This window comes from Paralichthys olivaceus, chromosome 16 (assembly GCF_024713975.1).
Source record: "Paralichthys olivaceus isolate ysfri-2021 chromosome 16, ASM2471397v2, whole genome shotgun sequence".
Classification (NCBI taxonomy): domain Eukaryota; kingdom Metazoa; phylum Chordata; class Actinopteri; order Pleuronectiformes; family Paralichthyidae; genus Paralichthys; species Paralichthys olivaceus.
The window spans coordinates 9,781,241-9,917,193 of NC_091108.1; the positions used below are offsets into that span (position 1 = coordinate 9,781,241).

The following is a 135,953-nucleotide window of genomic DNA, read 5'->3' on the forward strand; positions in this document are numbered from 1 at the left end:
TGGTTGTTCTTTCTATCGCCTCTCACAGATGCACAGTTTCATTTCTGTGCTGTAGCAGTTTGAGATCATATTGTACCAGATGGTTTTCTGCTGAGATGGCAGAGATCACTGCTTTGCATCACCAGGCACCTCACGTCATCAAACTGTTTCCTGCCTGGGTTAATATGCTTGTGTCATTTTGTTCCATGTTCCAGTGTGTGTATGTGTGAGTGCGTGTGTGTCTGTGCGGCAATAACAGAAACTCAGCAGGCTGCCGACACTGCTGACTGGAGATCTGCTCTGAGGCGATGTCCCCCAGTTTATTCTATGTTAACTCCTGCCTGTTTGTGCTAACAACAACCAGCATGAATACTTTATGGCTGGGAGGGACCATGGCCCTGCACACAGGTAAAAACATATTACCTGTCATTCCCACAACAGAAAGTGCACATTTCTCCAGGGAGACTCCACTGCATCCAGCCATCCATCCATTTTGCTACAGCAGCTTAACACGTTTAGGGTCCCAATAGGGCTGGATCCCTGTCCCAGCATGCAATGGCCTGAAATGATGTATATACCCTAGACAAGTCTATCACAAGGCTCTAAAAATATACAGGTGAAAATAACATCTGAGATACATAAAGTGATATTACACATATGGTAAACATAAAGATTTCATCCTCCATCACTGCAGTGTCTATTTTAAACATGTCTTTTTGGAATGATCTGCTCTGTTTGTTCTTTGTTAAAGCTCAGGAGCTACTTTAGAAGAATCCCTTGTCATCAATGAGTCCTCTTTAATCCGTTCCACAATATACTATCATTTTACTCAGAGTGAAGTAAGAAAACTTTGTGTTCATCCTACCTGGCATATCTGCAGTGAAGATTTTATTGTCAATGGCTTTCATTAAACTCAATTTGCTGTATCACTGTTCACGTGAATGATTTACTGAACTAGTGTTATTTGTTCATACATTGTATGTCTGAGGTTTCTGTAAAGAAAAATCTTTACAACTTTTCAAAATAAAAGCTCTGTAATTCCGCTGCACAAACATTGTACTTTTACATTGAAGACAACTTGCTAAGAAAGAATTGAGTCTGTGAATGTTGCCATTGCATAGACGAGCACCCGGTACTCCCCTACAATACTGTGTCGGTCCAATATGGTGAAGTTGAAATAACCAAATTATCAAAATGATTATGTGGTAATTTTAAGCCTTAGTTTGTCGAAGATGTTCGGCCACTGCTGTATATTATCCGCGGATTCAGAAAAGGACATGTTCAACTCACTCCACAGACCCCGCCCCCACTGACTGCCAAAGAGCGTTGATCACCTGTTAATTCCATTTTTATTAATATTGAGCGTGTTCTAATCGCACCAAACTCAGCACTGCACTTTCACGGACAATTCACAACACACATGCCAAGAATGAAGTCGATTAGATGAACAGTTTGTGAGATATGCGTTTCCACCTTCAGGCAGATGGATGTTAATGGAATTGGTTGAGATGCTTTATACTGTATGTTAGCATTTCCCCAAACTTTCCCCCAATTGAAACAATCACCCATTACTTCCCTCACAGAGTCCATAGTGATAATAAAGAAATGCTGTATTCAATTGTTAAAGCTAGAAAATGTATTACATACAATCAAGACATTGGAAAGTGATGCCAGGGCTCGCTGGTTTGTGCAGGAATGAGCAGCTGAGCACAAAATGAGTAACCTCTCCTTATTTTTCTCAGAGTTAATATAAATACCATGCATCCCCGAAGGCATGGTCAGATAAACAATTATTTTAGATTTATGTGAAGTTGTTTGTTTTTATTTATTTATTCCCCCCCCCCCCCCCCCCCTCACATTGTTAAAAGCACCATATGCTCACAGAGTCCCAACGGCTCTCAGTGGATCTCAGTAGTCGCATCGCACATCATCCTGGGCAGGATGTCGGAGATATTAAGCTAATGAGCATAATTATAATGGTAATGGCTTCACCATTGTACAGTGTTATTAAAGGTTCAGTGTTCTATTAAGTCTGACCTCTATTACTCTCCTTCTTTCTTATTTCCTCGCTCTGTTTCACCTCCTTCTGTATGTGTCCATGCAGATTGTGCGTATCACACACATGCATGTTTTAATAATGAACTTTTGCATACATACATGTAGGTGAATGGTGGGCGGATATGTAATCATTCCCAAGTTGTGCCCTTGGTGACCTGTCTTACTAGTATGGCCATTAACGAGAGTTATTGCAACCACATGGCAGCGTAATGATTCTCAGGGAATGCAAATGTGTAAAAATGCATCACAGCTTTATTAACATGCACAGAGAAGCAACACACACACACACACACACACACACACACACACACACACACACACACACACACACACACACACACACACACACACACACACACACACACACACACACACACACACACACACACACACACACCTCCATCAAGTGCTGTTTTTGATTACGCTAAATGAAAGGACTTTACTCCTGTAATGTGATGGTGTCTTCACTGACTTGTAATCAGTGGAAAGTTGAAATGATTTAGCTCAACATGAAAAGAAACCTCAATTTTGCAACAATACATAGCTGTCTTTCTTTGAACAGTATACATGTGTATGTGCTTATAAACACGTGTATGTGCTTATGTATATAATATATGCAATAGTTTTGGTGTTCAATTGAAAAATGCCTTGACTGTTTTCTTTTCTTTTAGTTCAGTATATTTGTGTGTCATTCATGATGCTTAGTTTTTTCTTGTATTCTGTCAGCTACATAAAATAAAAACAACATAATATCAGCTTTATGAGCCACATGATCTCTGCTCTTTAAATATTTGCATTGGCGTCAGCCACCGAGAAATTACTGGTCAACCACTAATATGCAGATACACATGGATTCTCAGGAAATGATGCATCGTGCCTGCGTGTAATTTTATCTAATAGATAACATCTGCTGTAATAACATGCTAATGTCAACGGAAGATTTCCCACTGCCTCTGCTTCACCATAAAAGCTCTTCACCTGATAAAACATGCACCCGCTTTTATTGTGATAAAAAATAGATAAAAGCCATTTTTGGCCTTTGTTTGGAAGAAATATGTCAGGAACAAGATGGAGCAGCAGCAGTAATGAAGAACTGCAGGAACACAACTCATGAGAAAGGTAACTGGTCCCTTTGTGTGTGATATAAGGTTGTGGTTGCACTAATTATGGACTTAAGACTTTACACTCACAATATACTTTTTTTTTTGTTTGCACTGTAAACACAGATCAGTTGCTTTACTGGTGTATTTCTGACAAAGTTGTGTCAAGTTGTGTTTGCTACCTGCTGAAACTGGGAGTTGTAGTATCAAAGTGCATCGACTGATACCAGAGTGACCACAGGAGCCACTGAACCGGCCTTGACAGAAATATTTAAGATTACAACTTACAAAAAATCAACACCTGGCTTGATATTTTTGTAGCAGTTCACATCTTTTACATCTAAAAACCGACTCAAATCCCAGTATTCATTTCTCAGGGGTTCATGGACAAACCAGGGCTGAAATGTGAGCAAATATTGGGCTTAAAATTAGACAGGTAGGAAAAAACAGATTCCAGTGGGAGGCCTGTGTTAGTGTGTGCGTCTGTTGGATGTGTAAGCCGCCGGTTTTCAATGAAAACTTTAGCCCTAAGCACTCGATAAGCTGGAGGTGTACCAGTGAGTTTGTGTTGGACGCTTTCTTCTCTCTGGTGGTAAACATTTAAAGTGGGTTTAAGAGACATTCATTAACATTCGATGGCACATGACAGACTTTCCTGAGGGAAACTTTATGCATGTGCTTAAATGTCATGTTTAATTCATCATTAGACTGGAGGCGTTTTGGAACAACACGATACAGAAACTACAAACAGATAAAATTGGAAGCGAAATCGATTGTGTTCCGTTCCTGAGAGAAAAATCAAAAAAAGGAGAAAAATTATAACTCACCAGACGTTGGCTTTTTATAAAGTGCCCAAAAACTTCATGTGTCAGAACACTTATGATTTATGAAGCCTTCACTGTATTGGTCCAGTATAGTTCATGACAGCTGACAAAGCCATTAATCATGTGATGTGTATCCTGCACTTCCCATGGGGCTGATCTACTGTCATTGATCATTTTTATGTCAACAACATCGGGCCTGAGACACAGCCTGGAGATATTAAACTTTAAATAAAGATGATGGGGACATTTTCCTACCGAGGCGTATATGGTATATGGACTATTACGACTTGTGGCCGGGCCATCATGTTACATCGCAGGCCGTGTGGATCTGAGCTACCTCACCTGCGAGTTTGGTCACTCTCATTCAGTGGAGATAATCCGTTGTTGGATTAACCTGGATGTTCACTGATGTAGTAAGTATGAAAATGCATCAGTTGGCGCTTTCATCTTAATTAAAGATGGGGGCTCTGATTTCAGGCAGATTAGATAGGGGTGACTCTTTGGAACACATCACATTTGTCGCACCCCTCTCCTCAGGTAAACTTACATAACACAATCAGCAATCTTTTTCTTTTTTTTGGAAATAATGCAAGCAAAATAATGATTCTAATCTTTGCTGTTCAAGGTGTTTATCTCTGTGGACAATAGACTGCATATAGAGATACCGACGTGTTGCCATTTTGTTGTCGTTCGGAGCCAGAGCCTGCACAGCCATGGTCGGGGCATGGAGCCGCGGTATCAAGCTCCCACTGATCAGTTGTTTCACCCCATTTTTACATCATCAAATAACAAAACAAATTTAAATTATAACATTCAGGAGACATAATGTACACAAATAAAAATATCCATAAAGCCAACCCAACAACCCCCCCACTGACCCACTAACACACACGCTCTCAAACTCCCAAAAGCCTGAAGGTAAAGAAATATTTTCAAAGTGCTTTTAAAAGAAAATGCAGTTGCAGCAGATATCACCCGACACCATCACAAGCTCTTATCATGGGAAATAAATACAACTGTGTATCCTCAGCATAGAAATGATAGGTGTTACTCTTAATGATGGTACCAAGAGGGACCATGTACAGACTGAACACCAACGGACCAAGAACTGACACTTGTGGATCCCCGCAGGAAATGTTGAATTCTTGCCAGTTGAGATTTTGTTTGCATCTCAAGGACTCCGGCTTCTTTCCACAGTCCAGAGACATTTTTTTTGCACGCTCTGTAGTACTCGCATATAGAGTTGTGTTGCTGTACATTGCAGTAGCTGCTGCTGGAATCAAACGATTTATTATGCGGCGAAATTTTATAATTTTTCTGTGTTTTAAGCAACAAATATAAACAAATACATGAACCTGTTGGCTGCACAATCCCACCAAGGAATTTTTCCATCTGCATTAGTTTGTCTCTTAGCAGGAAAACTAAGGACAAATTACCACAAAACTTGGTGGAAGGACATGGTATGTGTCAGATCAGGGGGCAGATCCAGGAATTCTTTAACATTGCGCTTGACAATTCTCAAATAGTATTTATGGATCTTAATGAAGAAACAATCAGTTTCTGATACATTATTATTATTAATATTTAGAGGACTGATATGTGAGTGTGTACAATTTGGTGCAGTTTGATTAAAGTTGAGTGGGATATTGGGCCGTAGTGGAGATATGCGCTCTACTGAGTGTAATTCAAATTTTTTCTTCACTCAGGAACACCAGCCCAAACCACAAACTTAAACGAAGCCGTCCTTTGTCATTGCATTGCTTTACATTTTATTTTACACGCAAATGTGAGCAGATGAGGTTCGTCGAGCCTGACAGTGATTGAGCCAAACACTCAGAGCACAGACACTGTCACCGCAGTCCGCCGCCTCACCGCCCTGTTAAAGTTCACAGAATATCAATAATGCGTAGAAACATGGTAATCAAGTTTCACACTCTACACACAGTATAGACTGCGACCAATTTTCAGTGGAGGTTGCGAGCGAAGCCTGCGGCGCTCAATGGCAATAGTGTTTTAATCACTCTGTCACAGAACTGAGGCCAGTTTTAAGAGCACAGCGAGACATGATGAATGATGGCTTGGGCCCAGCAACAACTGGTGGAGTCTGCAGTGTTGCTATGATGCTCCGATGGAAAAGGCTGATTAGTGGCATCTGGGAGGATGATTAATTGATGCAAACACATTTCAATTTAACGGCTCTTTGATCAGTTATTAATGAACAGACCCCCCCCACTCCACCCCACCCTCCTTCACTTCTCTCCCTTCTTTTATTATGTACAACTTCAATTAACAGGCTCTAGGCTTTGACCTATCACTGCCCTCTCCAACACTGGAACTGTGCAAGCATGAATGTCTCAGCGAGCGAAAAAACTTCATGCACATTCACATGGGAGAAATAATCCACTTTCACATTGAGGGGGGGGTTAAAGGCTAAGGGAGAATGGCTGTAAATGGAGGTTTCAGAACATATACACATGCTTATGTAGAGCAAGAGCCATTTAGTGCTGGTTAATTTCAACCTTGTGATGTTTTGACAAAGCTGATGGCTGCTCCTCCCAACTGGAATTCAAATTCAACAAAAATCGTGATTCCTTGTTCGGGGACGTTTATTTCTCACATCCCCACAAAGCTATAAAGTGGAGCACACATAGACTCTGAGAACTGAGAGGGAGAGCGCTCATGAATGTGCTGCTGGTAAGTGGGAAATTGGTGCCCTCGAGGCATCGCTGCCTTCGCTCTTGTAATCTCACGTGTCGTGTGGAATAAAGGAAAGGAGCAAATAATCAAAGAACACACCCCTATTGAGGATTGTCGCCGGGGCCTTACTGTTAATTGCAGTAAAGTTGTTTTGTCATAGGTGTTTCTTATTCGGCCAGTAGCTACGGGTAGTATCTGACACCCATCTGAAATTGGGAGGAACCTGAAACCACAAGGAGCCCTTTAATGACCGTGTTTACACTTACTCCACCGCGGCGGTCAAACTGCATTAGAAAATTGAATATTTAAGAGGATTGAATCAATTTTCTAATGCAGCTGCCAGGATTATAACAGTTCAGATCAATCGCTTGGGCATCGCAAATTAATTGTGATTGAGTTTATAACAAAGGGCCCTTGAAATACTAATCAAACTGTTTTGATTCAAGGTTTCCACGGTGTCACTCACAGCTCTTGTGTTTTTTTTTTCCGATGCTAAAGAGGTTGACTCCTTTTTTTTTTTCTTAACGAAAACACTTTGAAATCCATTTTGGTAAAAGGGCAAATGATGCCTTCCATATCATTTTATTGCAGTCATCTCTCCTTTTACTAGTATGTTTACTCTGAGGGAAATGCTCTCTACCCCCTCACCCTTCCCACTATAAATAATTCATTAAGGAGCCAGGGATAACAGGGGTATAAAGAAAAAATATATATATTGCTGGTGATCTGGGAGGAAAGCCAAAGGATATATCAGACACAATTATGGGGAAAGGGGAGAATAATTCCTTGCGTGTACTCTTTGGCCCCACTTGTCCCTTTGGCTCTGTTCTCAGCTCCTCTAGCCAGTGTGGATGGGTGCATTAAGACACACAGGTGGAGTGATCGGGGTTGAAAGTGACCCTCTGCTCTCAACACTGGCGCAGAGCTGCAGAACATCAGGCTAAGCCACTTTGACTCTCCCGGCTCTCTTAATTGCTCGGTGAACCTGGCTGCAGCATCGAGCCGCCTGACTTACTGGTCCCCGGAGAGTGTATTAGGAGTGCTCTGTCCAACTAATCGCCTTCTTTGTCCCCCATCATCCCCACACAGTTTGTCCACACATAGTGACAGGCCAGTCAGGATGGCAGTGGCCCCCTCACCTTTTCTCTCCTGCTCCCCAGGTCCCTGATCGCTATCTTATTTCCTCCGCGCGTCTGCACCGCAGAGCACAGCTGATGAAAGGAAATTGCACTCTATCTTTGCTAAAGTAATGAAAATATTCAGCATGGATTCCTTTTTAAAAATAAACACTCAAATGAGTCCTACACTTTAACGCACACTGGCAGTACTTTTTTTTTTTGCATTTATATGACTCTCTCGTCTGTAAAAGCCACCATCAACATTCAAGGACACCCGGTAATTCAATTTATAAAGACCGCTATTGGTCAGAGTGCTCTTGTAAATATAAAGAGGTTTCCAAAGGTTCACTGTTGATATTTTGCAAATTTACACATCTCATTTGAAAGGGGGAAGCAGCACAGAGAAAGTTACAAATTAGAGCCAGTTAAAGCAAAATGTTTCATCGGTATCATTATAATTTAATGTCATTCCTTGATCAGGACAAAATGTACAAGGTTGGAAATGCGTGTCCGCTGTTAAGTAGAATACCGTGGTTTGTTTACAAAGCAGTCCATCATTAAATCGTCTGTGGCACGATCCAAGCATCACAACGACATCGCAACAGTGTCAAGTGTTGCTGCTCAAAGTGACAATTCAGAGGAAAAACATATTTATCTTATGGGAGTCACTCAAGGCAAAAAGCTGCAGTGGAAAGAGCTAAAATCCCAACAAGACTAGAGGCGACTTTTTTGAAGTTGTGATAAAACAATATTTTATGGTGCATTAAGCTGAGTTTGCAAACTGGTGGAGCTTTTTCACCCACAACAAGGAGGAGCTGAAAATGCATATCCATGGAATATAGTTACACCACATTTCCTATAAAGTCAGTTCATTTTCAAGAGTTTATTGACTTTTGAATGACTTATTTCCTCTACTAGCTTTGGTTTGGATTAAATCTGAAGACTACCTCACCAATCATTAATCAATACACAGATCTGTTATGAAGTATAAGATCCGGGTAAACACAACCTATGAACAGCAAAAATTCAGTGTTGACAAGGTGAGAAAGAAACATGTGAATTGCGTGTGAGCTTTTTTCCGCCTACCCCCTGAAAACATTCAGTGTTTTAATGGATTGTCTGTCGCTCACATCTTTATAAACAAATCTCGAACATGGCTTGAGGTTCAAATCTGGTTCAAACTTTGAGGTGGAATCAAGGATGAATAGATTCGATTTGGGATGTCGAGGGTCAAAGGTCAAGGTCAGGATGAACTCACCGTTTTGCCTCGAGAACATGTAATCTGAAAAACACCTTCATGGTGGACTAACATGTTTTTTTGCCTTTTGAACACGATATGTCAAGTCTGTCTTCAGGGATTTTATTTGTTATTTTTGAGTAATCGTCAATTGGACACAAAAATAAAAGGATTAAGTTTCAGTGGTCAATATGTCATGAACACCTGAAGGAAGTGAAACTGCTCTGGTTTGTGGAGGCATCCAACTGCAGGGTGGTAGTTCTAGTTATCAATGTGATTCTGTGTTTGCAGCCAGAGCTAGAACGACAAGCATTCAGTGTCTTATATTAATATATAATAAATAGTGACAGGGTATGAACATTTCCAAGACTATAACCTGGCTCTGAAGAAAAATCATAAGATGTGACTTGACAGGCCATTCAATACACCCCCTCCCCCATAGTCATAGCCTCACAGCTGTAGCTCTATGCCTGTCACATACTGGCCAAACTGTAATAAGAGACACACTTTTTAAATAATTTTAAGTTTTATTATTTTTCTCAACCCTGGGCTCAAAGAGCACAACACAAATGAATGGCTCATTAGTTGACTATATGCAGTAGTAGTAGGGAACACAGTCAGATAGCTTCACTACCCACTGTGTAGTATTTCCAAAAATAAACTGTCACGAGCTGGAAATGAGGAGCCTGCTTTTGTTTGTCTTTGTCAGACATCGAGATCCCATTGTTTCACATTTTACTTGGACCCTTTGTTTGTTTGTGTGTGTGTGTGTGTGTGTGTGTGTGTGTGTGTGTGTGTGTGTGTGTGTGTGTGTGTGTGTGTGTGTGTGTGTGTGTGTGTGTGTGTGTGTGTGTGTGTGTGTGTGTGTGTGAGTGTGTGTGGTAACTCTCCTCCCACTCATTGTATACCGCATTATGTGCAGAGTGAGGATGGAGAGATTGACAGGTGTAGCAACAGTATCTATGGGGGCGGGACATGAACCAAACTAAAAAGTATGCGTCAAATAGATTTTTAGGTTCTTATCACAAACTGTTATTTGATGCTACACAAGAGAGTGAATCGTCATGATTGACAGCTGAGACTGACTCGCAATTGATCTATAATCTATAATTCAAAGCTATGAATAACCTTCACAGTTTTATATAAAAGGTAAAAACTTAGACCACACTGAATCAGATAATCACACCATTAAGTTAAAGTTGCAGTTTGCAGTTGCAGTCAGTGAAGCCCACTCAGTCCCTCCTGTATTATCTCTCATGTTGGTTTTTAGAAGAGCAGGCGATGATTTGAGGATGTAAAATTGTTAATCTTGCCGTCCTGCATCGTTGCACTATGGCAGAATGAAAAGCTTAAGAGCTGCACATAAACAGAGTTTCACACAGTTTTCATTAACATGGATTATGCTTAGCATAGATACATTTTTACTGGTGCAAATCTGTAGCAAGAGACCAGGGAATGAATAAAGTCCTCATTTGTCTGCTGAAGTTAGAAACATGGCTCAAATATTTTTGCTGGAATCGGCCGACGACCTGCTGCTCGAAGCTGATCCACAGAGATGATGATAAGATGCTCGAATGCTTTGAAGATTACAGGACAGATTCAGCGTCCAAGATGAAAGCTGCTCTGTGCAAATGACCTTAGCTGCGTTTTTTATTCAACGACATCTGCCCTTTCGCGTGAGCTATGAATCACCTGGGACCTGACCTTTAAAAACAATGGGATATTTACCCAAAGGAAGGCGTTGGCATATTATCAGTGGTGAGGCGATGAAAATATCTCCATACAGTATCATAATGGCTGAAGGTATTATGAGGAGGATAATGACCACGTCAATAACCCGTGAAATGGTTACATCTGACAACTACAGCGCAAAGCAACAATAAAAAAAATCTCATCTATTATTCTCTATAAAGCAGTAACTTCTCACAGCAGATTTTTAAAACAGACTGTATATAAAGATAGACGACATAACATCTCTCCGAAAGTGAAGCCAGTGTCTTCATCGCCACCTGGTGGCTGGCTGCAGTATTTGTCATAAATCATAGTATCTTTATTTATATAGCATTTCTCAAAATAATGTTGCAAGGGGCTTTACAAATAAAAAACAGTGATAAAAGAAAAAAACACAAAATGTGTTCAAGAAATATAATTATTACTACTCATTACAATGACAAAAACTAGAATTAGGTCAAATTAAAGGATGAGGTCTCCACCATGTTAATGCTTGGGATTTGGACCAAAAAAGTCAATGTGCACATCAGTAAAAAATTTCTGAAAGATGGTTTCTGTGGTTTAGATAGTTCTTATCACACTGATGTATGGTCATGTGTTTTTCTCCGTACCTTTGGTTTCAATTAGGAAGTGCTTGTATTGAAGGTTTATGTGCATCGACGGTATCCCGCTTCCACAGCTCAAACCCTCGATTGCCACTCTGCAAACTCTGTCTCCAGCGAAGCAGAATGGTGGTGTTCGGGGTATTTCAGTTTAATTTCTGGGTAGTGGGGTGCCTGCAGCGGCCACAGGTTCAGTTCTGACCCAACCATTTGCTATGTCTTCCACATTCTCTGCTCTGTCCTTTAATGAATAAAGGAAGAAGAAAAAAGAGAATTTCTGGATGGTGGGAAGGGGAGATACGTCGTCCATCTTTATGTACAGCCCATGATGTTTATGTCCATTCATTTATGTTTAAAAATGACCCCACCCTCATTCAGACAAACAGTGCTACAAGCATCACATTGAAATGCGGTGACATTTTTGCTTTTAAATGAATGTGATGAAAGACAATGTCGTTAAAGAGTAAACTGGGGCACAATTACTGGCAGCTTTTTAGTGTACAATACGCCGTTGCCACTTTTCATTCCCATCTTTGTCAAGCTAAGAGCATTGTTGATAATGTCTGCCAGCACAAAGTGCTCTTTGTGCTTTTGAATGAGACTGCGCTTAGTATCATCAGTGTTAATGAAGACACTCTCCTGCACATTGCCACACATCAGTAATACATTTTTATGAGGGATTTGCCTCTCCCATCCCTGTATGGCTTTCCGTCTGTCTCTTTGTATTTCATTCTTTCGTCGCTTCCCTCCCTTTTCCCTTCTCTTCCGCTCTACTCCTCCTCTCTCTCCCGCCCCATCTCTCCCTTCAACCTCTTTTGGTCTCTCTCCCTTCGCTGGCATCAAAGAGGTGCGTAACCTGAAATGAATGCATGTGTTAATCACCATCTCTTAAGAATTAAATGATCTCCAACCACTCTGACAATTCATGTGCAAAGGAGAGCTCTCAGTATTCATAAGCACTGTGCCGAGCATTTACATGGATAACAGTGTCAAAACATTAAGTAGGAGGTTCAGAGAAAATGGTTCATGCTGGAGATCAAAACCTCTCAATGTTCTGTTTGAACTGGTTTCCCCCGACGTCTCCGTTTCAGTCTGGAAAAGCATTTTTAAACCGAGAAAAAAAGCAAAACGCACTACTCATGAGATTTTTTTTAAATTGATCATCTTTTACTTTTGCTTTTCTCCATCCAGCGAATTTGTGTGATTCTTTGAAAAACAATTCAACAGAAACATTTAGACCAAACACTTGCATCAAACTATTTAGAGAATCAGCAATGCTTTCAGGAGATGTAAGTGTGCTTAGATAAACAACAGGCATACACTCACATCGTGTAGCTTTATGAAGATGACAATGAAAATATGCACCACAGTAAAAAAACATACCACATACAGCATGTTATTGGATTTTTAAAGTAATTGGTTGTGGATAAAAGGTTTTTAGGTCAGCAAACTTAATCAACTATTAAAACCTCCAGTGGAAAGAGAGTCTTGTTTTTATCCACCTTATTCAAACGTTTAATCTCCTTTTAGCTCCATTTTTGGTCTCGTGTCGATTCTGACAAGATTATTTGTAATATAAACATGGACAAAATGAGAGTTGCCCAAAAGTCAAGCCAAGGTATCTTGATCGCCACCTAGTGGCTCACTGCAGTATGCTCCCACTCTCATTTTAAACTGCATGATGTGCAGAGTGAGAATGGAAAGATTGACCAGCATAGCAACAGTATATATAGGGACAGTACATAGCAAATCTGAAAAAGAATGATAATAACTGTGCAAGTTGAAATAGTTCATAGTTTAAATGATTGGGGTCTGACAGTGTCTTAGTAAGAGTGTTACTGTGGGTGAATCATAGACTGCATATAAAGATGGATGACAATCCCTAAAAGTGAAGCCAAACCTTCTAAGCCCAGTGATGGCTGGCTGCAGTAAAGGTCATAAATCCTGCCCCCTTCATGTTTGTGGACATGGACCAAAATAAAAAAGCCAAAGCACATGTCAAATAGATTTTTCTCCAAGATGGTTTCTGTCATTTTGTAGTTCTTATCACTCTGATCAATGTCAGTAGGTTTGGTGGTAATAAGTTATAAAAACAGGGTGAAACGTCATGATTGACTTGCAGTTGGTCAAGCTTGTGTATTGGGGAGACTTTGCAAATACTTCCCCTGATTGCTACAACGCTGACTGGGAGGAAGTGGAGACACATTGTTGATCTTTATATACAGTTTATGTTAACCAGCTATCCACTAACATTGTCTTTCCGCTATCCGTTACTGCTTTACTAACACGGGCCTGAGTAGATGCTACAAAACAAGAGCCAATGTAGGAACCTATCTATTAGCATTAGCAGGAAATCACCATTGTTTCTTGTAGTCTCATCTTTGTGAAATGATTGCGCTCCCATGCTGTCCTCGTTTGGACAGTCATTCTTTGAGGAACGCTGTCTGTTCTATCAACACCTTTTCAACAAGGAGCAAATTGAATTAAACCTGCAAGTACAATCACCCCAGATATTTGGATATGCTGTGATCTGTAAGATGGGGAATCTGCCCTGACTTCCATCTTGCTGTGTGCAGACAGACAGGGATAAGTAAAGTCCTTAGAGTCATTTCAGTCTTTCGTTTTTTTTTCCTTCCAGGGGCTCAGGAGGAGCTTCACACCACAGGGCTCGACTTGAGATCACAGAGTTATGATACGAAGATCTGAAGCATGTAACAAGTGGAAAATGGATTGATGGTGCTGTTTTTGCTTCTGGGTTTACATTGTTAGAACGACACTTATCATTTAGCAGTAGCAGCGGTAGGTAAATGAGAAGGAAGTATTTTTCTGATTTATGTAAATGGAGTTGTGGGAAAAGCAGGTGTTAGCATGCAACAGTGAAATTGTTTGCACCGTGTGCTTTCAAATATTCAGCACCCAATGGTCCCCAAAATAATGTCTGGCGCGCATTCTCGGGTAATTGAAAACTTGAATTGATTATGTCAATTCAGGATATAACATTAAGCCACCCTCTCTGCACAGCTGAAGTGGTTTCATTTAGTCGAGGCAAGGATTTCTGTTATTGATAATTTTGCTTTTAAAAAGAGCAACAGTGCCAAGAGAACTAGAGCAACAGCCTTTAAAGCAATCAACAAACTCTTCAAAAGAGAGTGAGAAAAAAGAAAAAGCTGGACTCGAAAAGCTTCAGTAAATCTGCTGGCAGATGCAACGTTGGCATATGATGCTGCAGTATTGGCAGAAAAAAAGGAAAAGAAAAAAGAGGAGAAAGAGAAATGAAAGTTGAGTAGTTGTAAAACACTGAGAAGGAAACGGTGAAGCTTCAAGGAGAGATAATGAGTGTAGGTGGATGTTGAAGACTGCAGAGCTCCTGTCAATTAGTGTGGAAGTAATTTAGGAATATGAGCCAGAGAAGAGCACTGATGAAGCCAACCTAAGGTGTTGAATACCAGTCATCATTTAAAACCTTTAAAATTGAAAAGGGAAAGATTTTGGTCTTTAAAGAAATGTGATGATTGTCCCTGTTATTACAGTATGTGTGTACTCTTGTCTTTGTAGCACAATGGTCTTCTATTTCTGCATGAAATCCAAATTACACAAGAAATCATTTGTATGCATCTAAAACAGTTTTATTTAGCTAGAGACCACTTCAATTCAATTCATTCAAGTGCCAAATCACTTATATCTAAAGGCACTTTACAGAGTAAGCTCTGTCTCCTTATGCAAGTCAATCAGAAATTTTTGCATTCCCATGGCAACCTCTGATCTCTGACAGACCGCATGAACATTGTGCCACAGGAAGTTAGCATAAGAACTAATTAGCTAAGTGTGTGATTGCATGATTAACTACAAACCTCATTATGAATTTTAATACAAAAAGAAGTTAAATAAATGTTGTATATAACAATAGATATATTGATAACCATATTATCAACATAAACAATTTGCTTTAACCAGCAACGTTAAAGCAACAGATTTTGTCTGTTCCACAAAGGCAGGCTTCCAAAATAAAAGACAGGTTTTTTTTTTTTTTGGGAAAGCCTTTCTTCCATGGCTGCGGTGTCTCTATCCGTCCATAAAAGAAGTTTCATCCGCTTTAGTCTGAGTCCGTAAGCTTTCAGAAGAGTCAAAATGAACGCAGAGTTCGTATAACTAGTAAAATAATAAATGAGCCTTAAAGCCTTTACTAATGGTAAATGTAAAGTCTTTATTGTGACATGAAAGCTGGCTGTTATATGTAGCGCAATCGACTGTTCCTTATTGTTGTATTTCAGAATCTTTTAGCTATTGTTTAATCTTTAATGTTCCTCCATAGTTCTTCCATAATAATTGCATCATCAGTGGACCAGTCTCAAGACAACGCTGCAGGAAAGCAAAATAAAAAAAAAGGATCAGTCTTGAAAAGTACGGACATTCCTTTAATGTCACCCCAGCAGCAAATGGTATATAATTTAAAACCCTCTTTAAAAAAACACCAATTACATCCAGCAGCTGTCTGTTGTGATGACACCACAAGAAACAATTGGTAGACTGGGAAGCAGATACTTGGATGAGCTGAACCAAATCCTTCTTTCCATCAAATGAAAGAAGAGGAAACACAAACCATATCAAGCTCTGCTCCTCTCCTTTTCACTGCAGTTTCTCCTCTTTTATTTATTAAAGTCTTCACTGAAATCGCCCAGAGAGTTTTATCTAATCTAGAACCTTTTATTTTTGCATGTTTTCTATTCTTGTTTTTTGGTCTTTTTCATTATTTTGCCTTAGAAATGGTCTCAGCTGGACTTGGGTGCCGAGCCACTGTTATAAATGAGATATATGTACACAGACAATTTGTGTTTCTGTATTGCAGCTGCAAACAGACTTTTCAAAAACTCTCCTTGGCAGGTGCATTCAAGGACTCTTCAGTACTCAAGAACAGGTCGTTATCTGCGGAAAAGCATCGCACCGAGGAGCTACATTGTCAGAAAATCCTATTCAAAGGCTAAACAAGAAAACTGTTGTGAAAGAAGATTATGTGACTTTCCTTGTTTGTTTTGTTTTTAATACTGAAAGATTCAGCAGCCATAACACGTGAGTGTCAAATATCAGGGCGTCCTTGAACACTAACAAGTCAAGTTTTCTGCACAGTTTTTGGTCCCTGATGAAAAAAATCATTTAAAACTTGGACAATACAAGAAGAAATACAGTAAACTGTATTTTTCATGCTGTGGTACAAAGTCAAGTACAACAAAATGAAAGATTCAAATAATATTGACAGTATGCATCCTTCGTAGGACCCACTCTACCCGACCCACGAAAGAGGCTGTCTCCGTGGGCCAGGTAGACCACCGAGGCAGAACTGAAATAATACGGTCTAGGATTTCCATGATCTGCGTCACCAGCTTGTCCCGCCTTTTGCCTATAGCAACAGAGGCCACAGTTGGACACCACAAAAAAGTTAGTTTTTTGTGTCTAGCATAAGAAATCGAGTGTCAGCATGATACTCAAGCATTGGGCGCCTCGTCACTTGCTGTTGGTTCGTCACCAAAGCGCAATGAACCTTGCAATAGGTTGGGCCAGGAAGGATCCATCCATTGGTGCATTCGTTTTTCAGAATTGTTATGATCCACATAAAGGAGCCTTCGAATTGGGGCAGTGTAGTTGCACCACTGTGATGCAATCGGTCTTTCAATGCAGCCTTTGAAGGACGCAGCTCCAAATTGAGACACAGCTACTGTCACATATTTATATGTATAATATATATTGCCCTGTGAGATATTATAGTTGTAATTGTCTTGAAATGATTTGATCCTCTCTTGACGCCACACCATTATTCTGATGTGACTTTTACCTTCTTAACTTTTAACCTAATCTCTGAAGTTTGATATATCTACCAAAGTTCCACAACATTAAAATGAATAATGCGGCGCTGAAGCTTGCGTAGCGTCAGGCTCCTGGGGCAGTGTGTCTGTTTATTTCCCAGAGTGCAGTTTGTAAAGGAAATTGGTTTATACTTATGAGCCATTGATCCACAGAGAGTGGTACAGTTTGTCATTCAGTAGGTTGCTTGGACAGGGGGATGGAGAGATAGGGGGGAGACTCTGGGGAGAGACAGATCCAGATAAGTTGCTTCCGCTATCAGCATAGTATAGGAGGACATGCTGTTAGGGAGGATACGAATGGCTCGCTGCTAAAAAAGATTGACTAGAAATGCTAAATTCATTGGATAGGATGCTCAGAGGTCGGGGTTTTAACTGCTCAGCAGACACAGATGAGCAAAAAAAACATTGCTTTTTAAATAAGAAATGTGAGCAGCTTCTTTTTTGTCTAGATTTAGGGCATGGAAAAGAAACTGGGTTGAATTTTCTTTTTCCCACATGCTTGGATGAGACTTCAGAATCAGCCGATATGAAGCTCTTCTACATTTAGAAAATGCCTCTGATGTAAATTTTATGAAAAGCTTTTGAAGCTCACTAGTTATGTAAATGAACCCATTCAAAAGTGAGACTCTTCTACGAACACTTGCTGAACTAAAGATTTTAATGAACAAAAGAATTATCTGGCGATAAATATTAAAAAGGTGTGTTTTAAAGGACATAAGGTTTTGATGTGAAACACTTTTTTTCTAGTGCACACCACCCAATGATGAAACTGTGATTGTTTACCACATAGTGCAGCTTACAGATGGACAGTGGAGAATTGCACATCGCTGCAGGGGAGGTCTGAGATGACTCTATGACCTTTTGATGCAGTTTCCACTGGAAGAACGTAGAAGCTGTTGTAACTGATATAATGGACATGAATTCAAGCTCCAAACAGCTGCTGTTGTTCAGGCAGAAACAACCACATTTCCACAGCCAGCTCTCAAGACTACAAGGGGGAGAACATTTTATATCAAAAAGTTTTTGGATGGAGTTTCACTTTAAAAGAAATGTACGTCACCTTTCTTTAATAGAACAGCTCTCAATCATATTAAGAGTCCTCAGGGGAATCGATTTCTATATATATATATATATATATATATATTTATACAGCCTCTTAGCTAGTAAGTTTTCAGACCAACTTCCTGTGATTTTGCAACACATTGGAGATCACAGAGGTTGCCATAGGAATTAACACACTTCTGATTGACTGTGTAAACCTTTTTTTTTTTTTTAAGTTCTTGTCCATGTGTTATTTGGAGTTTGTGCATAAATTGAGGACCACTGAACACGGGAATGCATTTAACTTTATGATATTTTAATGAGAGTGTATAAAGTTAAAGTATGGTATTTTTTTAAGACGAGAATATTTCCGACGCAAGCGCTGGTGTCTTATGCATTTGAAGTTTGTGCTGTGGCGATCAGGGTTTGGACGAAAAGATATACACACACGCATACATATAATAGCGAATAAAACATAGCACGGATGTGGATGTCTTTTCATGCTTTTGAGGCAGCGAGGGAATTGTATCCGCCTCAGCCTACGTTTTACCCCAAAGGACAAAGTTATATCTGCAGATACAGTATATTAGATTTTTCTGCATTGCACAAGATGAATTAACTTGATAAATGTCTTATTTGCAGAGCGGTAGCGCAGCCTTTTGAAGGAGGAGATTGCAGAACTTGCAATGCCCATGCTCCACTATCAGCATTCACAATATGTCATTACATACTCGAGCCTCAGAAGAGCAATTCATGTTAATGGAAGTAATTACACAGAAATTATAACCTGTCTGAGAGAACGACTACAAATGAGCAGGCATATGACTGCAATACGTTCTCCTCATACAATCAACATGTCTATCTGTGTACAACACGCTTAACCACTGTGCTCGCTGTGTCAGTATTCTTAACTACAGAGTTGAGAGGAAGGGAAAAGACTGACATTTCCATAATCTTACATGAACGCTGACTTTGACCTTGTGTTACTTAATACCCAGCACAGCTCAACACTTGAAAGAACTCTTATCTCCATTTTGATGAAGTTCAGAGGAGGGGAAGTGGATTCATCCCTTTTTCCCCATGGAAATCCTGAAGGTTAAAATCTACTCACTCGATATTTAATGTATGATAGTGAATCTGATATCAGTGGTAATAAAGCTGTCCTTTTTGTAGAATTACAGAGCTCAGTCCGTGTGTAAGGTATCAGGGTTTGCTAAATTTGGTACTGGATTGGTAGAGATGGGATTATTTCTGAAAGATTTTATTTAAAATCTAAAATTCCCATCCTTTGATTCCTCATTTCAGCCTGGTGCACTTCTACAGCTCATGAGCTGACAGTGAATTGACTGTGTAAGCTGAAACCTGAGGAAAAGGCTAGAAAGAGGGAAGAGCAAAAAAGAAGTGACAGGGAATAGATTAAAAAATAAAAACAACACAATCTGCGGCACTCGCCAAGCTGCTAGGCCATATGACCTGCTGCATAAAACAGGCATATGTCTGTGAAATATAAGCACTTTGTCATTTATGAGGCAGTGTTTCTAAAAGGACAGTATTATTGTCAGTGTCTTACAAAATTGATATTGAATTTGTTTAATGTAACTGATCTGCCATGTGTATGCTAAATCTATGCTAATTGCATAACATTATATTATTTGTTTGGAAACCAACCAATAAATATTAAAAATGAAATAAATAATTTTTATTGAAAGTTAAGTCAGTGGATCTAAATACCTAAATGATTTTCTCCATGTTTAATTAGGCTTTGGCTGCAGAAAGTAAAAAAATAAATAAATACAATTTATTCTTTTTGTAGCTATTTGCACAAAAGCCACAAGTCCTAAAGGAAATGCTATTTGTATGTATGAACACCAACAACAAAAGAACAACAATACAAGTGGAAACAGCCGAGCCTGATAATTTCAGAACTCCTCCCTCTCTCCGCCACAGTCATTCCTTTTAATCCTCTGAATATTTGATAGATTACAGTTTTAGGTCGTGAGGGGTTTTGGTATTTATAATTCAGCACAAAAAGCCATACATCCATGTGGGATTTACCCATGCATGGACCTCATTATAATAAAGAGCGATGCTTCCAATACAACGTATGTCATGGCTAATTGGAGCTGAAGATACCTTAACTGTCGCCAGTTTCAACTGCGACCCTGACATTTTCCGAGAGAACAATGTCTGAACTCAATCCTGGACCTTTATGGTGGGGTCACACAGTTTTTTAAAACAGCTTCATAATGAGTGGTTGGGGTTTAAAAGCTGAGGGACCAGGGTATCACTGAACCTCCAACACTGACTGATATAACACAGTTAAATTATTCATTTGAAGTAATAGTCTTGCTGATGAAATATTCATCATTCTGTAATGAGGGATGTATTGATTTAAATAGCAGCACTTTGTTGAAAGCCCCAGCTTTAGCCATGGAAGAAGAAAAAAAACTCAAATAATGAAAGGTATGCTGCGGATCATCTTCTTTTATTTTACCAGCACTGAGCACTTGTACTGATTACTAATTAGACACTCGTGTATGGAAACTAGAGAAATCACGGCACCTTCATACAGTAGATTAGATATCAGCAGTTACTGATAATGAAAACACTGTTACTCTTTATTGCATCATTCCATTGTGAAGTGAAATTTGCCCCAAGCACTAAATTTTGCAGACTAATCAATGACCACTTGTTGCTGCAAGTCTGTGTTATGAATATAAAAGGATTTTTCATATCACTTCCGAATAATTCATTCTTTCAGAGAATAAAAAAAGAAAAAATAGTGATGAGGATCCTGTGCTTTGGTTAAAAAAATCAATTTATCCAGATCTATTCCAAAAAACGTTTGGGGACCTGCACCAAATTGCACAAAGTTTGCCCGTTTTTTCATCAAGATCCATGAATTATTCTCTGAGAAATAAATGAAAATGTTGAAAGACACTCTTCCTGTCGCAATATTTAAGAAATTGATCGTTGCTTGGGTCATGCCGTAACCCTCCACAAAATTTCATGGGAGTTGGTTGAGTGGATATTATGTAATCTTGCTAAGTAACAAACAAATGCAGAAGAAAACATCAACTTCCGTCTTGGAGGTAAAAATTACAGAACGATGACTTATCATTTGGTTCCATTAATCTTCCATCCAGCTGATATTTTTATGCATCTCCAGTTCATTTGTAGCTGAACCTCATACAACTGAAGAATTCAAGCATTTGTTTTCCTGTTACACTGAGAGTTCATGTTCAACAATGGCCAACACTAATGTGCTATGGAAAGCAGAGCAGGAAGTATTTCGTTTTTCAACTCCCTAAATTATACTTAATGTGTCTCCAGCTTTTCATAGCATTACAGGTGTGGGAGCAAATTAGCTTGAATTACTACTGTGGAGTTTTTTTATTTTTTTTACAGTTAAACAGATTTTTGTGTTTAAAATGCTGGAGATGCATCTGTTGTCATAGTAAAGCACCAGTGTTGTGTTCCTGTGATAGAAAACTAATACACATCTCTCAGCAAAACACACAACGTGAACAGTTTCCTGCTGTGTCGGAGCATAAACAGTGTTACTGTGAACTGAAATCCTGATCACGGCTTTGATCTTTATGCAGCATCGCTGTCATTGTCGGCAAGTCCTGTCAAGAAATTGCCGTTTGTGTGAAACATGATATTGGACAGATTTCCAGACACTTTATGGCAGGGAACAAGTGCCTTAGGATAATTTTGTTTACTGCGGAGGAAAACATGGAATAGCACAGAATGGCAGTGTTGTGTGCCAAACTTGGAGGGGGGTGTAATTTAAGGAAGTAGGAGGGGCACCATTTGTCTTAGGTAAGCACCAACCTACATCTTTTTCATGGCATAAACTGCTGATTAAACATGACATACTGCAGGGTTCGAACAGGGCCTTTGAGAATTATGGCACAATCGTAAACAAGTAAGAAAATGTGTCCCTGCTGGCTAGAATTAATTAAAATACAATGCGCTGCATTTCTTTATTCAGCAGAATCAGGGAGGATAAATATCCAGTTGTATGCATTTGGGAACAGGTGATTAGATATAGTTATGTTGGATTTAAATGCAGAAGTTTGCCCTTAGTATTTGTATTAACATTAGTGTCATACTCTCTGTGGTGAGTGAATTTAATTTCTTATAAAGAAGGAAATCAGCAGTAGATGAAATGGCATTGATGGCAAGGAACCCAAATTAAATTGTGCAAAATTGAATAGATAGCTCACTGGTTCCTCACAAACAGGAACAGTTTCTCTTGCATTTCATAGACTAAATTAGATTAAATAAAATCACATTTTTAAATGCCAGTAAATGTTTTGAATGCAGACCAAGCTGACCCTTGTTATGTTAACTTCATTTTAATAGAATTCATGTGACTGTTTCTACTTGTATTAAATTAGACATCAGCACTTGAGCAGGAGCACACATGCCCATCATCTGCCTGTACATCATCCTGCTTGAATTATTATCGTGCACGAAAAGAAAATGATAAATAGATAAAATCCTGCTTGTAATATAATGGGATTTTCATTGTATTTATACCAGCTCCTGTTTGATCTGAAGCTCCTGCATGTGTCTTCCAGTGGGAGAGATGGTTAAAAAACCTTCACTGTAACAATCACACATTCAGATGAGAATACAGAGAGCTGTAACACAGTTGATGCGCTTTACCTGCTGATTGTGGGGGTGTATCCCACTGTCAATGTTTACTAGTTCATGCCTTCCTCCCATGGCCCTTATAGCAAGCACAGGAAAATTATACCTCTTGAGAAAAAAACAACAACAAAAAAACCCACAAGGATGTTCCCTTCTGACACCCAAGTGAAAATAAAACTTCATGAAATACTTTTTTTATAAATAAATAAACAGCAATGCACAACATTCCCACTTTTGATCATGAGCCTATGTAAATGAAAACTGCTAAAAATAATGAAAATAACAGAAAAATAATTTCTAACTTTGGAAAGATAACCTTTTTGATATGTTGCACATGGCTGCAATATTATTTGTTGTCAGGAGCACTCATGCCATGTTGCAGATAAAGACATCAACGCGCTTTGACATGGCGGTGTGGCTCTACATTTGGGGCCGCTCCCTGCTGCTGCTGCATAGCAAAGGATGCAGGAAAACAGCAGGATAATAAATAATATGCAGAGGGCACTGCAAACAATCCCCAAATGGGAATAAACTCAGAAATAAAGAGACACCAGGTTGCATACAAAGGCTGGTATGGAGGAGGCTTCTGCCAATAGCATCAGAGGCACAGTTTGGAATTTCAATCAGAAGCACCTTTGACATCAACAGATTCTCAGGAACTTTGTTGATGGCCGGTGGTGAAGTTGTGTTGTTGTTTTTGTCTCGCACAGTTGTTTTGTCCATAAGGCAGTGATGCCGGGGCTGAGAGTGTGTCTGTTTCGCAAGTAATGCTCGCCGATCGCTAATTTGTTTGACATTTCCTTCCGAGTCTGCAGGGTGACTCGGGAACGGTTTAGGAGGTTGAAGAACAATCACTTGATTGGTTGCGAAGAGAGAGGAGGAGGCTGAGCTGGAGGAGCCAAGTGATGAGACGTGCTCCGGCCCTGATTGATTGATATTCTTCAGTTAGAGGTTGCGTGTGTGCGTGTGTGCATGTGTGTGTGTGTGTGATCTCAGCATTTACGAAGAACTCAGTTCATATTTTGCTTGACATGTCTTTAGGTTGTTGTTCATGGCTCATGGCTTCAACTATAGGTAGTCAACAGTTCGATATTTGCAATAGATGATTGCATAATATATGTATGAAAGTGTGAAGTGAAAAAATGAATACATGATTGAAAAGCTCAACAGGCATGTTATTCCTCAGTCTTCTAGCATAACATTTAATCTTCTCTGACAGTTGAAAGATAAAAACAGAATAAAGTTCAGCCTTGTAATGGATCAATGTAACTCTTTATATATTTTTTTTAAGATGGACTCATTCATGGCTACTGGTGAAGGTAGAATCTCTTTGAAGGTACCCAGCTGACCTTCAATTCTAGTAAGTCACATAATTGAATTTTTTGAAAGAAAAAAAAAAAACCTGTGCTAAAGTAACTTTCTGAAAGAGCAAATAACAAAGAGCAGAATTCCTTTTTATAAATGAAATGGTAAAATAGCAGGTAATGAATGTAGCCTTGCTCGGTTTATTCTAAAGTGGATTTGCTGCTACAGTCTTTCTTGCTAATGTTAGCTTTTATGTGGCTAATGTTGGCAAAAGCTAATGTTGGCAAGCTTCACGTGTAGATATTTTTATTTTTTAGTTACCAACTAATTAATAATTAACGATACTACTTTCATACTAATCACAAGCAAAAATAATAAAGTATAATAATCAACTTCTGAAGCACCATTTAAAAACCAGAGCTACAAGGTGCTTCACAAAATAAAATAAAATAAAAAACAGTTATTGATGCAATAAAGCAAAACAGGTTAAAGTGAATAAACAATCAACATTAAATTAATAAAGTAAAAAAAAAAATGTAAACTGTAAAAACAATTACTAGTTTATAAGGGTGAGTTTTAAATGCTTTTGAGTGTAGGGTACTAAATACTAATATAACAAAACCAAGAATTATAGAAGAGATTATTGAAGAACCCTCCAGAAATATTTTAAATCAACTGCTGATTGTTTCCTATGAAATAATCCATGACCATCCGTCTTAAAATCAAATATTAACAGATATTATCTACTATAATGCTAGTTCATGCAACAAATGGTTTTAAATGTAGAATTTTGCTGGGAGAAAAAAGGAAATTATTCTGTTGTTGCTGTGCATTGCAGTGTAGTGCCTGATGTCTCTTATTTCTGTGGATGCTAAATCATGACAAGTCTGTATTTACCTGTATTTACATGCACTGTGTGAGTCATGTAATTGTCACCGTTGATTCAAATGTCAGTGCGATCCCTAATTAACGTCTGAAATGGTTTGCTCTGTTATTCTAAGACTATTTGTTGCGTCGCTTTTTGAGCCTGATCAAACACTAAGTGAAAGGTTTTGCTCATTAAACGATCACTAAAGGTCCTTGATCATATGTATTTTCGTGGGCTAATTGTGCAATTACTGCTTCCTCACACATAGCTGACTTTATCATTTCACCGGTGTTCTTGCAATTACCAGCCACACCTGGTCCATTGTATATGAAGTGTACAGTGAATACTAAGTGCACAGTATTATATAAATGTTCTGTGCGCAAAACAACTGATGCTTTGCTGCTTGGTTTATATTCTTGTATTGTGATGCTATGGTGGATATATGTGTGCTTGTGTGATTATTGAATCTCAATTACAGATTTTTAGGAATTTAGGTATCAAATTTTATGTCTGTCTGATGAAAATAAAAATTAAAGTGATGCGTATTTCATTGTTTATTGGGTTTCGGTAACAGGGTTGCATGCATGTTATGGGACCCAAACTTCAGTGCAAAATAAAAAAAATATGTTAAGGTTTAAACACATACATTTTAGTAGTTTGTACATGATGTATCATAGGTGGGGCAAAAGATGACCTCCAATATCACCTAAAACACAATATTGACAGAAGTGTCGTTGGTGAGGACCGTACAGTTTGTCAATCAGGGCACCACTGCTCATAAAACAGGAATGTGATTTTTTTATTTTTTTTTTACTTGTCAAACCTAATCCAACAAATTCTATCCATGATGGAGGAAAGCGGATGACAGTGGCACACTCGTCATCCGGTCGGAAACATGATAATTTATGCAGTGACTGGGGATGTGCTGCAGACTGTGGCATCTATTCAGTGATATAACGTGGGTGGCTGCATTAAAAAAAAAACCTCTCTCTGGGTGATTTACTTAGCTTCAATATATCAGTTGAATTTGTGCTGCTTATTAGTTAGATGCAGAAGATATTGAGACATTCAAATCCCCCATCCTTATATTTAAATCAATAATATTGCTTTTTTTTTTTTTTTTTTTTTTTCAAATCGTATTGTTTTCTAATCACTAAAACAGCAGTGTCTTGGAGGCTGCGCCGTGTGGGCAGAGGACACAGCATAAGTGCAAAATAGCATTTCATCTTTTGAAAAGTAAGGCGTTATCTAATGAAATGTAATGAAAATGAGAAACACTATTCCCCTTGCAGAGTCTCTGCCAGAAGAATGTCAGAACAACTGAGCTCTTGCCCCCACTGTCGCTCCTACTTCCTTGGTTCATAATGAATTTAACAGGCTTCCATAACGAGGCTATTATAGACTCAAGCCTCCCAGCCGAACAGAAAATTAGATAAGAGGGCACCTGGACACTTCAGCAGCCATCAAAATAGATGCCAATCAAATTAGCCAAGGTCTGTGTTCCTCCCTTGTTTTCCTCCTGAAAGACAAGACGACACAATCATCCCCAGAAGGTTTCTACACCCTCTGATTTACTGTTTTCATTTCCTTCACACAATATGCCATTATCCAAACTGACCCAATAAAGTATTCAAATCTATATTTAGAAAAAACCAACATATAATGCTGCAGAGGGTGCAACCTCAAAAAACACATATGATGGAAATGCTTTGAGGTTTTCAGTGAAGAAAACGGTCCCAGGAGAGTTAAGCAGTTCGCCTTTCAATGTACCTTAAAATAAATGAACACTTAATAGACTTAAAAGATTTAAAGTCTACAGACAAGCTGCTCAGAAAAGAAGATTAAAACATGGAGTGTGAGTTAGCACAGCATACAAGATTAATAAAGACACACAGCACTAAAGCTACATGCTAATCCTGGCAAGGCAGCATGCCAACAATGACCGATACACACCTGAAAGGGTCATGTCTCAGTTTCATTGTTTACATTTGTTCTGGTTCATTTTGGTAGTTCAGGGAGTGGACCAGAAACTTTCGTATGACATTTGTACGCCCTGTTGTTTGGACTGTGTCTACCTGAACTTCCACTGGGTTAATAAAAAGTTGTATGTCTAACGTTGGGGTGTTGTCACTTAAGCGGGTCGTTGTCTCTCCAGTATAATGGAGGAAATTAATGAACCGGTTGATTACTTTTATTTTGTTGCTGCTGTGAAATCCTTATGGTAATACTACCAGGATCACCAACGTCAGATGCAGTACTCCACACTAGTATGAATGTGCCATGAAACAATTTCATCCTGGTTCAAACGATGTCCTCTTATTCTTCTTCTGTTGATGTTTCAGCTTCCCAAACTCTGAACAATCGACAAAAGTGTTTTCACACTACAAACGAACTGAACACTGCATAGTTTGGTTCAGAACCAAGACCACCTCTCTTGGTCAACACCATGGTACAAAGTAGGTGTGAAAGCATCCAATGACAAAACTATGCTGTTTGACTTGGTGTGGTAGAATTTTTGATCATATTAGCATGTGAACATTCATGAGTTTGCACTATATACAAAGTTCAGTGAATGTGAATTTCTAATATGTCTTTTGTCTTAATGTCAGAAATTTGACGATGCCATGAGGGAAAAGCCAAAGATCACCAAAGTCATTAAATCATCAATATTATGCCACTAGAATATTTTCACTGGATGGTTGGTGATAAATCAATGCCACTCATATTTTCTAATATACATATATTCCTTGTGAATCTGAATAAATTATTCTTTGTTATGAGAGGAAAATTAGGATTTGACTTTAAAACCTAAAGCTTTTGATGCCATCATCAGAAAGTGACAGGAAAAGATAAAGAGTTCAAACAGTAAAGAATTCAACAACATACTCAACACAGTTGGTTTTGTATTTTCTTATGGAAAATAATGGAAGACAGAGAGAAGCAGAAACAGGGCACATATCTTAGTAATAGAAATGCACCTCTTGACAGTTCTTGTATATTATTTAATACTGCCGTGATACAGTCTGTAATTATGGAAAGAAATGGTCCACATGGTGGCAATGGTGCTTTGAAATATCATTTCCAAGCCTCCTACTCACTGAACAGCACCTTACAGAGAATTGTTTCCTCAAGATTTAAGTCTGGACATGGCATTAAATGGGCTTTATCTAAATGTCACTGCTCTAGTGACTGTCGATTATGTTGCCTGTATTGATCTCAAAACTTACCTATTCATCATGGTTCTTCGCCATTTGTCCTCAGCAACCCTGTAGCCTCTCTACAGCCACCACCCACAGCTTTAGTCAGACTCTCTGCAGCCTCTTTCTTTTTTTTTTTTTGTGTGTTCAGAACGACTTGATTTCCTTCTTTAATGCTTTATAACCCTGCCACTGTCTCCAGGCAACTCAAAGGCTGTTGAGCTCGTTAAGTCTCTATCCCCTGAAGAGGCTGTGAGTTCCTTTAAGATTTTATGCAGTTCCAGAACCTCTGCATGTTTCTGCTGAAGATCAGATCATATTCACACACCAAGCACTTTGAGAATAATTAGGGCTGTAATAGTGTTAGACGGTCCGAGCCCTCATTAAATTGCTGTTAATGTGGATATTTGAAGCAGTTGGTCTTGACATTAATGCGATGTCAAAGAGATGAGCAGCAAGAGGGGCATTCATATGTGTCACTGTTGAAAGCTCCAACCCTATATCCCCTTGTATGTTTCATATTACCGACACAATATGTTTTGGAAAGGACATATAAAGCCATTTGACATGTTCCTCACAACACTACAGCATCATGTAGAAACCTCATATTGGACAAATCTACTCATTTCATATAAAACATTACTTCCGATAACTCCGTTAACAACGGCTGTGGCTCAGGAGTTAGAGCGGTCGTCCTCTAACCAGAAGGTTTGGGCTTCGATCCCCATTCCACATGCTGAGGTGTCTTTGGGCAAGATACTGAGCCTGAAGGACTCTATGAATGTGTGTGTGAATGGGTGGATGGCAAAACTGCATTGTAAAGCACTTTGAGTCATCAAGGCTAAAAACGCACTATATAAATACAGACCATTTAAACTTTAAAGTTTGCGGTGACCAACTAAAGCACAGGCTGGTTTTGATTCAGAGACATTAGTGTGACAAAAGATCAAGTTAACAGATTAATATCTCAAAATCCTATATTTGCACAGAGAGACGCTATCTGTCATGTAACAAATTCATAATTCTGTATATTGGCATGTTAATTTTAGATGTGAAAGCCTTGAACAGGTCCATTGTGTTGGGTAATCTTCAAGTTTATGGTTAAAATTAGAAACTTGTTCACTAAAAAAAACTCACGCAAAAGGCTATCAACAATTCAATCATCTATTTTAAAGGTTTGATGTCGTCTTTTGTTTTGATTGTTTTATACCATTTACTGTAAACATCGGATAAACGATGAACAGCATTTGGCGATGTTTCCTGGCTTTTCTTTGTATGAAATGTACTCCATATATCCCAAAGTAGTGTTAATCCATCAAGGACATGAAAGCTATGTTGCTAAAAGAACTGTTAGAATGCCCTTCAGTTGTAGAGCCAAGTTCGAAGCACCACTGACAGGAACCCTCCACCAGACAAAGTGTCCTTGAGCAGGACCTGAATGTCTCCACCCAAGAGACTGTTGTTTACACTGCTTCTTGACCTCCCACTGGACAGGGGCAAGCCATAATTGAATTCTTAGGGGATCAATGCCGTGTAGAAAAAATAAAAAAGTCAAGCACCGTGACCGCATGACTGTGGGAAATTGATAACAGAAGTGAGTGAACTGCAGCTAAAGGCTCCCTTTTGCAGATACTGATAAATCACAAGACTGAGTAGAGAATATTCTTTTTCTCAAAGGCAGAATATACAAACACAGGCACTGTTGAGCATTTCAAAACTGACCAAAAAGAGAAGAATGCATCACGTGAGAACATTTTTAAAGCTGATTCTAACCACACACATTCATACTTGCAACTAAAAACAGTTTTTATTGCTATCATGACATTTGAGGAAGAGACGTTTGGAAAGTTTCACTTGGTATTTGTAGCTTTAGCTGATAAAATGCCATATATTAATACTTGGAGAAAAAATTAATAGATTCACCAATTCTTTGACAGTTTAGAGTCCGGAAAGAGCACAACTAAAAGCAAAGTTTTTGGCAAAAGAAAGTTCATCCTCCAGATAAGCCAGAATAGTCTTGCATCAGATAACGTTGTGGGTGAAGTAGAAAACCTTATCCCAGAATCGTTTTAAAACTGCTCTCGCATAAGTATGAGAGGATATCATGGGAATATGTAAAAAATCATAATGTGATATGATATCTATTTTCAAGAACTGAGGAGTTTGGCAGTTCTTACGGGTTGTTTGTTATGAGTTACCCAAAATAATAGCGCTATGAGCCCGATGGTATTTGAAAATATGTCACGCATGTTTCACAAAAGTTTAATGTGTTCACAAATCACTAGTTTAATAAGCAAGGAACCAGGGATCCTTGGAAATGCTTTTTTTTTTGTTTTTAAGGTTGTTGGTTTCTCTTCAAAAGAAAATGGTCTGTTTTTGTTTAATAAAGAAAGATACTGCCAATAAGATACAGAGGGAATAATATCCAGCATTCAAAACTATCAGCTCTGTCTGCCAGTCTTCCATGTGAGCAGAAACAAGAAAAGAAAAAAAATGAATCAAATATTTCAGTTCTGTGGTCACTGACAAATAAAATGTGACGCTATAAGCAGGATTAGGTCAACACTGTGGCGCTGCCAGCGGAGTGGCACATTAATTAGTGCTGTTGAGCAACACAGAATGAATCCATGGAAATCTGTTTTCTGAAAAGCAGCCACTGATCACAACCTCACTCAAGTTACGTCAGATTCCATAAATATACATTATTCATCTCGCCATGCATCTCAAGGCAAGAAATCTCAACAACTTCAGGAGCACGTTTATGAAATCTACATATCCACGTCTAGACGATAAAATGTTTATTGCAACGGTTATCTGCATCAAAAGTGAAATATCTGCTCCTATCACATGTTTTCAGTGCATATGTATTTTGGTTTCCCTGCAGACAAAACATGTCCGACCCATTTTCCAGTGCTCATCTGGGACACATTATGGAATGATTCAACATGTTTTCATGCATGTTTGACACATCCATTTTCATACATATTATCACTCTACACTCACCTCAACAGCTGTGTGATCTTCTCATTTTCTTTCTTTGTACATAGCGACATGAAATTTAAGCAATCTCCGCCATAACCCTCCCTTTAATCTCACGAAACAACGACAACAAAGGCCCCCTTGAAAGTACTGTGTATTTTTGCAAGCAGTATCTTTGTAGTTTTTCTCATGTTCGCCAGTTCGGTTTGTGTATCGCTCCTGCAACATTACACAGAGCATCAAATACTTCTTTGTGAGTCTATGGCCCAGATTTCTTTACACAACTGAAAGAACTCACAGCAACGCAAATGTATCTGACAGCTCTGGAAAAAAATAAAAAAATAAATCATAGATCAACCCAGATATTGGCGTTGCTATAGAGAAAATATATATGATATAAGTCAACTTGTTTTCCAGGCGAGTCAGTCTGCATCCATTTCCCTAGAGGCTGTTGCATATTGTTCTCCATTTTACTATCAGAATACAAGCCATTAGACAAGGGCAATAGAGTGGAGTTGTCATATTCAAGAAGATCTATTGTGTTGATGGAGCCAGAGAATGCCCCGTGCTATTCCCACAAGGTGTTAAGAAGTTGTTAATCTGCGTCCTGTTTTGCCCCTACAGCTTGACAGTATTGGCAAGATATTATTTTAACAGTCTGGGTGTTTACAGAAGAGCTGAAGCACACAGATTTTCAATGCCTTTCTCTCTCATCAATAAATAGTGAGAGCCGAGATTTTGAGCTAAAATCCCGCACTCAATTCAGTTGTTATGCGACCATATCTGAATTAACAGATATGCAAGTGATGCAGAATACTCCTGGGGACGCCAGGAGATTGCACATGCCTTGTTATCATTACAGAGATAACATGCAATCAGCGAGGCTACATTATCAGGGGACGGCTGGCACGCATCTTTTGTGACAACCTCGCCAGCGCAATTCTGTTCGATTACTTATTCATACTCTAATTGTACGCATTCAAAACTCATCGTGAAATGCATCTGTTATGATCAAAATTGAGGATCCTGATGAGTTTAAACCGTGTGCAACATTTGATTGAAGCTTTGATTATTAAGCATAATTGGATCATCAAGTGCCCATGTCGAGAAGAAAAATGATTGCCTGGCGATCGTTCCCACAGATTGGAAATGTTTTAAACACTTTGCTGTTTTATCTCCACCACTGGAGTTAGGAAACCCTCTTCGGGCGACCTGATGTGATTTAACAGCAAGCTTCTACAGTGCCAAACATATTTCTTTATAAAAAGCTGTCTGTCCCACACCTCTCCCAGGGCTGTGCAGTCTGTCACCCAAACGGAGCGTGTCCATCTGTCCCTTCCCATTTACACTCTGTTGTTCTCACCGCAGCTGAGCCCATCATGTAATGCAGGGATGGTTGACAGCTGTTTGTTGATTCGATGCCATGGCTTATTTCCTCTTTCTGTTTGTTTTGACGTCAGCATTCGCCGGGATCAGTGAATGAGTCAGCAGGCCTCTGTTTCAAGTCCCACGACTGACATCAGGAAGCAGTCACTACAAGTAGTTGGTCTTTTTGTGCCTCGTCTAAACAATTTGACGTGAACATTGCAGTGTAACTGAACCAGCTTGCACAAGACTGCCGGTGTGAGGTCATCATCCGGTTCATCATAATCCTTCCTAACGTGGCGAAATCGTGCCAAGAGGATTAATCTGCTAAATTTACGTAGCATCAAAAAAGCCCATGCAGAGATATGTGGATGTCGGCAGACTTTTCTAGTACATCTATTTTCAAATGGAGAAGTTCAGATAAAAAATGTTCCCTCCCAATATGGATTCCAATACTTATGTAATGGCTGATGCTGATGCGATACCAGTGTGCCAAACAACAAAACAATAACCTGTCATTGTTTTGCTTGGGGGACTTTCCAAACTGATGCCATTTTAGCTAGCTTAAAAATTTCACCTGCTCTTAGAACTAGATGCAATGTCAGAGGATGACCAAAGTTTCTGTCATACGTCCTCTGTGGACCTTAAATACCTGCTGAAAATGTCATGACAATCCATCCAATAATTGTTGAGACATGTCAGTCCAGATCAAACTGGACTGACAAATCAGCCTTGTTATTCATAGTCATGAGTAAGAAATGTAAAACATGGGTTGCTTTCAGTTTTTTATATTTAGCATAGTTTTTGAACTTTTAATTATTTTATGTTTAACTTTTAATTTTGTGAGTCAAGTGTAACATCAAAGACCAAAGGAGCTCCAAGATATTATCATGCGACTTGAGCTGTTATGACAGGCGTTCTCAGAATATACAGCACACTTGCTTTATTAAGTACACGTTCACATTTACAAAAACAGGCGGCTCCTCCAGACAGTGACTCATACTGTACATAAATAATGCATGAGTGGAAAGCATGCAAACAGAGTTGGGGGTTCAGTGTCTGTTTGACTAAATGGTTAAATGGGCAAGATGTGATCTAAGCAACTCTGAATGTTGTATGATGTTTGATCCCAGATGTGCTAATTCCAACAAACACTTTCACTGCTCTGGGAAGTTCAGTCACCACAGAGGCTTCAGTTTATTCAGAATGTCACTTGGAGCAAACAAAAAAAAAAAAAAAAAATATATATATATATATATATGGAAACCTTCCAGTCAGAGACAGGTTTGTGCACAAAAACTCCTTGTAACCATGCGAGGTCACGGTAGAAAGACAAGCATTGCTCCAGCTGACAGATGGCCCACAAATAAAAACCTTGTACAGCTCAGTTTCGCTGATGTGCAGAAGGGCATCTTAAATCAGTCATCTAGTCAAAATGGAGGGGCCACAGCAGCAACACACTAGGCTGCGTGTCAGCTCAAAACCCAGGAGAAGAAGCTGCAGTGAGGATGTCATCATGACAGTGCTGTGGGAAGCTTTGGCTATTGCAAAGTGACGGAGGTTTGTGATGCATCATGGTCGCAGCAGGGAGACAGTTTAGCTTAAGGTACATGGATCAATAGGTCAATCCTGTATGGAGGCTATACAGTCTGCAGGTTTAGATGAATTCTGATCAAACTAAGGACCTGTCCAGTTTGAAGACGATCAGACTAGACCCATCGAGCACAAATGTTCATTTTCCACAGGCTAACAGTTGCAGTCTGTGTTTGAAGGCTGTCATTGAGTTAGGCTTGTACTAACATTTGTTTTTTGGTTAAAAAAAGATCAAAAAGCTTTTGCTGTTTTGGATTTCATCAACACAAAGAGCTGTGCGTGGGGACTTTATGAAAATTAAGTGATATTGCCCAATGAAAAACGCTCTGTATTCACTCACCTTCTATTTATTCATATAACAATTGACTGCATTTTATCACATGGATGGAAAATCGACAATTTCAGTTTTAAAAAGCATAATTCATAAAGAGTGCTGTGTATATTTTGATATGAAGCCACTATTCACAGCTCACTGAAGGCAATTCTATGAATATAATAATGACAGGTATGACGGGTACTGGCTTATTGTTACAGGAAATTTAGAATAGTGCATAACTGGCATTTCCTCATTATCATCATCAATCTCTGTCATGAATATGTCCTTTGTTGACTAACAGATTTCCTGAATAGGCCCAAATAAATTATTCTCCATGTTGAAAAAAAAGGAAACTGACCCTTTGGAACATACCCCAGCATTTTGACAAAGGCTTGTGAAAATTAAAGTGAACATGACTTGTCTTCTCCAATAAGCACAGCTCGTGTGTCTTGCACCTTCACGCCCCTGTGCTTTATGTGAGACGAAAAGTAGAGCCACTCCCTGACACGCTGCATATCAGATTCATTGTGACTGACGTCCACTGCATTTAGAGGATCATTCAATCTATCATGTGGTGGAGAGACCCTCGTTTATTTATTTATTTGCAGTGACAGTGAACATTAATAAACATTCCTGTAAATGCAGCAGAGTTCACAAAAGGCTAATTTTCATCTGTAGTCCCTTGCTAGATGTTATACATTCTCATTTAAGGAGAACAAAGTACAGAAAACTACAGATAAGAACAATGAAAACAAGACAAGAGAAAGTGGGTAGGTAGTAAAATTAATACAAGCATGCCGAGCATCAACATGATGACTAATAATATCAACACAAAGGAGGTATCAAAGGTGAGAAATAGAAAGATCTACAGCATTTATTAGGATTTGAGTAAATGTCTGGACTGTTTCAGAACACGGGAGTGAAAAGTGAGTTTAAAGCACATGAAGAAGAATGAGTCAAATACTGGGAACTTACAAAAAGTTTGTGGTTCCGTCGGGCTTCAGATTCCAACCATTTTGTCCTGAGGCTGCAAATTCAGCAGTGATGCAAGATTGACAGAAACAGGCTGGAGTCCCAGCCAGAGCATGCGGCGGTGGTGGCTGGCTGAACGTGGCAGATGGGGCTTGTGGGTGATTCTGGTTGCAGGCAAAAGTGAGGGTTCAATTCGGGTGCACAGACAGAGTACATTCAACACTGACAGGTACAGGATGCAACAAAGAATGGACAGAAGAGCAGGAGAATAATAACAGCAACACAAAATATCTATATTCCTCACAGCATTTATAAGTGTTGCTTTAAAGATTGACAACAGTGCAGCTCTCAAAAGTGAAGCCAATAACCTCCCATTGTTGACTGGCTGCAGTCTCGGTAATAAACTCCACCCCCTCCTTGTTAGTAGATGGGACATGGACCGAAATAAAAAGTCCTCAGATATTGTTAGTCATTTTAGTTGTAACAATACTGATGCATGTTCAACAGTAAATTTTTCCTCTAAGTTTGTTTTTAATTAGTTATTTCATGATATAAAAACAGAGTGAAACATGATTGACAGCTGACACTGACACACAATTGTTTTTGATTTTGCAAACCTAAAAAACAAGATGGCAGCACCCGTATCCAGAATATTTTGGTTTCAATTTTTCGTACTGTGGGAGGAAGCCGAGACAACTTGGCCATCTTTATATACAGTCTGCTTTAGACACCCATTTGTCCATGTGGAGGAATAATTGAGTCGTGTGCAACTGTAGCAGAGCAACAAACCCTCAGGCTGCACATGACTCCAGCTGCAGAGTTATTTGATGTGATGATCACTTGATGATCACTTGTATTGTTTTCTGTATCACGAGGAATACAAGTAAGCTCTGTGATTCTACTACTAGATTTATAAAGCTTCATCTCTGCAGAAGAAATGTGTTTGTGCTGGTTTAGTCACTGACAGCAGAGCCATTAACTAATTCAACATGCTGAAATGTTGAACCAATTATTTTTATGTAATCTATTTATCTGAGAGACTGGAATAAGAAGTACTCACCTGTGGTAAAAAGTGAACTAGGTAATTGTTTGCAGTTCTGTAGTGTCAGCCTTTCGAAAGATTGTATTTCTCTTACTGTTGTATATTTTTACATTTTTGTTTGTAATAATTTATCTCTGCAATGTTACATTTCATTTGCAAAAGACTAGCTGGACTTAAAAATGCCTCTACCCATCATCTCATTCATCCAGTCCTTTTTAGAATATCCTTTTATCATACAGGAACCCACCCCCACCCCAGCTCCACTCTGTACAAGCAGCTTCAAGCCACTGTGGCCTTCAATGCCTCCCCCTGCAGAGAGCGTTGCCAAAACCTCCTCCAGGCTTGGACCATGCTCATTTTGATAAGACTGCATCAAAATGTCTTCCGCGCACACACACACACGCACACAGATTCTTTTTCCCCCCATGTGTCTATGCATTGCAAAGTTTCCTTTTTGCTGATTTACTCCATTTTTCTTTTAATATGACAATACATGTAGTTTGCTGACCTTGTTTCATGATTCATTTCTTTTCAAATACTTCAAATAAGAGAAGCTGTAAAGTGGGCTGAATTTCAGGGTAAACTATTTAGGCTGACATAGTTGTATTTTATTGAATTGGAAAGTAAATGTAGCTTCATTACTGAGGGACAAGATGGCAGCCATTGCAACAGAGCAATTTCTTATTTTTTTCACATTTACCCTTGCTCCCACCTGATTTGCAGATACACATCCTTGGGCAAGATTTTCTGTTGATAGCTGTACCATCAGTATGTGAACAATTTATAGATTAGCATTGTGTGAATGAGGGAATGTGACTCATGGTTTATATCTTTTTTTGTTAAATGCACAACTTTGGTTGATAGGGGTCTCCCAGTCAAAATCTGTATCCACAACCACTTAATACAATTAAATGGCAAAATTCACTGACTCACAACACAATATAGATTAAATTGAGGTTTATGGTTTTAAACAATCTTCTTCATTGCTTCTCGTTTGACACAACATTATATCATGAATGAGGCGAGCACAGTTAGTTTACACTGTTTTGTCCTTATTCGTTGTATTGAGTTAGTTTTCTTACCATGTGTGTGAGTGGTCAATCCTTCTTCCTGGTTAGGCCAAAGACTAGGCTGAGGGTGGAGCCTGTTTAAATACAGAGGCCCAGTAAATTGGACGAGACCAAGTGTTCCATCAGCATGGGGGGGGGGACGGGGTTTCTTTGTATGAATGTTTAACTTTTTTTCTATTTTATTTCCCCCCCATCGTTTCCAAATGGTCTGATCAGCCATATTATATCTCCCTTTCTCCTCATCTGTTAGGTCAGTTTGATTTACTGGTTTCTTATTTAGCAGTAGTTTTGAAAATAGATCTGTTTGGTTGACTTATTTTAATTGGACCAGTTATCTGCTTCATTTGATTATTTCTAATTCCTTTGTATTTTGAAATTTTAGGAAATAAATCTTTGGAAACTTGTGCTTGTTTGACTCAACTGAAACCGTACTTGAAAATTGGGGATTTCACTGGGTTAGATTATAGCAACAAAATGTATAATTCAGGTCTAGTTGTTTGTGGAAACTTTTAATGAATTGTTACATGTAACATCTTCAAGACAAAATCCTATATGAGTTTTGTATATTTGAACACTCCTTACATTACGTGTAAACATATCTGTCCACCTAAAAAAGCCTATAACTGAAAATGGGGAGTAAAAACATTTTTTTTTCTCAAACGTCCTCCTCCCAGTCTTCCAAGTCATCCTCTCTATGAAGAGATAGGTCAGTTACAACAGATGAAGGCCTCTCAAGTGCAGCCAAGAAGATTGCTTTGATTTCACTCCTCTGACAAATGGGGAGGGAGCGTTTGGATCCACCAATACTTCTGTGGACAATGTCTTGAACATAGGGAGCTCGAGCACTTTTCAACCCAAAGTGGGATGAAAGTCGGCTACGACGTGATGGATGGACGGAGAAACTGAACAAATGGAGGCAGACGTGTACTGCAAGGTAAGACGAGAAAAATTGATCCTTCAGGTTTTTTTTATGGAATCCTTCACTGAACTGTTTGAATTATGGCAAAATCTATCTGTTACATTATACAAATAATAATTCTTCTTTTTAATCATGCAGTTCATATGAAATATATAGTGCCTAAGTGCTGTCTTAATGAAGTCATTAATTTTCCGTATGTTTTAAAGCCATTTGATTTACTTTTTTTATTACCTTTTTCCATCTTGGCTCAGTGGATTGTTTCTTGTAATATTAATATGAATTTTATTTTCCTTTTTGTTACTCAGCTCATACAGGCTCCTCTGTCCTGCTATTGTATCAAAAAAAAACGTTTGTAAGTAACTCTATTGCCACAAGCATTTAATCTTAGCAGTATGAGTCCCTCAATAAGAACAGACCTTTTAATGTTCATTTATGTTTAAAACTGGATTGCTTCACTGCCCAAATGAGAGTCGACATAGAGTTGGTCGTGCAAGATTCATGCTAATGACATTCAAGTCAGTGCAGCGCGTGACAAAATGCATGTGGATATGATTGCTTCAATGTGAAACATGAGTGTGAGAGACGCAAGCCAATGACGCACTTCAGAGGGAGGTAGGTGTTAAAGTTTTATAAGAAAAAGAGATAATAGAGACAGTCAAAAAAACATTTTTAATCCATGAGGAATGTAGTTTGATTTCCTGTGGGTGGGTTGTCAGGATTATATCAGACTAAGGATGGTGAGCAAACATAATCAAAAGACATGTTGGGAGGAGAAAACCTACAGAAAGTAGGTAACCAGACATTCTGAAATCATTGTAGTACATAAACCAGTTGTATTATTGTATCTGCTGCCCTGTAACAGGACTATGACAGATGACAGTGACTGTCATGGTCTGGTGGGGGAGGAGGATGCAGGTTAGAACTCAGCTACTCTTTATTGCAGCGTCAGAACAGTCCATCCTGCAGTATGTCAGGTCTGAGGAGAGAGTGAATCCAGGAGAACAGGATATTAGGCCTCAGAATGGAATGAAATCGGGCCGCTGCCATTGTCTGGGTTGTACTTTTTATTGAACTGCAATTGTAGCAGTGCAGCAGCGGGATGAAACAACCCCATGGTTTATCATTCACTTCAGGGCTGCCCTCTCAAAAGTAATCTTTCTGGAAAAAAATGAGTTGAGGTAGAATCCACAGAGTAGCTCCACTTTCTTTTGTTGTGCAAAAATGAATCCAAACTATCCTGGTTGTGGGTGAGGCCACCTTGGTCCTCATTTGGGGTCAGAGTTTGCGTAGAGTCCGTTGTTGAGGTCCCATCAACACATTCGTTTCAGCTATCAATCATGAAGTTTGACCCTTTAAAAAGATCAGATTTCAACTTAAAACCAGACTTACCTTAAAAAATGTTCACTCTGACATACATCAGCGTTGGTCCATCCATTTACATGGAGGAGGCAGGGTTCATGGAGGAGGCAAGGTTTATAATGCAGTCGACCACCAGAGGGCAGTCAAGATGATTTGGCTTCACTTTTGGGGAGTTGTCATGTCGTCCATCTTTATGTAGAGTTATAAACAGCACAAAAACCTAATCCCACACAAAGTGCTCCTTTTAAATTTACATTTTCTACATTTTGAGTTGTTCAGAGCCAGTGCAATTCCATTCAAATGTCATTAGCTAGAGCAATATCTCCACCTCAACACAACAAGAAATATAACACACTGGGGTTGCATTATTTACTTTAGAGAGATCTACCTGCGATCTCCCAGGAACCGTACCTTCAACATTTAAAGCCCAGGCTCGAAAAAACAACCCCTGAATCGTGGACAACTCTGAATCCAGTACAATGCAGCCTGGTGATAAATGTCAACTTTAACTGAACTGTTTTTTCAAAAACATATCAATTATACAGCAATGCAAAAAGTATTAATAATTAAAGGAAATTTGCAGACTCTGGCAATAGCAAGAGTAAGGATTCACATGCACTACAAGAAAATCAGCAATGCTTATTCTGTTTAGCAGCTGGTGAACAAGGGGTTACGGCACCTTAAAATATTATATGCTTATAATGATATATGTAGGTTTAATACGTTTTGTTATTATAGGTGAAACCTTGATTTACATTCCAGCTCAGGGAAACCCTCCATTTTTATGTGATTAAAATACCATATATTGACAATTTGACAAAGTCACCGCAGACGTAAAGAAATTACTGAATTGTTGCACATAATACGCTGAGGACAATTTATAGCCACTGGCCATTGTTGTGCATGAGGAATAAAGAGTGCCATGATGCACATATTGATTTGGCTGTAAAGAACACACACAGAGGGAGTACTCCGAGAAAAGGTCAGGAAAAATGAGATTTAACTTTCTTATTATAATACTGACATTCCCCATTACTTTCAGAGTCGTGGAATGAATCCTTACTCACCGCTGCTCCCTACAGAGCAATGCCACACATGCAAGTTGTAAGTGCTATGAAGGGCACTCTATCCCACCCACTTGTAAATTGAGGTAGTTATTGCAATTAAGATACACTACAATGTATTTCGTGGGAAACTAAATGATGGACTTATACAAGATGAGAGAAGCACTTCTTTATATGTAAGTTTCGAGATTACATCATATGAAAGAAAAACATAATAATATTAATAAATAATAATTGTTATTGATGCTTGCTTATTGCTTTTTTGGAATATAAATATTAAATAGGCCCATCCCTTGATGAGGATAATTATCCTGCTTTCTCTTCAATCAGCCTTCCAGCTCAGCATGAGACCCATGAGTCTAAGTTGGATATATTTTTCAGAGCCTTTCAACAGCATTCATTTCCAGCCAGTGAGAGACTGACATAAGAGGAGCAGGATACTTAGCGAACCTAAATAAACAGCATCACTGTGCACAACCTAAGAGGAGGACACAGAACTAAATGTGCCTTGTGTTTTCAGGTTGTCCATCTGTCAGTCCCATTCTGGTGAATATGATAACCCAAGTTAAAACATTCATACAAAAAAGGTCACAATAATATTACATTTTTTGGTGGATATTTAACATGACAGCTCAATGCAGCTGTGGCACGATGATGATGATTGTAAGAACATGAGATGGCTGAAGGTAAAATAATTCACACATAGGATAATTTGAACTTTAACTTAAACACAGTTAAGTAGATTTTATTAGAAAATAAAACAATTTCCCTTGAACATTCATTTACTCATCAAGGCAGGTCATGTGTCTATATAGAACACATCTCAGCATGCTCACACATGCCATCCTGATTTAATTATTTTTTTAAACGTCCTTTTTTATGTCTCTCTGCCGGCATGTGCTGTGGCTGGAGGCGTTGCGTTTTCAGGTTGTCCATCTGTCAGTCCCGTTCTGGTGAATATGATATCTCTGTAATGCTTTGAAGGAATTTCAGGCAAATGCCCACTCGGAGTCAAGGTGAACTGATTTGATTTTGGGGGCAAGTATCACAGGTCAAGGTCACAGTGTCGTCAAAAAATTTATTTTTTGGCTACATGTCTAGATTTACAAAAATGTAATTAACTGTGAAATAACATACTAAAAAAGAATTTGTGACCGTATTTAACAATTGGTCAGATACTGAATCTGTGTCACTTCTTTGCAGCATAATCCAGATTTGAATCATTGTCTACTATCATGGGAACAACTTTTGTGCTCTGTCAAAGTGTGTACCCATGTGTATTATGGCTTTATTGTACATCAGGCCAAGCATGTGAACACACACAATGAATTTGACCCTGTTTTTTACATGGTTATCAATAGAAAGGACTCACTGAGTAAAGCAATATCTTCAATTTATCTTAATATTTGATAAATCAATCAAATTTTATTTGCATAGCCCATATTCACAAATCACAATTTGTTTCATAGAGCTTAAATACATCTCTTATTAATTGTCTTCAAATTCCACACTGTAGTTTATATTACGCGTCTGGACAGACATGGATGCAAAGTGCAACTTGATTGGTCAGTGGAGGGAAACAACTGCAAGGCAGCAATGCTAGTTTGTTATTGTGTGGCGTGTGGTCATTTTCTTGTAACATTAAAAAAAATAATAAATGGAAAACCGGCTTATCAGATCACTGAGCACAATGACTCTCATTTGTTTTGACATTATTCCTTGTACTATGTATAGAACTGAGAGTGTTGCCGTAATGTGTTGCCATGTGGGAAGAGTCACAAAGCCAGGGGCGAACAGCGGAGCCAGTCAAAGCCAAAGTCAGAGCCATGTCCGCCCTTCACATGCACTCCCCAATACACACATTAACAAGCCCAGAGTACATTTCAGCCACTGATTTTCATTGCAAATGACTGTTCTCTGAATGTTTCCGGGCGAAGCACATTCCTCACAGAAAAATGGGTTTACATCATGTATTTTACAGATTTATTAAAAGCAATGAAAGCTGTGATCTACATGCTCATCATCCCCTCCCCATTTTTTGCCTGTGAAGCAGGTTTTAGCCCATAAATTTAAGTCTATATACAGTAGCTTATGCCTATGATGCATGAAGAGGAAGGTTTACTCCTACAGGGACCGGCCTTTGGCAGGCTCACTAATGGGATATGGTCCACAGCTCCACCTGTTCCAATGAATTTATTCTCCTTGGATCAGCTCGACAGCGTCATGTGTGGGGCTGCACCGGGGAAGGTAATGGGGAGGTAGTGGTTTGAGAGACAGCGGCGATCATCCCTGATTTCATGGATATTATTCCAGTGGCAATTTAAAAATCAAACATCACCACTGCTGCCTCTGGAGGGAGGAAGGCAAGAAGTTAAAAAATGACAAAAGGCTTTGTGGACGAGAACCAAGCAAAAGAGGCCTGACAGCCCAACTTGTCGTGGTTTTCCAGAGGATGCAGCAGTGTCAAATATGATTATTTTTTCTGACCGCAACAGAGTGACAGTGTGGAAAATTCCCCTGGCTATTCTATTCCAGAAGGGTATCCTGGCACATTAGGTAACCTATATTATGTATAAACACAGTTTGACAGGTAATTATTTTAGAAAATAAAATGGAAAGGAAAAGTTGCATGCATGCAAGCAAGCAAGCACAGAGGCCTAGTAATGCCTGCAGTGTGCCCCTCACCCCTGCTCCACGGTCTTTTGAAATATAGATCGTGTTTATTCCAACACAGAGCCCCCCCCCCCCTACACTTATCTTTTCAAATACACTGTGCATTCATGACAGTAAGTATGGCTCAGTGCAAATCCATCTATATAATTGTCATAAGCTAAATGGAGTGTGGACAGGGTGAAACATGCGCCACCTCACATGTATTGAGAAGGAAAATTCAGTTTCATCTGCATTCACAACCTCTGTGTACACTAAATAATGTAAAGTGAAAATGAGCTCTTTTGAGCAATCATATTGCAGAGTGTAGTGGCAAGGAGGATATAATCTAGAAAATGGGATCATTAAAATGAGCATTAATGCTGAATGGGGCTGTCAATCTACTCTTGTCTTACCCTTCACCATATTTATTGTCTTCTTACCTAATCACTCTACATTTATGGCTCCAATCATTCATTCGCATATTGATTTGTGTGCGTGCGTGTGCGAGTGTGTGCACGTGTGCGTGTGTACTGTATATATGCACTACCCCTGGGTGCTTGTTCGCTAATAGAGTTCTTTAGTCACAGATCTGTGTGACAGGTGGCCCTGCTGGCCTCCAGTGTGTACTCAGCACAAGTGCTCTCCTGGGTGAGAAGCTGTCACATCCACTTACACAAGGGAACAATTCTTCAGTCCCCCCTTCCTTTAAACACCGCTTCCTTTCACCTCCCCAAAAAAAAAAACCCACCCTACTTTTACAGTCTCACCGTTTCAAATTCACAGTTCAGCCTCCCTCCCCATCTCACTGCAGCAAGCACTCACGGCATTAGACTAACTGTGTGCAGAAAAATTCCCCAACAAAATATCAATACCCTGTAAAGATCACTTGGCAATCTGCTACTGGAGAGCATTGAAATAACTGGTAAAGATGGGTGTCGCCACAAAGGTGTCAGGAAGAGCTTTCAACATGTAACCATAAACACACACAGGCACACGAGGAGCCCACAATACAATATGCAACAATGTTCAATGCTGGAGAAAAACGTGTGAGGACCTTTAAGAGTTATGTGCTGCGAGAGCTGCTTCAGCTGTTTCTGTGCTTTATACTTGGCAGTTGAACCGTGAAAATGTCATTTTTGTTCTGCATCAACTCTACAGTATGTCACCATAGGGAAATATTCCTTCTATACATGCACTGGAAACATTCACTGAAGGCCACCAATTGTATAGTTGGAAGTGAGGCATAAAGGGGAAAAGAGCTATCTGCATTTATGAGTTACTGTAGGCACATCGAGAATTACATTATGATTAAACACAAGAAGTATATTTTAGTAGTCAGTCCTCTGAGAGAGGAACTTAAGTTTTCAGTACTGTTTAAAAGAAAGTATTTTTGTAGTTTGAAGAATACTTATTCGCTTCATTAGAGTTAGAGGAGAGAATTTATACCACTCATATGTCAATAAGTACAAAGTGGTGCGAGTAGCTTAGCGCAGAGACTGCAAACAGTGGAAAACAGCTAGCCTAGCTCTGGCTGAAGAAAAAACAATCCACCCAGCAGCATGGGTTATTTAAGCCTTCACGTACAAAAAGGGATACAACAAACAATGTTACCGTCACCGCCCGCCTACTTCCATGAGTCCTTTGTGTTGGCATGGTTGTTAAGCAATATATCCACCAGAGGGCCGCCTCTTACTTTTGTACCAAGCAAGCTGTTTCCTCTTATTTTCGTAAGATAGCTTTTCTGGTAATATGAGTGATAATAATCTTCTAATGTATCTTTTGACAAAGAAACTAATTTCAAACAATGCTGTCTGTGTCCTCACTGTGTGGTGCTTGCTTTCCCGACTGCTAACATATTTTTTTTGGTGATGGCCTTGGATCTGTAAATCGAAAAGGGGGAAAAAAATGCTTTATTAAATTTTAATGCCTTCCAGTTAGCTGCCAAACAATGCCCCAAACAAACAGCTTGTTAAATTGACACTGATGCTTTACTGTGTGGGGTTCAGCATCACATGTACAGTGGTATCAAGCACAGGCTTGTTTACTGCGTTCAACTAACCCTATACTAATACAACTACTACATCGATGGATACTCACGTGACATCTCAAGCCAAGGTTTCATGCAGTTTATGTGTACGGACCATAGACTGTATATAAAGAGGTACGGACAGTCTGAGATAGCACAAGGGTTTTAGTACAAGCTTTTCTTACTAAGCCACCATCTTGTTTATAGAGGGATAGGAATGGTAGAATTATGAAAAGAAAGTTGGCACCGAGGTCATATTATGACAGTGCATCCACTCTTAACTTAATATTATGCAGTGTAATGGCACTACAGTTGTCACATGGAAGGTAAAACTGTGGGTCTTTGTGGAATCAGTAGGTGGCAGATGCTTGTGCGTTTCAAAGCACACTGGCGCCATCCTGAGGCACCACACAGCCCCTGCATCATAAAATAATAAAGACTTTCTGGGTTATTTTCAGGCATCTTGTACACTGAAGGGGGGTGGAGGGATATTCAAATGCAGGCTTTAAATCGGTGATAATTAAAAACCCTAATTACACTTGTTGATTATGCTGATATTACATTATCATTCAAATATAATCTCGTTCTATTCCAATTATTATGACAGTGAGTGCATGATTATTTAGCTCCTCTCTTGTTATCAAGTGCAATTCTGCTTTAATAGGAGCTGTGTTTTTCAAATATGGTTTTTATCGAATAATTATTATCCAGACACACAATAAAAACTGTAATACTATTACGCTAGATGTGATGCTTGGTTTGTTTTTTTTTTGAAGCGAGGCTCCTCTGCACCCTGTGTTCTTCATTTGAGGATCTACACGTTACGTGGTGAACTTTTTTTAATAGCAAGTGTGAGGAGAAAGTTCACACGTGCTGCAGACCGTGTGTTTTATTAAGAGTGTGATGTGGTGGAGTGGAAATGAAGAAGTGAGATGTGAATTCCAAAATGCTTTGAAGGTGGTAGCCACAGTAAAAATGTATTTATAATGTGCAGATGTCTACTTACTGCTAAGTGACACTTCATTTGAAAGAATTACCCCTATGATTTAGTTTCGTCCTTCTATAAAAATGTGCAGGTTTTCATGAGACAAAATAAAACATGGTAGCAGAGGTGAAATTATCCTCAATCTCACAGGGTCCTGAACTTCCCATGATGCAATATGAAAGTATCACTCATAAGCGTTGCCCTGTCTAGTAAACATCTACATCAATCATCTACTTTAAATTTCTCACACAACTTGTGACACTTCTTAAACTTCAGTCAGATTTGAGTGTTCTCTGTTGTTTCTCCATTGGTTGGACTGTTAGTGACCCAGGACATCTGTCACCCCTTGGGCAGTCTGTGCTCGCCCTTTATTGTGTCTGTCGGGGCTTGGCTGCACTTTCAGGCCACCAGGCGGCTCTCCATTCTATCAACGAGGTGATAGATGAGTGAGTGACTGTTCATCTAAGAGTGGACGGGTGAGCAGAGTGCACTGAACATTACGTGCTTGGCGCGAAGGCCAAAGGAGAAACATTCAATCACTCGACACCAGAGGCTAATTTATTAGTGGAGCTACACAGACAAACGGCTGCATCAATGAATACTCTACTCTGTGAATCCAAATATTTCACTCAATTAGTGGGCCAAGGGACTGCAGGACACGTTCTTCATATTTTTATTTTGTGAAATAATGCTCTTCTCTTGTTAGGGAAACACACAGGAGACACACTTTTAGAGCAAAGGTAACACAATGTGGAAAAAAAGGCACCATAATTGAAACACACTGTGTAAAGTGCATGGCCTTATTATTGTCCTACAGCGTGTTGTGATTTTCAATTTTGCACCTTTGATTCTCCTTTTTGTCTGTTTAACATGTGCTTTTCTTCCCCCTCAGGATTCTTTACCTGCTCTTCGAAATGGTTCTTCTTTGAAACCCTTTATACAATCAAAATCAGTAATCCTATATATAAAGATATAATTATTCAAGTAAGCAAAACAGCAAACAAAGCTTTATTTATATATAGCACATTTCATTCCAGATGCACACAGCACGAGCCACTACGGACGTTGTAACTACACAAATGTGGAAAGTGTAGAGATAAACATTAGACATGGAGTACAACAAACACACAAATTAGAAATTAGGGATGAAACATGATTTTATAAAATTACAGGCAGACCAATAACAGCAATAGAAAACCAGTAAAATGAATAGAAATAAGAAAAGTGTTTAAAAAAATGCTCTTTTTTAGTCATTAGTCAAAAGCACTTAATTAACAATTAATTTGGTATTTTGCAGTCCCTATTATCAAATAATGGGCTAGAAAGAAATGAAGTCTATAGAATGCACATGTTCTTTCCCATTGAGTGTTCCCACAAATGCATAATGAATCAAATGGGAACCAATGGGGCTTTTATTCTGAAGAGCCAACTTCCTTCCATTGCTATTGAGGCAAAACTCATTCAACATGAATGTGACATTACATTGTGCTTCATAATGACTCATAAAGAGCTAACATGTTTCTATATGTGCATGCTAACAAGCAACAGGTTAATAGTGAATAAGTGTTAAAATCTAAAGTCTTAAACTGTAATTAGGTGACGCTCTGTTTCGGCTGAGGTTTTCTCTCAAACTCAAAGGTTGATGTGTCTTTTACAGGCTCCTTTACCTCTGTAACCGTCCCAGCAGAGCAGGGAGGCTGGATGACACCAACGGGTGTTTGGCGTCCCCGCTTCGATAATCTAAGAGCTAGTGTGACATTTCAGACTCAAAGTCGGTGGCGAGGAATAAAGGAAGTCTTTAGGGCTTTGTGCTATCTCTGAAACACTCCTGGTGTAAATAAATGATTCCCTGCCTTCTTTGCTTTGATGTCTTAAAGATGTGTTTTGCACAATGACAAGTTTTCAGAGTTTGCAGTTGATCCTGATGATGCTGTAGAGTAAAACATTAAAGAGACACTGCACACGGAACCGTGTTTTTTGAGCTGTAAACTATTTATGACTCTACTGTGATGAAACGGTGGTTTTAATATGTCATCTCTTACCAAATTCATCAAAAATCGACATTTCATGGGTTGAACATGGCCAATAACGCCACAGCTTGGCTACTGAAAGGACAGCGGAGCTTCAGGGGCCAAACATTTTTCAGCTTGGGCCAATGCCCCCCTGGCCCCACTCCTGGATCTGCCCCTGGCGTAGCTGAGCTGCAGCAAACCGCTCGAACTTAAATTACGTACAATTCTTGTTTTTCTATTTCCACATTATTTGCAGTCATTTGTAAATGACTCATTGGCTGACCTTGGTCTAAACGAGAGCATCTTGACATGTAGATCAATACTCCTCATGAGGCAAGCTCCATAGCACATGATAATAACATATTGATCATATTATTGATCATACTGGTCAATACGGGAGTTGTTAGTGGAAGTCTTGGTGGAGTTCCCGCTTTCATACCCTTTGCCTTTATAATGTAGCACTAATTAAGCTTTATATTTCAACTTGGATGACTAGTAACAGTACATGTGGTTGTTGTGCTGATGTTGAAACGTCTAAATATCTCACTAGTTTAATAATCAAATCTCACCACTGTCAGCACTGACGGCTGATTGTAAACTCCAACTGAACCCAATGGACTCACACCTTGTGGAAGAATTGGTTTATAATCAGAAATTCAGTTTGAATGCATTTCGCTGTAAATATTTTCTTTTCCCTCTAATGCTGATGCAAGCAGACATCCTCTTTCCTTCGCTTTGGGAGTTAAGGCTGATGGTTTGCAGCATCTGCAGTGGGATCCTGTGGGTTTCAACTTGACAGCTTGTCTCCATGAAAGCTTGGTAATGAGAAAGACTGTGTTCATTCTGTCTACATGTGTCAGAATGACACATACACAAGTGTATCCAGCTTGTGTACGATGTGGTGGTTTTTCCTTTAGCATGGTTTGACAAGTATTCCAACCAAACACCAGCAGCGGCTTTCAGACATTTATCTATACAATCTGTTTGTCTGAGGTGGAGGTTGTGATTTGGAGCTTTTTTGTTGTTTATTTCCATTCACATGCCACAAACATGCAGTAAAAAAAAGCATCTCTTTTGGGTGCAGTTTTGCGGTTCTGTTTTCACAGTACCAGTTCTGTGGTCGCAGCACTGGTTCTAGATCAAAGTTAATGGCAGAGATGATAGTGATAGTTGGCTAAGCATTCATTTGGAGCCAATATTCTGTCCACCTGGTGAATGGTGAATGTTTAATTTCCATGCTTCTTGAGCTCCTGAGGGAAATAACTTTCTCTTAGCTCCTAAATACCATGTCCACCTGCCAATTTGTTCTGTCAGTCATGCTGCTGGTGCAACTGGAAACAAGGTTGACAAAGGTGGGGACTGAAACAGAATGTCGTGTTTTGGGCCCAAAGAAAATTCACAATGAGCTGAAATATGTTAAATATCAGGGGAACTGCAGAAAATCCTCAGTGGGCTTATCCTTCCACCAGCTACATGTGATCTATTTTTTATATTAAAACATTAGTTAACATTTAAACATTTTTATATCCCCCCCTGCTTTGTAGACATCTGTTAGCTTCATACTTAGTTCCACAGTTGCCGAGAGGAGGGGCCCTTGGATATTGCAGTTTGCAGAATCACAGAATATATGATCAACTCCTAATGAGTCAGTTAAGACCTAATGAGCCAAAGAAGTTCCGACACTGGAAACTAGCAGCTATCTCTCATTTATCATCTTTATTTCTATTCTTAAAGTTTATGAAATGAAAATAACTGTTCATTGTTTTTAATGTTGCTTTGCTGCGAGGGTTGGTTTTTTCAGCTTCAGAAATCAAACTTTGACAAACTTATCTTTGAAATTATTGCATGCGTTGTCAAACAGGACTAAACAACCGTCTGTTAGCATCACAGACCACAGAGTTTGGACAGACAGACAGTATCAGTACAAATGACTTGTGGTTTTGTAGCAGACAGTTATTGAAAGTCTGATTTGCAGAAATAAGCATATTTTTTGTTTTGTTTTTGCGGTTGAGTCACTCAGAACCACATTCACTGACACTGTGCCTCCCACACAAATAACTTTTCCTGAGCATTTTGTTTTTGCCAAATGTTTGATTTTTAAAACCACAAAGAGATGATACTTAAAATGTTTAATCACTTCTACCATTGTTAGATATATTCAAAGGAAATCATCCAAACAATTGAATGTATGCAAAACTGTATCTAAGTTGATTAATTATGATGCTTGTAGATTGTAAACCTGATGACGACTATCCTTTTGAATCCAGCAGCCAGATGAAATTCTTACATAAACAAATATATTGTGCAAACAAATCTCTCATGGCTTCACGTCTATGAACATCATTGGAAACATTTTTGATAGTATAAATACACAAGTAAACAAAATGTACAACATAGATGTAGTTGATACCTATCAACTCAAAATGGGCTTTTGTTGCTAAAGAGTAACTTATCTCACCAGTTGAAACAAGTTAGATATACAGAAAGTGTTCAACTGGAAGGTTAGAAGTTTAGATTTCCTGATGTGATGCAACACAAGGCCGGATGCTGTGTTTTATCATCTATGATTGTCTCTGGATACTGAAGCACAGTATCAGTGTTTAGTCACACTGGCACAGAACAACAGAGAACTATCTGTCCTCTGTGTTTGTTCCCCCCCCCCCCCCCATGTGTTTTTCTTCTACTAAAATGGAAAATCTCTCAACAGTTGCTGCGAACGCAAGATATTTACGACCTTTGTTCACATGGTCGGTAGATCACAAACTGATCTTGAGGGATCACGGACATGCTTGGTGAGGAGTTTTTTTTTGTTTCCAGGAATAGCTGGGGCCAAATGGTGCTTTCACTTCACAAGTGGACTGGAAGATGACAAACTGATGTAGACAGGTCGTCCTTTGGTTTAAAATCACGTTGTCTGACAGGGTATTAAAAACTTAGAGTGACATTTTGTGTGTTTGTCACATCATGTGAACTATGCAGCGCAGGAGTGAAAGTGACAGTGAAAGTGTGCGTGTGTGTTTGCCATCTTCCAAATCACTGACCATGCTGAATTGTTGCAGTGCTTCTAAGTGGTTGGAGTTCTGTCAATGATTTCCATAAATTTGGAGCCTTTCATTTGTTGCCTTAGTATTTATATGCATATTTTTCCTGTTACTCAACAGTCTTAGCAGTGGAAAATTCTAATCACGTCACTGGATCTCTTTGAAGTGAACTGAGTGAGACAGAAAATGAGACAGAGAAAGATGAGGAGAGAGAGAGAGAGAGAAAGATGGGGTCTTAAATTTAAATCCCCAGCAGGTGATGATGACTTATGCTGAAGATGAAGGCCCCTCATGATACGAGGGATAGTCACATGACTTGTGTGTGGAGTATGTCCAGGTGGAGGGATATATCAGATGAATACCGTGCTGATAATATAGAAAAATAGTTACCTCTGCTGCACAGATTATGGTTTCATTTGCATTTATTAGCTGGTTTGACATTTTGTACAGGGGTGGGACATGGTCCAAGGAAGACAATTATGGAGTAGATCAGAATAAATGGTGGATGTGTAAAGTGCTTATGTCTATGAACAGGTGAAATCTACTGAGGGACTTTGAGTGATTTCTTTGGCTGCAACTGGTTCTACTGCATTTTTATTTTACAGTTCCTAGAATAATTCAATCAGCCGCATGCTACAATTCAAGCCAAAACATTTCCTGTGGCACACCAGGAACATGGTGGAGACTAAAATTCTACAATCCAGCAAGATACTGGCCAGAAGACAATAGCTATTTTCTGAAGTGCTCTGATTACTGCCAGAGCCCACTAAGCCTTTCATACTTGCATGTGCATGTGAAGTTTGCACGTTAATACTCTGGAAATTAGGTTGAGCCACCCGAGTCCCATGATGGCTGCCCTGATCAAAGGATGCAAATGAGGGGGAAGGCGTATTTGGGCGTTTTCACTCAAACAGTGCCAAGTCTGATGTTATTTTCATCTTTGTTTACATACAAATCCCATTGTGGTGCTTACTGTCTTGTTGACCCCTAAAACAGAATGTTCTCATGTTTAGGTGTGTTTGAAAACAAATAAATACATTGTGTCAAAAAGACGATAAAAATAAAAAGTATATACTGGTTTTTAGCTCAACATTTTTTCTCAAGCAATGATTTTGCTCAAGTTATGCCGAGTAGAAAATGTGAGTATACTCTCTGGGTGATTGAATAGGAGTAATGAGGCTTACATGGAATGTGCCCTCTCCCCACCGCAGAAAACATTGGGATCTTGTCAAGTTGTTTTTGTCCAACAGCACTATAATCTCAAGGTTGTTTGAGTGCTTCTGAAAGAGACAGGGAGGAACAGAGAAAGAGTGTGTGTGTGTGTGTGTGTGTGTGTTTATCAGACCATAGAATTTGTACAGATGGCCAGCAACTGGAACTAATTATATTTCGGTCAGCCGACACAGAGGGAAATGTTTGACTGATATCGGAAAAATAAATATATGCAGCTAATATTTCGCAATTTGACGTCATCACTTCCTGCAGCATTATGGGCGCAAGGGAAGGCAGAAGGTGGGGGTTGATTAAAAACAGCAGCATCAATGATGATGCAGTGATACTTACGGTGCGACAGCCCTAACAGATTAATGCCTTATTTTAAAGGGCACATTAATTATCTGTTGGAGTGAGTCTAATCTGTTAAATCCTGAACTGGCTCCCAAGTTTGTTGTGTCTCATTAAATGACAGTTTTTGAATGAATAACAAAGCGTGTAATCACTCTCGTTGGACATGAAAAACACACTGAAAGCTCAACACACTTGGTTGTGGTCAGAACTCTGACATATAATTGTAAATAATGCAATAAATATCCAAATACAAAACTAAGTCACCCAAATTAAATAACGTCATGGATCCATGTCTTTATACAGTGCGTGATAGTGTATCGTGAGGTCTTTCATAGGAGGAGAGTGGGGGCTGTATTTGTATATCATATATATTAGTATTGAGGCAGAGCAACTCCTGTCAAGGCCTTGTATTCTCCTGTGGAAAAAAAATCCATCTATGTAAAAACCATTACAAATGATCAAAAACATATGCAGGGCCAGTAGGTGGCGATGGAGTCTACATCAAAGGTCCGACAAATACCTGCATGCCTTGTAAATGCCACTAATGTGATGTGGTGATGGTGAATTTAGATGCAGACTGTTAAATGAGACATAGCAGTGCAGACCATATATGGAGGAAAAAAATGGTATATAGCCGAAACTGTTGCATTTGTCTCTGGAGCATCCTCATTACACGAAGGGGCATGTATGAAGTCAGCTTTGATGTCATCATTTATGCAAATGCTCCATTTTACATGCACAGGTGGATACAAAGAGCTCTCAGTTTTTTTCTAATCTTCACTTTGGAAGCCATGAAAAAATAAAGTGGACGATCAAACCAAACGCAGAGGAAAAGTCTGTTTTGCAAAATATTTGCATAAGTGTGGACATAAGATATCCATAATCGGATTGAACCCAAGAGATGTAGAAACAGTGTTCAGTGTTCTCACTGGTTAACTGCCTTGAAAATAAAGCTACTCTAGGAGAACCGGTTGCATGCATGCCGGATGCATGTTAGCTGTACCATCCTCTTGCATGAATGCATGATTACTAGACCTTACAGTTAGCGACTTGTTTTTTCCTCCCTGTGTGTCAAAGGTCAAACAAGCTTTCACAGGCAGATTGTTCCTATTTGCTTCAATTAGTTCAATAAGAATCAAAGCCTTTAACGAGTGCTGTCTTTCAAGAGGAGGCCACTGATTTGGCTCCCTGTCAAGCCTATAGATTATATAACAGTGCTGGGACTCTTCACTGTGGCTTGTAGAAAACTTGGCCCGCTGCGGCGCTAACAAAAGCGCTAGCTTGTGTCTAATGAAGCGTGGTGGTATTATTCAGAAAAAGAAAACATGTTTGTCACCAGACACAGCCTGTTTCTGCTGCCTTTGATACATCTCCACAGTGACAGCTTGATTGTAATATTATTGATAATCTCTAATAATAAATCCGTTTAAATTTGTAATATATATATATACGTGTCTGTAGACAAGAGTTTTTTACCACATATTGTTTGTTACAACTCGCATTTATAAGTTGGTACCTTCTCAAAATGACTGTAAAAAGGTGAGCGGTGCCAAATAAACACATTTCTCCTCAATGCACATTAAGAATTCCCTTTTAATGAACAACACTGCTTTAATCCAAACAGCCTCATCTGCAGGAGAGTTCTCTAATCAAACAGAACTCACACAGTATCAACAAACATTTAATCGACTCGACTGTAACTTAAACACATGCAAATGTCAAGAATTAAGGCGAGCTTTTAATTAGTAGAGAAAAGGGGGCTCCTCTGATGTGTGTGTGGGATGCCCGGAGGAACTAAAGAAACGGGATCCGGGAGAAGAGCTCCGCTCCGCACTGAGGAACTCTTTTACAACGATTTATGTAGCTCATTAATATTCAAGTTTGTATAGTGTGCAGATTTAAAATTCAGTGTAAAATCAGCAAGCCCGGTGGCCGTATTTATCATTGTAAATAAAACTGTAATACATGCATAATTCTCGCATTATGCATATATATACATACGCAGGCTGTATTTCATTGTATGGTGAGTGCAAGGTGCTTGTATTTGCTGTCTCTTGCATGTTTTGTTTGTTTTCCTTTATTGGAAAGTATTAATTTAAAAAAAAAAAATGGTAAAGGATTTTTTGTGAAATTAAATTAACTTTGGTTAACTTGTTGTTTCTCAATAGTGTTTGATAGTGTTTTTAGCGATGCACCTACTCTCGGGTTAATGGATGACCCATACTACCTCCTGAGCCCTAAGTGATGGCAAAACATCTTCCTACTTTAGCGGAGTTGTCTGTCTTTACATCTCAACTGGTATCATGCTATCACAGGATGGATCATGTTGCTCCAACCCAGTTACTGTGATATACTTACAGCACCTCTACATGTTAAACTTGAAGAAGTTACCATCTCCTACACTGACTCAACCCAAAGAGAGCAGCTGAAGTACCAGAGGTTTTGAATTAATTATTGATTCATGCACATATAAAAATAAAAGATTTCCCACATGTTACTGCACAAATGGGTGGTACAGTGTGTGTGTGAGAGAGAGGCTGGAATATTGTGCGCTAGTGTGGAGGACAAATCTAGGTCAACATATTTTATTTACATCATTATATTCAACATCTGACTGTAAGCTGGAGTAGTGGCACTTCAGAGTCACGCTGACACAGATAAGGAAGAAAGCAAGTCATTTCAACAAAATCTCTTCTCTTCTTAAGGAAAACCATAACTGAATAATGTAGAGTATGTGCATTTTTCTTTTTTCAAATGTTTTCACGTTACTCTGGGCCTCCTGTTATCTCAAAACCACCTTCACTTTCCTCTTGACCTTGGTGTTGTTTGATGGGGAGAATCATTGTGTTGGCCTAAGGGAGCATGAAGGATCCTGAAAACAAATATTAACACAGGACTCATATTAACGCATGAAAACTCCAGGGAACGTCCTTCCAGGGCAAAGTCACTTACATGGTCATTGAATGCATCATTTAGTTTTGGCTACACAACATTACTATACAATACATGTGCAGTTTTTGTGAGTCATTGTGCATGTGCAGCAAGGGTCATTTACTGTTACACTGAAAACTAATGAATTTATAAAATGTTATTATGTCAAGTGGAAAAAATATATTAATCTAAATAAAGATATGTATTTTAAGTTTGGTGCACGATTGTACTCATTTTTCTGTAATTTGAATTAATTTGTATGGAGTGTTCAATAACACAATAAAATTGAAACAAGGGAAATTTACAAGGGGTAAGAATCTCTTTTAGTGTGTGTATGTTTAAATGCTAATGTTCAAATGAGACTCAGGGCAGATCCTATTATTTGAAATTATTATTTTTCTCTCTAAGTGAAAATTCAATTGATGATTCATTGTTTGATTGTTAAAAACACTATTTATTTTGAATATCCTGTTTGCACAACAGTCAGATTCTGGAAGATCAAAATATTCTCAATAGGCTTCATAGAGTTGTGATGTTTTTGTTTTATTTGCGTATTTATGTGCCCACTTACTTAACAAAATACAAGTTATTTTAACATAGAGGTCACAATAACCTCAAAAGAAATTCCATATATAACAAGTATAGTTAATTTACCACAGGGAGAGTCTCTGATGAGCAGATAATAACATGTTTACAGTGTCATCCTGTCGTATCAAACTGTCTTTAGCTCTTTCTGGAAGCTTATCACAGATGGAGAAAATAAAAGCAACATGTGCCTGTGTTTGTTAATGTGCAAACCCTTGAGTACTTGATCCAGATAAAAGAAAATGTGGAATTTGATTTGCCTCGTTCTCAACACAGAGGCAAGCTTCATGGTTTATGGTTTTCAGGGCTGTTACTCATCTTCTAAACCTGATTCCACAGAGGGCTTCATACAAATAGACTGCTAAACCAGGCCTTTGTTGAAGTTAATCCTCAGATCCCACCTGTAACACAGTGACAACAGTCTCAGCTGTTTTCAGAACTAAAAGGACAAAGGACAAAACAAGGCAGAGAATGAAAATAAAATTATACAAACAAATACAATTTTACCAAAAATGCTGTGTGTGTGTGTGGTTGTGTGTGGTTGTGTGTGGTTGTGTGTGTGTGTGTGTGTGTGTGTGTGTGTGTGTGTGTGTGTACTTGTACTTATATATCTGTGAGGACCATTTTGAGCACAGACCTTATCCTTTGAAAGTCGTAGGGGGAGTTGGAGCTGATCCCAGCAAACACTGGACAAGAGGCAGGCTGCAACCTGGTCACCAGCGTATCACAGTGCTGATCGAGACAAACAAGTATTCATGCTCACATTTATACCTAATGTCCATTGATCCAACCCCAATCTGCATGTCTCTGTACTGTGTGAAGAAGCCAGGGTATCGAGAGGAAACTCACCCAGACACTGGAAGAACGTACAAACTCCACACAACAAACTAAGAATCTTCATGCTGTGAGGCGACAGTGTGAACTGTGCTGCCCCAGGTCTGTGTTATTTAACACAAAAGAAAAGAGACGGACTTGTGATTCAACCACAGCATGTCACATTTCCCTGTAAGAGAAGAGAGGTGGCTTAGCATGTAGACACAACCCCCCCGCTGAAAGGATCAGTGGACCCCAGTCGTTGTGAAAACCCCTGCAGAATCGCTCTGTAGACCTCCCTGCCACTCTTTTCAAAACTTACAATTTCATGTTTAGCCTCCATAAATGACGTATAGAGTCTAATTTTACAAATGTAAGTTGAACTTTACAAAGCAATCAAATATTCTTCGTAAGAATTTTAATATTTAATAAACATAGTAAGCCCAGCAATTGTATATTAAAGGTACAGTGTGTAGAATGTTGTGATATCTGGTGTTGAAAATGCATGTTGCCGCTGAACAGCCCTCACCTCACCCTCTCCATCCAAACATGAAAAAGAAACTGTGGTAGCTTCAGTTGTCATAAAAACTCAAAAGGTGTTTAGTTTGTCCAGTCTGGACTAATGTAAAAAACATGGCAGCCTCCGTAGAGAGGGTCCCCTCCATGTAAATATACAGTATTTCAATATTAAATCAATGTGCTGTAAATGAAGTATGGTACAAATTCAAAATACCATGATATGGAAATACTTATAATAAAATCACACTTGATTTAATTAACTTCATGTAGCTATATCTGAGAAAAGTTATTTTACAAAGTTAGGTCACAGTTCTATCAAGTCCAGACATCAGTGATTTTGTGAATATTGTGCTTGTCCAGATTGTTTCCAAAGCTCTGATATGACTCAGATGCTGAGTCCGACTGAGCCAGCGTGCGGTCGCTCTCTGTGCCACTGTTTGCTCAACAAGCAAACCCCAGGACTCCTCCTCCCCCCCCCCCCCCCCCCCCCCCCCCGAGCAGGCTGTTTAATTCCTGTGAGGTGATGCCTGCTTAGTAACGTAATAAAGTTGCTGGATGCGGTCCCGAGGCACAATGTGTGGATCAGGTTCGTCTGACAGACCTGCACTCTGCTGCGCTCCTGCGCTCCCACAGCCTGCTGCTCTCGTGTAAGTACTGCAGGTCAGCTTGTAGGTGTGATGAGGGTCTCCCCTCTGTGTGGGTGAATAACTCACCCAGGACTAATGAATGAACACACATCACACACAGCGGGGACAGGCAGAGGGAGAGCGAGGTATTGCTTTCGGTGAGTTTGAGCCCTTTAAACTGGGGAAAGAGACGAGGGAAGTATCCCTGCAACTCTGCTGCTCTGGAGGTTTGCTTAACACTGTGCATGTAATATTCAATTTAGATTGTTTAACATGTTTCTAAATGTGCAGCGACTTGCACATGTTTTAATTAAAGTAAATCGAAATGTTCTTTTTTTCCTGGTTGAGGTACAATGAGTGACAGTAAATTGAACCTTTGGACGCTTTGACTTTGTGATATTTGGCCCTGTGCACAATGTTTGAAGAATGCTCTGTGTGGCAGTCTCTAATGGAAAGTCACCAGCTTTGATCCTGGTGGAGTTCTGAACGTTGTGCCCAGAGGCAGCCGTGCTGATAGGGCTCAGTACCTTTTTTTCAGCCATATGCAGGCACCAGGAATATATAAGTAGGCTAATCATTATTCTTTTTGCCAGGAGGTTCCTGTCCTGGTGTAGGTGTCAGAGCACGATGGTGGCATTTAAAGGGATCTGGACCAAGGACTTCTGGAGGGCTGTATCCGGAGAGTACCTGGCCACGCTGATCTTTGTCCTCCTCGGTCTGGGCTCCACCATCAACTGGGCCGCGGGGGAGGAGAAGCCTCCCCCGGCCGACCTGGTGCTTATCTCGCTGTGCTTCGGCCTCAGCATCGCCACCATGGTGCAGTGCTTCGGTCACATCAGCGGCGGACACATCAACCCGGCCGTCACCGCAGCCATGGTTGTGACGAGGAAGCTGAGCCTGGCCAAGGCTGTGTTCTATGTGGTGGCTCAGTGTCTGGGAGCCGTAACAGGAGCGGGGATCCTCTACCTTGTCACACCTGCTGCGTTCAGAGGGTCGCTCGGCGTGACCACGGTAAGAGTTCGATCCCATTCGTTAGCAGTTGTGCGTTATGAGGCGTTTCCCTATAAGGTATCTTCTGTTTCCAAGGTGAACTCCAACATCTCATTAGGACACGGCCTCCTGGTGGAGCTCATTATCACGTTCGAGCTGGTTTTCACCGTCTTCGCCACCTGTGATCAGAAACGCACAGACCTCGGAGGCTCCGGCGGCCTGGCCATCGGCCTTTCTGTGGCGATTGGCCACTTGTTTGCAGTAAGACACTTTCCATTAACTCAGATAAGAGATGACAGCTGCGAGTTTATTTTATAACAGCAATTCCATGATTAGTTTTGGCCTGTTGCTTGTTTTTTTTGCTCTCCAAAATTCTCAGGAAACCAGAATCAGAAACAATGATGTATATACAGTCAATTTAAATTCAAATTGCTATACGATGTCAAATTATAATATCACCAACCTTAATAGTCTTCTGCAACCTCATCTTGACTCCTCCTGTGCTCCCTGCAACACAAGCAGAGAATCACTTTAACGTGGAGGTTGTTGTGAAGAAATCATATTAAATTCAAAACACCACATGAAAGAGTTGTAGAACAAGATTAGTTCCGGAGCAGCAGCAGCGATGCTTCTTGGAAAAACAGCAGGTGCTCAGAAGCATCTATTTTTCTATGTGTGATATTGTTCACTTCTTAGTGATTCACACCCACATGCACTTCTTTATCAGAGGCTGCCATCGCATGGCAACCAATCTCTGGGGGCTCCCTGAACCCTGCAGAATAAATGAATGCACTGGGAAATAGATGTTATCATTTTGCACGGCTCAACTGATTTCTCCCTGGCCTTGTTAAACAAATACATATATATATATATCCATACTGTATATTTTGTCTTGTATTAGATATATTCATCAGGATAAGGCAGAAAACTGGAAACTGTGGTGTTTCATCATTTCATGCTTCTGTGTGTCCTCTAGATTCCTTTCACAGGAGCCAGCATGAACCCTGCTCGTTCTTTTGGGCCTGCGATGGTCACCCTTAACTTCGAGAACCACTGGGTAAGAGATACTGTCTGAAGAGGATAATCTTTCTCTCAGGAGCTTACATGGCCAGAATAAAACCCAGACCGCAGTTAGCAAACATGTCCCACTTCTGCATCAACGATAATGTTTAATGTAATAAATCAGCTTCCTGTTTCAAGTGTTGCGTCACAAAATGCTGATGATCTTATTTTACGGTCCAGAAGATGGCAAGCTCATACAACAGTAGGCCGGGGGGGGCATGTCGAAACCTAGTAAGGTCAAAATTTCAGCTCCATTGCCAGAACAGTAAAAACAGGTGTGAGCTATAGACAAACCTAGCAGGGCCGACTTTCACTCATGCAGTCAGTGAGAAATGAAAACCCACCAAAGGTGAGTGGGTTTGAACGCTCCCCATAAAATCCTCACCCGTGACCCTTGACCTATATACGTCTTCATCCAACAGAAAAGAAGCCAAACAATCAGACAATCACAGCTTTTCACCTCCAACTCCATAATTGGATGTTTCTGAACAAGGTGCAAAATAACATTAGCTCTGAATTTATGTATCTAGGCAATTATTTCCACAACCATTTGCAGACAGCACAGCATCATGTTGTGTACGTGTGTCTACTTGTGTTGTGAGTGTGGGGTATTCTTAGTAACTGTCACTGTGGGTGTTAAGAGCATCTTCTCTTGGTTGCAATTACTTGATACCGCAGACGCTGAGCTACCTGTCTCTGATGAGGACTGACCCTCTCTTGCTTACATGTAACCGAACAGAGAAGGACAGTTTGATCATCTTAATAAGTAATGTCAGTGCCACATCGTGTTGACAGAAGTAAAACTAGACTGGCACATACCTACGCAAGGACCGTCCTCTTTAGAAACCACATTTAGATCAAATCTGGATTTTTCATCAAGATCCATGAATTATAGAAATCAACGGAAATATCATGCAAAACGTTCTATCTGACCTGTATCACATTTGTCCAGCAATTTTCGTGGTAATCTGAGCAGTAGTTTTTCCGTAATCTTGCTTACAAACAAACAAATGCTGTTGGTATAGTCAGAACCAAAATCCAAAATCTACAGAACAAACTCACCCAGAGTAAATCACCTATATGCACAAATACAATGAGAGTTGCGCAACTATTGTAACTCTAGTTTTGTGACCAAAGGTTAAGACAAAAATGTCCCCTGGAGCTCAGATTAGCCAACTGTGTAAATCAGATTTCTGTCTTGCTGTTTGTGGCAGGTGTACTGGGTGGGGCCTATCCTGGGCGGCATACTGGCTGCTGGCCTGTACGAGTACCTGTACTGCCCTGACGCTGAGCTTAAGAAGAGGCTCAAATACATCTTCCAGAAGGACCCATCGGGGAAATACAGGGAGGTGGAGGCTGAGGACCTTTCCATCAAGCCGGGCTCCATCCACACCATCGACCTGGAGAAAGCGGAGAAGAAAGATCCTTTCCAGGACTCGCCGGGGGAGGTGCTGTCCTCTGTATGACTATCACGTGCACTGGAAATGGAGACCAATCTATAGACCAGATTGACAATCAAACTTTGGAATATTCACCTGACCACCCCCCCTCCAAAGACTTTGTCCTAATCACAGCAGAATATGATTTGTATCATGAGGCGTCGCAGCAGGGCAGAATCACTCTCATCGTCATAAAGCTAATATGATGTTACGGCTCAATCCCGCAAACACCTACACTTACAGCCTGTTCGATACTCCTCCTGAGGGCCCTGTGTGATGATGTGGCAGCATGCGGTGCACATTGCACACATACAGCCCCCGCAATACATTTTGTTAGAGGGACCTTTACTGGGCCAACCAGTTAGGTAGGGGTCATCTTGCTGCACTAGAGAAGTGAAGAAGAAAATGCAGCCTTGTTATTTTTGGATTAGTGTCACATTCGGTCCGTGTACTGTATATGTAATACCAGGTGAGATTTTCCATGTGATCATTAAGCACATTACAGGTCCCGGGTAAAACATGAGCCATCTGTGACAGCATTATTATTAGAGTTATATTATAGTGCTCTCCATTTTCAGTGCATTAGTCAGGGAAGAAACCAACGCATCTTTATGGAGGCATTCTGTGGTGGTTTATTTCTGCTTTTTGACGTTCTTGTTGTCACTATGATTTTTTTTTTGTTTTTATAAAATGTGATGAGCAGTTTTTTGGGATCCAAATTTGCTTCTTCTCATACATTTCTTTGCTGTTATTCAAGCCTTTAATTTATTGATAACACATTTGGCTGATTTCCTTAACTTTGTGCTCAAACGCAGTATTTCTAAGTCATGCTCGCAAACTGGATGTGCTACAAGATGTAAAAGAAGATTTAAAAAAAAGTCTAAATCAGGAATAACTTCTCTTTAGCTTTTTAACATTTCTTAAGTGAAACGCCTCACAGATCCACTGCAGCCTCCACATGTTTATGAGAAGTCCAGTGACTACACCTACAAGGTTTTTCAATTGAGTCACAGTTTCTGTTCAGGCAGCTGAGCACTGGGGAGACGAGCGGTCCGGATCGATGATAGATTGGCTCATCTACTCAGATGATGTCTCCCTGCGGCCAGATAAATGTCCATATTGTGTGTTCCTCGTGAGTTAAGTCTCGAGGAATGGCTTCGTATAATCTCATGCCATCAGGCACCGACCACAGAAACTGATGCCACTTTGTGATACGACACAGATCTTGTTGTGTCTCCACTTTTTAAGAACGGGTGTGATTCCATTTATTTTCTCTAGGATGCAGACGAAATGATGAGACCCTCTCATCATGCTGCATCAAGTTTTATACACAGGTGTATTTCGTTTAAAAGGCTAGAATGCCACTGTGCAAGATGATTTTCCTCCTACATTTCCCATCTCACCCTTTTTCAAAACATGGTGCATATTCATTTTTTTGTGTCACAACAGCATCCCTTACTGGCCGCAGTGTGAATCGCACACTATGTAATACTGCTCCCATCTGCATTTCTCCAGGGGAGGGCAGCCACGAGCCTTGGATGTGCAGGTTCCTCTGCAGACACAAAGTCAGTTTTATTTATTCAAGTCTGAGACACATTTCATTTGAAACTGGTCCAAGCCATTAATTCAGAACTGCACTGGAGGATTAAGTGTTACGCAGCCCTGCAACAGGGACCCAGTGCTTAAGTGGGAGCAAAGCAACTGAAATAGTTCTTTTTTTTTTAAATTTTTGTCAAACTTTGTATTCTTAGCATTTTTACAGTATTAATTACTGTTTGTCGCTTGAGCTGCCTAAATTAAGTTGTATCCTTCATACTTTCTTATTAAAGATGAAACTCTTGTGCACTTGTGAGATTGTTGTGCTGTTCTTCAAGGCCTTGCTGGAGTTGGAGACGAACAGCATTGAATCTCTTGGCGGCTCCGATCCTTTACCTGCAGGCCCGCTGCCCGAGTCCCTTAAGGCTCCAGTGGCTCGAGGCCAGCGCCGTCTCAGCTCCCCCTTAATCATCTTTATAACCCAAATAAATGATTACATAAGTCTGGTGTTTCATGCATTGACTGTTTCTTCTCAGGATAGCAGATGGGAAATGGGCTCACTCAGATTTGATTAATTGGCCCTCACTGATCTTAAGATTCAATGGAGAGACAGGTGAGGATAGCAGGCCGCATTGAATGGGAAATACTTTTTGTATGAATTTTATAGATGGTGGTGTTAGAGGAAAATGTAAAAAAAAGAGGGCGGTTTCTTATCAAGACATGGTTGACATTCCTACTGATACATTTTCAGACGACTACATACACAAGCAGATGCTGTAAAGTGTCAATCAAACCATGAAAAACATTCTCTCTGTTGTTTCTGGTCGAGAAACTTCTAAACCACAGCTGCAGACACCTCAATTAGGAAAAAGCAAATGAGAAGTGACAGCAAATAATAGACAAACAAGTTTTTAAGCTCTTTGTCACGATACCTTTTGAACGACTGATCAGTGAGATGTCGAGCAGAGGGTTAGCCCTCACTCCTTTATTTACATGCACATACATTGCAAATACTGAGAATGGCTACGTGATAGCAACATTGTCACAACCAGAGCTTCATTTGCACATCATACAGATGCCAGCAATGTATATCTCAGAGTGCATCTCTCGCTTATCTAACGGAGAACAGACTTGATTTCTTGTAACCTGAAAATACACATTCTCGATTACCCAGCATGCAACAGAAGAGGGCAAAAAGATAAAACACACACCTTAAAGATCATTAGCAATTAATATTTGGGGATTCATGAAGAAAAACAGCGTTAAACACTTGTTTAATAATTCATACTATAAACAAGAAAGTCTCCCACTTCCTTAATAATTTAGACGTAAGCTAATGTTGATTTATTCAGGAAGGTCTCTGCCACCAGCACCGCCTGGAGTGCCCAAATTTGAATTAAAGTAGGACAGTAGCAGGCGAGTCTGTAATAACATTTGTATAATTTTATTATTGCTCTGGGCTCAGTTCATTTCCTCCTCCAGTAGCTGCGTGAAATTGTTTGATTCTGGAAACTGCCTTGAGTCTGCGGCTCTGGGGTTTGAGGGTGGTACAGGAACAGGAAGGCATGCGACACTCTCTCTCTCTGTGTCTGATGCTGTCAGACACACACACACAGAGAGAGATAAATAACTTTATTATTCTGGGTTTTGTAATACTGTTACATTGGCTCACTTAATAACTCAAGCTGTCTCGGGAATATGATTGATATTCTCACTCACCTTGTCACTTATGATAAATATTTTACTACATTTATTTGAGATAGCTAAGAAACTGAATAACTCTTTCATTACATTATCAAATCACATCAATATGAAAGTTTGTGTTTACGTCTTTTTCCTGAACAGAGATATTTTCTCTTTGATACAAAGTCACTTTCACCATTTCTGTCTTTGTAAAGACGTAAACACAAACAAAAGATCAGCTTTTGTTACTTCACATCTAATAAATATGTTCATTTAATTCAAGTATTGAAGTTTATAATCATTTTGAAGGTTTGCTAAGCCATCACGTCTTATCTTGAGATTTCTAGTGTGATGTTCCTCTACTATATTGTGATTTTGTTTACCAATGATAGGACTATCATTTCCAAAATGGTAATTTACAAAATTTTGATTACTCCACCACAAACAATATTTGGAAGGTATTAGCTCATGTAACACACACCTGAGACCCCAGTGGCTTTGACACAGGAAGGGAGGGTGGAGAAGTTCTGATTGGTTTCCTCGGGGCTCTGCTCCCAACTTCCCACCCGCACACATTCCCTCACTAACCCCCCCACCTCAATTCCTTTATGCAGAGCAGCCCAAACTGCAGTTTGATGAAACACATTTGTTTTTCTTAACTCTTGCCTCGCCATCACAGCTAAGTCTCCGAGGCCTGTCGGTGTAATGTGGCCCAAAAGCAATTGGGTTAATGAGAGGATATATGTGCAAGTGTGGGACTTGACCGGAGGAGCTGTTTTGGTCTGCTCGTGTTATTAGGGAAACCTTTATTATTGTTGCCCTCTAGTGGGAACCGTATAATAGGATTACATTTTATTAGAGCCTCACAGCATTACCCAAGCAGCCCCCTCCTCTTGTCTCTCTTCCCCTCACTGTAGTGTCACTCCTCTGTCCACTGTAGGTGGGACAAGTAAGTTTGGGGCTGAAAGGGGAACCAACCCTCATCTTTTCTCTGCAACAGAAAAAGTGACTTGTCAAAAGAACATCTTGATTTTTTTAAAAACCAAACTGAAACTGTTCGTGAGCACAATCATGCCACTTGCTCTTTTTGAAATAGGGCAAAAACACCCAGGATTCAAACTTTCCATAGTTTCTGGAAAATGACATGAACGGCAGAGCTATAGTGCACAGGCTCAGCTCACTGTTGCAAACTAGAGTTAATGTGTTATATAATTACCATTGTTAATATTAAACCTTCCAGCGTTATGCCTGTTGGTATGACCACAATATAGCAGTGGAGACAAAGCTAAAATCTCATTGTGCCAAAGACAATATTTGATGAGCAGTTCTGGCTAAAACGGTGCAACCCTGCAGGGCAGATTGAGTCAGGCTCTGGAGCAGCTTCCATCCCACTCCCTTACATAACCACAGGCCATTAGAGGGGTGTGGCCAGCATAGCAGTTATTAATATGGTCTGGGGCTAAAACAACATCAGCAGGGCCTTGGTACACCTATGTCATTCAGTGGGACGTATAGTTGTTGAGAAGGTTTATTTCTGTGTTTTTGCTGAATGAATAATGATAGAAAATGTATTTTATCTCTAAAACTGAAACTGCAATCAAAATATCTATATTTTTGAAGAGCAGCAGTCACTTTGGCCACAAAACACCATCTGATAAATGCAAATGCTTCAATAAAGTGTAACAATATCACAACTAAAACTAGAAGTACACTCAGAAGAGCACACACATTCATCATGGCCTAACAGTCCCCTTAAATTCAATCAAGCTGCACCAATTTCACACACTACATAGAAATCAGATCCATAGATATGCTTGTTTCTTACCATCAAGATCCATCAATTATTCTCAGAGTAATCAGTGAAAATATTGAAAAGCGCCATGTCTCACAATTATGAAGTACAAAATAATTCTTGGCTCCACATCAGAATTGAATGGGTTCTTCCATTAACTCATTTTTATCCTTCCGCCAAGTTTCGGGGAAATCTATCCAGTAGTTTCTACATAAACAAACTTGCATAAATTGTTATGAAGTCTAGTAACCCCCTCTTGTTTTGTGCTGTGTCTTTGTGTTTGTAACCATATGGTATTGCACTAAGTAATTAACTAAAACAAACACACACAAAAACACACACAACCCAACCGACAAACCTCCTTGTCAGAGGGGAAACGAAAAAGAAAGAGACATAAAGCCAAGTCGATTACACCAATACCTGTTTAAGTTTTTCAAACGTGAGCAACCATTAGCTTCACATGAGAAGAAATGTATTTTATGGTTTATAAATTTCACTTTTTGCTTGTAAAAGGCAGAATATGTCAGCAATCATTCCTTCTATGTTGAAGTTGTGCCAGAAAGGATTGATAACCCACCTTAACAGTACTTCTTGTTCTTTTTACGACAGTCAGACTCATAACATCCCAGCGAGTCAAACAAGTTTTCCAGAGCTCCTCTCTCATTTCTCCTGTGTATGCATTTATAACCCTATGATGTCATTCAGGTCGGGCAGCTACGGTTTGGGGCATATACACACATCTGCAACCAATCTGGATAATTTGTCCACTGAAATGTGCCGCAGTCCGCCAGTGTTCGTCTGCTGCCGCTGCTGCTGCTGTAGCAGTCTCCAAGTAAAATACAGCAGCATTAGGACAATGTCTTTTTTGGCATCGAGCGCCGCACATGGATTTAAAAAAATCTCCACTGTTTAGACTCAAATAGCATCTGATACATGTTTAAAATAGTTAAGTGAGAAGACCACTGTATAGGAATGAGTGAAATATGGACAAATGGGATTTTAGGGCCTGAAGTGTCTTAGCTTTAGTCAGATTGATAGCACAAAAATATGTGCACCAGTGTGTTTGTCCTTCGTAGTTCGGGCTTTGGGTGTTTTATGACAATCAGTAACCTCTGGGGCAAATACCTTCATGTATAAAACTGTTTGTTTGGTTTGTTGGCCCACTGGTGAGCAAAATAAAATCCACAGTCGGAAACCTCGGTATCACACTTGATTCAAAGCTCATTTTTGAAGCCCATGTCAATAATATTATTAAATCTATAAACTTTCACCTCAGAAATAAAGCCAGGATCAAATACGCTCTGTCATTTCCTGAGCGAGACACCTCGACTGCAATGCACTATTAACATGTATGAGTAGATATCTCTCCAATCCTCCCCTCCCTTCATTGGCTGCTAAAATAACTCTTAAAGCTCAGCACAGTCCGGTCCAAGTTAAATTACAGAGCTACTAACTCCCTCTGCTCCAAACTTTAATCTAAATTCTTCCAACAAACACTTGCTAGCAGTTCTTAAATCAAGGCTGGAAACTAAGGGTGACCAGGCTTCTGCCGTCGGCGCCCCGAGGCTCTGGAATTCCTCGCCTGAGGAGATTCAACTTGCCAAATCTTTAAACTGTTTTTAAATCATTTGCATGGGCAACTGGGCATACTTGTCTTTCTTGAAACATCCATGAGTCATTCATATACTTTTTTGTGCAATTAATCTGCCAAACAATGGTGAATGGAGAACTCTTTAGGCCTTAGAATCACATTCGTTATCTATATTCCCTCCACACCTAAAGGGATTCTCTCTCTTCAGTATTTAAAACATGCTGTTGAAACTACAGTCAGCTGTATTTGCTTGTGTCTGTTGAAACATTCAAGATAACCTGAAGATACCACGACTGAGAATCTTAATAGATACTTTGCTTAGAACATGTGTAGCAAAGACTTTTAATGTATGATTCTTAACTGGTTTTTACAGACTTTGTTTTGTTCTGTGTTGTTTTCATCCCCATGTATTTTGTAGAGCACTTTGTTTCAATGACTACCATAAAAAATTAAGTTAATTATTCCTATTATTATATTATGCTGGTTAAAAACTGGAATGTTTAATGATCCCTGGATCGAATAGTGAAAGGATAGCTTGCCTTTTCTCAAGAGCAAATCCATCTATCATTTACAGAAGAGTCTGTGTGAATAAGGGAACTCTCGATGGAGAGAACTGGAAAATGCTTTTGTTTGATTGCTTGCATTCTTTGGTCTCTGGTCCCTTGGTGCGGCATAGTCTTTATTCCACTGTTGCTTGAAATCCAAACACAAACGCATAAATACTCAGCTTTCTTGTAAATATTTGTTCCAATATGTTTTCTCTGTTATTTCCTTGTATTATTTGATGTTAGGTCACATTACTACAACATGGATAAACTGGTTTGCTTTCAAGGCTGCTCCTTTTTTTTTTCTTTAGGAAAGTTGACGCTCTTAACAGTAGGGGGCGCAGGAGCAAAGTATTTTAGCTGTATTCTATTACTTATTTATGGTGAGGGGATAACTGTTGAGAATGTAAAGAAATAACTGTCAATCCTATGTCCACATGGGCACAAAGTCACACTCCTGACTCAGGATGATTACGCATTTCACTTTAAACAAGTGATTCCTTCAATGTGTGCACCCCCCCCCCCCCCCCCAAAGTAATTCTAAAAGCCTCAGAAGTGCCTCAATCTTCCTGAAATCATGCATGGTTGAACATTTGAAATGAGCTCGCACATCAGCCTCGGGCACTGATTCAGACTTGATTGGGGCAAGGCGAGCTGAAGTGCTTATTTATACAGCTACGTCATTTGGAGGTGGTCCAAAGGGAGGAAAGAGACTGGGAAGATCACAAAGGAGAAAGTACACAGTGAGAATTTCATGAAGCACATTCCATTAATTTAGAGGAAGGAAAAAGTTGATTCCTGGTTAATCAACAAGTTGCCTAATGCCCATGGAGTGTGTGCGTAAAGGAGACTGGATGAGGCTTTGAGAGGCAGGAGAGAGAGGGGGGGGAATCAAAAAAAGCTCCACCAACAATCTATATAATTATCATCATCTGCTGCTTTTCCTCCCTGGGAAAGAAACACTCCATCCATTTGTAGAAATGGCCCGAGGGAACGTTACATCAAAACTAATCATAACGATTAAAATCAGCTTCTCTGCGAGAGGGAGGCAATAGGCAAGTTGGAGGCAGGAGGAGTGAGGGTGTTGTAAATGCAGAAAAAAAAAAGATTTCTTTATTTGATTTTATAAAAAAACATAAACTCAACAAAGACTGAGGCACAGCCGCTGCTGCTGTGATCTGTTTGCTCGCAGTTTTTTCTATTCTGAAAATGGGTTTAGACTGGGGCAGAGACATGAGCTAATTGTATCCTGATCTTTGCCTTGAGGGGTTTCGGAGCCCTGGAGCAAGTATTCTCTGTATTTTGTTCTGTCTACCTTAGCCAAGCTATTGCATTTCTCACTGGTGTAGGAAGAGAGGCAGATCGTGGCCAAATCGGAGGGAAAAAGGTGCATAAAAAGACACTTTTATGCCGCTCCATGTTTCAGGTAAGCGGACATTTATTTGCTTTGCTATTATTTCCGAGGCTGGATGGACTGGGACACAGAGGCGCAGCCGCTTTTACGCATGTGCCAAAGCGATTCGAGCGGTACAGTTCTTAAAAAATATTTAACCACTTCCTGGCTATTGTTCCTTAGTTACTGTACTAATGTATGCGTGTGTGTACAACATACGAGGCTGTGGTACATTCGACGAAACGAACAACAGACTAGGCAGCGATCTTGTCGGGGGGGAAAACGCTCCACTTATCCACCGTGTGAATTCGCTCCTGGCGCATTTCGGCTCCGAAACACCGTCGCCGTCTCCGTGCAGCTGTGTAACTTGCTCCTAACTTACTGAAACCTGCGTTTTGTCGTCGCCTCGATCGCTTTGTCAAGTCGATTTTGTCGTGAAACTATTCTGCTTCCTGGCTGCCCCAGATCTTCTAATGAAAGACGCCATTGTGGAGTAATTTCGCCGCGGGCGTTTTTTTTTCTTATTCCGTACGACACGATGTAGCTTTTTTGCGCACGTCAATGCAGAATCGGTGAATCATCCTTTAATACAAGGCCGATTCTGTGTTGAGGGGAATTATGTATTTGTGTAAATATGGAGTTAGGAGCAAAATGTTCGTCCTCTCGTTCCCCTCTCTTCTCTTTTCTCTCGGCTCTCTGGCCGCGTCGTGCGTAATCAACTCCTGTGTCCGGGTGCGGATCGGCAAATACATGTAGTTTACTAAGTAACAATCTGGACGTATTTCTCACACCTGGCAATGTGTTGCGCCAATAAAGACACACTTCTCTGTATAAGTTAGACTTTTAAAATGTATGTGACATTCTAAGTAAAGCTATATTTGTGTATTTGGTTACTTGAATTTGATTGTGTCTCTCACTGTATTGTACTGCACTGGATCAGCCTTTAAATTACATATGTTAAAATGAACCATTACGAAAATAAAATCTTCTGAGTTTCACTTGTAATGAAATCCAGAGTAGGTTCCACTACTTTCACAGGGCGCATGAAAACAGTGAGACTGAGATTTGGGGGGGGTGTTGATCAGACCCAACACTTGATGGCGCTGTAGCAACAAAGCCACACTACTTTACTGTACATACAGCATCTGGACATCTGTTTCCCATTAAAATTACATTTAGCAAACAGACTGATCTGGTGCAGGAGACAAATATTAATAAGGCACATCAGTTAGTCCACATTACATCAGCGCTGCACCATCAGCTCCAAATTAGAGGTGCTTTACTAAATTGGAGCTCATCGGAGAGAAACTGCCGTTATTATGTTTCATATAGCGTTTCCTATTTGATGGCCACTCCTGTGCCCTGGGAGAGCTCAGCCTGTGCCAGTGAACGTGCACCACCGTCTCCAACAGCCCTGCAGCATCAGGACGTGGATCACACTTCCTTATCTGTGAGGTCACCGCTACAGTATCTCTACAAAGAGGAGGAGAGCAACTTGTGATAAAACTCAGGGAAATATTATTGAGTTGAATAAATACTGGAGTACCGCTGTGATATGATGGACTTTGTATGAGTTTGTTTGGAAGTCCAATCACATTGTTGATTCGCCCAAAAGAAAAAAAGATTGGATCAATCTGATCCGCAGCCACAGATTTATCCAGATATTATATTTTCACTTGAAGGAGCATGGTCAACCTATTCTTTCTGCAGCTTTTCTTCAGAGCAAACTTTTCATCCTTTCACTTAATGGCGAACTGTTTTTTTTAACCTCCATCACATTTTTGCTTTTTCATCCTGCACTTATAGAGGAATATGCTTTTTAGAAGCACAGCTGGCTTTATGATGTGACTTCACATCATTCAAGCCACTGGCAGTGTTACTACACATATCACTATACTCACCAAACTATAAGTTCATTCATAAAATGCATTTATGTCTCAACTTAAACAAAATACGATCACTGCTAAAATTCCGGACTTAATGACGGCGTGAGAAGAGAAAACATGACATCCAGAGTGTTTTAGAAGTTTAGATTATTATATTCACAAACTATTCTGATTAGATATTGACTAAAATCCATTTAAGTAAAGTTACAGACACCTGATCAGACCACAAGCCTACAGTTTATACTCAGGCCTATTTGTTATGACAGCCTCCCAACCGGTTTTGTTTTTTTTCCCGTCCAGTCGACAGTGACTGAAGTTAACCCGCAGTCTGTAGTTGTCTGTGTGTGGACATTTGAAACAAATGGCCGTGGGCACCAAAGCAGAGACAACCCATCCAGATTATGTAAATACCAGTCTGCCTGCCTCAAACTGAATGTTAATGCTCTGATCTGAAATGCTAATTGTGTCTTGTGCGATATGTCGAAACACTGAAGAGCTGCGTTGTGGGACGAAAACATTTGATAGCCATAGTTTTGTTGTATATAGGCCAAACTCAACGGGCCCTTTAGATTATCTCAATGACAGACGGATATTTACTTACAGGGTAATAGCCTGTGTTATACTAGACATCAAACAGGAAGTATGGTGTGTGTTTCTTAAAATATACAGGAGGAAAATTGTGATTTTTGCATAGGCATGTAACTGAAAGCCCACTGGCGGAACACAACAGGGGGATCTGGAAGAACCCAAGTATATCCGCAGTGTGTCTGATTAAGATGTGGTTGTGCAAATGCCCTGAATGAATATATTCTGACTGGTCACATGGGAGATCTGTATAGCTCTGTGCCAAATGCAAAATGGCAACAGGTAGGAACAGAGGAAAAAAGGATCTGCAGTGTTCATACGATCACAGATACACAAGTCCTGCATCACACCCCCACTGATGGACCCTGTGATGCTGTGACCTTTGAACTGTCCTTGAGATAGAAGTGTAAAAACCAGAGATGTGTGGACGTTGGTCAAAGAAAAGGCCGACAAACTTGTGTTGTCTTTACATCCACCAGCTCTGGAAGATTTCTGATACAAGAACACGTTTCCCAAAACCAACCACCCGCTCTCTTTCACCCGCTCTTCTCTCTCTCCCCTGCAATTTTCCATAATGCCTTACAGATTTTACACTCAATCCACCTTTGCGATGACAAGGCTTTGAGGAAATCCAATTCCACCAAGCTGTTTTCAGAACTTACTCTCCACAGGCACACACACACACTCTCTCTCTCACACACACACACACACCACCATCTCCACAAATTAGTCAGGGAACAAATTACCTGCATTCTGAGTGTGATCCCACGCACTTTGCCGGCTGCCTTACACAGGTCCCCTTTTGAAGAGCAGCCATGTGATTTCTCTCTCTTTTGCCCTGCAGGCCCCTTTGCCTTCTGCGAGGGATTCTGGAGTTGAATTTTAAAACTATGTATGGCTGCTGCCTGTGCTTATCAGCGCGTGCACAAGCGGCATGCAAATCAGACCAGGATCACACACCGCATTGGAGGCCTACACTCAAAGGCAAGCTTAATTGCTAATTGGGTATCTAGGTGTGAAACTCACACTGCCAATGAGAAGCAGCAATGTGGATGTTTTAAGGCCAGTGGTTGAACTAATTAATTTTAATCTGAATGTTATTAAAAATTGTGGATTCCCTGCATTTTCTATGAAAACAGCCCGGCAGAGTGCTGTGGCAGTATTTTCTGACAGCAATAGGACATGTTTTGCTCTGGTGTTATACTCCATGATGTCATTAGCGTGGTGGGTTTGCTCTGCTGATGTGGTCATCAGTTATTATGGTAACTTAACGTTTGTCTAGCAGAGGAGAGACTGATCCCTCTGTCTCCTCTGAGGGGCAGATGTTTTGGGCGCATGTGATCTGGTACTTCAGATGTGATGTTTCTTTGTGTTATTAATATTCTGTGTAAATGATGAAAAGAGTGTTTTTTGGACTTATCATTCAAAGTGCATCAGTGTGAGTGAAAACACTATCACAGGGGCTTTTGTTTGATTGGAGAGATCATGTCTGGTGACTTATGAATGATATGTATGTTTTGTGGATGAGTGGGCACAAGGGACAGTTTTGTCCAGGTGTTTGAGCGGGTTAGCCACGGTTTGGGGTTTGATCACTGGGTTTTGTTGTGATGAAGGAGGATTTGAGCTGCGGGATTAAACTGCACCGCTCCAAAAGGGGGCAAAGGCCAGATGTGGACGGTCCAGATTTGCGCGCTGACCCGACTATAACACAGCCAGACGATCACACGCACATTGTTCGAGGCTGCATTTGGTTTAACCCGAAAATGCGACACACATACCTGCCACTGAAACAGCGACAGCCCCAAAAGAGCCGCGGGCGATACAATGCTAATGTTGTCGGGGGCTTTGACTTCTCCCAGCCATTGCAAAGACGCTGCTCCGCGTGACAGCCACGGCTCTGCGCGCTCTCTCCCCCCCCGGTGCTGCCTACATACGCATCCATCCCTCTCTCCACACATTTGGCAGGTGTTCTGTTCGGTGGTGGAGAGGAGAAGAAAGCGAGAGAAAAAGAAAAGAACACAAGAAGAAGCCGACCGCGTCATATCTGTTCACCACAAAGTCTGCGCGCAAATGGACGAAACGGATATCATGGACTTAACCCATCAGAAAGCGAGGAAGCGGCCACGTCCAATCAGTTCTGCGGATGAGTCCGTGCACGCGTCCCTCAAACGGCTCCCGATCCGAGCGGCGGCGGCTGAGTGCAGGGAGCCTGCACTCATGTACGGCGTCAGAGGAGAGCCGGTGCCCGCTGCGTCTCTCAAGCAGAATGACCACTCGGTGACTCCATCTCCGAACACAGTGATGCCTGCGCAGGTAAACGCGTAAAAGTCCGATATAGTCCGGGAGGTATTGGGAGACTGGGAGGGGGGGAAAAGCAGAAATGAATGAAAAAGTGGGGTCTGCCTGTCACTTCTGCCGGAGGAGGGACGTGAAGACACTGTGGGTTGCTTGTAAATTCAGGAGATCGTGTCCCTGATTTCCTTATATGCAGATTGCGCACGTTATTTCAATATTACGCACAGTCCGTTTGCTGCTTTTGAGATCTGCTCAAGCAAATGTTTGTAATCCTCTGCAGATGAGGTGTCCATCACTATTTTCTCCCATCCTCACTCAATGTGTGAAACTTTTGTTGGGGTTGTGGGGGCTGAAGTAATTTTCTTGTCAAAGCTCAACCGAGATTGTCTGCTAATGGTGTTTGTAGGTTAACAGGAGGCTGTGTCTCCAAATCCTATTACAGTATTCAAATCAAAGAGTCATTATTGCTCATTTCCAAGATTGATGATCCAAATTAATTTGGTTTTGGGGGGTTATGGCCCACAGGAGTGGCAACATTCAGGTCAAGGTCAGGCTGCTCCATAACTTGCAGAGAAAAATCTTCCCTTGCAGTCCTCTGACTGTTGAGTGTGTTACAGGGCAAAAGTATTCTGAATCGAAACACTTCAAATCCTAATAATAAACTCCAGCGTCTGTTTATCTCTGATTTTCAACATCTCATCCTCCATCAATCAAACCTACACGCGTCACAGTGTTTTCTCCCTCTTGATGTCTGAAACAGGATAATCGCTCCAGCATGTCCAGGCCCATGATCACACGGTCACCAGTGTCTCCATTGAGTAACCAGGGCATCCCCACACCTGCACAGCTCACCAAGTCCAATGCCCCTGTGCACATCGATGTGGGCGGACACATGTACACCAGCAGTCTGGCCACCTTAACGAAATTCCCAGAATCCCGGTGAGTCTGATTTACCATGCTTGTGTGTAGTGGGAATAAAGTTTGTGGGTTTTTTTGGCCATGAGTGAATGTTTGTGTCTAATATCATGCTGTCTTTTTCAAATTAGGAAATTAAACTGTTACAGATTCTGTTTTTTATAGGGAGTCTAGTCCATTAAACATCTCTTCAAATCACCAAACTACCTCATGGTTGCATTTGCACTTTTTTGGAGGTTTTTCTCCAGTAAAATCTCGACAGATACTCTTTATCAGTCGCTGTAGGATTGATCAGGCTGTACTGCAAAATGTCTCCTTGTCAAGCAAAGCCCACAGTTATTTTGATCGGTAAACAATTTGTAGGGGCTTCAAGTGCAGTGCTCAGACAAAAGCAAAATTGGTTATTCTGACAGATGTCACAGCAGCAGTAAAAGAGCCAAAGGGCATGGGGCCATCTGGAGGCTGGGAGGCCACGCTGTCGCTCCAAGCTCAGGCCTGAGGGTGACTGGCACCCTGCCTAGGGCAACCAACTACCAGCTGGCCCTGACCTCTCAAGACCACCTCTGCTCTTAATCATTTCATTTCTTCTTTCATATCTTTCCTTCTGCCTGTTTTTTTTTTTTTTTTTACTTTCTATTCTTCGTTTCCGGTTGATTTGTGTATCGAGCTTGGAAATGCGTGCATGTCTGTGCAAAGGTGTGAAAAATATTTCAGAGCGTGAGAAAACTGAGTGCGTCACACCCCTTTGCAAATCCTCTTCCTTCACAGTAACATTTTTGACCTTCTCTCTTTTTTTCTATTCCTTCTCTCTCTTTACACAAGGTTCAGGAAACAAGCTCCAGAGTTGAGATTGTATTTTAAATAATGCAATGATCAATGTTATGAACTTTATTATTAATTATAATATTTTGTCCCTCTCCCTTCTTCCCTTCTTCCCTCCATTTCTGCCTAACCTGCCACCCCCTCCCGTCTCTGTGGGTAGAATTGGTCGCCTCTTTGATGGCACAGAGCCTATAGTCCTGGACAGCCTGAAGCAGCACTACTTCATTGACAGGGATGGACACATGTTCCGCTACATCCTCAACTTCCTCAGGACGTCCAAGCTCCTCATCCCAGATGACTTCAAAGTGAGTGCTTGTCCATCCTAGAAAACTGTAAATTCCCATCAGCCAGTCAGCACTCCTGCAACTTGGCACACACAATGAATGCTAAGGCCGTGGAGCGCCCTCGGTCACCGGCCCTCCTAGAATCGCTGAAAACAGTTCCCAGGCTTTGGAGACAAAATGTGAGGGCTCCTCCAAACAAAGCTCAATCATGATGCATTTACTCATCACGGGATGCGCCTCGGCCCCCCTCCAGCTATTAGCAGCCAAAGATTCTTTGAGATATGTAAGGGGAGTAACAAGCTTGAACTAAGACGAGCAGATAAACGATGCAGCACCAATGGCCACGTTGCATGTGCTACATTTCCCCACCGCCTTATGTTCACATGCCAATTGTCCATCCAGGGTGAGTCTCACTGTATGTGACACATTAGCATTCTTTCTTTTTTTACTCTTACATTTAGTCAGTAATTACTTAACTTGCCCTGGGAGAAAACAAATAACCACATTATCTGATGGACTGCCCACAGTGTGACTCAATCAGGGGAAAGTATGTCAGCTAAAATAAGCAAAGACAAAAGACAGGCTCAAGTTCAGGCTAAGGTCATGTTCACATTGGGTAGATCTTGAGAGGAGCATGAGAAAATTTGAATATGCGATTTTAGGCCCTGCAGTGCTACGGGTAAAGGATCTCCTCCTCTACCCCACGCAACCCTGTGTTACATGTCGCACTACATCTCCTCTGCTCAGGATTTTATGTAATTTTTGCTGAATGGTGTCTTGGCTAGGGTTTATTGCTCATTCATGTAGAACAGTGGTTTCAAACTCCTCTGTTGTTCCCTTTTTTTGGTTTGGAAAGGAACTCACAACCTTAAACCTACTCAATTATTTAGGTTATTTTGTTCTGTGGTATAATCAAGATGTACTGCAAGCTGCATTTAGTTATAAGCTTTCAGCTGAAATCTATATTCGCATGAGAAAGTTATTGCAGGAAAATTTTAAGGAGCATTCCTGCCAACAAAATCATTCTAAATATTACTTATAGCATTTTGATGATATATTAATTGATACAGCCTTTCGTGTTTTAATAAGCATAGTATTTTTAGCATTGATAAAGCACCCAGTATACTGATATTAGAAATTTAGTAATGTTGGACCTACTATAGTATACAAGAGCAGGGGCGTATAAAGGGGCAGGGCCAGGAGGGAACCAGCCCCAACTGAAAACTGTGTAAACTGTGGCCCCTTTATGGCCCCTGATTTAGAAAAATCCCAGATCCGCCACTGGACAGTAGAGTTAGCAGGAAATTACAACTAAGCCCCCAAGCAACCCCAAACCAAGAAGAATTAGTTGTTGAAGAAACTTGTCACAAGTTGACCTGTTGTAAATGGTAAAATTCAAAACCATACTCACATATTTCTCTTGTCTCCTCCAGGACTACAGTCTGCTGTACGAGGAGGCGCGGTACTTCCAGCTGCAGCCCATGCTCTCAGAGCTGGAGCGTTGGCGTCAGGACCAGGAGCTGAGCCGGGTGTCGCGCCCCTGCGAGTGCTTGGTGGTTCGTGTTGCACCCGACCTGGGCGAAAGGATCACACTCAGCGGTGACAAGGCCCTGATCGAAGACGTGTTCCCGGAGATCGGTGACGTCATGTGCAACTCTGTCAATGCCGGCTGGAACCATGACTCCACGCACGTCATCCGCTTCCCACTCAATGGTTACTGCCACCTCAACTCTGTGCAGGTAATACGAACTGTGGGCTGCTGTGGGCGGAGGGTCATTAATAAGAATAATAATTCAAAGGTTAGATAAAGTTGTAAAGTAGTAGAGATAAAGTGCTTTTCTACATTTCTCCATTCAACCGTACGCCCAAAGAATCGGCTGAAGTGATGATCTGTTCATTCAGGTCCTTTTCATCTGCTGTTATACTGTAGACTTTTTTAAATTTTACAGATGTCTGATTGCAAAATCATATCTTTTTATATCTTATCGAATCACAAGAACAGCCTCGCAGAAAAATAAGCTCTTTGATGAGTTCATCAAAGCCTCAGTTTAGCAAACCATCATTACACAAGTCCAGCACCATCTTTACTTCTCTGTGATCTGACTGGAATAATGATTTTGACTCTGCAGCTGGTGAATAGTCCGCATCAGTAGTTTCTTCTTCTGTTTCTTCTGTATCCAGTTGTCAAGTCCAAAGAGCGATCCACCCATCTTTCCGACTTGCCGTCTGTTTGAATAGAAAAAAAATAGTTGTTGATAAATTGTTTTTTGAGTGTTTGAAACCGTCAGTGCTAAGTGAGCATTGGTGCCAACCTGCTAAAAATGGACTGTAAAGAGGTCGATTGTAGACTTCATCCTATTAAATGAAGGAATGTTGAACATCTTATATCAAGGTGGAGAGTAAGACTGAGCAATATTGAAAAACAATTATACTGCAATCATTTTATTGCAAGATAAGGAATTTCTTAATTTAATTTTCATGGAAAAAATTAAGAAATAATGATAGTATTTTTGCTGAGGTCCATACTAAACAGGCATATGTGATATGATTTGTAGGTGGTGGCATCACTGTAGCACCGTAACACCTAATTATAATGTTAAGACACATTTTACCTTTACCATATTGAAATTTCAATATGATCAATTTTGATAATATTTAGAATAATTGTTAAACCCTAATGAAGAGTGACATGAATGTGCAAAAAGGAGGAAAAAACTTTCTGACGGCAAGAGGAGGTGATGCCCCCAAGTGTCTGAGGGGGTTGTTGGATCAATACTCAATTTAAAATCAAGTGAATCAACAAGCATAAATTTGAGAACCAAATCAGTTGAACACACTTTTAGTAAGAATTCTTACAAAATAGTAGTTCAAAGAAAGAGTTGCTCCAGACAGAAATTCCAGCAATTAGTCTTGCTACATGAGCAAACATCCTTTGTTGCCGTCTTGATTAAAACTTTTAAAGTTTTTCTTGGTAGGTCATTTCCTGGGGAGCAAAACAATAACTTGAAATCTTAAATTCTTAGAGATATATCTATAAATTAGTTTTTTAAAAGACTAAGGCCAGTGTTGAATTTATTCAATATAGAGCAGATTTAAAGGCAAAAGGTTCTAGGCCAAACCATACAGGTCTGTAAATAGAAAGTATTTTACTGTCAACTTCTTTATATTCAGTGTGTATTTGGCAATATTGTATTTCTCAAATTATATATTGATTTTCCACTGATTCATTGATGGAGAAATCCTCTGATCAGCATCAATAAATGATGGCGGGGGGGCACATTTAAAAAGATTTCACAATGATCTGGACTGTGTCTCCATCTGAGGAAATCAAATCTCCATCTTTTTCCCTCAAAACACACAAACAAACCCGTCTCTGAAGTGTGTGAGTCGTGGAGAGCGAGCAAGAGAGTGAGCATGCTCCCTGGCAGGTTGTCCCCAGGCTGGGCCCATAATCCTGTTTGGTTATTAAAGCACGCCGGCGGTGGATGCTGTATCTGCGGCTAATGGAGGCAGGGCGGGGGTTTTTGAGAGAAGGAAGGGGTGCATAGAAAGCTGGCAGCAGTAGGGGGACCTTTGTAGTTTTGGCGGAGGCTTGGGCCTGGGGGCTGAGGGAGAAATGGGGAGAGGGGCTTTTTGCTGAGCAGCCCACACTGAGCCAAGTGGCAGAGAGAAAACCGCACTGCTCCCTGGGGCCTCTTCGATGGAATGTGATCCTACAGCCCCCCTGGACACGTCTGTAGATGTCTGCAAGGCTGCAAGATCAGGAACAGCTACCCACACAGAGGGAGAGAGGGGAAAGAGAGGGAGACAAACACACACATATACACCAGGAAACAATGAAATAAGAGGCTCTTGGTTTTCCCGTCCCAGGCCGTATGTCGCTGCCGCCTACTCCCGGAGCGGTTTCCAGTACTAGACTTCGCACTAACTCAGCAGCATATAACTGAAGGAGACTCAGGTTGTTCCATGCTTTCCAGTTCTGCAGTAATCAACAAAAGGACAGTTTATGTTGTCTTGTAGCGTTGACGCTGACCATGAACGATAAACGATTAGAAATTATCTCTATCTTCCACTGACGTCTTCTTCCCACCTTTTTTAGGTTCTTGAGCGTCTCCAGCAACGTGGCTTCGAGATCACCGGCTCCTGCGGCGGAGGCGTGGACTCTTCCCAATTCAGCGAGTACGTCCTGAGGAGGGAACTGAGGAGGACAGGTCAGCGAGGACCCAATTCAAACAGGATAAAGCAGGAGCAGCTGGACTAGAATTCCTCCCAAGCAGTAGGGGGTGCTAGACTTTTCTGTGGCAGCCAAACGCTCGACCGTGCAGAGCTCTGTGGACTCTGTTTTTCTTCGTTTCCTTGTTGATGTTTTGTTTTCTTAAACTGAGAACCATCTAGAGAATTTAAAAAAAGAGATGCAACAGGAGATTTTTTTTGCCATAAGAAGATACAAGACATTTGATAAGTTTGAGATTGCAAGGACATATGTGATTGTCTAGCCCCCATAAACCAATTTAAATAGGATTTCTATTCCCTGGATCCCCCCAAAAAAGTTTGTTTTAAAACTTGGAACCTACATTAGGTTGAATATGATTTCTATTATACCCATATAAATTAAAACAAAAGGCTATATGGCTTATGTAGTATGTTGCATAGCTTTCACCAGTGACTGGTTTTGTTGCCTCACTGGAAAATTGGCTGTTTGGGAGTGTGTTTTTATCCCTCGCTGTAAAAAGGTCATTAATGTGTTGCTTACAGTACAGAATGTCTCAGTTGTCATGAACAGTTTTAAACAAAAACATCTTTTTTCACAATTTACATGATGTTGAATATTGTGATACAAATGAAGTGTTTTTTTTTACTTAATGGAAGTTATTTTATTGGATTTTGCCATAAAACTAAGTTGACATTAGTATCATCAAAATTTAGCATCAAAGACCATTATTACGCAGTAAAGAAAAATAATTTAGTACATTGTTATGTCACACCATTTGCCTCATCGGGGAGTACGAACGTCTATCCCCTTGGGAATTAATTAATTGGATCATAATATTCCTCTGAGTGATGACCTGTAAATTTTTTCATCGTGTACGTGTTTGTGTTTTTTACATTGAATCTTTTTAAAACAAATTTGTTGCCTCAGACATGACTGAACAGATTAAAAGCTAATTGTACTACCCACTCCAAGATCACTTTTACTTGTAGCACATATTGATATGACGTTGGATATAAAGTATTTCTAAGATGACTGACCCACCTACGCTCCCTAGATTTGAGTAAAGAGGAATGTAGCAAAAAAAAAAAAAAAAAAGTGAAATAAATCTCAATCTCAGTTGTCATGGTGTCTGTTCGCTGTTTTCACATTGCTGTAGGGACTGCTCTCACATTTGCCGTCTTTGCCCTGTGCTACATTTGGTTAGATAGCATTTGTTAAACTTGAATTTACTGCATCCATGCCCTATCTGAAGATTCTTTCGAGCATCCTGAATGTGTTCAGTGGCAAACAAGAAGCAAACTCTTACATTTTGTAGTGTTTTAGCTCTGCACGACCAGAGGTAGAGCTAACTTTTCCAAAGCAATATTGTACCTTAGAGGATTTATGCTGGTGCATCAGTGTGGACTTGGGGCATTCTTTACTTAGTTATATTGAATAGAGATGACTTCTCCACGCAAGTCCTGTCAGTAGTGCTTCCTCATATCCCTGCAGGGCCAAAATCCAAAGTGAAATCCCACACGGAGCCCTGTCGTCTTCATTGCTTTTGGCAGAATCTCCACTTACTTTGGCTATCTACAGTTTATGCTATATGTCTCCCTTTCAGGCCTCTTTGCCCTAGATTCCCCCTTTGACTGACTGTTATTCTCATAGGCTAGAGGTGCAGATCCAAGAGGTGTGTGATGTGAGTGGTGCACAGCAATGCTTTGCTCCCAATAATGAAAATCAAAATTTTCTGAGTCTGTGTAATTGGTAAGTATTCGTGGAGCAGGTGTCAAACACATCAACTCAGTAAAAACCACTTGAGTTGGAAGAAATAAGTTGAGAGCAGCACTGAGAAGTGTAGAAGTGAATAGTCATATCTCTATTAAACCCAGAACACAAGCCATTTGGTGAATGCCCATTTCAAATGAGCAAAATACTACTAACAAACAACAATTTGCGAGAATTATACAGATATGGTTTGATAGTTTTGGAAATACACTTTTTGCTTTTGTGTCAAAAGATGTTATATGTAAAAAATCCTTGTTAATCAATAAAAACAACTAGGCCTTTTATATATATATATTTTGTTGACAAGTAAAAACACACCGTTAGCAAGTTAGAGATCTACAGTTTTTAAATTCCACTGTTTCTATTAGTCACCCATAATAGATCAAGATAAATTAATTGCAGTTGGCTGCGTAACAGGAATAAAACTTTCCCTCATTAACAAGATTTGCAACCGAGTCCTGTCAGATAGATTTTTTATCAGCAATGGACAACAACTCCCACAATCCCTCAGTACTTCATGACATCATCAAACCAGGTATTTTGCTGTTACTTTGCTTTTGAGAAGTTTGTAGAAAGACTATGATTTTAGAGCCAGTAGCTGGTTAGCTTAACACAAAATTTCAAAAATGGAGGGAAACCACTTCGTCCCACGGTAACGAAATCCACCTACCAGCACCTAGCTAGTCTACAGCTCACTGATTAACATGTTCTATCTTGTTAGCTTCATGAATACAAAGACCTAAGTGTAAAAACCATGAGGTTATGGTTAAAACAATTGTATTCCAGGCTCTGTCTTGGTCAGGTGTAACCATTTCCTGGATCGAACGCAGCCAAGTTAAGTGTTTACTGTTTACTTTTGTTGCGCCAAGAGAAAAATCTAACATTTCTGACAAGAAAGGGAGTAAGTCCGATTTCCTAAAATTAAACTACGACACACTAACAATTATTTTTAAATTGAAAATGACTGCAATACTGCTACGGAGTTTGGTTAGCTAGACAAACAGCACGCACCATTAACAAGGTTGGTGATTCCTACAGTAAAAATATTGTCAAGGGTGGTGCAAGAGAAAATGGTCATGTGTTTAGTATGAAATTCAGCAGTACTTTTTGTGCACCCTATGTGATTTTTGAGTTTACCTGTGGGGCAGCCCGAGTATAATGAGAACCGGTCCAGCGCTGTTTTCTCTCACTTCCTGGATTCAGACGGACTTGAAAAGGAATTAGAGATATCCTTCTCTCAGGACACTGCCTGTCGGAGAAAAGATGAATTGTATTAAGAAACCCACTTCCAGTCCTTTAGAGGACAGGGGGTTTCGAGGAGACTGAAGTAATTTGAGATCCTCCTTTTTTTCTGTGGTGTGTCTGTGATCATGTCTCTTTCACTCACTTTCTCTCCAGTGATTATTTCCAGTCATCAAAAGGCAGAGTAGGGCCTGGAGAAAGCGGCTGTGGCCATCTTTCCCTCGCTCCCCAGGCTCTGCTTACTCACCACTAGTGAAGGTCAGTGGATGGACTCATTCACCTCGTCTTCAAATCACCAGCCCTCACAGTGCTCAGATCCCTGTGCAAGCAGTGGCCACTGTTCCTAATGAGTGTCCTGACTAAATACGCTTATTAGATGATATACTTTGTACTCGACACTAGATTTAGTCTTATTCTATCTGCAGTCTTCTGTCTCTGTGTTGATCTGTAGGTAATATTCTGCACTGTAGGTGCCTCCTACCTTTATTGAAAAAGCCTCTGGGCTATTTTATGCCAGCAAGATAATTATAAATGTAACCTGTGGCAAAAAAGCAAAACATAACTCCCACATCTCTCCCTTGCCATTTCTTCTCTCTCTCTCTCTCTCTCTCTCTCTCTCTTTCTCTCTCTCCCTCTCTCACCTCCTCCCCCACCCTCAGCCTCAGGAGCTGATTTCAAATTTTCAAAGATATCTCACAGTGAGGGTGTGAGACTGAAGTCTCATAAATACCTTTATTATAATATAATGGCCACATATTTCAAGCCATTATTTCGAGTTGAAAAATTAGTTCATCTGGGTGATGAATGCCTCCACAGTCTTTTGAGTTTTAAATGTTCTTAGATGGACAATTGCTATTAGGATAATATCTCAAAAGGACGCTCGCTGGGAGAATAATATGTCACAGTGGCTTTGCTTATAGAAATCCAAGTCTTGGTGTTTAATGGGGTGATGGGCTGGAAGTTGTTTGGGCAGCATGTTGCATGCAAAAGAGAAATCCTTGTCGCTAGTGTTTCCATTAGAAAGATGTTACTTGTAATAATGTACTTTTAATGTACAGCAGAATTTAACCCAATAAATTTAACCTCCATGTTGATTTGGTCAACCCAGCCATTCCAAGAATTTTCACAGCAGGACAGTCTCACACTTAGAGCAAAATTGAGGTGGATGCTATTGGAAAAAAAAGTATAAAGTCAAAAATACCCAATAGCCTAGTTTCTGTTATTCTTCAAAAACAGATACAGGAGGATGAGATATCCTGACTTTTGGTTTCCAGTATGGTTCAAGCTAAAAATACAAACACAAGCAAATACAAAAAGCCAACAATGACAATGCTAACATGGGGATGATAAGCACGTTTAATATCAGCCATGTCTCCCATCTTTGCTCACTGTGTCATCACAACACAAAGAGCAGCTGAATATTATCTAATTCAGCAATTTTAAATTTTTAACCTGGTGACCGTGTAAAGAAAAAAGTTAAAGACTGATCGATTCACCTTGAAGGGACACAAATGTTGGTACCAACTTTAGTTGTAAACCTAATGTAGGCACTTGAGGAAATGTCACGCGGTCACTGAAGTTCTCATCTGGGAACCATTCAATATGTGAATCATTATATGCTTCCGGCAATTTTGATTGAACACCGTTCCCCTTGACCTATACCTGTTCCAAATTTGTGTCCAATAGTTGACAATATATTTAACTAACAACTAAAACTGTAAATCTACTGGAGATCATACATTTTATTGCAAACCATCTAATTGTTGGAGAGTCCGGTACAAAGTCGTTAACCAGCCTGCCTGCATAGCTAAAATGTGAAGTCTCAAAGGTCAAGCTCTGATTGGTGAAGTAATTTCACCAGGCGAGCCATATTAGACATTTTACACATGTTTTGTTTGTTATCTCCATTGAATTAAACATATAAAATTAAAATTAAAGTAGTACCCCAATCATTCTTCATCAATAAATGTTCATCTTAATAACAAATAATTGATTTATACAGATTTTAAAAGGTGTTAAATACATGAATCTGGCATATGCACCACACAACTTTCTTCAGACCCTCTACTTTCCTCATGGAGATTGGGCTGTAATATGTTACAGTGCTCCAAGTGGAGGATTTGAGGTAATGCTCCACAACATGCTGCACTTTCCATTGTTTATTTATCAGTCAGGCCTTGAGTTATGGTACGCTTGCAGTGAGGAATTTTAGACCGGACTATGGTCGCTGCAGGCCCCGTGGCATACACTGTACACTGAGAGGGAATCATTTATATTCTACTCCAGAGGTAACAGAAGAACATGAGATTGGGAAACAGCTCAAACACCACTCTGCTTGTGAGGCTTAAGGCACAGAAAGAGTCAAGCTTTTTTTCGTGTACGTGTGTGTGTGTGTGTGTTGGGGGGGCATATTCAAGCAACTTCTGTTTTTCTTTTCTATTTTCTTTCAAAAATCTCCTAATACATATGCTATGCACAGTCATAACTACATGTTCACACTGAAACTGTATGGCTTAGCGGAGGTGTGATGGAATGCTTTGGCGAAATTTTCAGCAGCAATGAAATCTGACTGGAGAGGCGACCTGTATACGTGCTATAGGTTTCCCCATTCTAACCTGTATTGAAAAAGCCTGGGGGGCATTTTACGCCGCTGAGATAATTGCAAATGTTTCCTCTGGCAAAACCATCAGCAAACTATAGCCCCCTCCCTCAACCCTTCTCTCTCTCTCCCTTTCTCTCCCTCCCTCTCTGGGTTGAGAATTAATAATTAAATGATTAAAAGGTCTCAACTGTACTATATGGCTCACCGGTATTGCACCCCTCCCTGCACCAGCCTTACACATGGGTAGACCTGCATGTTCGGAGTGCTCTAATGATTTTGGAGCTTGCCATTCGAGGGCCACCCATCCATCATAGTGGTAAGGCCAGCGGCTTTATTATAATACAGAGGACAGACGTGCTCTGAGGCTATGTGGGACACAATAGAGGTCTTTCAACAGACCTATAAATACATGATCTGTCAGAGTTGCTGTCCTGGGGGCGCTCTCAGCCAGGCTCTAGCCCTCCGGTCGGCCATCACTTATGCTAAGATATGCGCCAGCCCCCAGGCTAAGGCTAAGGCTCAGTTCATTTCAGCCCCTCATCAACCACCACATTCTACCTCCAGCCATGAGAATAAATAAGAACAAGATGAAAAAAAGTGATTCATTATGATGGAGAGCAAAACCTTAACAAAACAAACAAATGGAGGGAGCGAAAACAAACAGTGATAGCCTGCTATTGACTCTTTGGCAGCAGCATCTGAAATGCTGTTGCTGAAACGAAATAACATGAGAGGTTGGATTTTGATCCAACAGCAATATGAGGAAAAATGACTGATCATATGGAGGAGACACCAGAATTTCACTAGTATGGACAACTACATTCAAAATTCTGACTAACAACTCATGTGCCTGCAAGTGCATTAAATAAAAAGATGTGTCTTTTTGGAAAAAGAAGTGGAACGTGACGGCCTCCCATCAGCTTCTCCTCCAGCATTAGGTTTTTGAAAGTACATTTTAAGTGATATGAGCAGCTCCTCCTCCTCCTCCCCCTCTTGCCTCTCCCCTCCTCACCTTATCTCAGGTGAGAATCTCCTTTCACTGTTGCCTCTGAGCCAAGATCAGCAATCTGGGAGTTGGGTGTGTTCTTCTGGAGATTAGTGTGGATGGAGGCTGTTGCGTGTTGGAATAATAAACAGGTGAACACTTTAACTCTGCATAATTCCCTATATCTCTGGGCCACCATAATGTATGAAAATCATATTCATCCTCGGGGCAGAAAACCGGCAGCAGATTATGTCCGGGGCACAGTGAGTGGAAACCCAATGACAAATCCCACCACTCGCACAACAATGATCACCTGGGCAGGAGGCTGCTATTTATCATGCTTTTCACCAAATCCTTTAGGGGGGTGGGATTCTGGCTGTTTGAGTTGTATGCATTGCTAATGTGACTGCTGATGTGGTAATGCCGTGTTTGCACTGGGATCCGCTTCGCAGTATCTACAAACAACACCTTACACAAAACACATGTTCCTGTACACCCCCCCCCCCCCTCCACAAAGTTCTTCTCGTTCCCATCCAGAACATACCCACTCCACCAGCCCCCTCTTTGAGTACTCCAAGGGTTATTCCGGTCCTCTTGACAGCCAAGCCAGGTAGGGGGTAGTGCTCATAATGGCGGGTGTTCTCAGCTTTAGATTTTAGTCCCCCCCCCCCCTCCCTTCACACAAACATGCACACAACAATGCCCCCTGCACCAGCCTCATCCACCCCCCAGCGCTCCCTCCCCAACTCGCTCTCCTTCTTCTTCTTCCCCCAGATCTCTGTTTGCCACAGCTGCTGCCTCCTGGCCTTGCCGAGAGCCTTCAGGAGGCTTCCCAGCTCCCTCTCCTCTCCCCTGCAGTAAAGAAGGAAAAGCAGGCAAAGGAGGAAAATAAAACTTCAGGCACACCACGCAAGGCCATCTGGGTAATCTTGTTCAAAAGGCTTGAGGTGATAGCTGCAATTTACACAGGCAAAAAAAAAAGAGAAAAGAAAAGGGAAAAAAGAACAGACCTCATTTCCATACCTACCAGCCTCAAGGAGGTGAAATTGAATAAACTAAGAATTAGAAAAGAATTACAGTAAAACCAATAAGGAATATTCAACATTAGTTCATTTTGTCCTTGCGACACCCCCTCCTCGCACACACATCTTCTGATTTCCTAAGAAAGGGAGCAGTTTGGGCTGACATGATGGTGCCGTGGACAACTAACAGAAGAACACAAGGGTGCACACACATGGGCTTGCATGCACCAACACAGATCCACTCGAATACACGTGCAGGCGCACAACAGCCGAGGGGGGAAACAATATTTGCGATGAAAGCAAATCAAACTGAAATCCAACATGTTAAAGTCAAGTTGATTAGTGTGAAAATGTGAAAGCATCTTCAACTGGCATATCCCACAGTCATAAAGATATGTTAATTTGCAACTTAATGGCTGAGAGCATAATTTTGCTTATATAAACCTTGAAACATGCTGCATTTTTTGAAATGTGCCGTAATTTAATGAAGTAAACATCACCAAAAAAACAATAAATGCCCCAATTAAAGAACAGGCATGAAGAGAAGTGTCTGTTTCCCGTTTTGCCCCTGCGGACATATGTACCCAAGCGTGTCTTTGCATTTACCCACACGCAGAAGCATATGCATCATGCGCAGCTCATAAACATCATGCCTTCACGTTTCACATTAGCATATGTCCTGTGTTGTTTAAGATGTAGGTTATCTGGTGTGAGATCCAGGCTACATGTTTATGGCGATATCACCGTGCGTGCATGCATGTACGTGTAATGTGCGAGTGTCTTTTAGGGGGAGAGGGGTTTGTGTGTGCTTGCCTGCTTCTGTATAAGTGATTGTATGCAAGTGCATGTCTGTGGTGGTATGATGTTACTGTATAATTAGTACATAATGTAGTCAGGGTTACCATTCATAATTGCATGCATGTTATTTGAACATATTGTGCATTAAAGGCAGGATGTGCCATCCTCTATTCTCTCTTCCTTCTCTGCCTGCCCCTGTGTCTGTATGTCATCTGGCCTGCTTCGCACCCCTGGGGGGCATATCCCATCAGGCTCGCTGTGCTTCAATGTGTCCCGACAGACCTGATGTGATCTGAGTGGCTGACGGGTTTGTCCCTGCTGCCCGCTCTCTTTTCTCCTCCCTGCTTCACTCACACATGTGCCTAAGAAATACACAACTTGATGCAGGCTGACTGGATTTTGCACCTCCTGTGGAAATCCTACAATCGGTCCATGTGTAATTATCTGCTGCATGTGCAGCCACCAAATTGTGCCCGGCATTGTGGGAGTCGTGTGTGACACCTCATGCCTGCAATCTCGAGTTTAATCTTGAGTGTCGGCTTTGCAATGGATAATTCAAGTGTGGAACATGGTTACATGCTTCACTTCTACTTTTAGTCTCCATTTGAATGAGTGCATGAATGTGAACGTTCAATTATGAAACCCCACTGGAGAGAAACAATGCCCTCTTGGTTCAGGAGCCATCTTACACAACACACACACACACACACACACACACACACACACACACACACACACACACACACACACACACACACACACACACACAGGCCTGAGGGGATGCAGAAAGAGTGGGGGTTGGATACCATGAGTCTAGGGCATCAAACTGGGGCTTAGAGACAGAGATATACCAACTGGAACCTTATACCTACAGGGTGTGTGTGTGTGTATCGATGTGTGTGTGAGATGGCTCACATCTTTGTGTTAACACAAACTCACACATATGGAGGAAGCAAGTGTCATACTGAGGAAGGCAGAATGCTGCATAGGGGAATACGGTTTGTGGAGGCTTTGTGTGTGTGTACATGTGTGTTTAAATATAATCTAATTGCTTACTAGTGGAGGACAAAATTGTTTGGCCTGCAGGTATAAGTATGGGTGGTGCTGATGAGAACTGGTCTGATATCTCAATCCACCAATCAGCTAAGCAAGGCCAACCCACAGCCTATACCTCTTAAAGTCATGTCATTCGTGCACCAATACTGTTTGTTTGTCATTTGTTAGTCATGAAATGGACAATGAAAATGAGAGTGGTTTAAAGTCTCCATTCAACTGCAACAACTGAGAGCATCTAGCTTTTTGCCTTTAATTAAAAAAAGATCAGGGGGATTTTTATCGATATTTTTTTGTGCACTTTAGGCACAAAGCTACAACGCCTCAAGTCCACAGTAATGTGTTTTGATCAATGATTAACTACCTTAGACAGGATCTTAGATCACCTTTAGGTGCTCCTCCCAAGCTAGTTTGTCTTGTGGCTAAAAATGAACCACAACATGGAGGAAATGGCTGCAGAAATGGCTCAGGGAGGACAGTGACGAAGCAATGTTATTATCCTGCTTGTGTCCATTCAAGCAGCACGACTCCAGCATTTGCTTGAACTCAAGGTAAAGGTCCGAGCAGACAGGTGCCTTCTATCACTGAATCTGCTCTCAGTAAATTGTACAAATGATGGATGGCTTACTTACTTTTCAGTGTAGCGCTCAAACTTTTTCCACATGAATAATATTGCAGCTGTACTGCTTTAAGATGACACATGCGGTTGGCCATTTCTGACATGATGTTTTGACACTGTCAACTTGGAAAATTCTTCCCTCAAAAGCCCTAGGACACAACCGCCATTTTGGGGGGGCACATGTGACCCTTACGCTGTCTGTGATCATTCTAAACGGCTCGCCAACTGGAGGGGAGGGGTTGGAGGAAGCCAGGCAGGTCAGGAGTCACCCGGGTCATGTGACCACCCTAGGGCTTTGTCGAGAGTGACAGGGAGAGCGAGAATCAGAGCTGCGGTATGGCTGCGAGCCCACGGGTGAAAAGGAGGTCAGTGGCCACAGGAACCAGTGCAAAAGTGCCCAGAGCTACTGTCCTTAATGAGAGAACATCCCCTGGGGTGTATATCCCAGCAGCCTAACTGCCACATGAAAAACTCCAATCTATATAGAGTGCTGCAGGCTGAAGAGAGCAGCCATTTTCATGGTCCATTCCCAGAGCCAGGAGCCATCTTGTGAGGTAAACAAACCCAAGTACAGATGTGCACCTTGGTACAGGGCCAGTGCTGTCCCATCACACACACTGTGCTTATCTGACTTTTTGTTAAGTTTCGAACATCTTGACTGCTCGGGTCTCAACAGGGACCTCCTCCAAAATTGATTATTAAAAAAGTTGGCACGCTGCTGAAGAGCAGGGGCTAATAAAACAGGAGCCCTATAGGGTGATTGGGAAAATTCATCTGGAAGTAAACTTTGAGTAACTCATTAGATTAAGAAAATTATAAGAATAATCACCCTGAGCGCTGCCTGGGGAGAGAAATCTCATTAACAGGTTTTTCGATTCTTCCTTTCAATACATTTGTTAAAAGTGCCAGGGAGTGTTCAATTATCACCCGCCCTCTCACCTCCAAGACACGGGGTGACAAGAAACCCCAGAGAAACCTGCAGGGCCAGGGAGGGGCCGTGTACGCGTGCACCCACACACACACACAACCAAACATGCGCGCAGGGTTTCACTTCATTCCCCTCTGAGTAATGTGCTTTCTGACCATTTGTTTAATACTGTCAACAAACAAGACAAGAGCTCCAGGGCTACTCAGCCAATGCAATCCCACTCTTGAATGAGTACGAGCACATGATTCACACACATGTATCAGGTCCACACACGTCCACGTGCCCATGCACAATAGAAGGCTTTTGCCCATTGAGCCTTTTAACAAATATATTTCTTAAGTTTCAAAGAATACTGCTCTCATGCAGCTGGCTTTCATAAGACCAACCAGCCAGCCCCACCTAACTTTCTTTCTTTCATCTGTTTCCAATCTTCACATTGGCCTTTGGGCTTCATCCCCAAGGCTTGAGGTTTGGGAGGCTATATTTGCTCTGGAACCATTTACTGTGGCCCCCTCCTTCTCGAGGCATGGCAGAGCGCCCGAGGGGGGGTGCAACTTGGCCCACCTGGAGTGCTGTGTCTCCACCTAAACCCCCCCTCCCTCTGGTGGTAGTCACCAACACTGTGCAGCATTAGTTTGTGCCTTGCAGGCCTCCAACAACAGCAAACCGCTTGGAAAGACATCACAATCTGGAGATCAAGATTGAATAATGGCAGCTTCCAAACAGCAGTTTGTACAGTACAAAGCCCAGGGAATGGATTTGAAGCATATGTGGCCAACTGAACGCTTCACCACAGCTATGTTATGGCAGCGATCATCAACATTTACAATATTCTTTTAAAGTAGAGAAGAGGGGCTGTGTAAAACAGGAAGCTGAAATGTGTGTTCAAAGTGCAGGCTGTACTATATTTCTATGTTTATTTCTTGTACCAACTGGCTAACAGCTTTACCGCAGAAGCACCTGAAGCTCATACATCTCTTGCCAGTTAATATTCCTTAAAATAACCTTAGAGATCCATGCAGAGAAGGCGTACAACAAACTTCATATGAGACAGCTAAGTAGCTATATAATTAAAAAGTAAGATTTGTTGAGCCATATGTGGTTAGGCTGCATGTATGTGCCAAACTCTGCACAGGCTATAAACTATTTATGTTGTACCCAGAAAAACAGACGCATTTCAAATTGTTTTTACTTCTGCTTAAATGTTTCATTGATAAAATGTGTAGATTGGAGATATACTCCTTTTGTCCATTTGTGCAATGTGTGTGCGTGTGCGTTTGTGTCTGTCTGTCTGTCTGTCTGTCTGTCTGTCTGTGTGTGTGTGTGTGTGTGTGTGTGTGTGTGTGTGTGTGTGTGTGTGTGTGTGTGTGTGTGTGTGTGTGTGTGTGTGTGTGTGTGTGTGTGTGTGTGTGTGTGTGTGTGTCATGACCCTGGTAAAACAAAACTGCTCATACTGTGGACTTAATATGTGATGCTTTCAAGGCCATGAACCATTTATCTAAGTTAAAATCTTAAGAGTAAAAAACACATTATGCACACATATATACAGTGACTATTTTATACTTGAAGCAGAGTATATGTTTCTGTTCTTATGTACAGAGGGAAGATAGTTTGCAGATAGGTAAAACTATTTTCTGCTGGAGGCAAGATCTAAATCATTTATTTTCCAGCCCTCTAGCAGCAAACCTGCGTCATTCATTTCCATTTCTCTGTTGCCTGCGCCACAGTTGAAACTGCGCCATGTGCTTGGTTTGTTTAATTTTATATCCACTGGATTGGCATTTGTGTCAGAGAAAAAAGAAAATAAAACTACAGTGTCCGATGTTGTGGTGAGTTAATGAACAAGGGCACAAAGTGGCACTGATTCGAAAACAGCAGAGACACGAGACCAGACGATACAATCCAGCTACACAGCTGCTGTGACGACAACAGTGTCAGACCTGCAGTGCCGGCCCAACCTGTGCCACCTATCAGCAGAAAAACAAACAGCACATTTTTACTTGAGGCTGTAGATGATGTGCACCACAGGCTCTTTTTTTGACTTGTCATAAAAGCACAACTGTTACTGTAACATGAACAGCTCTGTCTTATTCAAGTGTCCCAGGCAGACATGACAGTAGGCCAGTGTACACATTAGCACGACCCTAAAACAGCAGCTAAATGGTAGTGAGTACTATTCATTTTATAATTTACACCTTTACTTTTCTTTTTGTTCCAAAGCATAGTTTACCTACGGGCAAAGCAAATCAGACCTTCTGCAATTTTGACATTAGTGTCATCTACAGGCTGATGATTGATTTTTCATATTTTCTGTTTGTGTGTGATTGTAATGCATGTGTGAGTGTTTGAGGTTAATCACTGTCTGGACATATTTTATGCTAAGCCTAATTAATAGAGGGGGAAGTAAATGAAAGATTAATTAAAAAAATACTTTAAAGCTAACATGTGGTGTTTTATAGCCACACACTAAATTATATTTCTATCTGAATATTCTTAGAGAAGTTGACAGCCATTAAAAGATAAGCAGGACACAATGATATATTTTGACTCTTTCGTCTATTATAGCAAACTAGGATGGAGCTCAGTTGAACATATACTTCCACCAAGGCCCAATAGTCCCTTTAAATTAAATCAAGCTACAACAAATTTCTCACACATAGATTTAAGTTCTCTAAATTTTCCCACCATCGAGATGACTGAATGATTCTCTGGGAAAACAGTGAAAAAATGCCAGATTTTGCAATGTTAAAGAAAGAGAAAAAAATATTGTGCATCCCAGCCCTGCTCTAGAGCAGCACCAAAATTAAATGGCTTCTTCCCTGACCTTCACCACATCCTTCCACCAAGTTTCGTGGCCATCAGTCTGGTAGTTTTAGCATAATCCCGTTTAAAAACCAACAAACTACAAAAACTCAAGGCAAAGGGAAAAGATATAACACTCATTGACAGTAATGTTTAAACTGTAAACATTTCTTTGCCTGTAGGTGGCGACACCATTGTGTCTACATGTAGGTCTAACCTGCAGTTGGTGGAGATAGTAGGTGTAAATCTAGACAGGGTGGGGGGGCAATGACTGAACAGCTCCCTCTCCTGGAGAATCTGGAGTATGCTGAACCTCAGCTTTAGATTGATTCTGTGACAATCCCAAAAAAAAAAAGAAAAGATAAATGATGATATAACAAATTAGTGTTGCTCACAAACATGTGTTCCATGTCTAGAACAGAAGGACTCGCTTTGCAGGAAACAAGTCAAAAATCAAAGACCAAAGCAAAATCAGTAGTGGTGCATTCATCACAGAGCACAGACCAAAAACACAAGCATGCGCATGCATGCACACACACACACACACACAGACATACACACACACAGTCAAAGTTTTAGTGCTTAGTTTTGATTCAGCTCTTCATTAGCCACAGGGCCCAACTCCGGTTAGCTCCAGTATTAGGCTCAATTAGAACAAGATCCAATTAGAGGGCTCCCTTCCCCTGGGGCAAGGAGAGGCAGGAAATGGAGACTGAGAAATGTATAAGTCGACAACATGCGGACACCGCCAACATAAACAAACTTACTTTGTTGATCTCTGCTGTTGCTACGCAGGAGTCCTCTGGGAGTTAAAGCCCTGCTAGTCTAAGCTATGAGATAAAACAAAATAAAAAAAAGCCCCGCAGCAAAACATGAACTCTGTGAACACAAGGGCTCCGACACCATGAAGGGAACGTCTGGGCCCAGAAAATGAAAAGCCCACAGGCGTTTTCCATTTACAGCTAAAAATCCAGCACTAGCTTCTAGCCAGGGTTAGTATCAGACTCTCAAAATGAACACTTACACTACGGGGGAACAAATGAGTATCTTTCTATTGTCACTCTATTAAATCTGTGGGTTTATAGACATATACCTTACTACTGACAGAAATCAATAATGTACAAAAAGATAAAATAACAGGAGGGGAGAAAAGAAAGAAAGAAAGAAAGAAAGAAGAGTGAAAGACATATTTGGTGGAAGAAAGACAGAAAGAAAAAAGGAGAAAGATAGAGATCCAGCAGTGTGATTCTGAGCTCAGTATTTTCGTATGGTTAGAGGTGGTGATGGCGGCAATGTTGTGTGAGCTGTTTGGGCTTGCCCTTGCCTCAGGCCTCCAGTGTTCCTCCCCCAGGCGGCGTGTGAGGGAAATGGTGTGTGGTGCGAGGGTAAACCTTGACCTGCCTGCCAGGAGGCTGCACACGGAATGAAATGAGCACAAACAAAGCAGGGGAGAGAGAGGAGGAGGAGGAGGAGGAGGATGATGATGATGATGAGAAGGAGGGGTGTCAGGCAGCAGTGGAGGAGGTATATGGCTTTACTTGTATCACCCGTTTTTGTTCTCTGATCTGACTCTGAGCAGCAGGATAAACAGCGTACATCCATGGAAGGACACACACACACGCACGCACACGCGCACACACACGCACACACACGCACACACACGCACACACCTCATGCTCATTTGGGAGTGCTCAGGTGTTGTGGGTGGCATCCTGGTATGTGGGGAAGATGGAAAGTGAAATGTAGCATTTCCCTTCATGCTCTGCCAAGTTGCGTTTCGGGTAAAGATGGAAATCCCATTATGTCACACGCCGAAACTTGGCCCCGCAAACTCTGTAACTCATTTTGAGAAATTGGGTTCAGATCTTAATGAGTTGCAAAGTGGTTCTGGTCGTATAAATCTGCATTTGTTGAAACGCCACTGAAAGTGCGGCTGTGCATCAGCCCTAATTTAGAGTTTTACTTACAACCAACTTGCAACCTGGCAACCTAAAGTTACAGCTCTGCTCTGTTTGTCTCATTTGATTGTGCTTACAGCAGGTGTTTGAACATGTGACAATTCGTTCATCGTTATCCTGTGAGAGTTAAATACATTTAAAAGGTATAATCGCTGTAAACCAGCGTGTTGACAGAAGTGTGTACGACATATCACCCTGCTTACCTGTGAAAAGCCCAGTGAAATCCATTACATACTTTAGAGACGACTCGTGAATGGAATAATTAGCACAGCATGCTTTCCGCCCGGCTGGAAGTCTCTCTCGATAATGAACAAAGGAAAGGAAATTAGCTTTTGTCTCATAAAGTCACAACTTCAAAGATCCCTGCCATTGCATTAACACAGCCATAGCCTGCAGCAGCATGGAAGAGAATAAAATAAGCACTCTCACTCAGACCCCATTCCTATCAAGGTCTTTCTCAGGACAAATACCGGGAGCTTGGCTCTTATAGACCACACACACGTGACTGGATCTGTGAGATCCCATAAATGTCTTTTTTTTGGATTATGATCGAAAAGCAAGGTTTACATAAGTGGGAAAAATCTCCAGGTGTATCACTATTTCCACGTAATATCGCTCAGTTGCAGCTGGATGTACGCTTAATCACATCAGGTCAACGCTTTGGCCCGGGGGTTCCCAGCTGTGGCCTAGGCGACCTGCAACGGCCGTCTCGCCTAACTGCTGTTGCAGTCAGCTGCCCTCAGGAGCGTGAGTGGTACACTGATCTGGTGCTGGGTCATCTGTCCTGGCACTACCACATTACAGCATATTAAAAAAAAAAAGACCTGAAGAGCCCTGTGTTTGCGCTTGAGCTGACACTGTTGATGGTGAGGTGTTCACAAGTGGAACTAGAATGGCAGAGAGTAAAGTGCATTCCTCCAGCAAGGCCCAACAGTCCCAACATTTAAATTCACTAGTTATGGAATTTCATCTGGATCTGCACCAAATGCAATAAACTCATGAGTTCCAGTCCCCTCAACAACACCTGATTTTTTTTCATCATGATCCATGAATTATTCTCTGAATGTTGAAAATGACATATCTCCTAAAAAAAATCCTCATTCATGGTAATCCGTCTTGTAATTTTTGTGTAATCTTGCTTACAAAAAATACAAATGTACCAACAAACATAATGAACAAGGGTCACGGTGAAAGAGCACAAAATCCTTGGCTGAGGTAATAAGTGCAATAAAAAGATAGTATTAAAGTAGCTCCATATAAAATAGGGGGAAGCTGTAACACTCATTGACTGTAGGTGTTGAAACTGTAGGTGGTGACATCTCTAATACAAGCTGGTAGTGTGTAAAACTGGCCTGACAATGAGTGAACAGCTGGATCTGCACCCTGCTCCAGATGTGCACCAAAAATTGGAATCGGTCGAGTCGTTTTGTGTAATCCTGTAAAGAAACAAAAAAAAAATAAAGTTACAACATGTTGTGGACAAACTGCTTTAAATATGTATGTTTGGTCACCTGTTTGTTTCAACCTCCACATCCTCAGCAACATTTTGTCTCTGTCATCATCATTGTCTCAAAGCTAGAAGCCGCAGCACTGAGGGCGAGGCGAGTATTGTCCAAGGCACCATTCTGTATCGCCTATCTGCTCCTTTATCTGCCAGGATCAGTTGTTAGTGCTGGCAGTTTTCCTCTTCTGTCCTCTGGAGAGAGGTGGCTCTCAGCTGGAGAGAGGCGCCAGAGGCTACGCACTGTCTCCATTGTGTGGAGAGACACACGGAGGACTTGAGAGACTCAGTGCAGGTGCAGGGAGGAAGAGTGAGAGGGAACACACCTGAGGGGGTTGAGTTTTTTTTTCCTCTCTCACAAAAGTCAGGCTTGTTTCTTTATTTTTTTTGAGGGGGCCTTTTTAGTGCAGGGACATTTGTTGGGCAGAGGACAGATTTACTGGAGGTACACTATACTGGAGGGAGGGAAAGGGCCCTCAGTTCGAATGCTTCCTCTAACTGCCAGAGACATTTTGTTACAGACGTGGCGTGCCAGACTAAATAAAATTTCCAGCATGGACGACAAAATGCAGGACAAGCTTGTGATTTCAATGATTCACTGCAGGGCTCAGTTTGAATGTGCAGTGCTGCAGGATGAGCCATGAGACCAGCACATGTGTGAAGTCATGTTTCTCACTTGAATCACAGGGCGGGTCCACCCACATTGGACAGGACACAACAAGCTGCGGCTGATAACCTCACCTCACGCTGGGAGATCTCCTGTGAAAGTGATCCTTGCACTAACTGTTTGTTTAAAAGCTGACAGGCTACAAGAGTCTCTGTGACAGCATCTATTCATCTCAGGGTGTCAGATGGAGAGAAAGAGGGAATGAGGGACGGCTCAAGACACAGGAAGAGGAGGTGGATGAAGAGAACTGGTGAGAGAAGGAGCCCAGGAAAAAGAGAACATGGCAGAATGGCGCGCTGTTAACAAAAGGCTTGGTTTACCTTCAGCTTTGAAACATCTTCACATCATCCAAGTAGCAATTTCAGAAATTCATCTGGCGAGTGACTGAATGAGTGCTGATGTTTTCATCACTTTGGTTTTAATTATATGTCTCATTCAGCACAGTCTTCCTTCTACTCGGCTAATTTAGATTGAGATCCTTCCAGGCTTTCCCCTATCTTTCATTTCCCTCCCCTCCTTCTCTCCTCTCTGCATCCCATCAGCCCCTTTGTAGAAAAAAAGAGGAAGGAAAAAAACCTTCATGTCTGTGACTTTCTTGCCCTCCAGCGTATGAAGCCCTCTTTTATTTTGATCATCGCAGCACAATGGATTCATGCCATTCTGGCAACTTTATTCAGTATCAGCCCAAATTTACATACTGCTTAACAAGTTTGTGCGTGACTGTTGATGCCTCTGATCAAAGTGCTTTTGGAAATCTTTCTCATCTGATTTTTTCCCCATCCTTCATTTCAAATGCATGCAGCAGACAGGCATCTTTAACTCAGGGGCAAAGAAAGGTAACCTTAGTGCTGCACAAGCCCAAATGTCATCCAACAAGGAGGGCTCATGTCCCGGGGATAAAGATAATGTAATCTAAGCAGTATACAGTGTGTGACTGTGTGTGTCTTTGAGTGTGTGTGTGTCTGTGCTCGCCTCAGTGTTTGTTGGAGGCTTGGTTTTGGGGGCGGAGGGAGACAGGGGATGACAAAAGTCAAAGCAGTCATGTGTCATTTTCGGTGCTGAAGGGCTGGGACCTGCCTCCAGGGCTGTCCTCTCTGTCAGACGCACTCAGATATCCATGCTGAACTCTCTCGCTGTCTCTTTTTTCTTTTGCTCTCTCCATCTTTTCTCTCGGTCTTTGTCTAATGCAAACGCATATGTGCAGCTGCTGCAAGTAGCACAACAATCGATGCCCTACGAAGCATACAGTAAGGTGGATAAAGAACAATATAAGATTTAAAACATAAACATCTGCCACAGACATGGAACACGTAGTGAGTCATTTCAGAATTTTAAATAATAGCATCTTGACCACGTCCACCACCGGAGAAAGACTGGAAGGGACATGATTTTTTCTCTGCAAGCAGTGATGCATGCATCCCATAATGTAGTGAGGGAGCATTGAGGACAAGTGGGGAAATGTTTTTTGACAAAGATCAGGTTGTAAATCAACATTCCCATGGGGGGAGCCGACGAGACCACATGGAAAATGTACTGTAACAAACCCATTGCAGGGGCACAGTAGCCTCCATTTACAAAACTACAGCGCGTAAATATACGTGGCTAACAGAGCAAACAACAGAATTGAAAACATTAAATAAATGAGAAAGAAAAATGGATTCAAAAAAATACAATGAAAAGAGGGTGTGGGTGGAAAGAGAGGAATCGTGGGAATGCAAGATTGCACCTCCCTCAGGCAATCGAATTATCCTATGGGCCGATGGTTCCTCCTTATGCGTCGGCTGACATTTTCCTGTAACCCCATCCCAAGTAATGCTATGTGATGTGTGTGACTGGCTTCTGCCATGGCCCTGCGAGGCCACGGCGCCCCGGGGCCATTTGCTCTTGCCCTGAAGCATCTGGGGAATTGTTTATTTTAGCTCTGTTTGCTCCTTTTCGCCTCGCCCTCTCATGTTGCTCTCGCCTTCCTCGTCTCTCCTGTTCACCCTTCCCTGTCTGGCCCAGTGGTGTCTACTTTCAATTAGAGGAGGACGCACTTGTATTCTTTTGTGAGACAAACCCCCCCTGACAGGTGACCCTTGAGGGGTAACTCTAAACCATGCCTTTAGTCTCTCCACACAAACTGTTAGTATTCCAGAGGAGACAAAGGTAAACGGCAACCAAAAGCTGATGGCGGTATCTGTTACTCGGCTGTGTACGACGCTCTGTGCAATGGCGATAAGAGCGGAGGGTGGGTTCAAGAAGAAAACAGTCGAAAATCAAGATGTGCATGTGTGGAAGAGCGAGGGAGAGAGGGAAGAGATTTAAGGACAGAGAAGATGAGATGTGTGATATGAGATAATAGAATGATATTCAAAATGTATCCCTGGAGCTAGAAGTAAAAAGAGAACATTAAAAGGGAACATATTTTGATCGCTTATGGATATGTAAGCCTGCACACCAATATGCTGAAAACTTTACCCCACACTGCAGAGCCCTAAAGGACACTTGGTGCAGGCGGGCCGATCTACTATACACAAATAGTGTATGTGTGTAACTGTCAACATGTGACAAGCAGAAAAGGGACAGTGTTGAGAACATAGCCTTTTATGACCCAACACACTCTGACAGCTTGGCCATCGCTCGAGGACACGAGCAATGTTGCTTTTTCATCTGACAATTTTAAGCAAAAACAACTCTCCCTTCGTGGATTCAGTTGTTCAGAGAGCCTTTGTGGCTGCGAATTACAAGCACAGAGACAAAAACATGTCAGCAGCCCGTAGATTGTGCTCACTGTTAGGCTGGAGGAGTCATGCTGCCAATCTGTAGGACAAAAAGTGAGATGAAAGTGTAAGCGATATGATGGAGAGACGCTGCTTTTATGCAACACTGCACTCTGCTGGCGAGGACAGCAACAGCACCATGAGTAATGAGACAGTCTTAACGGAGGACTAATGTAACCTTAGTTCCCCAAGGATGCAACTGTCTGTGAGCTTCTACCCTTGAAGCAGTTGCCTTATTTGGACCTAAGGACATTCTGCTCTGAAAAAATTTAAAGATCCCAGGAGGGGCGTGCTTTGAAATATGGCCACAGGGTGGCACATCAGAATGACAAAAATGTAGATTCTCAAAGTGAAACCTGCCTGTGACTTGGAGAATCAGCTCGAGATGAAAGTGAGGGATATCATTAGAGAAGGGTCACACCGTCAGATGTTGGATACATGGAACTACTTCAATCAGATGTGAGGCTGAGAGATGTTTTCTTCCAAGTATTAGTTCTATATTAACAAATACACAAGAACTCACTTTGCATCAACAGGGCAAGAGAAAGAGAGATGCAGACACTGTTTTAAAAAAATCTGCTGTGTGTTCACATTAATACAGTCTTTGCTATGCATGTGCAATTGGCCTGCAAGATGTGTGCGTGTGTGCATACAAACAATGCACTCAGTCGACAGCCTGCAGCAGTGCGCATTCTTGCTCGGAGAGTACATGTCCTCGGGCCTCGTTCCTCCGTTGATGACCTCTGGTGAAGCCATTATTTTGTGCATTAATGATGAGCAGCAGCCAGTGATGAGAGAGATGGACTTTGTCCTGAGGCACAGAAGCACTGATTATGGGCAACAACAATGCCAAAAAAGAGAGGAAATAAATAAAAGAAAGAAAGAAAGAGAAAACTCTTCCCACAAGCAGTTCAAAAGCCTGGGAGTCTAAGCAGCAACGCAGAATAAGCTGCTCTTGCTCCGTATTGACAAGATGGATCAGATAACCTCTGTAGCTGCAGGATTACATAGACCAACTTTATGAAGGTTACCTATAGCTTGTTTTGTCATCCAGAGGGTTTGACACCTCTGCACAAACGAAGAGACTGTGACAACATTATCATCTCGTCAGATTCTGATCTGGAATACGTGGGTGGCAATTAGTTTATGGTTGAAAGGGCTGACGGTGAGTCATGCAAAGCCCAATTTTTTCTTTCTACTGCCCTCCTAGGATTCCATGACGTCATGTATGGGAAATAATATTAAGAGGCTTAATTGATCCTCTGACATCAGCCCAAACACCAACATATAAGACTCACAAACAAGACAAATTGCAGACAAATTGCAGACAAAGTGCGATGCTCTAAGTCAAGGCAGCCAGGGCACCCACTCAGGAAATCCTGGCTTGGGGAGATGACTCTAAATGAAGGACTTTACCATTCACCATTATGTCTTTGGTGAGAGTCAGAGGGAACCCCGGGGCTCTTCAGCACAGCACGGCACAACTTTTCAAAGGGCTCCAGATTAAAGTCACTGAAAGTTCCCACTGGGGTCTGAGGCCAGGATCCCATTAAGCAGCCCTACCACACCGCCGGCCATAATTGTGTCGTTGAGAATTCAGAGCAGTGGTTGCTTGATAAGCGAATTTAGGGTGAAATAAAAAAGGGAGAGGCAAAAAAGGGGTCTCGTTGGGCCACCATTAGACACTTCATTCACTCATTGCTAATTTGTTTTAAATGACTGAGGGAGAGGTGAGCACTTTATAAAGCAACCTGAGCTACCTTTCTCCCCCATTTATAGGCCGGTGCCACAGAATGCTGATAAATGAAAAACATTGCCGTTTATAGCCACACACCACACTGCCGCTGGTGGCGTTTTAAACTGTAGTTATCTTTATCGCAGTACTTGCTTTGCAGTAGGATAATCAATAAGTCCCTCTAGTCTCATTTTGAAGAAACCAGTCTGTGCACCTCAAGTAATGACAATTATTACTCAAGTCTTGTGAGTAGACACCTTCTCGTAAGTACTTTTATAAATAACAAAAACAAATTACAAACAAGTCGGCTTTTATTGAGAATTAAGTTTTGTTATGATTCTGAATGTTACAAACTGTTTATCTCCACATTTGCGGTTCATCACCATCACAGCTGTTTGGTGAATGATATAAAAGCATCCATGAAGTGCAGTTTAAAGATCTAAACCCTAACTTGAGATCAGGGAATGTGCTTCTACACATCAGTCAACTCGCTGAAGTATAGGAACTACTAATTCTTTGCAGCTGTTGAAGATCTCAAGTTATGGTTCAACACTTAATAATGAAAGAAATGAGAGTAAAGCCTCTGAAAACATAGATATTTGCAACCCAAATATGCTAATGTCATTCAAGTGCAACAAAGAAAAACTTAAGTTAACTGCTTCAGGTGGATTTTTTCTGCTTCTTCTTCTCTGCCTCTTCCTCCTTCTCCTTCTCAATCTCTGCCACCAGAGTCTCAATTTCCTTGGATTCCAAAATCTGCAAACAGAGAGAGTAAATTATTATAATGATAAAAAACAAATGTAGTAGAGAAAATAAAAAGATACAATATGCAGCAACTCACCTTCAGTGGCTGATTCCGTCTGATGACAGCAAGTTCAATATTCTTTCCTCCTGACTGGACAACCTATGAAAAACCAGATACCTCATGTGACTAAACCCATTTTATGGTTCACACCTAAGACAAAGTATTGCTCTTTAATAAATGCAGGCCTGCATTAAACTCATGCTGTGGTAGACTTTATTACATCTGAAGTGACAATATCTACAGCACATTACATAATTTTATTGTGACTCATGAAAAATGCCTTTGTATCAAGTATTTGTATGGAAGTAGGGTAATCCTACTGTAAAAGAGCTTAGCAATTATTTAGTATCAGCATATGTAGTTAATGACAATTGTACAAATTAAAATATGACTAAATGAGACTAAATTTGACCTTACCTCAAGCAAAGCTTTGATAGCCAACTTGATTGCCTCATTGTCCCCAGCAATGGCTTCATCTGTATAATTCTTCTCCAAGAACTCCCTCACAGTTTTAGCGCTACGGCCAATTGCGTTTGCCTGATATTTTGAGAGAAAAAAATCAATAATTAATCTGTTTTATACCAACTATTGTACAGGTGTAACATGACAAAGCAAATTCACTGACCTTCCAGGCATGGTAGGTTCCGGACGGGTCTGTCTGATACAGCCTGGGAGTTCCATCGTCGTCAAAGCCAACAATTAACGCAGAGATGCCAAATGGCCTGCGGCCATTGCTTTGAGTGTAGCGCTACAAATATGACCGATAAACAGACTCATGTGACAAGTCATTCTTAAAAAAGCAGAAAATAATATTTGCCCCGACTGAAAGCGGAGTCCTACCACTGTGTTATGGTAAATAAAAAGTAAACAACACATTGATGGTAAGTAAGCCAAATACCTGTTTCAGTGTGGCTATGTAGCGTGTGATGTATTCCACTGTGACTGGGTCCTCGACAGTTAGCCTGTGGCTCTGGCACTCAACCCGAGCTCTGTTTATCACAATACGGGCATCTGCTGTCAGACCTTAAAATATTGAAAGAGAATAAATAGCTATAGAGCATACAATGAAAATGCAACAGGAAAGACAATGTAAAAAAAGGTCCTTAAATAGGGAAATGAATGAAGTCTGCATTGATGTAGCATTTGTGACAACTGGCCTTTGGTGTCCTCTGTCTGAACTGAGCTGTGACAACTAAATAGTAAGTGTGGTGTACTATGTGATGTTACATAAGCTGTTTTCAGACAAGACCTACGAGTAAAATCCGGAGAACTGGATAAGGAGTTTACCCAGAGTTTGGCTTTCACACACGCGAAACACAGTGGGAAGTTCACTGCATTGACATGTTCACAACAGCATCAAATCCTCCGCATTAGTCAGGCTAGATGTGGAGCAGCCGGTTGCATCAGGCAGAGGCAGGAAGTGCCGAGATCACATGATCATGTTTACAGCACCCTGACACTGTCGTCAGCTCTTATCACCAGACATCTCTTGTCGTCATCGTCATCTGTGTCTTCTACGTGTATGACCGCTCTTTCCCCAGGAGATATTTGTTTTATTTTGTGTCTGTCACATGTTAGATGCATTATTACCCCCCCCCAACTCGCTTAGGGTGAATCCAGCGAGGGAGCCACTGCTGTGTTCACACATTGACTTCTCCTGGATTTCGACGGACTTTATACCAGGAAGTCTGGCGTATAAAGTCTGTAGAAACTACGGAGCATCTTACTCAGACATTTGCGTTCACATATGCACCTCCTCCAGAGTTCAGTGCATGCCTGAAAGCAGCTATAATTAAAGTATTACTCAGTTGTTGAAAACAGATTGTGTCGAGGTACCTGCAAATGCCATGCAGACATGCTCATCCAGGGCACATATCTTGCGGACAGTCCTTTCTTCCTGCAACTTTGCCACGGATTTCTTCTCAACACCGAGGACAACAATGTCTTTACCTCTAATTCCCACCTGCACAGAAAGAAAAGTATCAAGATTAACAACAGAATAGTTCACTCCTACAGGCAGAGGTCAGCAACAGCAAAATACTGAGAATTTCAAATCAACTGACTTAACAGAGACTAAAACTGTGTTTCTATGAAGAGAAGAAGTGATCTTTTGAAATTTGTTTTGGTGATTTCTAAGTGATTCAAACAAACATAAACATTCAACAAAATGTACTTGCTACATCATATTACTTACAAATCGTGAAGTCATATTTCAACTTGTTCCGTAGATGTTGGGGGTTAACATACAAAGCTCAAGATTCAACGGATGTGAATTCAATATCAGATGTTTTTCTTGCTGTGAAAATGACTAAGATATACTAATAAACCACAGGTGGTTTGTATCCGAGTTAGCTGCAACTTCAGTGATGATACAGACCTATCATTAATTTTAATGACACATAGCATCTACAGATAATCACAGAAGCTAACACTGAAAACAAGATTCCGTCACATTTAAAATGTTTGTATTGTTGAGAACATGAAGCGTGTTTCAGTGTTGAAACAGTGATCACAGGAAAATACAACTTCGCTGACGGAGTTAATCGGTAACATCGTTAGTTAACATGAACACATTGAAACTGAAACTGTTCTGAGAGTGACACAGCGACAAAATGCTCGCTAATGGCAACTTACTCTTTATTTACACACACTGCTAAATGACTCAAACATTTCATGTTGAAGTGATAGACTGACATCACAGTGAGATTTATATTGAACAAATCAGAACACTTGAGCGTAACACATTGTTTGAAATAAAGAAACTAGCTTAACACACGAGTACCTGCTACTAGCTAGCTTGGCTGGTAAGCTAAGTACCGCTTGCTAACGTTAGCATTAGTTTCATTTTGAGGACTTACCGCAGTGGAGCCCTTTTTTACGGCTTCTTGTGCGTACTCCACTTGGAAGAGGTGGCCGTCTGGAGAGAAGACAGTGATAGCTCTGTCGTATCTTGCCGCCATTGCACCGCAAGACACGTACAATCAAACGAGAAGAGGGAGACTGACACAGAAATGATTCAGCTAGTTAGCAACAAGCCGCTCAGTGTGCAGCAGTGTGCTGGAAACTGCGCATGCGCGAGACCTCTGAACTCGGGCGATACCAAAAGCCAGACGAAAGTTTTTAAATATCAGGGTTTTTTTTTATCATCTTAAATTGAGTCACTGCTCTGCAAGATAATGACTTGTTTTAAAAATGATAAAGCAAAATACAATAAATATTCCCAAACAATATTTATTTATTTTACCTAGTTTATTCAGTGAGATGTTGGCTTTTAAACACGTAAAATCAGGAGTAGTAAATATTCTTATCAACTAGTATTTTCTTGAAGCTTATGCCAAGAAAAATAATATATTTTAAAAAATAAATATCAAATATATAAAATCTCAGTTTCCTCTTTTTTTGTTGAGCGGTCCATTTCCCGTGGCCTTTCGGACGAGACCTAGATTGTTCCACTATATGAAAAACGGGGGTACTTGCAATTCAATTTGGTTAAAATAATGACTTTTAAATCATATTTACGGATATTTAAAGCAAAATAAGGATTCTAACAAAGTGCATATGAATTCAATTTATTTCCGTGCTGTCAAAATTCACAGTAGGCTTAAATTAGATGTTCCAATGCGCCGCATCCCCCCCCGGATTGGCCCCCTGCATTATGAAATAGCATCCTATTCTGCCCAGTCTGAGTTCCCCAGGTTTGTTAAGTGTGTTAGCTTCTTCACACTTTTATGTTTTAGCTAACGCTGCTTTCTTACGATATCACCATGTCGGTGGCGTTCGCACCTCACAGGCAGCGTGGGAAAGGCGACATAACACCCGCGGGAATACAAAAGGTAATTCATGTTTTTTTTTTTTTAGCGCGTCGCAGAATGGAGGCTACGATGCGCTGCTAGCCGCGGAGCTAATGAACGTAGCAGTGGCAGTCCGACCGTGAACAGCTCGGGGAAAATGTTGCAGGGGTCAAAGCGCGGTGAATATGAACATCTCCGGAGGCAGGACGCCATGTGCTCGCTATGTGTCTCCAGTCGATTCACCGGACCGGCGCGCACATATTCTCCAAAATGACCTGGAGGCCTGCGGTTTTGTTAGCTGGGCACAGCTAAGCTAGCAAGACGCGTCTTTTGTTAGCTAGAAATGCACACTCATATTTAACAAAAACGCCCCCCCCCTCTCCATCACCCCCGTTGTTTTCAATCTACAGCAGAATAACCATCACCAACAAAAGGACTTTATATACACATTTATTCAGAGTGGGTCATTTTACCTCAAAACATAAACGTGAGATAAATCTTCTGCTTTTACTGTCGCAGCTACTCGACGAGAACAACCATCTGATCCAGTGTATAATGGACTTCCAGAGTAAAGGCAAAACAGCAGAGTGTTCACAGTAAGTTGTTTCCCACGCATCACTGAATTTGTAAGCTCACGTGGACGTAAATCATATTCATATCGATGGTTCTCCTCCTCCAGGTATCAACAGATGTTGCACAGAAATTTAGTGTACCTCGCCACGATAGCAGACTCCAATCAAAACATGCAGTCTCTCCTCCCCGCTGTGAGTATTGGTCCATGCTGATTGTTTCCAGTGACTGAAGAGTAAACACCAGAGTGACCTCTGTTCCTAATGAGGTGGTTAAGGTTAAGATCATGTACAACACATCTCACAACGTATTAGTTCAGGGAAACGACCTCAGCTAGGATTTTAGTTTTTAAGGTTCATGTGCATCCATTCATTTTTTTTTTACACTGTATTCATTAGTTGTAATTCAATTCATATTTCTCTAAATGTTTTATATTCCTTTCACTTGAATATTGCATGTTACTTATTTCTTACTGATGATTATTTTGACTCTTGCTGCCGTAATATTGCACATTTCCCCATTGTGGGACTATTAAAGGATTTACCTTAAAAATAAGGATGATGCAAATGGGTCAAAACAATTACATTAAATAATAAACTAAAACAAGTTCTACAAATGATGATTTGATATCAAATGCTGTGTGTAATTGAACAAAATCGAAGTTCATCCTTAAATTTGAGTAAATTCCATTTTAACATTAAGATAAGATTTTCTAGTCATCACTTGAAGGAAAATGGTCAGTCCAATGGAGCCTGATCAAGACTTAATGCTTAAAGTCTTAGTTTCTCAGCCTTTTCTCTTTGAAGCCCCACAGCTGTATGGAAGGTATCACCACCTCATATTTTATCACATCACATTAACCTGCAACAGCCCAGATTGAAATCACTTTTACCTCTGGATTAATTCTTTGTTCAGCTTTTTAAATATTTGTTTCTTGACTCTTAAAGGCATTCCATTTAAAAACATTTGAAGTTATTAATGACTTAAATGAGCAGACTTTATTCAGTAAGCATGTGGCTATTTATTGTATTACATGTCTATCTATAGCCCTCATTTACACATGCGGAATCCTTCAAAATGGTTGTTGTCCTTGATTGATAAGGCTACATTACAACTGTGCTGAATTAAATAGTTTTGTACAGAGATTTTGGCGTTTATCTGCCTTATTTTCTCCTGAGTGACAGGCTCAGATTTGTTTATAGCCAGCTGATGTGTGTTTTTGTGTCTGTGTATTGCGCTTGCAGCCACCCACTCAAAACATGCCCATGGGCCCTGGTGGGATGAACCAAAGTGGACCTCCCCCCCAGCCTCCTCATGGTCACACCATGCCCTCTGAGGGTATGGTCAGCGGTGGCCCTCCAGCCCCACACATGCAGAGCCAGATGAATGGACAGATGCCTGGTAAGTAACCAACCCCCCACCCAACAAACTTCCCTCCCTCCTCTGTCTTTCTTTTCTCTTTCCCCTTCTTCTCCCTCAGTGCCTGTCTCACTTGGGTTGCCTAGCAACACCACAGAAATGTGAGGGAGGTTGCTTTGCTGAAGGATGATGTCACCCATTTGCCAGCTCTGGTGGTCTTAGACTTGTTCTCCATTTGAATATGCTCTCTGCTTTAGTAACATTGTTTATTTTCATGTTTGCTTTGTTTAGATTGGTTTGCAAATGTAATATTTAATAATTTCCACTAAATGTTGTTTTTCCAATGGTATTAACTTTTTTCTATTTTTTTAAATTTTAACCTAACAACCGACTTGTATGCAAAATGGCAAAGAAATGTAACTGAGCTTGATATCTTCTGATTATCTTAGTAATACTAGTTCACTGCCAATTTGGAGTGTTATATGGCATTTTGTTATATAAAACTTTGACAACCAAAGATGTTCGTTGTTTTTGTGGATGGATCATCTTTATATATTGCAAGATAGAAATTGATGAAAACCCAAATAAACTGCTTGGACAGACTCAGGCAATTAATTACAGTTACTTGTAGCCAGATAAATCCTGAACTTCCAACAAGTCATCACAGTGAGCACTACAGTCCACTGCGCTTCTATTACCACAACATCATGGCAATTCAACGTCATTATAATTGTGTGTACAGGGGCTGGGCGAAATGGAAAAAATCCAATCAGCTCCACTGCACTCATGCGTATTACCCATGATCGTTTTCATATTTTGGTGAGCGCCAAACGAATCAGCGGGTCATCTCTCACGTTTTACAACACTGTTTTACCAAATGCTACATGACGTCTCTACAGACCAGCATGGTCATCCCCCCAAAAAACTGGAACAATTGAACGTGAACTAGTTTATTTTTGGAACCGTGAACTGATGAAAAGATATATGTATTATTATATTATTATTATTATTATATATCATTAAACTATTGTTTTGTCACCCAGCCCGATGTGTACTTAATAATGTAACTGTATTTTCATGAATCATCCTTGTTGTTTTCCAGGGCCTAATCACATGCCCATGCAAGGTCCAGGTCCTAACCAGCCCCCAAACATGCCCAGTGGCTCTATGAATATGCCCCCTAGCAGTCATGGCTCGATGGGTGGTTACAATCACACCGTCCCCTCTTCTCAGGGCATACCAGCTCAGAGCCAAATGAACATGACCCAGGGCCAACCCATGGGAAACTATGGTCCACGGCCAAACATGAACATGCAGCCCAATCAAGGTAATATTGCTCCGTTTTTAGTTTGCTCTCGGTTTTATTGATTTCCAATACCTTATGTGTTTTTCTGGCGTAGTGGCACATCATCACCTGCATTTGAGAAACCATATACTGCTTGTACAGTATGTGTATTCTGTGTTGTACTGTTAAATAATGTAATTTTAGTAATTGGTTTTGGTTTAGTTTCAGTTTTCTGATGAAAATGTGTATTAGTTTTAGTCAAATTTTAGTCGTTCAATCTTTGGAGTATAGCTTTCGCCATCTTTGTGTACAGTTACCATGGTTACAGGTGTCTCTTTTGTTTCTCTGTAGTAATACAGACTGACTCCCCCAGTAAATCCAGTAAGCATTTCCAAACTGTGTTTGTTTGAACACAGCATCTCTCTCTAATCCAGTACAGTTGTTCCTGCTTATGTAGTGAGGCCAGCTGTTGATTCTCTCAGCTGTTCAGTAAAACACAGAGATTTTATATCATTGCATCAATACTGTGAACTTTGTTTAGCAAACATCTAGGGGACCATTTAGGATGGGCCGTTGAACTGATAACACTAAAGACAGCTGAATAAAAGTTATGCTAATGTTACCTCCACATCTACAGCACGTGATACTCATGATTATATATTAGCTTGACGTTTTATCAATGTTAGTGTGTCGCCTGCAAGTTTTTAAGTTTATTTTGTTGTTCCTTTTTGTCTTATTTTAGTGAATTGTGGATTAATTAATCCATAAATCAGTTTCTTATCAGGTAGCATTACTGACAAACATGCATTTTTGCAAGGTTTTAAATCATCAGGAGATTTAGCACTTGCTCTTGCAGTTGCCTGCACATTGTTGAATAAGACTTTGCATTAAAACATGTCCATTTGTTTGTCTTAAACATTATTGTTTCTATGTGTTGATGAAAAATATGTGTCTTGTAATACGTTCAAGTTACTTTTTTTTACTTTTAGACACAACAAAAGGTTGTAAACAGATATTTTCCTTCACAGTTGTTATTAATGAAAATTAACACTTTATTGTACAGTGTGAGAGTAAACTCTTTTTGGGTATACTTCAGGCCCCATGATGCACCAGCAGCCTCCCTCCCAGCAGTATAACATGCCTCCTGGTGGTGGTGGGCAGCACTACCAAGGACAACAGAACCCTATGGGCATGATGGGTCAGGTCAACCAGGGCAACCATGTCATGGGGCAGAGGCCAATGCCGCCCTACAGACCTCCTCAGCAAGGTATACCCGTCAGTGTGTCTGTCAAGTGTGCAAGTTGTGAGTGTTGGTTTTTCCTTCTCCCTAACCCTCCCTTCTGCATTTCTTACTATTGTTCCTCTCAATTTCCTTTATTTCCACTTCTGTAGCCCACAGACATCTTGATGACTTAAGATGTAATCTAAAGCCTCCGATTAAAAAAAAAAAAAAAAAAATTAGCCCAGTGACCAAAGGAAAGCTTTCTAGCGAAAACTAGCAGCAAGGAATCCATCCTCTCTGCTCCTCCCCCCACACAACCAATCCAACAACACCTTGAATCTACTTGTGTGTATGTTGTGTGTATGTGTATGTAGGACCCCCTCAGCAGTACCCAGGGCAGGAAGACTACTATGGAGACCAGTACAGTCACGCAGGACAGGGAGCCTCAGAAGGTAGGAGAACCCTCCGGTCACTTGGAGAAAACCAACAAAACAAAAAAAATGAACCCAGGAGTTGTGTTAAGACACAAATGATGCAAAGAGACTGCGACGGATGCAAAGCTTCAGTTTCTTCATTATGTTCTGGGGAATCAAAGTGACTCTGGGCTCTAACAAAGAGAAAAATGTGGTACCTAATTGTGAGTCAACTTCCACGTGCCAGAATGCACCCTCGTCCAAAAGGTGCTGCAGTCCGACATTAAGGTAGCACCCTGTTTTATAATGACATCCCCCCCGTCGTGACTGGTGCTCTACCCGTGGGCTTACCTGAGAAAAGTCAGGGAGTTGTGTGAGTCTTCGTCATCAAAACTGCACCGAACTTGTATAAGGTTAAGATGCTCACCCTTCAGATAGCCACATGTGATGCCTTAACAACTAGTTGTTTGGAGTAGTAGGTAATTAGTGAATTAATTACCTACATGAAGCAGACTGCCATTATTTGTAAATACAGATTTTATTCACACACTAAAATAAGTAATTCATATGATTTGCAGAAGAGCAGTACTAGTGACTAACAAATCTCCCCAACTTTTTTTCCCAGAAATATGCTACCGCTGCATTATTCTCTAATGGTTGACATTCAGCCTATTTTCTCTATCTTGGTGTGATATTAAGATTCATATTAAACAACTCCTTTTTCTTTCTTTGTCCAATTAACATTTACTTTATGTTGTTTGTTTTTTTCCTTTACTGACCAAACTATTTCTCTTTTGACCTTTTTAAACACCAATGTTTCCTTTTATGTGAAATAAAGAAAATTCAGTCATTGTTGTGGAACATTTTGCGGTACTGCTTCCCTTTGTTACAATGGTTTTGCAGATACACATACAGTTCTAATATGATGGATCCAGTACTCAACATGTATAAACTTGGTTTGGCGTTTCACTCCTTTCACACTCTAGGCCCTTTCCCTGTTCCCTCCAGGTATAAACGCACTGGTCTCATCGACATGCATCACACACTTGCCCTGGAGAGTGGTGGGAATGGGTGGGCGGGTGTGTGAGATGTATGCATGTGATTTTTCTGTGAGTAAGAGAGAGCAAAAGGAGACGGTGAGAGGAGTGAAACACCAAAGCAAGTCTAATGCCGGCATCTTAAAAATAATCTCAATTTGTAGTCGATGTTAGTGCATTTCTCTCGTTTACTTACTACATTCCATTAGAACAAGCCACAATACATTTGAGTATATTGGAAACCCCTAGAAAACAAATCTTCATTCAGAGTCTACCTTTGTGATTTGCTGTTGACATCAACATGTTGCTCACTTTGCCCGTGTCGCCCCCTGAAGGTAATGCCCAGTATGGCCAACAACAAGAAGCATACCAGCAAGGCCCTCCTCAGCAGCAGGGCTACCCTCCCCAGCAGCAATACCCAGGTCAGCAGGGCTACCCACCACAGCAGCAGGCTTACGGTGAGTTACCAAATCAAACTGGGCCACATATTAGTCCTGAAGGAGGCATCATATTCTCTCTTGAGTCATCTTCTTGACTGGTGAACAATAATTCCTCCTCTGTGAGTTGGTGGCTACTGCCGCTCGTAAATGTAACTTTGCCAAATGCCTGTCAAGACATCGTAAGGTGCTCCTTAAACTCCCTGCTCTTGATGAACGGTTTGGGGATTGGAGCTTGGTGGAAGAGGAATTTAATCAGTTGTGGCAACTTGTACCACAATCGCATTTCTCTTGGCAATTTAGTTTGATATGAGACACTGTTCCGAGGGAGTGGGAGAGAATCTCTGGCTGATGGGCACAGAAACTGGGTATGTCACTTGCCAGCCAAACATTTTTTGGACTTAATAGATTTTTATTTAATGGCTTAGCTCTTAACCTTTTTTTAATTGTTTAGTTCATTTTAAGACATTAAGTCGTCAGAACTTATGAAAGAAAATGCAAGCTCAAATTTTAGTAAACAATGACTGAATGAACAAATATTTGACTGTTAACTCACTGTACAAAGGAGAGCATCACTAACTACTGTGTTGCCTAGCAACGCAGGGCCTTGTCTGCCTTTGTTGGCTGCTGCTGTGGAGTTAATGTTGTATATATATCTGTTATTTCTGTGTGAGGCAGTTTGAGTCATGTAAATTAATATTGCATAAAATCTACGTCTGCAGTGGCATCCATAGACTTTTTATTATCAATTATTCGTTCCATGCACAGGTTGCAAAGTGTCTAAATGGAATTTAGGTGTCGCTTTCTGCGAGCTCTCACCTGGGAAGCATTTAAATTTCAACATAATGTATTTTTAACACAATCTACATCTATATAAGTAAACATTTCTTCTGAGTAACAGTAATGTTACTTGAGTAAGTTTTCTAGTCCCTTGTCCACTCCCGTTCTTGGCGTTGAGATTATACCACATTTAACCACAATTAATTAAGTGTAGAAAGTCTGCACTTTGAGTACAATTCTCGCAGCTCTCAAGGCTTTTTCTATTCCCCACATTCTATTTTTCACTGAAACTTTCCATCGCTCTCCCACTGTCTGAGCCAGGGCTCATGTCAGTAATGAGCTAGCAGAGAGGCAGCGGCTGTGAGGTGAGTTCCATCTGGCAAACACAAATGCTTTCTCCTGCAGGTCCCCACAAGCTCATGCTCCACAGTATAAGTTATTATGAGCACATAACAATGCAGCGTGGGCCTCATTTGACTCCAGCCCCAGTCAGGCTTTGCCCACTTTTTCACAGTGTCGGTAGAGATAACTAAAGTTTATGGAGGCTGATGAAAAGATTTTTTTCTTTTTTAATGAAGCCTGCTCCTCTAATGAAAACCAACAGCATCACCTTGATGTCTCCTCGCATTACGGAATGGCCGCCTGACTCTCTAACCTGACTCACTCATTCATTACTGAGTCAGGCGTTGTTAAGAGGCACCTTAAACGAATGGGTCAGACATATCCGCTATCCATCAGCTGTTTTTATTCCAGCCGAGTAGACTAACAGGAATTCCTGATAGTTCCCAGAGTAAATGGACGTGATTAATGAGCCAAACTTTGATCATTTTCACGCTGGGTTCTTACATGTACACAAGAATAATCCTTCTGCTCAAGTGAAAAATAGTTTTATGACTTAATGCAAACTAGAGTGTTGATACCTGACCTGAGCCTATCGTAACCCATCGGTCCAGCACAGGTTTGCAAAAACTATGAAAGTATATATTTTTTTGCTGCACACAAGCAATAACCATGCATGTCAGGGACTGGGCAACACAGACATTGGGTTTGGGTCAGGTTCCGAAGTACACAAAATACAGAATGCCTGTCTCGGTCAGGTCAGACTCTCGGTCAGGTCAGTTTGGTTCAGACAGGAAAATACAGCATGAGCTCCACTCTAATACAAACCCTTCTATATTCAAACTGGAACTGACTTTTTCAGTGGCTCTGAGGTCTAAAGGAAGCATTTTTGGTTTTAGACAAACTGTTCTTAAATTCTAAAGAAAATTCCCAGTGAGAACAGAACTCATGTGCAGCTCATGAGGACAATTTGGAACCCTGGTGCAGAGTTTGAATTGACTGTCATTTTCAAATTTAAGTTTACTCAAAGCTATAAGCATACATAATTTTAAACTGAATTCTCTCTGTTTGTCACAGGTCCTTCCCAAAGTGCCCCCGGGCAGTATCCCAACTATCCTCAGGGGCAGGGACAGCAGTATGGGGGCTATCGCCCTCCTCAACCTGGACCCCCACAGGGCCAGCAGCAACGCCCTTACGGTTATGACCAAGTGAGTACACCCACAATACTGGACAGTCACAGAGACTTGTCTGTACATCGGTCTTAGTTTGTCCCTTTCATGATGTTTATTGCCAGAATAAGTTGTATATGTTGTGTAATTCTCAGTGAGACATCAACATGAGTGGAGTTAGAAGGTAAACATTTAAAGGTAGTATGTTGTGCATGCTGTCATCAAATTGGGGGGTAATTGCTGTTCTTCCCATCAAGAGTGTATGTGTTACTGTAGGGTGTATGTGTCACTTGTTAACCTGAGTCATATCCTGGCTAATGTGGTATGCCATACCAGTGAAATATGAGGGCTGTAAGAGGATTCTTCCTTAAACGTGATGCAGACTGCTCTAGTGTTTAAGAGGAGACCTATTTGTTGCCCTGTATTTCCTGTGGTCTCATGTGGGGACCACAGCTACTCTTTGATATCTTTATCTTTGAATATTCAGGGGCACATGAGGAAATAAAGACCCGGGGATTTGAACCCCTGACTAGCTCTATAAGAAGCAAAGGTAATGGTTGCTGTGAAGACCTCAACGTCCAATCTAGACGTTTGACCACCTAGCCTTAATTTGCATTTGTTATGTTTCCTCTGTCTATTTTGTCTCTATCCTTCTTCCATCTTTCTCTTTTTTTTCCCTCAACGTTTTTTCTTTTCTGTCTTTATTTGGTTTTTCTCTTTTTGATTTGTTATTAACCAGGGGTCGAATTGTAAGTCATGAGGTCCAGAAACACAGCATGCTTTATTATCTGCAGTGAGACGGCCAACGCTTAGCTGCTTTGACTGTGTCTCTTTACAACACTGGTTTTAATGACTTTTTGCTCATTTTAAAACTTTCAAATGATTGATATTCACATTATGATGTCATGTTTATGAAAATGTTCCCAAATTTGTTCCCTATGTATTTGCCATTAATTCCAAACGCATACTTCGACCCCTGTTTAGAAATGCATTCAATACATGAACTTGTCTCACTTGAACTTAGTATCCTCTATTGACTGAGGAAAATTGTCCTCTGCCATACTGCAGCTGAATCCTGAGGTGTCAACTTAGACCATAGAGCTCACAAGTTGAGGCCATACTGCCACCTGCTGGTCAACACCAGCCAATGCACCATAAATCATGGTTTGCAGTATAGGTTTTTTTTGCACCCCCATTGAGATTTGTGACTAGAAGTGTTTACTTTGTGCTTTTACTTTGAGTAACATCTGTCTGTCACATTTCTCCCCACAGGGCCAGTACGGAAATTACCAGCAATGAGAGAAGGTCACAGCAACCCACACAGCTCTGCTCTAATCTCTGTCTGAGCTTTGACTTCCGGTCAATCGCTCAGCAGACTTTAAAGATTGTTGCAGCTCACTGAGATTCTCTCAGACATGAACATACAAAACTCGAAAACACAAGATACGTTTGCCCCCCTCTCTTTAGGCTCTCATCCTTTGCCTGTATTATGTATTCTGTTGATCATGTACATGGACTTGATCAGTGTCAAAGTCTGTGACTCTCCCTCTGTTCCAGTATGTCTCAAAGCAGCAATGCCTTAAAAAATGGAACTGCCTTATCCTTCAGCATTGCAGATTGTGAAACGAGCTAACAAAATTCTTTTTTTGGGATATCAGAGATTTAAATGTACAGTTTCAATCTACTGTGGTGCATTGTTTCTCTATTGTTCAGCTCCACGTTCATAAGAAGCAATAATGCCAGCAGTAGAGAACCGTGTGGGGGCTTAACATACGAAATAATGCACCGGACAAACTTCCCGCTAGGCCATGGTACATGTCTTGATGTATGTGATGATGTAAAAATATATTTTATGCTTTTTAGACCAAGCTAACTTTGTATAAGACATCAGAAACTAGTACTAAAGCTGTGTTGTTTATTTCATCAAGTGTATGTGTCAGTGTTTTTTATGATCTTAAAATGATGATCCCATCCAGCACATTGTTTGTTTTTTTATTTCTCTGTTGTGTTGAATTGGATCTGATAAATCAATGACATGGACACTGTAAAAGAAAATCTGTAAAAATGGCCAAACACCAACAGTGCACCTGGTATTAAGAAGTATTAAACATGTGACAGTTGCTATATTGTTTGTTTTTCGGTTGGTTTTTTTTAAAAATATAAATGAAATTTGGATCATGAATAGTTTTTTCCAACCAAATTACCTGACGCATTAATGTCCAATGCTGCATCTATGTGTTCAAAGAGGTGATATGTAGCAGATCTCACTGCAAAATGTAAAGTAATTCTCTATGGAGCCTTTTTTCTTCTCTACAAGCACCTCAGTCTTGTCCATTGACTGCAAATCGGTTTAATAAATATTTCCGACGAGTAGATTATTTTGTCAGTTTTGACGATGCTGGAACCCCCCCCTCCCCCTTTTTTTTAATAAATGTCTAAGTTGATGTCATTCGAATAGTGTTGTGTGTGAATAATAAAGATTGTTACTGTCAAATATGTAACATAAGATGTGAAAATAATGTTCTGAAATGGATTCCTTAATTTCACAGTAAAGACTGGTGCAGTTTTATATCACTGGCTTGATATCTGTTTTACGGTGCATACTTTATCAATCCCATATGTACATCAGCAGAAAGAAGAGGAATCCCACGTCCTCTGGGTATTGTTTATATATGGCTGTTTTAATATTTTCCATTCTCCATTCATCCAAGTGGTGGTCACATTTGTGTCATGGCAATGTATAACTGTACATTAAAATAAATTGGAAGAATCTTTAATATATTTTGACTTGTGTTATTTGTAGCAATTGACCTTTCAATTGAGATGCAGAATAGAATCATACGTCCTGACGACAGCACAAACATGATGTGCACTATTGGTGCTGTCAGAATGTGACAGTATGATATAATTGTTTTGTCCTCGTCTGCTATGTGGCGGCGAGTGTCCGACTGATAACGACCCTGTCTGGCTCGGAAGCACTTCTGCTTTGTCCAGATGCATCCAGAGAGGTCCAGAGCACATTTACACCCAAAATTACCCTCCCTGTCCCTCTCTCCCTCTCTGCTCCCTCCAGAGAGGGAGAGGGACTACCTGTCACATTGGGGGGAGTGATACAGATGGCACGCCAGATGTGTGGCCGAAGCATGTGATGGGAGAGCGGTGCTGGTGTTAAGAGGGCCACAGGCTGCTGGGTCTGCCTCTGTGCCAGTGATGAGTGTTTGTGTGTCTGAATGTGGGCGAGTGCAGCACAAGTCCTTAAAGGAAAGATGGGAAGTGTGAACACTTTACGAGTGCACCTATGTATAAAAATGTGTTTGTGTGCATTTTGTGTGATACTGCTCAGTTTTAGTGGCATCTCCTAGTCACCCCATCCTGCTGCTCCACAGCTGGCCGCCCCACCCTTCCCAGCTGCCACTGGGGCTCCCCCCGGCCCCTCCGCTTGGCAGAGCCTGCGTTTTGGGCGCTCCCCCACCAGTCCTCCCTGGCAGCTGCTGCCCTCAGCTGTGCTCTCGCAGACGGTATTGGGGTCGGACAAAGTCACTCCTCCTGTGACTGTGTCTGGGGCCGTTGGGGGAGGATGAAGAGGTGGCAAGGAGACTCTTACCTCCTATGTAAGATCTCCTTTAAACGCTTGTGAATTTAAAGGGATGAGCACAAATGTGGGAGTGAAGGCAGAGGATAAGTACATCTGGTGTTAGTTGAGAATGATTCATTTGAGTAGGTCAACATCACAAAGTGCAGTCTTAGAAAAAAAAGATGTGTTTCGCTGTGCAGTTCTAAATGAGTTATCAAGTAAAGCTTACAGGAGAGCATCACTCCATGCTTGTTGTAGGATAGTGTGAAAAAGTGGCAGCATCATTTAAGAGGATGATTATCTTTTTCAATATTTTGATAATTATAATTCAGGGCACCTTTCACAGGAGGCTCCTAAGCACGGAGGGGAAAATGACATTGTGATCATAGCTGGCAGGCAAGATGTGATCTCTCTCCCTCTCTCTCTCACTTGCTCTATCTCTCTCTCACTAACTCTCCCTTTCACTCTCTCATACCCACACTCTCAGTGTGACAGAAAGTCTATGGGGAGGTATAAGAGGTAGTTATGGGGGGAATGCAGCAGCCTCCACAGTTTAATTGGAGATGTGTCACACTAAATAAATGGTGCAAAAACAAGCGCTGACTGGAGGCTTGAGGGAGGGGCCCTGGGGATGCAGCCTGTTTTATTGGGCAGGAGCTTTGCACCGCTCCAGGGTGAAACGGGGCTATGCACTGCCGAGATACCCTCCAACCACCAAACCACCAGGCCCTTCCAGAGACTGCTGTGGAGGAAGAGACAAAGGCATTAATTTCACCGTGCAGAAAATCATCTTATTGGTGCTGGGGAGAAGGAGTCTGTGAACCTGGTGACCCGATTGTTTCTCCTCCAATAAAAAGGGCACCATCATCACACCTCATCTGCTATTTCAATATCTGCACGCCAGCCGGTGAACAAATCCATAATTGTAAAAAATCTTGAGTAAGTGCTGTGTGCCTCGCTCGCTCCTAGATCTTCTGTATGTCAATTTATGTTTTGAGGAGACGCCAGCCAACGGCCTCCAGCCAATCCCATTCCCTGTGTAATCCATACATGACCCTGAGTTACCAGGAGAATGTGTTTTCCAATATTCCATCAATGTTGATATTACTATTGTCTCGCTTTCCTTATGCAGCATGTATTTGTGTGTGCATGCATGCATGTGTGTTTGTGTGCACAAACGGCAGATTCCAGAGTTCATGGCATGAGTTTTGATTTACCTCCACAGTGTGCTGCAGTAATTGGATGTGACACTATTCTCTCTGCTCTCCCCGGGGGATATAACAGGAATCTGACTATTATGGCCCCAGTCATGAATATGTCACGACAGCTGCAAACAAAGGCCTGTGATTTGGATAAGACTCTGTATGTTGTCTCTGTGCTGATATATGAGATAAATGCTATAGGGGTAAATGAGTTTTCTGTAAAGCAATTTGCAGTGTTTACAAAGAATGATTAATTGCCATTGTTTGGTAAGGAAAAAAAATAAGAAGCTAAAGCTAGTGTAGAGATGATGATCAACATTACGTGTTCATCACTACATGCTCACCTCCCAGATCTTTGTAAAAGCTATTACATCTAGTTTAAAAGCAACACTTTTTGCATGTGAAATCCACAAACAGGGTGATCCCCTGGAAAGACATTGTTTTGCATGCATCTGAAGCGCAGTGCTTTGTTTAAATCCCATCGTTTGTTGAGGGTTTAGCCATCAAATCAAATTGAGTGTGCTGTTTTGTATGTGTTCTAGCCTCATAAAAGTAGTCTCTGGGTGAAATAGCAGGTATGCTGATATCAGTATTCCCACAGCCTGCATAATTGCTGTAATTTGCTTTCCCTTTGGGTAATCTGTAAACATGGCTGTTTTGATGTTTTTGGCATCCTCCATTGGCTGAGCTCTCCGCTCCTCCAGTGGAGCCCCCATCCCAGCCCAGGGTGACACAAATAGATCCTTCCCCAGAAGGCGCACGTAGTTCCACATGGGCACGATCAATACAGCCCAGTCATTGCTGGAGCTGTGGCAGTATTAAAAGCACCCCGTGAGCTGGTTCTCACCATGCCAGTGTTTTAGGGAAATAAAGCTATTGATCCTCCGGGGCCTCTGGCAGAGCATTAACCTGGGCCCGCAAATTAGAACGTGCTCATCTGGACGCATCTGCCTGCAATGTTCCCAAAAAGCCAGTCCCAGGGAGAGAAAAGGAGGACTGCGAGACCCGCTGCTTCCAATGATGAGTAGAGCGCTACTTGACGCCTATGTCGGAGTGGGGGAGGCGTCTGGATGCCCAGGACTTCCATTAGAGGCCCAGGATGGTGGCATGGGTCGATGTGGTCAGGTTTGGTTGGGGGTACTCCATCTCGGATCAGTGTGGTTCCTTCCCCCTGATGTAGAGAGAGAGGGGGCTGACCTGCAGTAAACCTGAGCTCCTGACTGGAAGGACAATGAGGGAAAGAGCTGCTTGTTCCAGTCGTGTCAAAGATGCTGCCTCTTTGCCTCTTTTGTGCACTGTTATGTCAAAAAACTGAATTTTCCAGCGTATTTCACTGATATATCCAGAACTCTTCTAACTTCCATGCACACTCTCACACTGAAAACAGTAAATATTCATTGATTTATCCTCTCATTTGAAATATCATGTGCCACAACTCTTCAGCACAGCAGTAAAATGCATTTTCTCATTTGGAGATCACATTTTTATTTGTCTGAAAAACCTGACAACACACCAGGAGGCTCTGTGAGCCACGGATTCAAATGGGTGTAATCAGTAATTATATTTGACAAAGAGATCAGAGTCTGGATACACACAGATAGAAACACAAACATGGCCACATCTACATGCACAAACACGGTATTAGTAAAGACCAGCTTGTTGTTATTCCCTCATTTTAACCACGTCTCCCTGAGTGCACCCAGATGTGTGATGCGTCACCCCTTACGACCCCTGCTCTCCTTCTTTTGGCAGAAGAATGTATGAATTTACTTATTTTATTTCACCTCTAAACCACATTGATGTTCTGGATGAAGGAGAGCTGTTCTATGTTTAAGAACAATTTGCAGTATTACTGATGAGGAGAATCCTCATTATAACACATTTCACCAGCTTCACGCTCACACAGACAAGAGACACTTTGGAAACTTTCCCTCCCTTTTTATTTTTTCCTCGGCCTGCCCTAACAGTGGGAAGCTTGGAAGTTCTCTGCCCCAGTTCTCCATGTCCTTGAGAGTTGTGCCTTCGGGCCGGGGCTGGTGGGGTCCCGCCGAGCACAATGTGTGCTTCTCACTCTGGCTCCCGCTGTACTCCGCTGCCCCTGCATGGCTCTGGAGACTTGCCAAGCTCTGAGGGGTTGTCCGTGAGAGTGGGGGAGCACACACGTTACCGCAGAACCGCTATAAACCTCTCATTTCCTTTTACCCAATGCACAACGGTTGACCGGATATAAATCACTCTCCCGGATTGGCTGACTACAATGGCAGACTGCTTGGGTAGACGCTGTTATGAACAATCAGACTAATTGCAACAAACAGTGTGAAGTTGTTGTTTGCAAAGGTTAAACCATAGGGTAGAGTTTGTGGTGCCAACGTAGTGAAGTCAACAAAAGCGTAAATTAAATTCTTCTTATTTCACTTTTGTTTGGCAAAACATCATAAGATGGTCATGGGTAATTATACGATGGTCATAAGTTGTAGCCGTATGTGTTTGACAAATCTCTTTATATTTTATTCAGTTCATATGCATTTGTTTTTTTTTGCAATTAATATGGATATTGTCCAAGAGCAAAGATAAAGATCCATTTTCTAATATTTTGTCCTTGGATTGTGCACTCAGGGAATTCACTCCCCTTTCCTTTTTTCGTTTCCCTGGCTAAGGCATGGGGAATTGGTGGGATGAGAGGCTATTCCCTAAATAGCCCATGGCAAGAGGTATCCTGATTAGCATGCTGCCTGCTCTCTGGCAGCAGTCCTCCAGGCCACCAGCACTATCACTTACGTGCTGTTTGTATTTGTAGTTGATAGTGTGTGCTGTTATAATTGGAATGAGCTCAGGAACCTCGTTTGCTTTTGATCCGCTGCCAGCCACTCAGAGTGCTACTGGGCCACAGCTCTCACCTCAGCGCTCCCAGTGGATTATGGGAAACTGCAACGCTTATGTTCTAAAAAGCGCCTGACAGCATCTCACTCAAGGTCGAACAATACCATGGTAAGAGTGGGGTGTAGAACAAAAAAAAGAACGAAAGAAAGATGGAGGAAAAAGTTGAGCAGATATTTGATGTGACTCTGGGTATCGAGTTGGGAACAGCGAAAATGGTATTTCAGACTTGTGAGAGTGAAAATCAAAGTAGACGCACGATTGTTTGGAGGAGTTTCAATAACACACAAGGGTATATGTGGTATTACAGCTTTCAGAAGACCTGAGCATTTTTAACAAGCTGATGTGGAGATGTAGAAAGTGATATTCAGGGTTAATGTGCACCTGGAAACACAACACAGGCAGACATTTCCACAGCAGACATTTTGACTTGTCATGGCTGTTACTAATAACGTTTATGTTGCAATGATCTCAGTGGTTGATTTGGCGACACCTGTGGTTAGTGGTGGTAAAAGCAGCAAATGCATTTTTACATTACAGCAAACACCCAAAGAGCAGCAACTACTTCGTTTGAACAAAAAATATTTTTCATACAACAACAGGCAGAAGGACAAATTACGAATATGTCTTGTTGTGTCACATATATGGAATAAATAATTATTGTCAGGTGCTGATATTAGTGACAAATACATTGAGTTTCCTGTGTTTGCTTCACAATAAAAGGCCATTCATCTTTCTTTGCCAGAATGCCCTTATTGTGAAGCAATAGAAATGGGAAATGTTCCAATTGGATGATCAGTAGTAGTCTGCAGGAGAGTGAACAGCATTAACAAAGCTGATAAAATAAATGTACAGACAGTAACATCGGATTACATGCAACACAGTTTCCTTTGAATCCCTTGTGCTGTAATTTGGACCCAGCTCAGCAGTGCAAACTGTGCCTTAAAAATGAAAAGTACTATAATGACAGGTAATTAGCGAATGTAAATACACTGGATGATTTTTGCTAAAAATATGCATAACCAGATTGGAAAGTTGGCTTTGATTCAAAGGAAAATCTTAATATCATCGGGCCTCCAACTTTCCCATCAGGCAATGGCGATGTGACAGTGAGCCAACGTCCAAAATATCAGGATCCTGAAACTGATGTTCTTAAAGACAATTCATCCAACATTAATTCTAGTATTTATAGAAGTATTTTTTCCAACTGTGACATGTTTACATTTCTACAGTAAAATTATCTTGTACAGCCCCAAAGTCCCAGTTTTGTTCTTTACTGGTATCACACAACAGTAAACACATCATAACTGTGATGACAAAACTTAATGCCTCAATTCAAGTTGACGTTTCCACTCATCTGGACTTCATCAGGAGCTATAACGTCAGACGTGGAGAAGACTGTGAGGTGATGTGCGCCTGTGCTTTATTTTCTTTCGCTCCATGACATTTTCTACAGTTTCACCTGCTGGTTCAGCACTTTTTCCGGAGTGGGCCGACAATCTCCAGAGACTTATGGGAGTTATAATGCTCCCTCGCTGCCAAATGCCAGCAGGCCCAATGAGAAAAGATATCTAAAGCTCCTAAGCTCAATATTTAATCAAGCGCTGGGTTACATTTGCTGTTTGATTAGGTAAGAGACTTCCACCTCCCAGAGTCTTTGATTGCTTTGAAAATATTTGGCCGAAAAAAATTTAATACCCCTCGTTGAACTGTGTGTTCTAAGCACTAATATCTCAGCATGAGCAATGGTTTATAATTGTCACACTTACATTTGTATTCTGAAGATGGCACAGAATCTTCTTTTTTTAATTTTTATTATCTTTGTCCATTATTATATTATCATTATAACTGATGCTGCTTTTCTTTTGTCCTATTCAGCAGCCTCATTATTACGCATGTTTTTGACCATGAGTCCATCTTGTCGCATCATAATCACCCAGGACTGCAGAAAGTCACCTGAGAATAACCCTGATGAGCTCGTTCCAGGAGGGCATTACCAATGGTTAAGTACAAACACCTGCTAAAATATTGGCAATTAGGACATAATTAGCTGCTAATGTATTTCTAATCCGAAGCGGGCCATAGATTTGTCTTTTTTTGCGTAGACTCCCATTTTTAATGTTCTCTGTTGTTATTGTTTTCCTCAGGTATTTGTATCCCGAGAACATTGACTAAGTGCCCTAGTTCATCATATGCAAATGACTTATTAATTACACATGCATTATGCCCGTATGCAGAAGACATCAAAGGGCCTGCAAGTCTTCAGATGGTCCCCCTCAGTACCACACTCAGGTTACAAATGCCTGCGTGTGCACTTTCCTGTATGCCTTTTCAGGCAGAATAACTACATCCTCAATTAAAAAATGTTCACAGGAACCTCTCTCTTCTTGCCTCCTTTAATAGTTGAGAAACACCTCCGGTGGTCTGTGGTTGTTTGGTAACCGCAAATTGCAGATAATCATTTGAGCCTAGATTACATAGCATTATTAGAAAGCTGTGAGACTGTGAGTGTGTCTCTGTAGCGAAGCCAAACCAATATTTGCTTTGCTAAATGAGAAACATCTACATTCATGTACGGCCTCGCTAAGTTCTTCTAAATCTTCCCATTGATCAGCTCCTTGATCACCATAATAGCAGTTCTGTATCAATGCTTCAAGCCCGAGCATTTCTTCAGACATTTCTGTTCTGTGTGTCGGCATGTTTGTTCTGTCTATCCCTCCCTGGTGAGTTCTCTGTTAACAACCCAGAGAGCTGGTGTCAGAGGGTGATTTATACATCCTATAATGCCGAACATTGATTAGCAATAGAGCTCTAATGGGACGGGATGCCAGCTCGGAAACTCAGGTTACAGAAACCTACTAACACCACATACCACACCTTGTGTATCACGAGGCAACCTGTGAAATGCAATGGATAGGATTGTGGAGGGAGTTGATGTGTGTGCAATCACTGTAACCCTGGGCAGTCCTCTTATCAGTCTCCGGTGGGTTGCTCCGACTGGGTGCTGCTAGCATAATTAGCACAGCACTCACTTTGATGATAAAATGTGTAATAGAGCATCCCTCCCCTCCTCTGCCGACCTGATTTTAACATCGTTTATTGATTAAAATAATTCTGTTTTATTTAGCATTAATAATTCAGTTAATTGTGTCCGTCTTTGTTATAGAAAGGAAGTTTTGATCAAAGATACTTAACAAGATAGTGTGTGTGTTTCTCTGCTCAGAAAACATTTATTTCAAAGGACGTCTTGTATGTGTTGTGCCATTTCTTAAATTTGTTGAAAATAAATGTCACAAGTTGTTCTTGGCACAAGAGGCAGTTTTCAAAAATGAATTGAAGATACTGCATTAATACAGAAGTGCAGTGGGTTGCTGGTAAAAATGTGGAGCTCCCTATGTACAGGAGAACATAGTGTACATCAAAGCCACCAGGTGGGGCTGGTTCTTTCACAAATGACTCCCACTTTTGGTGTTTGGTGCGTGTGAATCACAGCAGAGAAATGCATAAATGAAGTGTTTTTTTCATGGCATTTTTGTATGGCACCTCCAAAACTATCATTTCTCATTAGGAGAACCAAACTGTTTGTGGTTGTCCTCATTACTAAAAAGGTAGAGCTCTACCCCCAAAGGTAACTTCATCAACACCCGAGACAAATCTATCTTAGGTGCTCTATTTATATTTCTGACTCACTGCCACAAAGATTTATTCTGCACTCCTGTCAATCCATCTCTCTAATGGACAATGGCATCCTTTTTAGTTTCGATGGCTGGTGTGTGTGTGTGCATGTGTGCATGTGTGTGAGTGTGTGTGCGGGCATGTTCTCTTTCACCAGGATTTTTTTGTCAGATGTGCACACACAAAAACAAGTACCTCGAAGTCACTGAGCCTGTCTCATCTCTAAAGAGAGTCGTCTTTAGATAGAGAGCTCAGATGTCATGTAATTAAGATGATAAAAAAAAAAAAACCCATTTGCACTTCCATGGGTTATTAATGTGGACTAATGATGCTCAGATCAGCTATAAGATGTATGCTAGTTATGGGGTTAATCTCCTCATTCTCACAAAAGCCGCAAAGATAAACATCTTTACAGTGAAATGGGCTCATGAGATTCCCCAGAGAGCTGCGTCCCAACTTCACAAGAAAGTTTGAAGGGGCCAAAAATAAAACTGCTGTGCACACTAACATGGTCATTCTGCAAAAGCTAAGCAGCCCAAGCACTGCTGGTAAAATAAATAAGAAATTGAATTGCATATTCTTTATAAGCTAGCATCTATTAATAGTATATTTACAACACAAACAATGCAAATAGAGAGATATTTATAATATGCATTTTTTACATTCTAAGCACTGAATGCAGTCAAATACAGGGTGGTTATAACACTGATGCAATTAAAGATTAACCTGAAATCTGCTTTTTTTGTAGATGTTTACAGAGTTGAATTTGCACTATAGAGCTTTGAAAAGCAGATTTTCTATTTATAACTGAGCTTTATGCTTTTTTCTTCTTTTTTTAATATCTTTTCAAAGGGCATCGTCAGCGCACAACGTCAGATAACTATTTATTACCTCCAGGGGATCACGTAATCCAAAGATAAGGCTCAGTAACACTGAAGATACAAAGTTTTCATCTGAGAAGTAAAGGCATTATGATAAATTGTGATGTTGTCACTGAGTGTTACCGTCATAAACTTTAGATGAAAACCTTTAATGACTTCTGAGTTACTTGGATGAATTCATGAGAAGGAACCTGGGCCTCACCTGAGCGTATGGGTGGAAGAAATCCTCCTAATACACGGAATGTGTAAATGTCAAGCCTTCTGATGACTTTATCATGAACACTGCGATCATTACATTGTCATTAGTTTGGCTGCACCTCGTTAATGCACACAAACAATCCGAGGAGCGTCGGATGATATTGTGTGGTGGTGGTGTTTAATGAGGGTCCACATTTGCATACTGGCCTCCACCCCCACTTCCATTCCCACCCCACTCTCATTTATAAAAATAAATCACATTAGAATATCACCAGCTAATAAACTCGACTCCGGCCCACATCCCAGTGATAGTCAAGTCTCAGTGCAGGAAATACACAAAGCAGTCTCCCTGGATTAGAGAAAACCTATTATAGAAAATTCTCATATGGCACCGGAACATTCTTCATATTAACACCGTGCTGCTGAAGTAAATTATGCCAGTTGTTGTGCACGCTACAATCAAATAATCTATCAAGGAATCTCATCTGGAAGTTGTAGCAAATGTTGAAAGTCGGCCTATCAAGTAATGCAACCACTTAGAAGAGTCAGATTTAATTACATATCCCATCACTGAAAATAAGAGTAAAACAGGAGCATTTGATTTTGAAGTAGTTTGTAATCTTGATTGCACATAATTGTACAGGATACCACCTGAGGCGAGTGAGTTTCACTGCCTTTTCTGTATTATTGAAAAGCTTTGATTTTTGTGAAGAAAAGATTTGGCTTTGATTATGATACAAATGCAGTTAATAACAGCGCTTACATTTTGAAGTTAAAATAGCTAAGCCTGCTAAATATGCTTCCCTGAGACCGTGCAGGGCCGACTAAAAACATCACCGCCCAAACTAGAGGGGTCAAGAGCTCCACCCTTGTAAGAGCACTTTTGTCTCGTGTTGGTGTGTCTGTCCAAGTGAGGACATGTTTTTGCACCCTCAAGTCAAAGCGCGCTAAATAAACAGTGTTTCCTGATGCCTAACGGTGTGCACGGCCCATGCACTGCTGATGTCAATCCACCGAGGACTACCAGTGGCCCCACTTCGCTCACTTACTTACTCTTTGGCTCCCTCCATCCTTCCTTCATGCTCAAATTGACACTTGGTGCAGAGGCAGGCAGACAGGGGGCCTCACCGCCCTGCGCCTCCAGAGATGTGGCCCAGCTGTCAGCCGTCTAATCCAGTCCAACCTCCCCCTGAGCCAGGCAGGAACTCCAGGCTGCTTCCCCTCATCCTCACGCCTAGAGGCACAGCAAACAACCCAGCCCTCGTCGATGCTGCACACAGCGGGCCTGGGACGGGGAGCGCTTTGCTAGTCAAATCAGTTTTGACCGTTCCTCATAAATCAAGTGCCGCCATGTGACGGCAAAGACTCCAAAAGAGAAAAGTGACTGTGCGGGAAATACAACAGGTTATTGAGAAAATATTTATGGAATCTACTGCATCATATAGCACACATCGGTCTGAAAAGAAACCTCTACAGTTGGGATTTTATGATCTTTAATGATGATGTTTGTAGCAGCTACTAAAGAGCTGCAGTTGATTTAATCAGCATTGTTTCAAATAATCTCTCACAATCTGGTGTGTTGGTTACCAGGCATGTATGAGACACTATCTAATACAGGTACACTAATCACAGCTATGCATCATTGTTAATTTATGTATCACATTATATGATATCAATTTGATAATGCATAGAAACCCAATTTTCAAAAAACTGCATTTCTGTGTATGTGGTTTGTGAGTGCTTGTGGCATAGTCGTGGGCATGTGTGTTTTCAGGAGTGTGTCTGTACCTTTTCGTGCGGCTCCCCATGGCATTCCCAGTATCAGTATTCCTGTAGATGTGTTTGATGTGTTTGAAGCCACGTAGCATACCTTGGAACATGACAGTAAACATGGCAAAGGCTCTCCCTCAGTGGAGCAGTGATGCACGTCACCCCTAAGAAGTGTGTGACGGGTGTACAAACCAAACCTACCGGGCCACGTCGTCCCTCGGGACCCCTTCCTTACTACACTGCTGTCTCCCTGACTGGCTGAGCGCTACTCAGCGCCACACGCTGGTTCAGAATAATTTCACCCTAAACCAGAGAAAACAAAAGAGCAAACCAAAAAACGTGAGACAAACAAAGAAGAGGAAATGCAAAACATGGACTTGTGACAAGTTATGGAGCCCACTTAACTGTTATCTGACCCAGCAGCAGTAGATGTCATGATATATCCTGTTTGAATGTTTTCCCTGTGTTTCATCCCTGGAAAATCACTAGTGTATGTTTCCTGCATGCATCCCTGGGGAAATTAAGAGGCACACTATGTATCTCAGGAGGATTCCCCCAAGAATGAGAATAAAGCAGGCGGCATGAAAGAGTAGTGTTGGTGTGAGGGAGTTATTGGTCTGGCAGAAGGATTGCCAACACATCAAAATAGCATGGGTGTTGAACAAGACAGAAACTTGCACCATTTACACCTGCCACCGAGAAAGAGAGAGAGCGTGCCATCCCAAATATTTCCATAGCCACATATATGCACGGCGGGATGTGAAGTGCAAGAGTTGACGCTTCAGTCAGGCTGAGTTTCATGAAGTGACACGTACAACATGTTCATATGACAGAGGTGCTTTGAATGTTGTTTTTGGGGTTGGGTGAGATAAAGTCATTTGTATACAGCAGCAGTTTTATAATGTCACACAGGCAAAGCTTTGAAAAGAGGACCTGTGATCTGAGGACGGGAGGGGGGGAAATGAAATGCTGCAACAGTTTAACAAAATAGTCAATCTTCAAAGATATTATTTGTATTATCATGCTTTTCTCACTGTATTTGACAGAGAGTACCAACTGTTCCAAGAATGATTTTACAACACCTTTATCATTTCTCACAATGACGGAAAATTGTCTGTAATCTCACCATGAGACTAACTGGGAGTGCCAATTCTTTAGCACCCATTCACAGCAACTTTAAAACACAGATGACCTACTTTAAGAGATAAATCCCATCTGGATATTTATAATGCAAGAATATATGTTTTAGAAAACTGTCTTCAGGGATTAATTTCAAAGCTTTGGTGGATGTTGAGTTAAAGTCCAACCTCATGTTGTTTTCTGATATCTTCCATGTAAATCATATGCCAATGGAGAGAGGCACATTTTACTTCCACGATAGCGCCTCTTGTCAACCGAAAGACGGTCACACTGACAAACAGCCTGACAGCAGCCCTCCACCACCCACATTAACTTTCCTGTTGAACCCTCCTCATCCTTATCCATCTCACAAACACGGACGCTTCTGTCATCCAAACATTCACCAGGGGAAAAGTTCAATTCTGTTCAAAATCAGTTTGCAGCACAGACTACATGTAGCTAAGCAGCGCTGCTCGGCTGCAGCACATTAAACAGCATGTAAAATGTCTGTTTAGATGCTGGTGTGGTCTGGCTCAGAAAGTGTAGTAACATATTTACAATATTTCTCCAAATACTTTTTCTAACTTTAAATATTGATCAAAACAAAAAAAAACAAAAGTGAAGCCAAGGTATTTTGATCGCCACCTGGTGGCTAACAGCGGTCTTAATTATAAACCCTGGCTCCTCCATGTTAGTGGATGGGACCTGAGCCAAACAGTTAGTTAGTTAGTTAGGTATTCAATGCTATAAAAACTGAGTGAAACTTCACGATTGACACGTGAAACTGACTCATGATTGGTTGAGTGTGCGCCACAGCAGGTCCATTCGTATGACCTAACCTGGTGTTGTTTGACCTAGTCATGTTAGCCACTTCTCCACTTTCATTTTCATGCATTGATTTATCGGAGAATGTTGTCGATACTGATTTGAGCATATTTTTTTGTGCTTTTTATTGTGAACACAGCACATAAACCTGCATTTAATTTGTATTATGGAAATTGTGGCACAGCCAGCTTTCGTTGTTTACAGTGGACAAAACCTTTATTTCTATCTTCAAGCTGACTTTAAATATTTTTAACAGGATCGTAGAGGTAAAGCAAGAGAGTGAAGGCAAGAAGGGACATGAAGGGATGGAGGTGTTGTGTTGGAGGAGGAGGAGGAGGGCAGTTCATTGAGGTCAGGATGACAGTGAAGAACAGATGAGATGGGGTGGCTGTGTTTTGTAGGTGGGATGTTGTACGAGCGGCGCGAGTGGGTGGGTGGGGGCAGTAGAAGTCAGAGGGTGGGGGGGGAAACTAGGCCAGTGTCCAGACTCAGAGCACCAAAAGCCCCACGTCCCTGGATGCCCCGTGTCAGCCCTCTGACAGGAGAGATGGGACTTTAACACAGAGTTTTTCACCACCAGACGCTGCCTCCCCCTCCTCCCCCCGCCGTCTCCTCTGAAGAATACCCCTCCTCCTCCTCAGTGCACTCACCAGTCAGAGTTTGAGGAGAGAAATGCACTCGTTACAATAAGGAGGGCACATGGCATGGGACCCGAGGCTTTGAGTGCCGCCTCCTCCATGCTCTCGGTAGAATTAGAGGCTCTTCCCTGCAAGTATCTGTGAATTTCCAAAGTTGATGTGGAGTAAATAGAATTTTTGAGGCAGGTTCCCGCTGCTTAGGTGCATGACCAATACAATATGCTTCTCTGCTCATTGGCCTTATAAAATAGCAGCCAGCTTACTGAGCATGAATACACAACTCTCATGGTTGCTGAATTTGAATAGATCCTCCTTGTCCTCTGCGCTCTGCTGAGCTCCCTCCTACCTCACAGATAAAGCAGACTTATTGTCAGGCTTAATCAGGTGGTCTGTTACCTTGGCAATTAAAGCCTTGTTAGAGATATAAAACCTTGAGAATCAAATGGAGAGTCCCTGGCGAGTCAAACCACTGAGCAAATCCTTAAACCAAACAACCTTCCAGTGGGAGCACCGCTTCTCTGAGGATAGATGTTTAATTATCTCTGCTTGTTTGGGGGGGAACGGAAGGAAAAACTGTTTCACTCCCTCTTGTTTGTCTTAAAAGCTCATGAGTATTTATCGGAATTAATTTAAGTGGCAACCAGTGTGCCATGTTTGATTGTCACAATATATTGACCCAAGACTGTGAATGCTGCAAATTATTTGTGAAAGAGAAAGAAGTGATGGGGATAATTAAACTGTACAATGGAAGAAAACCAAAATACAGAGAATAAATCATTGTTTTGAAAGTTGTCTTTATTTAAAAAAAGGTGTTTTCCAAAATATTAAACAGATTTCATAAAATACTGCAAGTAATTCATCTTTAAAATATTGCTGCTGTGTGATCCATTTATCATTTATTCCCAACTGATGCTAAACACCTATTCCAGTGTTAGCTCTCCTAAACTAGGCCAACTATTCTCCCGTATGAATATTCTTTTTTCAAAATAATGCTATTTGGGCAATATGATATGATAATTCATCATTATTTAATGATCTCCCTCAGACAGTACATCACACATGGTGCAGTCAGCGACAGCAGCTGTGCAGGATCTTGATGGGCTAATTCTCCAACACTCAACTTCCCTGTGTGCTCGGTGCCACGCTGCCTGTTGGGCCCCGGACCCCTGCAACCCCTCGGACTTCTCCTTTTGGTGTCCGCTTTTGCTTTTCCTTCAGAGAGGTCATTTGTGTTCCCCTCCTTGTCTCATTTCTTCTCACCTTTTTGCCTGTTTCTCCTCTCCTCTCTGACACACTCCTGTAAATGGGCCTGGCACACGTCCCACTGTCTAACGAAGGCATGTGTGTGTGTGGGCGGTGTTTAGGGAGGTGAAACCTTCTCTGGGACACACTAATCAGCTCTACACCGAGGCCTGGGCAGGGAGGCACTGGACAGGTGAGTAGAACCACTCGCTACACCCCCTGGCTGATCCTTAGTGTGAGGGTCAAATCAGCTTCATCCTTTATGCCCTAGTCACTCCTTCATCCTGGTGTCCCTGATCACCTGGCTTCCATCCCTGGTTGCCGGGCCCCTTCCCGGGGGCCTCTGAGGTAAGGAATAGTTAGCATCTGCTCTACCAAGGGAGCCTCCTCAACGCACCTTCTGCCGGGCCCTGTATGTGTTAACCTTTTCTTTTAATTAACACCGTCCCAACTCCCAACTCCCACCACCGTCGTCCGGAGAGAGGTTCTCTGGGCTTATGCAACTGTCAGGCAAGTGGTGGAGTCATCGGGGAGCGAGAGAGAGGTGGTTGGCGGGTG

At 41.0% G+C, this 135,953-nt stretch overlaps 4 protein-coding genes and 3 long non-coding RNA genes across 19 annotated transcripts; 3 read left to right on the plus strand and 4 right to left on the minus strand.

The window, feature by feature from the left end:
* Window positions 1–25,621: 25,621 nt before the first annotated feature.
* On the minus strand, window positions 25,622–37,664 carry LOC109642713 (uncharacterized). Its single transcript, XR_002203674.2, has 3 exons — window positions 37,627–37,664; window positions 35,506–35,666; window positions 25,622–26,599 (listed from the first exon to the last, which is right to left on the minus strand). It is a non-coding gene; the product is annotated as an uncharacterized lncRNA (long non-coding RNA).
* Window positions 37,665–56,602: 18,938 nt separating this feature from the next.
* On the minus strand, window positions 56,603–79,068 carry LOC138405096 (uncharacterized). Its single transcript, XR_011238789.1, has 5 exons — window positions 78,942–79,068; window positions 60,166–60,209; window positions 57,604–57,692; window positions 57,392–57,486; window positions 56,603–57,155 (listed from the first exon to the last, which is right to left on the minus strand). It is a non-coding gene; the product is annotated as an uncharacterized lncRNA (long non-coding RNA).
* Window positions 58,601–64,241, plus strand: aqp4 (aquaporin 4). 3 transcript variants are annotated; one of them, XM_020099208.2, is made up of 5 exons: window positions 58,601–58,733; window positions 59,306–59,723; window positions 59,799–59,963; window positions 60,679–60,759; window positions 61,979–64,241. In XM_020099208.2, exons 1-5 carry the CDS (start codon window positions 58,642–58,644, stop codon window positions 62,228–62,230), a joined length of 1,008 nt encoding a protein of 335 aa, XP_019954767.2. In that variant the 5' UTR covers window positions 58,601–58,641; the 3' UTR covers window positions 62,231–64,241. The 3 variants fall into 3 exon arrangements, with proteins under 3 accessions (XP_019954767.2, XP_019954775.2, XP_019954784.2); XM_020099216.2 differs by having other exon boundaries at window positions 58,731–58,870; XM_020099225.2 differs by lacking the exon at window positions 58,601–58,733 and adding an exon at window positions 58,840–58,939.
* LOC138405173 (uncharacterized) lies at window positions 64,801–67,964 on the minus strand. Its single transcript, XR_011238855.1, has 3 exons — window positions 67,792–67,964; window positions 66,298–66,413; window positions 64,801–65,334 (listed from the first exon to the last, which is right to left on the minus strand). It is a non-coding gene; the product is annotated as an uncharacterized lncRNA (long non-coding RNA).
* kctd1 (potassium channel tetramerization domain containing 1) lies at window positions 70,159–82,864 on the plus strand. Of its 4 annotated transcripts, XM_069511342.1 has the most exons (7): window positions 70,159–70,409; window positions 70,704–70,776; window positions 75,180–75,527; window positions 76,270–76,448; window positions 77,407–77,551; window positions 78,964–79,269; window positions 81,630–82,864. In XM_069511342.1, the coding sequence occupies exons 2-7, from the start codon at window positions 70,768–70,770 to the stop codon at window positions 81,789–81,791; spliced, it is 1,149 nt and encodes a 382-aa protein (XP_069367443.1). In that variant the 5' UTR covers window positions 70,159–70,409; window positions 70,704–70,767; the 3' UTR covers window positions 81,792–82,864. The 4 variants fall into 4 exon arrangements, with proteins under 4 accessions (XP_069367443.1, XP_069367445.1, XP_069367444.1 ...); XM_069511344.1 differs by lacking the exon at window positions 75,180–75,527 and having other exon boundaries at window positions 70,202–70,409; XM_069511343.1 differs by lacking the exons at window positions 70,159–70,409; window positions 75,180–75,527 and adding an exon at window positions 74,059–74,198 and having other exon boundaries at window positions 70,418–70,776.
* A 21,616-nt stretch (window positions 82,865–104,480) lies between these two features.
* Window positions 104,481–108,104, minus strand: psma8 (proteasome 20S subunit alpha 8). The gene is made up of 7 exons (XM_020098943.2): window positions 107,851–108,104; window positions 106,829–106,955; window positions 105,891–106,015; window positions 105,618–105,740; window positions 105,410–105,529; window positions 105,029–105,091; window positions 104,481–104,943 (listed from the first exon to the last, which is right to left on the minus strand). The coding sequence occupies exons 1-7, from the start codon at window positions 107,950–107,952 to the stop codon at window positions 104,848–104,850; spliced, it is 756 nt and encodes a 251-aa protein (XP_019954502.1). The 5' UTR covers window positions 107,953–108,104; the 3' UTR covers window positions 104,481–104,847.
* A 542-nt stretch (window positions 108,105–108,646) lies between these two features.
* Window positions 108,647–120,171, plus strand: ss18 (SS18 subunit of BAF chromatin remodeling complex). Of its 8 annotated transcripts, XM_020109399.2 has the most exons (12): window positions 108,647–108,825; window positions 109,303–109,379; window positions 109,463–109,547; window positions 110,598–110,754; window positions 111,815–112,039; window positions 112,349–112,378; window positions 113,094–113,264; window positions 113,594–113,671; window positions 115,005–115,127; window positions 117,303–117,433; window positions 117,882–117,944; window positions 118,667–120,171. In XM_020109399.2, exons 1-11 carry the CDS (start codon window positions 108,757–108,759, stop codon window positions 117,897–117,899), a joined length of 1,164 nt encoding a protein of 387 aa, XP_019964958.1. In that variant the 5' UTR covers window positions 108,647–108,756; the 3' UTR covers window positions 117,900–117,944; window positions 118,667–120,171. The 8 variants fall into 8 exon arrangements, with proteins under 8 accessions (XP_019964958.1, XP_019964950.1, XP_069367990.1 ...); XM_020109391.2 differs by lacking the exon at window positions 117,882–117,944; XM_069511889.1 differs by lacking the exon at window positions 113,594–113,671.
* The last annotated feature ends 15,782 nt before the right edge of the window (window positions 120,172–135,953 follow it).

Bases quoted from the DNA above. Each gene is read 5' to 3' on its own strand.
- kctd1 (XM_069511342.1), top strand. The intron at 76,449-77,406 runs GTGAGTCTGATT...CTCTGTGGGTAG, and splicing joins ACGAAATTCCCAGAATCCCG to AATTGGTCGCCTCTTTGATG. The intron at 77,552-78,963 runs GTGAGTGCTTGT...TGTCTCCTCCAG, and splicing joins TCATCCCAGATGACTTCAAA to GACTACAGTCTGCTGTACGA.
- psma8 (XM_020098943.2), bottom strand. From the start codon at position 107,952: ATGGCGGCAAGATACGACAGAGCTATCACTGTCTTCTCTCCAGACGGC. The intron at 106,016-106,828 runs GTACCTCGACAC...CAATATTTTAAG, and splicing joins TGTCTGCATGGCATTTGCAG to GTCTGACAGCAGATGCCCGT. The intron at 104,944-105,028 runs GTGAGTTGCTGC...CTCTGTTTGCAG, and splicing joins GACGGAATCAGCCACTGAAG to ATTTTGGAATCCAAGGAAAT.
- ss18 (XM_020109391.2), top strand. From the start codon at position 108,757: ATGTCGGTGGCGTTCGCACCTCACAGGCAGCGTGGGAAAGGCGACATA. The intron at 109,548-110,597 runs GTGAGTATTGGT...TTGCGCTTGCAG, and splicing joins TGCAGTCTCTCCTCCCCGCT to CCACCCACTCAAAACATGCC. The intron at 113,265-113,593 runs GTATACCCGTCA...ATGTGTATGTAG, and splicing joins CTACAGACCTCCTCAGCAAG to GACCCCCTCAGCAGTACCCA.
- aqp4 (XM_020099208.2), top strand. From the start codon at position 58,642: ATGCGGTCCCGAGGCACAATGTGTGGATCAGGTTCGTCTGACAGACCT. The intron at 59,964-60,678 runs GTAAGACACTTT...TGTGTCCTCTAG, and splicing joins CGATTGGCCACTTGTTTGCA to ATTCCTTTCACAGGAGCCAG. The intron at 60,760-61,978 runs GTAAGAGATACT...TGTTTGTGGCAG, and splicing joins TTAACTTCGAGAACCACTGG to GTGTACTGGGTGGGGCCTAT.